Source organism: Tamandua tetradactyla, chromosome 4, assembly GCF_023851605.1.
Source record: "Tamandua tetradactyla isolate mTamTet1 chromosome 4, mTamTet1.pri, whole genome shotgun sequence".
In the NCBI taxonomy this organism is placed as follows: Eukaryota; Metazoa; Chordata; class Mammalia; order Pilosa; family Myrmecophagidae; genus Tamandua; species Tamandua tetradactyla.
This window is the reverse complement of record NC_135330.1, coordinates 183,947,139-184,061,044: the sequence shown is the minus strand read 5'-3', so window position 1 is coordinate 184,061,044 and position 113,906 is coordinate 183,947,139. Positions and strand designations below refer to the sequence as shown.

General features: G+C 38.3%; 1 protein-coding gene and 2 pseudogenes across 3 annotated transcripts; all 3 read left to right on the top strand.

Annotated features, from left to right (window-relative positions):
• Nucleotides 1-693: 693 nt before the first annotated feature.
• ADPRHL1 (ADP-ribosylhydrolase like 1) lies at nucleotides 694-63,976 on the top strand. 3 transcript variants are annotated; one of them, XM_077158746.1, is made up of 8 exons: nucleotides 694-1,169; nucleotides 9,019-9,183; nucleotides 16,975-17,100; nucleotides 20,789-20,929; nucleotides 24,526-24,653; nucleotides 26,206-26,338; nucleotides 29,844-29,997; nucleotides 56,521-63,976. In XM_077158746.1, the coding sequence occupies exons 1-8, from the start codon at nucleotides 956-958 to the stop codon at nucleotides 60,560-60,562; spliced, it is 5,103 nt and encodes a 1,700-aa protein (XP_077014861.1). In that variant the 5' UTR covers nucleotides 694-955; the 3' UTR covers nucleotides 60,563-63,976. The 3 variants fall into 3 exon arrangements, with proteins under 3 accessions (XP_077014861.1, XP_077014863.1, XP_077014862.1); XM_077158748.1 differs by lacking the exon at nucleotides 56,521-63,976 and having other exon boundaries at nucleotides 809-1,169; nucleotides 29,844-30,752; XM_077158747.1 differs by lacking the exons at nucleotides 694-1,169; nucleotides 9,019-9,183; nucleotides 16,975-17,100; ... (2 more) ...; nucleotides 26,206-26,338; nucleotides 29,844-29,997 and adding exons at nucleotides 49,293-49,747; nucleotides 50,616-50,667.
• Nucleotides 63,977-91,705: 27,729 nt separating this feature from the next.
• Nucleotides 91,706-92,920, top strand: LOC143679574 (lactosylceramide 1,3-N-acetyl-beta-D-glucosaminyltransferase-like; annotated as a pseudogene).
• Nucleotides 92,921-113,634: 20,714 nt separating this feature from the next.
• LOC143680585 (heat shock cognate 71 kDa protein-like) overlaps nucleotides 113,635-113,906 on the top strand; it is a 6,030-nt pseudogene continuing 5,758 nt past the window's right edge.

Genomic DNA, 113,906 nt, shown 5'->3' with positions numbered 1-113,906 from the left:
TCTCCCCCTTCAAATTTCTGTTTTCATATAAAAGACAAATAAGTGACTTGACTCTTCCTCTAAAATAAAAAAATCATACATATATTTTACATAAGAAAGATGTGTTTTCTAGACAAAACCATGCATGTAATGAATGAATCTCAACATTCTGTTAATGAAAGAAGCCAGACACAGAAGACTACATATAGTATGATTACATTTTGTTGAAATTTCTAGAAAAGGCAAAACTATAGTAACAAAATACCAGCTGTTGCCTGGGAGTGGGAGTGGAGATTGATGGCCAAAGGGAAACTTAGGGTGGTAGAAGTGTTCTAAAAGTGGATTGTGGTCATGGATGCATCATAGTAAATATTTATAAAAATGGATAAAACTGCACACTTAAATGGGTCAATATTTTGGTATGCAAATTATACCTTAATAAAGATTTAAAATGTTATGCATATAGGTTTTAAGACGCCTTCAAAAACACTGTATGAAGATTCATTACTTTAAAGTTATTTCTTCTTAAAAGACCATTCTGATGTTGTTCTGAATGTTAGTTAATAAAGGCAACAATCTATTGAAAAGCTAAGGTCTGTGTGCTTTCATCAATTATAACAAAAGTACCACGTCAATGCAAGGATTTAATAATCGGGTGGTATATGAGTTTTCTAGCTTCTCCAATTAAAAAATAAAAACAGAGCCAAGGTCTGCCCAGAATGCTGATGAAAATGGACATCTTATATTAGAGCTGCTAAGATCCAGAAAGTTTTTCTCATTGGTCCTTGTATAAGAGGTGCCACCTGCCGAGACAGAAAAGGAGTGCCTGACCATTTAGAGGGACCTCCTAACAATGACCAGTATAAATGTCAGCAGAGTTGACTGAAGCCTGTGAACGAAAGAAAGCAACAAAAGCTGAGGATTCACTGTAGCTATAAAGGCAAGAGAAAAGCAGAAAGGACCCAGCTCTCCCAACATGGAGAAATTTAAGGCCGCTATGCTGCTGGCAAGTGTTGGCGATGCTCTCGGTTACAGAAATGTCAGCAAGGAAAATAATGCTCTAGGTACAAAGATCCAGGAGGAACTGAAACAAATTGGAGGACTAGACCACCTCATGCTTTCACCAGAAAAATGGCCAGTGAGTGATAATACCATCATGCACATAACCACTGCTGAGGCACTCACCACAGGTAAGGCTCAGCCTAATTGTTTTTCTTAAGTGTCTGTTGTTAGAAAAGATTCTGTGTGGCTATTAAAGTTCTTGAAATAAGCACTGAAAGCTTTGAAAGCAGTGCAATCTTTTAGCCAATGGTGTTACCTCATGCTGCTGCTGAAAGTGGCAATTTAATATACTCCAGCGTCCACAACAAATTATGTGTGTGTTAGATCAAATTTCTCATGTGGTGTCTCTTTGGATGACAGTATTATTTTACTTTACAGATAGTTGCTATTTAATCTTTTTAAACAGTGGCTTTTTAATTCTATTTGTAAAGCTTTAAGCAGATTTATATCGAGCTAGAGAAAGTGCCCTCTTTATAATAGCCTATTAAGCCTTTTTGCTCTATAGTTGTTTTTGGTGGGAGTAGGGTGAAGGTTCTACTTCTCACTTTAGAGATTAAAGCTTCTTTTGAATTTATTTCAAAAGAATATAAAATAAAAAGCCAACTTGAAATTTGAATTAAGATGATATTGTTTGGGGACTGCTTCTAAATTCCAATGAGTTAGGGTTAAAATACCATCACCAAATGTGATTCCACTTGGACAGTTGCTTACACACTAATATGGTCTAAGAAAAAAATTAGAAAATTGATTGGATTTGGAGGAAAATAAAATTTCCTGAGAATTCTTTAAGTAGCACGTTGATTTCAGGATCAATGGCTTTTTACAAGAATATCAGAGAAACAGGAGGTATGTATATACATACAGGAATATGTATCACAATTTTCCTAGAAGTTATTTGCTCCTTTAAAACACTAGGTATTATTAATATATCTTTGCAGAATTAAAATGTCTAAAGAAATAATTGAGAGCAAATATTAAGTCAGTGAAATTTTACTTTCGCATTCACTTGACCATTCCATTTATCTGCTGTGAACATGCCAAATTTGGTTCTTGTGGTCATTATGTAGGAATGTCATATACTTGGTGGTCAGATCCTAAATGGCTAGTAAGAGCTAAAGCACCATAGATAAGATAAGATGTCACAGCTTGTTGGAAAAAAGTGGAGCATCTTTCTGAGTTTACCCAATTATGAAATAAAAATATTTCCTGTTTCAAATATTTTCAGATAGATTCTCATATGCCTTTATGCTTAACAGCCCATGCCTTTAATGGGTTCCCCCAAAGCAACAGTTTACACTGCTGGAGAGTCACTGACATGGCTTTTAAAAGAAAAATAATTTGTTTTAGCTGTACATATTTGGTACTTATTCTTAAAATGTTGCCTATTTCATTTATAATTTGATGTATGTACACATGTATATAATCCATATCCTCCTGCATGTTTACTTGTCTTTGTTAGCACTTTAATAAGTGTTTTGTCAACGACAGACTCCATGGTAATATATCTGGATTTATGTGGTTACTATTAGGATGTTATCCAAAACAAGTGGGGTCATTTTCATAACAAAAACATATTTATCTTAGAATAGATAAATTTAAATCCTCTTTGCAGTAATAGTATAAGTATCTCCCCACAATGTGAAATTTATGTATTTATAAAAGATTATAAACATTTGGGGGCATTATTTTTAAGAAAGAAAATTAATTCCCTTTAAATGATCACAATCATAAGCTGCAGAAAGTAGCTAATAATTATCTATTGTGCACTATAGTATCCTATAGTTTGTGGGTAATGAGTAAATATTAATAGATAATTATCCTCTTGAATCTATCATTCCTATAGAAATTAAAGCAGAACATACATTTTTCAACTACTAAAAATTCATGTTGAAATTTAATTTGTTCAGTTTTCAAACAGCTCCATTTTTTTCTTTGAATAACTAATTGTAGACTATAGAAGGGGGTCTTTGTTAATAATGTAATAGATAACTCTCACATAGCACTTATGTACCAGGCACACTATTCTCACTGTTCAATGTTTATTGTCATTTATTCTTCAAATCAGCCCTGAAGATTCACTGTATTATTACAATTTCATAGATAAAGTGACACACAGAGAAGTTAAGTAACTTGCTCAATGCCACACAGACAAGTTAAATGACAGAGCATGGACTGGAATTCAAACAATCTGGCTCCAAAGCCTACGTTCTTAAGCACTATACATGACCATCCAAGATCACTATGGGTCATGCAAATATTTTAAAACTTGTGATGTGCAGTGAGTGACTCTTCAACATCTTTTCCAAAGACAGGCAAACATTCAAAGTGAAACTACATCTTTCATATTTAAGTAGGTTAGTTTTGGCAGTAATTTCCTTAACTAAAAACCGTGTGTCATCCAGCTAACTGTTTCTGCTATTAGGTGTTTGTAACACAGAAGGTCAGATCCAACATGCAGAACAACAGAAGGTCACATCCAACATAAAAAGCAACCTGCTTTTAGGTGCTTCTTTCAAAAGGGTACCAGAGCAAATATTGAATTAGGAAATAACAGTATCCAATATTAGATACCTAGATAGGTTGGTAGGTAATTCAGTATATATAGCTTATGAGCAGAGAGCTCGCATTGCCAGTAAGCATTCATTGAGTCATCCAACAAGCATTTATTAGGCACCTATTTTTATGCCAGGTCTTGTGCCAGTCACTTAAGGGTGCAAAAGTAGGTAAAGACTTATCCTTAAAGAATGCAATAGCCCAGATTTGGAGCCTAGTTCTACTTCTGTTCCCCCACATACTATCTAAGAAAATTGGTGAAGTCACTTCACCTCTCTGAGCCTTACTTGGAGGATAATACCTTTCTCATAAGGCTATATATGGCTTAAATGAGATAACATTAATAAAGCATGAGTAATTTAAGTAAGCACTTAATTATGGGAAGGTGGCTCATGTCAATATAGTTAATGATGTGTTTTTCTAAAATGTTTTATGCTTTGAGGGTCAGTAGCTCCAACTGTCCTCACCGAGCAAATCAACCTGGGTAACTGCTACAACTTTAGAGAATTGGGAGGAGTCATTAGCCCAGTTCAGGAAAGCCTGGCAAGCCGTGCCCACCCATCTATCTATAACCTGTAGGCAGACTTATTAGGATGAGCAGAGCCCGGCCCAGACGCAACTATTTGTTTCTGTTTCTCTATCAATAGCTCCATGGTAAAGCAGATCTTTTGCTTGAATTTGTAAACATTTTGAAATAGTTCTATGTATTTATTGCAAGGCAATATGATATTGGTGTTTTGCCTTTTGTTTATTTGTTGTGAGACTTAAAGGCAGTTTCATAAACTGATTTTCTAAGGTAAGGTAGAGAAAAAATGAGTTGATTGGCTGTGTCACAAATTAGAGAATGTCAGGTCACTCAGGTGACAGATTCCTATACTCTGCAACTTTGTAAAATCTGTTTCTAATTTAAATTTTAACCTGAAAAGACAAGGCATTTTGTTGCCATTTATTTTTATAGAATTTTTTCCTTTTAAAAAACTTAAGTTCCGTTAAATAAAGACATTTTCATAGTCTCTGATTCAAGAATAAAATGAACCATTTTAAGAGACTAGGGAAGACCAGAGAAAGGCCAAGCTTATTAACCAGGATTGAGTTAAGAAGGCTGTTTGTAAACTGAGAGTGCTGGGGACTGAATGCCAAACACATTATCAGTTTACCAACAGCTTCAACAAATCCAGATGGTTCACACTTCACAACTAAAGGTTTTATGTGCATACAAAGGTTAATTTTATTCTTGCAAGGTTACCAAAGTAACACACACACCCCCAACCATGTGACTTGCTGAATTCATTCCTCTTAAACCATAGTCTTGTCATATTCTCTCTTCTTTCCCAACTCTGTATTATGGCAATGTAAAGTACATCCAGTATATCAGAGTGCCATATGCAGACCAGTGGAGACTGAGTCTTCCTACTTTGTTTAAGAAATCCTTCTTTGTTTAAGAAGTCTCTTATGAAGTGGATTGGGGATTAGGATAGAAGGACTTAAAACCCAATTCCTTATCCACAGGTTTATAATTCTAGCTCTGTTAAAGCAAAAAGCAAAAATTAACATTTGACAGGATGGAGGTTTTCCATCCTGGAGATGGGAGAAATTTTGTCAGGTGACCACTTGTAATCTCTTCATTCCTCTATGCTAGAAAACCTGACCCTCATGTGGCTTAAAGAGATCTGGTCAAGCAATAAAAAGGTCTTCGAGCTTTCATGCAAATAGCTTTCCAGTGCCTGTCTACCCAGTGGAAGGTGGGAATCTGCCTTTGCCTTCTCCACCCTCCTCCCTTAATCATTACTCCCCCTCCCACACATACACCACCCCCCAAAATAGGGAAATGCATCATCAATTAGAAGAGTCGCAATAGCTATCTCCTAATGTCAACCCAAAGCCTAAAGGCAATTTTTTGTAATTGTCATAACAAACATATGACAAAACATTTGCCATTTCAACCTTTTGTGTATGTGTGTGTGTGTACAATTCAATGACACAGGCAAACTTCATACAGAATAAAAATGTTTTGGAGGCAATAAAAGATGACATTGGAAGGAGCACTCTGGTCTCACCTAGTGCAATAGCTTCTTCCACTTGCTCACAGCCATGCCCTCTGATATTGCCAGGTGCCTTAGACACCAATGTTAGAGGATGAATAGACTCTAACCACTGCTTTGTGGGTTAGCTTAATAACAAAAATGCTCAGGCTTAGGAATCAAATCCATTTACCATCTCTGGCCTTATGCAAGTCACATAACTTCTCTGAACCTTATATGAATTAAAAAAAAAAAGACAGATAATAGCCTCATTGTCATGGGGAGGATTATATGAGATAAGATACTTTAGTATCATGGAACTTGGTGTAGGGCATGAGATTTTGTAGGTTTGTCCAGAGTGACGCCCTGATAATTCCAGTGATCTGAACAGTGAATAAAAAAGTATTTGCAAAGTCCCCTTTGGGGAATGGTGAGAAAGGGGGAAAATTCAACTTCCCCAAGTGGAGAATTCTTGATATTCTCACAAGCAGTGGGGACAACCAAAGCAAAAGGCTGAGCCCCCAACCTTGGGGCTTGTTCATATGAAACTTAACCCCACAAAGGATAGGCTAAGCCTACTTAAAATTAGGCTTCAGACTTACCCCAAAGAGAAACTCTTTTGTTGTTCAGATGTGGCCTCTCTCTCTCAGCCAACACAACAAGCAAACTCACCGCCCTCCCCTCTCTACATGGGACATGACTCCCAGGGGTGTGGCTCTTCCTGGCAACATGGGACAGAAATCCTAGAATGAGCTGGGACTCAGCATTAAGGGATTGAGAAAACCTTCTCAACCAAAAGGGAGAAGAGCGAAATAAGACAAAATAAAGTGTAAATGGCTGAGAGGTTCCAAACAGAGTCAAGAGGTTATCCTGGAGGTTCTTACACATTAAATAGATATCACCTTTTTAGTTAAGGCATAAGGGAGAGGCTAGAGGGAAGTGTCTGAAAAGGTAGAGCTGTGTTCCAGTAGCCATGTTTCTTGAAGATGATTGTATAATGATATAGCTTTTGCAATGTGACTGTATGATTTGGAAAACCTTATAGCTGATGCTCCTTTTATCTACCTTATTGACAGATGCGTAAAAAACATATGGATTAAAAATAAATAAATAATAGGAGGAACAAATGTCAAAATAAATTTAGTAGATTGAAATGCTAGTGATGAATGAAAGGGAGGAGTATGGAATATGGTATGTATGAATTTTTTCTTCTTTTTATTAATTCTTAAAAATATATAACAACAAACAAATGCAAACATTCTTAACTTATGAACATTCCATTCTACATATATAGTCAGTAATTCACAGTATCATCACATAGTTGCATATTCATCATCATGATCATTTCTTAGAACATTTGCATTAATTCAGAAAAAGAAATAAAAAGACAACAGAAAAAAATTCATGCATTCCATACCCCTTACCTCTCCCTTTCATTGATCACTAGCATTTCAATCTAAATTTATTTTAACATTTTAACATCATTTATTTTTATTCCATATGTTTTACTCATCTGTTGACAAGGTAGATAAAAGGAGCATCAGACACAAGGTTTTCACAATCACGCAGTCACATTGTGAAAGCTATGTCATTATACAATCATCTTCAGGAAACATGGCTACTGGAACACAGCTCTACATTTTCAGGCAGTTACCTCCAGCCTCTCCATTACATCTTGACTAACAAGTTGATATCTATTTAATGCGTAAGAATAACCTCCAGGATAACCTCTTGACTCTGTTTGGAATCTCTCAGCCATTGACACTTCATTTTGTCTCATTTCACTCTTCCCCCTTTTGGTCGAGAAGGTTTTCTCAATCCCTTGATGCTGAGTCTCAGCTCATTCTAGGATTTCTGTCCCACGTTGCCAGGAAGGTCCACACCTCTGGGAGTTATGTCCCATGTAGACAGGGGGAGGGCAGTGAGTTTGCTTGTTGTGTTGGCTGGAGAGAGAGGCCACATCTGAGCAACAAAAGAGGCTCTCTTGGGGGTGACTCTTAGGCCTAATTTTAAGTAGGCTTGACCTATGCTTTGTGTGGTTAAGTTTCATATGAACAAACCCCAAGATTGGGGGCTCAGCCTTTTGCTTTGGTTGTCCACACTGCTTGTGATAATATCAAGAATTCAACTTGGGGAAGTTGAATTTTCCCCCTTTCTCACCATTCCCCGAAGAGGACTTTGCAAATATTCTTTTATTCACTGTTCAAATCACTCTGGGATTTATCAGGGCATCACTCTGGACAAACCAACAAAATCTTACATCCCGCTCAAGGTTCCCTGTACTTATGGTATTCAATTAAGCTGTCTACGTAAGTTATATTAGGAAATACACTAGTTAAAATATAAATTTTGTACCCAATAAACATTTTTTGCTTTAGTCTCCCACATAAATTGAAATTTTAAAATATTAATTACCATCTATTTTCAGCACCCTGCAGTAATGACATTCCTTTGTTCTTCATGCAAAAACATTTTTAAAATTTGTACATTTAGTCACTATCATTTTGGTATGTATGAATTTTTTCTGTTTTGTTTTTATTCTTTTTCTGAATTGATGCAAATGTTCTAAGAAATTACCATGATGATGAATATGCAACTATGTGATGATATTATGAATTACTAATTATGTATGTAGCATGGAATGATCATATGGTAAGAATGTTTGTGTTTGTATGTTGGTATGTTTAATAAATAAAATAAATTTAAAAAAAAAGATACTTAGTACCTGCCATCAGCAGGTATTTAATTCATGTTAGTTCCTTTTGTCCTCCATGCCACATGATCTTTTAGGGACTTGGAACCGTACTTATTCCCCAAATACCTTTTATATTCCTAGGAATACAGTTTGGGAAAATATCTGGCAATGCAATGTGCTGGTTTTCCATTCAGCTGCTCACCAGTGGGAGAAGAAAGAAGAAAAATGTACTTTCTTTACCTTAGAAATGTCTGTTTTATAAGCCCAAGGAATAGAAAGATTTCAGCTCAGTTTGTTCTCACATGTTACAAAGAACAGATAGAACTGTTAGTAGAAAATGAGAACCATGGTTTTATTCTAGATTCTCATTTGTAACTAGAATAATAAGAACAACAAAGTATAGTGTCTGAAGTCTAAAGTGAATTATTTGTCTACATTTTAAATTCTTCTAGGTAGATGCAGTTGTACAAAATGAATCACCAAGTCTTTCCCCACTTAACTAAAAAAAATTGATTATTCCACTAACTTGGAAGCATAATTATTGCTATTTTATATATTGTCACTGTTGCATTATGGCATTTAAATTAAGTGGCAATTACAAATAATTACTTGAATCTATCCTAATCTAACGAGGGGAGGGGAGATGACTTTGTCTGACTTTTCCTGCTGCTTCCCCTGACTTTTGTTCCTTCCTTTTTCTCCTCTCAGACTACTGGTGCCTGGATGATCTGTACCGGGAAATGGTGAAGCGCTATGTGGAGATACTTGAGAAGCTTCCAGGGCATGGACCAGACCCAGCTACTGTTGAAGGCTGCTTGCAGTTGAAGCCAGACAATTATCTTCTCGCCTGGCATACACCTTTCAATGAAAAGGGTCAGGGGAAATCATTTCTTCTTAAAGCTGTGTTGCCAGTGAATCCCCTCTGAAACATTAACCAATCTCTTCTGTCATTCCAACTAACCCCACCTAACATTTCCAGGTTTACTTGTGATGATAAGGGATTTGCCAAAAATTATTTTTGGAGAGAAGTATGTCCTCTTGTAGGTCAGTCCTGCCCTCTTTGGCGTCCTTTTTTAAAAAGGCTGCCCATTGGGCACTGAGCTTCCCAACAGGATTTTTGTCATGGATTCCCTGGTTTATTTTAAAGAATATTTTCCACTGCTTTTCATTTAGTTTTTTATTTTTTTTTCCCACAACATCAAGAAAAATATGCACTCCTTGCATAAATGCCTCTATAATGTTTTGATTTAGCTATGGCAGTGCCATTATTTAGGTAGTCTCAGTCTGACTCTTAAAAGTCTCTTACTGTTCCTAATGTCCTGGACCTCTCCCCTCATGTTTTATAGTTTAAGGCTAAATAGCAGCAGAGCTGCTGTGTTTTTAGCACCACCATCAGCTCCATTTCTTCTGTAATCCCTGCATGAAAGGTTTTTCAGGCTGGAACACTGAACTCAGGTCTACTAAGTTTCCTCGGTCTACTAAGAAAAAATCACATAGGCTGAGGAGTTTTCCTGAGATGAAACACATTCTCTGATAAAGTAGCAGAGACGCAGGTCTCCAAAGGAACCCAACAATTGAGAGAGCAAGGAAATAAGCCCCTATGGCAGCCAAATATAAATAAGAGAAAAAAAATGAGCGGGACATGCTAGAAGGACCAGTTTGTGCAGGTGTAGATTGATTGCCAACCTGTAAGGCCTTCAGAGTTCTTAAGTGGTGCTGTAGGAAACATACTGAACTTCATACTGAACAGGGGTAAAAAAATGCTACACATCTTTAGAGGGAAATTTGGCATTAATATAAAAATATTTAAATGTACATGCTCCTTAATCTGGCAGTTCTACTTCCAGCAATGCTAAGGACCCATGACTATATACAAAGCAAGTGTGCAAACATGTATATACAAGGATGTTCTTTGCAGTATTGTTTGTATTAGAAAAAAACTGGAAACAGCCTAAATATACGTCAGTAGGAGAATGGTGAAATGATTATGGTGCATCCATATAATGGAATATTATGCAGCCATTAAAAAGAACAGAATAGATCTATATGTATTAATACATGGAAAGATCTCAAAGATTAAGTCAAGAAAGCAAGGTGCACTATATCTAGTAAATCCAAGCTGCATTTTTTAAAAGGATATGCAAGATAGATAATGACATGCATATATGTATATGCTTGTAGGTGCTTAGAAAATTTGTCTAAAAATACTCAACAACTTTCACAGTGGAAACGAAGAGTGAGGAGGGAAGAGAAAAATACTGTTTTGTTGTTTGTAGAATTACTTTTTTGTTTCATACACTTTCGTTCTGTTTCAGTTTTCCTTTACCATGTACATGTATAAATTTTATAATGTCCCCCCCCCAAAAAAAAACAACCCTATATAAGGACTTTTCTTAAGAACCAGCTTAGAACAAGAGCACTTGGTTTCTATTCTTATTTTATTATACTCCTACCTACTGCTGTACCCTCCTATCCCTAAAATTAATCTAAAGCAAACCCAGATATCATATCACTTCATCCATAAATATCTTCATATGTATCAATAAAAGATAAGAACTTTTATAGACTTGACCACAATCCCATTATCATCTAAAAATTTTTTTCATATCAAATATCCTGCCAGTGTAAAAACATTTTCCTTTTTGACTTTTAAAGTAAAAAGTTTTTATATACTCTTACCATCATATCCCAATATGTATTTTCATTTTTCTGTGTTCCAGTTTTTGAAGACAGTTCAGCCTTCACTTTGTGATATGTGGTATAATCCCTGACATATATGTTCAACTTCCCTCCTGCTTGTATGCATCTCCTTTTAGAGGGGTAAATGGCAACTTGAAAGAACAGCTATGGAGGCAAGAGCCTTTTCACCTACCCCAGATCTATATCCATTTCCAATGATGATGCTTTACATATATCATCTCATAGCCTTATGAATACTGTTATCCCCATTTTACACACAAGGAAACTGAGGCTTATGGAGGTTAAGTAACTTGTCTGAGATCCCCACACAGTCTTAAGAGTGGATCCAGAATTTAAACCCAGGAACCTTGCCTCTCCATAGATATTCTTGTACAAGAAACATATGCCTTTTCTGAAATCCCCCTTAGTGGAAACTACAGCTGAAAGAATTTACTTGTACAAGATAATACAACCAATAAAAGGTAAAGAGACTAGTATTTGAACCCAGGTATTAAGAATCAAAATTAATTTACATTTTGTATAACTGAAAATTTTTCAAAGCAATGTAAGAATCAAAATTAATTTACATCTTGTATAACTGAAAATTTTTCAAAGCAATGTAAGAATCAAAATTAATTTACATCTTGTATAACTGAAAATTTTTCAAAGCAATGTGTATACATTATTTCATTTAAGACAGGCAATGTAAACGTTAATACCCATCAAAGAGTAGGCTCCATGATAACAGAAACTGTGTTAGTGTTCGTTTTTACCCATCATTTTTCTCTAGCACCTAGTTCATTGATTGGCATATAATAGGTACTCAATAATGTTTTTCAATAAATCCTATTTTTGTTTTGTTTTACTTTATTAAATGCATAGTTCTGAGGGAGGTAGCTGATTGTAGCCCACCTTGTGGGCTATCATTGAATGGTCTTGATTTTTTAATTCTTTCATTTTTATACTCTCCCTTCCCTGCTTCCTTTATTCCCTGGTAACCTCTAATGTGCTTTCTATCTCTGTGAATTTGCTATTTCTAGCCATAAGTGATATCATGTAATATTTGTATATATATATGTGCTTTGCTTATTTCACTGAGCATGTTTTCAAGCTTCTTCCATGTTTCAGCATGTCTCATAACTTCATTCTTATGACTGAATAGTATTCCATTGTGTTTATGTAAATGAAATAGAGAATAGAAAAATAATTGAGAGAAAAAACAAAAAGGTGGTTCTTTGGAAAAATTCAATAAAACTGACAAATCTTTAGCTGGACTGATAAAGAATAAGAGATAAAAGATGCAAAAAACTAAAATTAGAAGGGAAAATAATGATAGCACTACTGACTTTGCAGAAATAAAAAAGATTATAAAAGACTACTATGAACAATTTTGCACCAACAAATTAGATAATCTAGAAGAAATGGAAAAATGTCTAGAAATACACAAATCACCTAAATTAATTCAAGAAGAAAGAAAAAGCCTCAACAAACCTATAACAAGTACAGAGATTGAATCAGTAATCAAAAACGTGACACCAAAGAAAAGTCCAGGACCAGATGGCTTCACTGGTGAATTCTACCAAACGTTTAAAGAAGAATTAATACTAATCCTTCTCAAAGTCTTTCAAAAAATTCAGAATACTTCCTAATTAATCCTATGTTGCCAGCATTCTGATAAATGAAGCCTGGTAAAGACATCACAAGAAAAGAAAATTACAGATTATTAATCCTATCCCTTATGAGTATAGGTGCAAAAATCCTAAAAAACAACAAAAAAGTACTAGCAAACCAGCTCTAACAGCCTATTAAAATGATTATACACCATGACCAAATGGGATTTTCCACATTAAATAACACACTATGTAATAGAATGAAGGGGGAGAAAAAGCACATGAATATCTCAATAGATGCAGAAAAAGGCATTTGACAAAGTCCAGCACCCTTTCTTGATAAAAACACTTATAAAGGTAGGACTAGAAGGGAATTTTCTGAACATGATAAAGGCCATTTATGAAAAACTCACATCTAACATGTATTCAGTTGTGAAAGACAGCTTTCCCCTTAGATCAGGAGTAAGACAAAAATGCCCACTGTCACAATTGTTATTCAACATTGTACTGGAAGTTCTGGCCAGAGCAATTAGGCATGAAAAATTTTAAAAAGCATCTAAATAGTAAAGGAAGAAATGAAACTCTCCCTATTTGTGGATGGTCCTATCTAAAGAAAATCCTTGAAAATCCACTACAAAGCTACTAGAGCTAATAAATGTATTCAGCAAAGTGGTAAGGTACAAGATCAACTCACAGGAATCAGTAGTGTTCCTATACACTAGTAATGAACAATCTGAAGAGAAAATCAATTTAAAAATTCACTTACAATAACATGTTAAAAAATAAAATATTTAAGAATAAATTTAACCAAGGGTATAAAAGACTTGTACAATAAAAACTACAAAACACTGCTGAGATGTGTTGAAAAGACCTAAATAAATAGCAAGCAAGCCCATGTTCATGGATTGGAAGTGCTACTATTGTTAAAATGTCAAGATTTCCCAAAGTATTGTACAAATTCAATGTAATCCCTATAAAAATTCTAGCAGCCTCTTTTTGAAGAAATGGAAAAAACAATCCTCAAATTCATATCGAACTGCAAGGGACTCCAAATAGCCAAATCAATTTTGAAAAAGAACAGAGTTGGTGGACTCACACTTCTAGATTCAAATTGTACTAGAAAGCTGTAATTCTCAAAACAGTGTGGTACTGGCATAAAGATAGACAAATAGACTAATGGAACAGAATTTAAAGTCCAGAAATAGACCCACACATCTATGACTAATTGGTTTTCAAAAACAGTGCCATAATACATGTAGTAAAAGAATAGTCTCACAACAAATGGTGCAGGGCAAACTGGAAATTCACATGCAAAAGAATGAAGTTAGACCCCTTTCTCACATCCTATACAAAAATAAGCTCAAAATGGATCAAGGACTGAAATATAAGAGCTAAAACTATAAAATTCTTAGAAGACAAGGTTGGAAATTTATTGACAGAGAACAGTGCATATGGGCATATATATATTGGGTGATAGAATTATATTAAGCAGAATTAAACTTCTGGCTCTGCTGGTTGTTACCACGTGGCCTTAATTCAGTAGCTCTACATAAATATATTTCCTAGAGTTCTAATTTCAAAATAGCTTGAAATGAGGTATTATAGTACATCTCAAATTCAGAATGAAGCTTTTAGAATTAGTGATTAAGAGCAGATTAGACATTTCAGAAGAAAAGATTAGTGAATTTGAAGGCACACCAATAGAAACTACTCAAAATGGGACACCCAGAGAAAAAAAAGAATCCAAACAAATGAATAGAGCATTAGTGAGCTGTGGGACAACAACTAGCTTAATATTAATGTAAACTGGAGTCCTCAAAAAAGAAAAGGGAAGAGGAACAAAAATATATATTTCAAGAAATAATGGCCAACCTTTTCCCAAATTTGATGAAAAATATAAACTCACAGACCCAGAAATTCAATCAATCACAAACATAAGAAGCATGAAGAAAACTATAGTAAGGAACATGATACTCAAAGTGCTTGAAACCAGTGATAAAGAGATGTTAGCAGCCGGAGTGAAAAACATATCCAAGGAAAGAAGAAGAATGACAGCAGATTTCTTGACAGAAACAAATGCAACTAGAAGACAGTGGCATGCCATTAAAGTACCAAATGATTAAAGGACTGAAAGAAAATTTCAACCTAGAATTCTTTAGCCATGGAGATGTGACACACCCAATTGTGGGTAAAGCCTTTTAAATAGGAGGAAATATGATTCTACCCATTCAACATGGGTCTCGATTAGTTTATTAGAGTCGTTTAAAAGGGAGACAGTTTGGAGAAAACAAAGTTGCTTCAGAACCGACAGAGATACAGACATTTGGAGATGCTTGGAGTGCCAACAAAGCAGATACTTAGACAGGGATGTTTGGAGTTGCAGGGCCCAGCAGATCACGCTCTGTGCCTTCCCATGACATGCTAAGCAAGCCAGAATGCGCAGTTGTGTCCCAGAAGAGCTAAGTGAAGGCTCATAGATGCTTAGAGAGGAAACCACTGGCATTAGAAGCTAGAAGCAACAGAACTGGGAACAAGGACCAACAGACACCAGCCACGTGGCTTCCCATGTGACAGGCATTGGCCTTGAGTTAAGGTATCTGTCTCTGAATGCCTTAGTTAGGACATTTTTATAGCCTTAGAACTGTAAATTTCTAATTTATAAAAGCCATTCCATTTCTGGTATATTGAATTTCGGCAGCATTTAGCAAACCAAAACAATAGGATACAAATGACCAATATTAATAATGAAAGAGGAAACATCCCTACAGATATTAAAAGGAAAATAAGGACATATTAACAATTTTATGCTGATGAATTTAGCAACTCAGATGAAATGGAAAAATTCCCTGAAAGAGACAAACTACCAAAGTTCACTCAGGAAGAAATAGATATTCTAAATAGCATTGTAGCTATTAAAGAAATTAAATTTGTAGTTAGCAATCTTCCTACAGAGAAAACTCCAGGTCCAGATAGTTACAATGGGGAATTCTACCAAACATATATGGAAGAAAAAATGAAAATTGTATACAATTCTTCCAGACAACTGAAGAGGAAGAATACTTTCCAAATTCATTCTTCTGCTCTTCAGAAGACTATGTTAAAAGAATGAAGAGGCAAGCCACAGACTGGAAGAAAATATTTGGAAAGCATATATTTAATAAATTATTTGAAGTCAGAACATATAAAGAACGTTTAAGGTGCAAAATAGGCAAACAATCCAATACAAAAATGTGTGAAAGATTTAAACAGATATTTCAGCAGAGAGATATATGCAAAAAGCTCACTTAAACACATTGAACGTCATTATTCATTAGGAAAATGTAAGTTAAAACCACAATGAGATAACATTACATACCTAATAGAATGGCTAAAATTAAAAAGACTAACCACAGCAAATGTTAAGAATATAGCACAGCTGCTGGTGGGGATGTAAAATGGTACAACCACTTTGGAAACCAGTTTGGTAATTTCTTAAAAAGTCAAAACATTCACCTACCACGTGATCCAAAATTCCATTCCTAGGCATTTACCCAAGAGAAAAGAAAGCATTAATCTCCACATGAAAATTTGGCCACGAATTTTCATAGCACCATTATTTGTAATAACTCCAAACTGGAAACAACCCAAATGTCCATCAACAGATAAATGGATAAACAAATATTGGTATAGTCATACAGTGAAATATACTATTCATCAGTGAAAAGAAATGAGCTATTGATACATAACATGGATGAATCTCCAAGTAGTTATGCTGAGTGAAAGAAGCCAGGCCAAAAGAGTATGTTCTGCATGTTTCCATTTATACAAACTCTAGATCAAACAAGATCAGTGGTTGGTGGGGCCCTTGGCAGAAGGAGAAGTTACAAAGAAGCATGAGGAAACTCTTGAGAATGATAGATATGGTCACTATATCTGTTTATGTGGTGGTTTCAGGGGTATATACATATGTCAAACGTATCAGCTTATATATTTAATTACATGCAGTTGTATGTCAATTATATGTCAATTATAACTCAATGAAGCTCTTTATATATATATATATATATATATATATATATACACGCTTGAAAGTACATCATGTATACAGTTCTGTCTTCTACATTTTTCCCAACTGAAAGCTTATGAACATTTTCCCTCATGACATCAAAAAATTCTCTTTTTAATGTATTCAACGTGAGGATATCGTAATTTATTTAATCTCTTTTCTGTTGTCAGATATTTGGGTTGTTTGCTTATTTTCACTCATTTAAATGACTCTGTGATGAACATATTACATAAATTTTTGTCCATTTTTCAGATTATTTATGATAACCAGATTGCCAGAGATAGAACTATTGAGGCAAAATCTAAACTGGGTATTTCATTTTTCATGCAGGTTCAGGATTTGGAGCTGCCACCAAAGCAATGTGCATCGGCATGAGATACTGGAAGCCTGACCGGCTGGAAACCCTTATTGAAGTCAGCATCGAGTGTGGCAGAATGACACATAACCATCCTACAGGTAGCGCTGGTGTTGGAACAGATACCTGGGTCATGCAACCTAAATGATAACAGCATGGCTTTTTAAACATAGAAGAATGTCTGATTCCATGTTTGCCAGATGCTTTTTTTTGTAATTCTTCACCACGTTCCTATTCTCTCTCCCCCTTGCCCAATGTACTAGACTGGAAGTCTCATGCAATCACATCAAATTTTGGGTTCCCTTATTTGTTGGAGGAATTGGTTTTGTTTTGTTTTGTTTTGATCTCCAACTTCGCCTAAATTTTATTTCATCCTAAAAGCAAAATTGATGATAAGTGTGACGATGTTGGAAAAGTTGTACGAGGGAAAGATATTCATTGGCTTCGATACTTTCATTTCAGAAAAAAAGAAAGAAAGAAGAACCAGTTATCTGGATAAAGCTAGGACCAGGTTTGAAGTAATGGGAAATAGACTTTATATTATATTCTCAGCACTGATGCCAAATCTAGTAGTTAGCTATTGTTTTCTGGCTTGTGCTGTGCCCAGGAATTTTTTTGTCGGCTCTGACATAATAATTGGGCACTGTGACTGAGTTCCTGTGTCTCAGCTCCACTCTTTATGTGAACTGGAATGAGTCACTTAAACTAGTGCCTTAGTTTCCTTACCTGTAAAATAATGATGATTATGATGATAAAAACCATACCTCCTTATTGGGTTGTCGTGAGGATGGAATGAGTTAAAAATTAAAATCTCTCAAAGCCATACTTGCCGTACAGTAGGGGCGCTATGTAGGTCAAGTATTTTCTGTTATTTCTCCCATTTACCCCTTGTCCATCATACAGAGGGGAGGAAGGTCCTCCATGGGAGAGAGCAAACTGGTGTCTGCCCCAAGACCTGACTGTGGCATGTGAGTTAGGCAGCTGAAGCAGGTCACTCAATCAGCTTGCATTTTAAAAAAGAGAAAACAACTTGAACTCTAATTTAATGAGCTCTTAGATCATGACAAAGCAGGTGTACATGCTTCTCCCCAGTTCTATGCACAAAGGCTGCCAGCTGTTCTCTGGTGACTGTTTTGCCCTTTCAAGGTTACTCCTAATGTTCCTTTTAACTGGATATCTCTCACTGAGAGGAGGAGGCAGGCAACCCTGAATCTTTCTAGAAAGTACCGCTTAAGTGGATGAGAGCAGCAGTAATTGAAATGGCATTTAATAAAACTAGATCCGTGTTTATTGAGAGGCCATTCTGCTGAGTGTCTGTGACAAAATATGCCTTGGCTCATTGCAACCTAAGCAATGAACTCAGCAAATAATTTGTTAAATACCTAAATTTTAATAGGAAAGGTGTATGGTGTAACCAGTGGGCAAAATCTTAGAGAGTAGAAAAGGAATTAATGCTAGGCATCTACAAACCAACTGGTTCAACTAGAAGTAAATTAAAAGTAAAACCTTCAAACATGAAATTATTGAATATTTGAAAACAATGTAAGAATATAAGAATTTGCATTGAGAATTTGAATTTCTAAAAATTTTTCTAATGTATTGCTTATTAAAGAAATGTTATTTCATATGATGAAAAGTTAAATAATTTATTTCTAGGGTGATGACTGAAAAATTTTTAAGGGTTCAGTTTATGCAATTAATATTTGGGAGTGCTTTTCACTCCCCTTTTCAATTTTCAAATAGCCTTCAGCAACAAGTGTCACTGTATGTATCAGAGCATGCATTTGTCCAAGACTCTAGAGCTAAAACATTCCATGAGAGGAAGCAGAGTGATGACATGGTAATCCGGACAGTAATTAGAACCCTGGAATTAAAAATTAGACCATTATTGTTCCATTAACTCTAATCCCCTGGCCTTTAAAATGATCCATAATTGATGCCTCTAAGAGTAGCTGAAAAAAAAATTGGAAGGCTCTTCAGTCAAATGTGCAATGCACTTTTTTGGATGGGATGGGAAATCTGTGAGCCACCATCTTTTGAATGTTAGTATACTATGTGCCAGACCCTGTGCTAGGCACTTTGCATGCCTAAAATCATTTACCCCTCACAACAACCATTTGAAAATAGGTATTACTGTCCCCATTTTACAGATGAGGAAACAGAAATTGAAAATGTGCTCGATAACTTGTCCAGGGTTTTACAAATGATAAATAGTGAAACCAGGATTTGAAAGCCTATTCATCTGACTTCAAAACCCATTTTCTTACCTTTCCAAGTATATGACCTCTCAAGTATAGTTTCCTTCCTTTACATAGACAAAATCAACACGGTCACTTCAAACTGTTACTTTTTCAAGTGCCTCATGCTCCTCATCTATAAAATGGAGTTAATAATAATGCCCACTTCATAAGGTTGTTGTGGAGATTAAATAAGTTATACAGGTTAGAACAGTGCCAGGCACATGGCAACAATTCAATATATGCTTATCGCTACTACTATTACTACTTCCACAACTGTTACCACTACAGCAACTGTTATTAATATGACTATTACCACTATGGTGACCATTACTATGACACTATTACCATGACTATTACATCAACAATTATTACTACTATGACTATTACTACAACTATTACTGAGTATCACTACTATGACTATTACAACCATGATGACTATTACTACAACTATCATTGCTACTTTGATGAGTATTATTACTACTAGTAGTGATAAAATGCCTTAGATTGTACATAGCACATGGTGCCATCAGCAGGACTGTTCTGCTAGCTCTGGAACATTTTTTTTTAATCTTATTATTATCAGAATAATTATGAATACTTTAAGTTAATCTCACTCAAAACTCATATATAATCACTCCACGTTAGCTTCCAATAAGGCCAGAGCAGCTAGAATGTACTGGGTGGAGGGCATCAACTTTGCCCTGTTCCATAAGAACTGAGTAACCCCAAAACCTTAAGCTTGCCAATTAGTGTACTTCATTGAGTGTGTTGATTACCAAGGAAGAGCTCAGTATAAATCCTGTCATCAAAAAACTTTAAAGCACCTGGTCCACAGATGGAATTTGCGGAACGTAATGTCTACTGTATGACAGGCAACACTTGCACTATTTAAATAACACTTGAGGAACAAAATCATTCTGGGCTTCCCATTTGTTTCCTCCTTTGCTCCTGGATTGGTTTGCTGAGAGCAGTACTTAGCTCAACCTGCATACCTGAGAACTTGAGAATGATAGTCCTCTAAGGCTTAAATCATCCTTTAACTGTTGTTGTTTTTTAATTCGCATGAGTTCTTTAAGTAAACACAGTGTTTAAGTTGGGCATACCAAAGAAAATAAGAAAAAAATGAAGGCCTGACTGTTTGAATCTAAGATATACAATTATAAAGAAACTAATCAAAAATAAAATGAGAGCAAGCCTCAGATTTAGTAGCATGAGCTGAGCTCGCCAGAGAGAATTATACGAGGAATAATAGTTCACCTTAAAGTCTAACTGGTCTAACTTGAATAGGTGGGTAATCATTGTGTTTAAGATTCACATTGTTTCAACATGCATGAACTTATTAATTTATCCTCATCATTCTCTTCTGCAAGGTACTCTACTTCACAAAAATGCCCAGAAGTTAAGAGGTACCCTCTGGCCACAATGCAGTCCATCTAAGAAGTACATGTTTTACTCAGAGTTCCAGAAAGCTTGCTGCAGTAGTAAATGATTTATGGATAAGATAAAAACACATCTCTCTCTTTCCCACTATGATCCGGTGCTCCTCTAGGTTTCCTTGGGTCACTGTGCACGGCCCTGTTTGTATCTTATGCCATCCAAGGAAAGCCGCTCGTGCAGTGGGGGAGAGAGATGATGAAGGTGGTTCCCCTGGCTGAAGAATATTGTAAAAAGACCATTCGGCATATGGCAGGTGAGACTGGCTTCCTTTCCTAGTCACATTCTCAAATCTCTGGCACCTAGAAAGAGTTTAATTTTAATTCACACTCTAAGAAGATTTGGAAAGACTAAACTCCTACAGCCCAGCTCCCATAAATTTCAAGGTGTATTTGTTCCAAGGTGAAATCAAAAGAATATCTGTTAGGCCAGTAGGAGAGCCCTGACATCACAAGGAAAGTCTGAGATTGTTACATGACCAGACAGCAGACTCTTCACTGAGAATGACACCAGGTGTGTGCAAGGAAATCAAAAGCAATGCCATAGCCTTCATTGCCAGAACCACTGAGATCTGGCGGGCTTTGGGACTTCAGTCTCTTCAGAGAACTACCCACCCTTCAGCTGTACTTAAGATAATAGCTAAAAAGTCTAAACACCATGAAAAATGTGCCTACTAATGATATTTACTCCCAGGAATTTCCATCTGTCCAAAAGAACATCCTGTTAATGTTACAGCCGATTTACCTTAAACTCTATATAATCAAATAAGTCCCAGCCTTTTTGGCCTCAAACCCTTTTTGGGCAGAAGTGGGATATTAATCAATCTATCATCAAAAGTCCTTAGGTAAATAATGTTTCTAATGGTTTAAACTTATCTGGAACCTCCTCCATTTTTTTCTTTGCAGCCCTGTCTAAGTAAATTCCCTGAGGCAGAGTGGACACTACAACAGCAGGTGTAAGATTAGGGAATCTAAGACTTTCTCCCCAGGTGGCTGATGCTTCTGGAGGATTCTTTCACTCTACAGAAGATGCCCTCATTTTTAAGTGGGACATGTGCCACCTGAGGAATTTGGGCAACTTACCTTGTTGAGGAAAATTTTAAAATAACTTATCTCATTTGTCATGTAGGAGGAAATGAAGGAATTAAACATAGGGACAGGGTTGCTTATTTTTCAAAATATAAAACAACCTGATACTGAAGTCTTCTTGAAGCTGAAAAAACAATGTATTTCTTTGTTGTCACCTCCTAAGATGTTAGGAATTGTATCCTAAAAATATCTTTTGGGAGGAAAAAATCTTATGTTTGCTTGGGCATAGCACTATAAACACTTATTCACATCCACAGAGGGTACTTACTGTTCAGATGAAAAACAACCAAGTTAATATTTACTTGAGTAGTTATTCCATGTCTTCATACGGCTTAGCCATCCTTCATAAATTGGCAGCAACACAGCTTATTTTTGTTTGGCTTCCATTGTTGTTATCTCTTAATTTCTCTTTCTCAGATGAGTCAGCACAGTCACACCAGCATGGGTGGGATGGGTGGGGGGAAAACTAAGTCGATGACTTCCTGGGGTCCTTTCTAGACCTGTCACCTGTTGATTATCAGGGTTGTCATCACCCTAACCCAACGTAGGATCCCATTTAAACTATCTGAAAGAAACAGGTAAATAATATAAGACTATGAAACTACATAATTACAGGATTCATGTTACATTAATCAACATTTCTCACAGATACGCTAGAACAATTTTCCCCAAAGTTCTTTTTAAAGAATTGTAGTCAAAGAAGATGTTCCGTGATAAAGAAGCTGGAGGAAGGAAGTTCATCATTCAGATAATTTTGAGATTTATCCTTTCTTGTAAAGATTCAAAATGCACAAAAGCGAGTTTAAAGCTTGGAGAAATATTCCTGTAAATCTGTTTAATTTTCAATTTAACTCAAAGTTATTTGAACCGCTATGACTCAGAAACCTATTTAACAGAACACCTAATGAATCCTAAAATCCAGAGGTGCCAGTCTCTCCAAAACATAACTTATTCCATCCCCCTATCCCATATTATTGACAGCCCTTTCCAATAGGAAAAAGCTGGAATGGGGATAACCTAAATATCCCTAAAGATAGGGAGAAGTATCAAAGGAGAAGCAGGAGTTATAATAGAGAAGTTAGGATTTAACAAATGAATATGACTACTGAATCAGTACATTGATATTTCTTTTTAGTCTCCAGTGCCTTGGAGCAGCTAGAAGGAAAAACCTAAAGTTGTAGAACTGTAACCCAGACCAAACTTTGAAATCTGTTCTATAACTATTTGTTAAAAGGTACTTTGAAAGGTATTGCTTTTTTTGTAAATATGTTATATTTCACATAAAAATGTTATAAAAAAAAAATAGAACACCTGAAAGTGCCCAGAAAAAATAATGGTCTGTAGAGCATCCTCTGGAAATACTCTTTTAGGCCTTCTGATTAGCCTATAGAATTAAAACCCATAGAGCCTAAGAACAATTAGCAAAGTAGTTAAATGTTTTTATGTTTGAACAGATATTTCCAAAGCTGAGTGAACATTTAATTGGTAAGATAATATGTTTTGATTTTATACCCACATCCAAACACAAGCAGACTATTAGAAATTCCATGCCTTATCAGGAAATTTCATGTTTTTATCAGGCTACCTATGTATTTTAGTCCTCATCCTGTTTCTTCTGAGTATTTAACTTTTAATTTTATTTTACTGAATGAAAACTTAAATGGATTTAGCTTTTAATTTTTTTTTCAAACCGAGTCAATCAAGCATTTCTCAGGGCCTGTGAGTCCCTCTGTAACCCAGGACCTTATCCTAGAACCTGTACTATGGCACTTCCAGAGAGAACAACAGCAGAAACCCAGCTTCCAGTCTTCGCTCCTTTTGCTTTTACCCCTTTCCATCCCCCAGTCCCTTGTCTCTCATATTATAGCTCTTTTCTCTAGTGTTTCCTGCTTTCCAATAATAAAACGGAAAGCAGTAAGCAGCAAAACAGGATTTGTGGTTCCTAATCTTATGTCATTTCCCATGGGACCCTATGTAGCCACCATCTAAGCCTCCCTACACAGCCCATACCCCTCTGGCAAAATGTAGGCAATGGTCCTGGATTGCTTTGGATTTTTTAAGTGGAGAATGATCAAATGTGCTTTAAAGCAAGATACTGCTAACCATAAATAGTTAAAGTATGAGGAATAACGGAGGGCAGCTTATGTCTAAAATAACCAGATTTGCCTCTTAAGTTTTCTAAGAATTTGAAATATGATTTTATATTGTCTGTAAATGCATGTAGCTAATACTTCAAACTCATTTCTAAGTCAATGCCTTATTCATCAAAATGACCTTTGAAAAGTCACTTAAGCATTTCTAGGGTTTAGATTTCAAGCTTTAATTATGAATAATGACACTTCCTCTCTCCCTACTTTGCAGGCATGGTATTGAAGTTAGTGAAAATATACAGGTCCAGAATTTTCAAAAGAATATCTTTAAAAATATTGCAATTGCTATCATAGTTTCAGAACATAGTTAAGCAATTCTTGCGTTGCTTCACCGCCCCCCCTCCATCTTCACCTTCCTTGCTTTTATTTCAAAATAGCAATGAGTGTAAGCCATTTTCAAATTTCAGACACAACTGCTGAATTATTTACTCTGCTACTAAAGTTCACCCACCTGGAGGGATTCCCTCCACATTTTCTTCCCTTCCCTCTCATTTCTGACAATTCCTATACCCACATTCCATCATCCTGATATCCCAATCACTATCATTCCTGCATTCCTCAGCTGAATCACATACTGCTGCCTACCTCAGTTTTACTCTGTTCTTTACTTTTAGAGTACCAGGAGCATTGGTTTTACTTTGAAGCTAAGTGGCAGTTTTATATGGAAGAAAGAAACATCACTGAAGACAAGGAAAGTAAAGCCACCTTTCCTGATAATTATGATGCAGAGGAGAGAGACAAGGTAAATCTTGTTTCCCGGAGACTTGGGCAGGTCAGGAAGCCAAGATCTGTCACAGTTCTACCCCTCAGGGTAGATCTGTCACAGTTCTACCCCTCAGGGTAGATCTGACACTGAGGAAGTTGCCCTGTACCAGTACTTTATGAGTTTATGCCTTTCAAAAACTCACAGTTTAATGGGGGAATAAAACAAATGGTAGAGATTGGGTGAGGTAGCAACTTGAAGAAGAAAGAAAGCATGCATATAGGGAAGAAAGTCATGAAAAAAAGCTTTGTTGAAGAAGTCACATTTGAAATGCACAATATTTTTGTCTTTTCATTTTCTCTAATTATGAACATGGTATATGCTCTTGTAGAAAATTTAAACATACAATTTTTGAACTTATTCTATGTCAGTTCATCCCTGCTAGAGGCTAGGATGTAAAATTGTAAAAGATGAATAAGATAGTCCAGACCACCTTCATCTCCCACCTGGACTACTGAAAAAAATTAACTAGGTAATATGAGAGAAAACCCTAAATAACTGTGGCTTAACCAAGATAGAAGTTTATTTGCCCTTATGTCAAGGAAATCCAGAGATAAGCATTATAGTACTGAGTTAGAAGTGAGGAACTAAAGCTCCTTCTGTCTGTCTGCTCTGCCATCCTTAGCACATGACTTCATAGCCCAATATGGCTGTTTGAACTCCAGCTAGCACACCTACATCCTAAATATCAGGAAGAAGGCAGGAGAGAGGAAACGTTCACCTCTTCCCTTTTAAGTTGATTCTTAACAACTCTTTCATTTACATTTCATCATTTAAATGCAGGGAAGACCCAGAAATAGCATTTTTAAAATGGAAACCACCACTCTGGGCTCCCTTACCTCTCTTCAATCTATTATCCACCCAGCAACCACAGTGATTCTTTTGAAACTTAAGTCATACTATATCACCATCCTGCTTGAACCCCTCCATTGGCCTCGCCTCACATTTAGAATAAAATCCAAAGTCTGTTTGAGCGTGTACAAGGCCCTCCATGTCCCAGGCATGCACCACCACCTCCCTCCCTCTCTTTGCTCTCATCACACCTGACTCTTGGCTCTTCGTTGAACATACCAAGTGTCTTCTTGCCTCAGGGCCTTGGCACTTACTGTTCTCTTTGCCTAAAATGTGCTTCTCTTAGATATCAACAGTTCATTCCTTCACTTTATAAAGGCCTTCCCTGACCATCTTATATAAAGGATAGTGTGCACCCTGTCACAGTGCACACTCTCCTTTGGTCCAGCTTTATTGTATTCATAGAATTTATTGTTACCTAACATTATTTATTTGCTTGTTTTCTTAGTATCTGTTTTGGCCATTAGAATTTAAGAGCCCTGAGAACTAAGTCTTTTTCTGCTTTGTTCACAATCTATCCCCACCACCAAAATAATATCTGGCACATAGTTGAAATTCAATATATGTATAGTGAATTTATAGTGCAGTGAGGATTAATCTGGGGAAGCTCTTGCTTTGATGCAAACTCACATGGTTTTACTTTTGCCCCAGTGTCTCTGACCTATGATTCTTTCATCAGACTTACAAGAAATGGAGTTCAGAAGGTCGAGGGGGAAGAAGAGGCCATGATGCACCTATGATTGCATATGATGCTCTTTTAGGAGCAGGGGATAATTGGACAGAGCTCTGTAACCGAGCCATGTTTCATGGAGGTAAGTTTTTCCTTCGTTAATGGATTTGGGCTTCAACGTGGCCAACGACTCCCTTCTCAACCTGAAGGACCCTCTCAGAATGTCCTAGAAGTAAAGGCATTGGGGAGCCAGAATATGTAATGATAACCTTCTCTTCATTTCTCAAGCCTAACTCTAGAAGAGATCACTGATTCTACAGAATTGCAACTAGTTTAACAATGTGTTAGCCACTCCTTTTACCTAGGAGTAGCCTAACAGTCCACGTTTGAGTCCTGCAACCTGGCCCATTGAGTTTAGTGAGAAGAATTTGGCATTTGGTGTAATCATAATGTAGGGCCCTCCTCTCCCTTATAACTTCTGATTTAAGAACAAGGCAGATTTCAACAGCAATGTTGATCGAGACAGAGTTCTGTTTCCCTAAGATTACCCATAATCTCATCATTTCACTTCTGCAGACTCTGTGCAAAGTCAAAAAAGTTGGTTCTTTGAAGTCAGGCAGTCTTGAGTTTGAGCCCTATCTCTGTCTGTCATGTAAGCTATGTGAGCCTTTGAGCCTGTCTCTTTATCTATGAAGGGAAACAATAATACCCACCTCACAGGATTGTTTTGACATTTCAACATACAATGTACCTAGGAATTTAACACAGTGCTTTAAAAAATTAGGGCTCAATAAATAGTAGCTATTGTTTTTTCCATAAGACTGGATTAATTTTCTTTACTTCATTTTGCACATTTTCCCCTGGTAGTGCCTACCTCATAAAATGCTACCTTGTGATCATTAAATAATGCTAACAAGAAAAATGCTAAACTCTGTGCTCGGAATGTGCTAAGTTCTCCATAAACATTACAGTTACTATTAGAGCTATATATTGTTTCTCATGCCGTACTTCTTAGTATGCCATAGCCTCAGGAACTCATCTGAAATGCAATATACCAAGTGGTTGGAAATACAAGCATTTCTCACTAGGGCCCAATTATAGGTTTCTTCTGAAAGAGCATGGGGGTTCAGACAGATTCCCCAGCTGGATAAGGAGTAGTACAGAAGAGAACAAAGGGAGCTAAAGGGAGTGGGAGTGAGGTATGAGCTTGAGAAAGAGGGATGGGGAGATTGCTTTACAGAGACTAAACAAGAAATGGAGACTGGTGAAGGGCCAGAGGAATTTGAAGTATTTTTGTACAGTCTGGAAGGAAAGCTCCATCTCTTTGATAGCTACAGGGCACACTTAGCTGGAGAGAAGGAAGAGCTTTCAAGTGCAGGACATTTGAAGGAGGTGTTGACAATATGAGGGGAAAGAAGTGGCAGGAGGAGAGATAAGGGAGGAGACAGCTGTACGAGTGTGTGCCCAAATGTGGCAGGAGAAACTAGGTGTGAAATTCAGTGGAGCCCAGGAAAGCCTAGAAGGAAAGTTTATTTCTGAACAGCTGAATGGAAACTCACTCTGAATGCTGTTCCTGACCTTGATGCCGTCCATACCACTATAGTGCTTTTCTGACCATCTCTAGCTCTCCCCTCTACCAGAACAAATGCCATTTGTATATGATTACGTGTGTGTGTGGGGGGGGTGTGTATGAAGAGTCTAGTAAAAAGTTCTATATGGGACCAAGACATTTTGCTAAACAACTAAAGATAGAAATTAAAATAAAAATACCCCTTGATCAGGTACACAGGTAGTTCAGTGGTTAGAATGCCTGCCTTCCATGCGGGAGACCTGGATTCGATTCCTGGACCATGCACCCCACCCCCCCAAAAAAAACCTTGGCATACATTACCTGTGGTTTCCACTGAAGAGTTAATATCAGATATCAGATCCTATTCTGAGGACAGTTTTTAGTTGAAAGAGGGCTGAAAAGACAATATTCAATTGAATAAGAGAGGCAAGAGAGGGCTGAGAAAGAGAAAATAGACTTAGCTAAGGCTACGGCTGTACCTCATTCTATTTATTTATTCCTGAATATCTGTGTTTATGTTTTTTCTCAGGACCAACACAAATCTTCCTATTTCCCCCCAACCTATGTCCCCATCCTAGAGACTCTCTTACCATAAGACTGCTTGCCCTGACCCCATTGCCCTCATTCTACCCATTGTAGCCTCAAACTCTTCCAAGTCATGTATCTATTGGGTTTGAATTCCAGCTAACTTCTTACCAGCCTTTGATCTTTGACAAGTTATAAACCTCTTTATGCCTCAATTTCCTTATCTTTAAAATGAGGATAATGCCTATTTCATTTTTCATAGACACTCATTCATATTTCATAGGGTTGCTGTAGGGTAAAGTCAGATGTCCTGTGGAGAGTGTGCAACACAAGGAAGGTCTGACATGTAGTAGATGCTTAATAAATATGTGCTTTGCACACGCGTTTGTGTGTGTCTATATGAAAAGTTGATGTGACTCAACTTTTGTTGAAGTTGAGTGTGGAAGTTATATGAAAAGAGAAATCAGTGGTGATCCTGACATTTCGAACCTAAGAGATTGGTAGGATGAAGTATCTTAGAGTTTGGAAGTTTGGGATTTGTTTTCAGGGCTTGCATATTAAAGCCTACAAGAGATATTAAAGCCTACAAGAGATATTATAAATATTTAATTAATCTTCCTCATTTTAAAAATTGGAGGGGAAAGCCTGAGACTAAGGGAAGCGAATTATTAACTCTTGTACAAATTATGCAATTCTAAGAAGCAAAGTCAAGATTGGAATTCAGGTCTTTGAACTTTAGATCCATTGCTCCTCCACTCAATCCTCAATGCTTAATAAAGACAGGGAAGTTCAGAAGCACTGGATGGCCAGAAAAATCATGAGTTTGTTTTGGATCATCGTGAATTTTCTATGACAAGAAGTAGGGACACCATGAAATGTCTATGAAAATAGACAATTGAAAAACAAAATTGCAGTGCAGGTTAAGCTGGAAAAATATAAATCTGGCAATTGTTTCAGTAGGGATGCTACCTGTTTTAAGTAACAGAAAAGACACTTGACAGTGGCTTAGCCCAACAGAGGTGGGTTTTGTCACATAAGAAAAAGTCCCGAGGGGATTGGTTGCTGACATTAGTTCAGTGACTGAGCAATGCCATCAGATACCTGGGATCTTTTCTTTCTTTTCTCTCCACCATCCTTAGTGCATTTATTTCCATCATCAAGCTTGTTATTTTATGGTTGCAAGATGATACTTCAATTGTAGGCATTGCGTCTTCATTCAAGGAGGGAAGAAGAGGGGAAACCTCTATTTCCCTTCACCAGAAACAGTAAAAGCCTCCCCAGAGCCCATAGAATGGTGTAGAGAATAAAATTGGGGTTTTGATACAAGAAAGGCATCAAGGTTGCTGAGTAATCCATTAATGTTGTCTGCCATGGGAATTGTCAGCAAAGAAGAGGAAGTTCAAGTCATGAGTGGATGAAATCTCTAAAGGAGGGAGCCCCTGGGGAAAGGGGCAGAAATATATTGTGTTGACAGTGAAAAACCTCGTTCATTTTCAAGTTCGCCATAATACTTTTTTTCAAGCCCTAAAGACCCTTGTGTTTAATGTTTCAGGTGAAAGTGCAGCTACGGGAACAATTGCAGGTTGTCTGTTTGGATTGCTTTATGGCCTCAACAGTATTCCCAAAGGCTTGTACCAGGACCTGGAACACAAGGAGAAACTAGAGCACTTGGGTGAAGCTCTTTATCGCCTCTCCACAGAAGAAAAGTAAAGCCGTTTCTGCCATTTTTCCCTTTCTAAAGAGACTCTTCCAAATTCTAGGTGTCCCACATGTGTTCACATGCAAGCTAATGGGCTTTACTTTGGTAATTTAGTATGTGTGTGGTTTTCCCATCTTGCAAAGAATCCATGCATAATTGGCCATAATTAAATTTTAACTTTTCTCCTCTCAATTTCATAATAACAGCTATTATATAAAATACATTGTTTGTCCTATGAGAATGATTTTTCTTTATCCTAATCCAAACCTAGTCCATTATTGACATTATATCAAATTTGCCACACTCAAACCTCCAAAAAGCAGTGGCTACAAATAGTCTCTTGGACAATTGATGTATTTTATTCTAGTGCAAAACTAATGCTATTTGCTCACTTATTTCAACAAAACTAACTACAATAGTTCTCATCTGTGCCTCCTCCATTTGTAAAAGACACCCATCACTGTGTTTTTCTACCTCTTAGATATGTATTTTTGACAACTGGCAAATCTCTTGCCTCCTTTTTCATTCATTAATATATCAGTCTCTGACTGGCAATATGATGTACTTGTATCCTTAATGGAGATGTTTCTACAACAGAAACACAAATCAATATTGGGTGCATTCAGGATATAGCCAAATAGCATTGCGTTTAACCTCCCCAACCTATGTTTTTAATCACACTAGATCTTTAAAAACAACCTCTTTTGGGAAAACTTACAGAGGAAACGAGGAAATAAATGACTCTCATGCCTGTCACAAGCATCTTTCTTGTCTTTGGTCTGGATTTTATTAATAGTTCAGTGTCCAAACTGCAGAAATGGTCTTTAACCTACTGCAGCCCTGCTCCATCTAGGCTTACTGATAAGGAAATAGAGTTGTTCTCGGCAGCTGAGATTTCTCTCTCTAAGAGTCTGGAAAAAGAGAACAGTTGCTCTTGTTGTTAAAAATAACTTTGAACATGTTTTTTTAAAGTAGCATCTGGTGTGAATAAAACAAGCAGTTGATGACTGATGTTTAACTTTATGCTTTGGCAGCTTGGCTAGAGTCTACCTTATTTATTGTAACGTACTTTTTTTTAAGAGCTTGCCTTTGAATAAAACCAGGTGTCCTTTACAAAACATCCATAGAATGCTAATTCACAGCAACAGTCCATGTAGAGAAGCAGTGGTACTTTTTCAGAAAATATGAGGCAAGGGCAAAAAGAATTGATTTGCTTGAATCTGGATAACACCCAAAATGCAAAAATCTTAGCCCGTGGGTTTTGTTTTCTTTCTTATAATTATAGGATTATTTGAACAGGGAAAATGCTTTATAGATATATCTTCTCATTTAATATTTTTATGTGAGTCTAACAGCTAGACACAAATAACTAGTAGAAGTCCAGCACCATGTTCCATAACTACATGGGTGACGATTTCAAATACCCAGGGATAGAGAAGTGTTGAGTTCAGGTTTCCTAAAATTGCCTTGTCCTTAGTTTCCAGGCACCCTTACTTTCTTACTTCTTTTCATCTGGTAGAAACTACCACTGAATTGTATATGAGAAATAGGAGGGCATATTTGTTTTTTGGTTTTTTTTTTTTTTTTTTTTTTTGCATGGGCAGGCACTGGGAATCGATCCCAGGTCCTCAGCATGGCAGGTGAGAACTCTGCCACTGCGCAACTATTGCCAACCCCGTATTTGTTTTTTGAATTAAAAAATATTCTATGTTGATAAAATATCTATGGGCCATGATAGAGTGAAAAGATTGGGAAAAAAATTTACATGTTATATTTTTAATAACAACTAACATTTGCTGCTACTGATGCTTTCAACCACAAGAACCAAAAAGAAAGACAAACTTGGGCAAAAGGCTTGGTCTTTTATATTAAATCACTTTATTCTGCATTTAATATAGTCAGTAGCCAAACCAAGATTAGTAGTGTGGAGAAATTAACTGAGAATTATTTTTCAGGAAAAGAAACCTAATTAAGGTAAGTTGAAATTTGTCCCTTCCCATTTTGACTCTACTGTACCTAAGAGAAGGCTGCTCTCAAATAAGTAGAGAGCAATTGAATTAGCATAAAGGCTTATTTGTTCTCCATTTTATTGACATTAGGAAAGTTAAGTCCATCCTTGAAAATTGGAAAGTTATTCTATTTATAAATTGACTATAAATTAAAATATATAAAATAAAATTAAATTTATATGCATAATAAAATAAATATGAAACTGTTTTCCCAGTTTCATTTTCCTGTTGCAGAGAAATGCAAAAGTTGAAAAAAAATCAAAACCATAAAAAGTAATAAGGTCAAAACTATTATGTTTTAAAATGTAATACTTGCTGATTTCACTTTTATTATAAAAATAGTAGACGTACATATATTCAGAAATTCAAATACCATAAAATGGTGGAATGTAGTAACCAAAACTCTCCCAACCCTGCATCAACTCTGAGACTCACATTATCAGCCCGCAGAGATAACCATAGTTAACAATTGCCTATAGATCCTTCCAGAAATTTCCTATGCACCTACACTTTGGTGTGTATGTGTTTTGGTGTGTATGTGTGTGTGTATATTACGTATTTATATTTGTGTAATATAATACACAATACATAATTATACACACATACAATTTCTTTCCACAAATATGAATTCTAGTACATAATAGTTTCCTTTTCACTCTTTTTTACTTAACTGCTTTGGTTTTTTTTCTTTTTTTTTTTTTTACTAAACATAACAACATACAAACACCGACATTCTTACCGTATGATCATTCCATTCTTGATATATAATCAATAACTCACAATATCATCACATAGTTGTATTTTCATCACCATGATCATTTGCTTTGAGTTTTTTTGGATTTTTTTTCCTGTAACATCATACATACGTCTACCTCAGTTTTTTTCACTGTTCCTTAGCATTCCATTTACAAGTGTGCCATACTTTATATACTCAGACTTCTATTGATACAGCCTTAAATTGTTTCCATTTTTTAAATGGCATTTTTAAACACCTATCTTTATGTTTATTTCAAAATGTTGCTTCCCCACCTCTTTTGAAAAGAAATAAAACCCAAACAATAGCATAATGATGCTGTATTTCACTCTGAGATGGTTTTTTGAAATACCCGAAATTGAGATGCTTATTCTATTTTATTGTGTCTCAAAGTTTGTCAGAGTTTTTCCCTTTTCTTTCTCTGAGACAATCATAGCATCTCAGATTCAATGAAATATGGGCTATTCCATAGGTTCTTCTCCAAGAACGTTAAAAAGTTAAACATCCCATGTGAATTCACAACATTGATGAAACATCAGGCACCTTGGTAGTGTTATACCTCTTACCCACCTTTGACAAACAAGAATGGTTCAAAGGTAGGTGTGGGTACAGAAGTGTATCCTACTAGCCCCATTTTTTCCCCCTCCTAAATGTGAAGGCAAATGTCTCTTCATTAATGGTCTAATTTCTGGAACAAGTTGATATTTACAAGTTGACATTTTCAGAATATGTGTAGTATGCAGTGTGTTTTCAGTCAGATAATTCAGGAAAGAACAAGTTTTTAGACTTCAAGTTGATTTGATTAATTCATTTCCTATACTCTTTGGTCAAGAATTTTTGTACTTATATTTGAAATATTTTTTCCAACTTTTTCATATCTAAAAGTTGAATTAGTTATAGGATTGGCAGATTTTGTATTCCTTTCTGACAGTTGGAGAAAACTGAGAACAAAGGAGGTTAAACAATGACAAGATAAAATAAACTCACTCGGATTCTAACAATATTCAAATGGCCCAACCAAAATCATAATTAAATAACAGAATTGAGTTAATACTCAGGTTTCCTAACTGCTACTTAAGTGATAGTAATAATATTGATCACCATTTCATTGTTTATTTCCCTTTACCTTTTATTTCCCAATAAATAAGTCCAATATTATTTACTTCCATTTTATAGATGAGAAAACTAAAATTCAGAGGATTTGAGTATCTCCCCCAAAATAAAGCAGCTAGAAAATGGTGGAGTTGGAATTTAAATCCAGATCTGCCTGACCCTCAAACTCATGCTTCTTAACCTTTACCCTATACTAACTCCCTAAAAAAAGTGAGACTTTCACTACAGTCCATGATTTCCACAATAAAATCCCTTGGTGAGTTATCTATCCATTTTCACCAAGAGCAATAGCAGGACTGGCAGTGACAGATGCCATACACCTTGATTATGGCTTGAAAATATATCAGGAATGAGCATCAATTTATGCGCAATGCCATGCTGCCAGGACTCCTCTTTGTCAAAGAGAATGAAAGGGGCATTTGTTAATAGGATTCACTTTAATTCAATAAATATGACTTACATGTCTAATATGAGCTATTTAAGTGCTTAAAACTGTCCTAAATATTAGGTTTTATTTTAAAAATGATTAAGACATAGTTTCTACCCTGAAGGAACTTATGTTTCAGGTAATGTGAGCAAATGCTAATAGAAGAGACAGGTGCTATAGAGAAAGGGGGAGTTTACTCTAAATCAGAGAAGGCTTCAGAACAGAGTTGACACTAAAAGGTTTTGAAATAAATAAAATTTTCTAAATGACCATGGGCATTTCAGACAAAGAAACAAGTCAGGAGGCATGAATGAGCATAGTGCATGTTTTTCTTCTATGTGGAAAAGGATAGGTAAGGGAGAAGAGGCAAGAGATGAAGCTTCATCCTCGAACCAATCATAGGCTCAACTATACCATATTCAAGAACAGGTTTTATCCTTTGGGCCATTGGCCCCCGATTCTGACTGCACATTAGAACCACCTGTGGAGCTTTCCCTGAATCAGAATCTCTAAAGGGGAGCTTGGGGATGTCTTTTCACATTTAACTTTTTTTTTTATTAGAGCATTTGTTGGTTTAGAAAAAAATCATTCAGAAACTACAGAGTTTCCACATGCCCACCTCCACACAGAGTTTACCCTATTATTAACATTTTGTATTAATGTGGTTACTTCCTTAAAATTGATGAAATAATATTATTATAATTATATTAACTAGAGTTCACAGTTTACATTACATTCTTTCTTTGTGTTGTAAAATTCTATGTCATTTTTTTATTCTAAAACATGTATTTTAACAACTTTCAAGTACTGTATACAGCTCAGTGGTGTTAATTACACTCACAATGTTGTGCTACCATCACCCCATCCATCACCAAAACTTTTCCATCACTCCAAATAAAAACTCTATACAAGATAAACTCCCAATTCCCCACCCGCACCCCTGCCCCTGTTAATCTGTCTAATTTTGGACTCTGAATTTGCATATTCAAATTATTTCCTTTCAGTGAAATCATTCGATATTTTTCATCTGTGTTTGGCTTAGTCACTTCATATGATATCTTAAGGGTTCATCCATGTTGTAGCATGTTTTAGAACATCACTCCTTTTTTATTACCAAATGATATTCCATTATATGTATATACTATATTTGCTAATCCATTCTTCCATTGATGGACATTTGGGTTGCTTCTACCTTTTGGCAGTTGTGAATGCCTCTGTGAACATCAATGTTCAAATGTCTGTTTGAGTCCTTGTTTTCAATTATTTTGGATATATCCTTGGAAGTGGGATTGCCAGGCCATAAGATAATTCTATACTTAACTGTCTGAGGAAACTCCAAGATGTTTCCCATATTGGGAGTGACTGCACCATTTTCCATTCCCACCAGCAGTGTAAAAGGGATCCTATTTCTCCACATCCTTAACTGTTTCATTTTCCATTTTTTAAATAGTACCCATTCTAGGAGTATGAAATTGTATCACATGGTTTTAATTTGCAGTTCCCTCATTGCTAATGAGGTTGAACATCTTTTCCTTTTCTCATTGGTCATTTGTATGTCTTCTTCAGAGATGTCTGTTCAAAGTTCTTTGCCTATTTTTAAATTGGTTGTTTGTCATTTTGCTGTTGAGTTGTAGGATTTCTTTGCAGAATATGGATATTTAACCTTTAACATACATATGGTTTTCGGATATTTTCTTCTATTCGATATGTTGTCCTTTAACTTTCTTAATAGTGTCTTTTAATGTACAAATGTTTTTAATTTTGATGAAGACCTGTTTATCCAATTTTCTTTTGTTGTTTACCTTTGGTGTAAAGTCTAAGAAACCATTGCCTAATATAAGGTCCTGAAGATGTTTCCCTCTATTTTCTTTTTGGAGTTTATAGTTTTAGGTCCTCATATTTATGTCTTTGAGGCATTTTGAGTTAATGCTTGTATATAGTGTTTAGTAGGGGTCCGCTTTCATTCTTTTGCATATCAATATCCAGTTTTCCCAGTACCATTCATTGATAGTCTCTTCAATGGGGAAAATTTGAGTGGTGCCCTTGTCATATCAATTTGCCATAGATATGAGGGTTTATTTCTGAGCTCTCAAATTGATTCCATTAGTCTGTATGTCTGTCTTTGTGTTAGTATCATGCTATTTTGATTACTGTAGCCCTATAATATAGTTTTAAAATCAGAAAGTATGAGTCCTCCAATTTTGTTATTCTTTTGTTCTTATTCATGGCCCTTTAGCCTTCCATAAGAATTTGATGATTGGCTTTTCCATTTCTGCAAAGAAGGCTGTTAGAATTTTACCGGAGTTGCATTGAATCTGTAAATCGCCTTGGCTAGAAGTGACATCTTAACAATATTTAGTCTTTCAATCCATGAACATGGAATGTCCTTCTATTTATTTAGGTCTTCTTTTATTTCTTTCAACAATGTTTTGTAGTTTTCTGTATACAAGTCCTTTACATCATTGGTTCAACTTTTCCTAGAGATTTGATTATTTTAGTTGCTATTGTTAATGGAATATTTTTCTTGTTTTCCTTTTCAGATTGTTCATTACTAGTGTACAGAAATGCCACTGATTTTGCATGTTGATCTTGCACTTTGCCTCTTTGCTGAATTCTTTTATTAGCTCTAATAGCTTTATTGTGGATTCTTCAGGATTTTCTCTATATAAGATCATGACATCTGCATATAGGGAAAGTTTTACTTCTTCCTTTCCAATTCAGATGTTTTTTATTTCTTTTCCCGACCTAATTGTTCTGGCCAGAACTTCCAGGACAGTGATGGATAACAGTGGTGATAGTGGGCATCCTTGCCTTATTCCTGACCTTAGGGAGAAGATTTTCAGCCTTTCACCATTAAGTATAATATCAGCTGTGGGTTTTTCATATATGCCCGTATCATATGGAGGACATTTCCTTATATCCCTAGTTTTTCTAAAATGTTTTTATCAAGAAACGGTGCTGGATTTTGTTGAATGCCTTTTCTGCATCATTGAGATGATCATGTGGTATTCCCTTCACTCTATTAATGTGGTATATTACATTAATGGATTTTCTTATGCTGAGCCACCCTGGAATAAATCCCATGTCATCATGGTATATAATTTTTTAATGTGCTGTTGAATTTGGCTTGATAGAATTTTGTTGAGGAGTCATACATCTATATTCATGAGGGATATTGGTCGGTAATTTTCTTATGATATATTTATCTGGCTTTTGGTATTAGGTGAGCTCACCTTACAGAATAAGTTAGGAAGTGTTTCTTTCTCTTCAATTTTTTAAAAGAGTGTGAGCAGAATTACTAATTTTTCTTGGAGTCTGTGGTAAAATTCACCAGTGAAGCCATATCTGGTCCTGGACATTTCTTATTGGAAGGGTTTTGATATCTGATTCAATCTATTCACTTGTTATTAGTTTACTGAGATCTATTTCTTCTTGAGTCAGTGTAGATAACTTGTGTGTTTCTAGGAATTTGTCCATTTTATCTAGTTTGTTGGCATTCAGTTGTTCATAGTATCCTCATAATCCTTTTTATTTCTGTGGGGTTGGTAATAATGTTCTGCATTTCATGCCTGATTTTCATTATTTTCATCCTCTCTTTTTTTAGTCAGACTAGCTAAAGTTTTGTCAATTTCATTGATCTGAACAAGCTTTGGGTTTTATTTTGTTCTCTTTTTTAATTCTCTGCTTTATTTATCTCTACTGTTAACTTTGTTATTTCCTTTCCTCTGCTCACTTTGGGTTTGCTTTGCTCATCTTTCCCTGGTTCCTCAGGTGGGAGGCTAGGTCACTGATTTGAGATCCTCCTTCTTTTTTAACATAAGCATTTAGAGCTATTAATTTCCGTCTCATCACTGTCAGTTTAGATTTGTTGTATTTTCATTTTCATTCATTTCAAGATATTCCCTAATTTCTCTTGTGATTTCTTCTTTGACCCATTGGTTGCTTTAGAGTATATTGTTTAATTTCCATGTATTTGTGAATTTTCCAGGTCTCCCTCTGTTGTTGATTTCTAGTTTCATTCCATTGTGGTTGGAGAAGATACATTGTATGATTTAAAACATTTTAAATTTATTAAGACTTGTTTTGTGACCTAACATATGGTCTACCCTAAAGAATGATCCATGTGTACTTGAGAAGAATGTGTATTCTGCTGTTGTTGGATGAAGTGGTCTATATGAGTTGTTAGGTCTAGTTGGTTATAGTATAATTTAAGCCTTATTTTTCCTTTTGATCTTCGGTCTAGATGTTCTAATATTGAAAGTGATATATTAAAGTCTCCTACTATTAATGTAGAACCATCTATTTCTCTCTTCAAATCTGTCAAAATTTGTCTCATCATTTGAGACTCTGCTGTTAGGTACATATATATCGGAATTGTTTTATCTTCTTGTTGAATTGACCCCTTTATTAGTATATGGTTTCCTTCTTTTCTTTTGTAACAGCTTTTGACTTAAAATCTATTTTATCCAATGTTAGTATAGCTACACCAGCTCTCTTTTGGTTATTGTTTGCATGGAATGTTTTTCCCAACCTTTCACTTTCAACCCACTTGTGTCTTAGGATTTAAAGTTAGTCTTTTGTACAGAACATATAGCTGGATCACATATATAAATCCATTCTACATACCTCTACCTTTTGAAAGTTTAATCCATTTATATTCAAAGTAACTACTGATAATGCAGGACTTTTCTGCCATTTTGCTATTTGGTTTTTGTCAGTCTTATACAACTCTTTTGTCCCTCAATTCTTCCATTACTGCCTGTTTTGTATTTATCTTTTGTAGTGAACCATTTTGAGCCCCTTTCCTTTTCCTTATATTTTTCAAATATTGTCTTTGTATGTGGCTTAAGATTAACAATCTCATTTGATTTGATTCCCAGTTGACTTCATTAGCAAACTATGTTCTTATATCCCTCTGTCCCCCACTTTTTTGCTGTTCATGTCACAAGTTATATTTTCATACATGTGTGTCCAAAACCATAGATTTATCATTATTTTTCAGGTATTTGCATTTTAGATCCTGTAGGATATAGAAAGTGGATTTGCATACCAAAAATACAACACAAAAGAACTGATATTTATAATTACCCATGTGATTACTTACTGGATATCTTCATTTCTTTATGCTGCTTCAATCTATTATCTAGTTTTCTTTCAATCTGAATAAAACCTTTTAGCATTGCTTGTAGGAAAGATCCAGTGCTGACAACTCCCTAAGCTTTTGTTTATCTAGGAATGTTTTCATCTCTCCCTCATTTTTTTCCATATAATTTTTTTCAATTGGGTTTTTGTTTGTTTGTTTTTTTGCATGGGCAGGCACCGGCATGGCAGGCGAGAACTCTGCCTGCTGAGCCACCATGGCCCACCCTGGTTTTTTTTTTATTGTAAAAAGTAACACTTAAAAAAAAAACAATATCTTTCAAAGCATACTGCAATATTTAGTTGTAGAACAGATTTCAGAGTTTGGTATAGGTTGCAATTCCACAAATTTGGGTTTTTTTCTTCTAGCTACTCTAAGACACTGAGACTAAAAGAAATATCAATATAATTATCAGCAGTCATACTCATTTGTTAAGTCCTATCTTCTTTGTTGTAACTCCACCTTTGCCTTTGATCTTTCTCCCAATCTTTAGGGGTATTTGGGCTATGCCTGTTCTAACTTTTTCATTCTCCCTCATTTCTGAAAGACGATTTCTCTGCACATCAAATTCTTGGTTGGCAATTATTTTCTTTCAGCACTTAAACTATTTCATTCCACAGTCTTATTGCCTTTGTGATTTCTGATGACAAATCAGCACTTAATTTTTGGGGGGCTTCCTTGTACATGACATGTTGCTTTCTTATTGCAGCTTTCAGGATTCTCTCTTTGTTTTTGGCATTAGACTCTGATTACAATGTGTCTTATCATGGATAAATTCAAGTTTATCCTGTTTGAGGTTTATTGCGGTTCTTGAATATGTATATTCATGTCTTTCATTAAATTTGGATATTTACTGCCATTATTTCTTCAAGTATGTCTTCTGCCCCTGTTTCTTTTTCTTCTCCTTGGGACTCTCATAATGCATATATTGGTATGCTTGATCATGTCCTACAGATCTGTTAGGTTTTGTTCAATTTCAAGTTCATTCAATTTTCTTTCTACTCCCCAGCCTGAATAATTTCAATGATCTTATCTTTGAGTTTACTGATTCTTTCTTCTTCCAGCTCCCATCTGCTATTGAATCCCTCTTTTGTTTCTTTGTATAGTTATTGCAATACTTATTTTGTTCATATATCCTTTTCCTGATATCCTTTAGTTTTTGCTGTCCATGTTTTCCATGAACTCTTTGAAGATATTTAAGGTCTTTTTTAAAAAGTCTTTGTTATGTCCAGAGTCTCCTCTTCTTCACTGATGTTTTATCTTGTTTCTCTGGATAAGCCATCATTTCCTGTTTCTTGGTTTGTCTTGCAATCTTTTTTTGCACTCTGAACTATTAATATTGTAACATGATTACTTTGGGATTTAATCTCTGAGCTGTCTGTTCTTTAATTTTGTATCCAGATAGTGATATGATAGCGATTACCTTGAATGCCAGGAGCTAATGAAAACAAACAAATACAAAAAGCTACCTGTCTTAGTTAGTAAGCTGCTGTAATGCAATATACCAGAACTGGAATGACTTTTTAAAAAAGGGGGAATTTAGTAAGTTACAAGTTTACAGTTCTAAGCCCATGAAAATGTTCAAATTAAGGCAAGCCTATAAAAATTACCAGATTAAGGCATCCAGAGAAATATACCTTGATTCAAAATGGCCGATGATGTTCAGTGTTTCTCAACTGTAAAAACACATGATGACAGCTGCTAGCTTTCTCTTCAGGCTTCTTCAATGGCTTCCCCAGGGCTCTCTCTGTTCTGTTGGCTCTGTCAGTTCTGGTGGCTCTGTTGGTTCTAAAGCTTTTCCCAAAAATGGTTCCCTCTTAAAGGACTACAGTAAGCAACACCCCCTTGAATGGGTGGATATACATCTCCATAGAAACCATCTAATCAAAAGTTACCAACCACAATTGAGTGGGTAACATCTCCATGGAAACAATCAGAAGGATCCCATCCAGCAATACTGAATGAGGATTAAAAGACATGGCTTTTCTGGGGTACATAATAGCTTCAAACTGGCATACCACCTTTAATGGTCTTTGCAACATGACTTTGTGCTTGCTGGTGCTCTCCTTCGAGCTTAGCCTTCCTACTAAAAAGATCAGCCCAGAGCAAAGACATAACGTCTTCTCTGAGCATGCATCATGTCCTGGACATGTTCTCATGGCCTTAGGTATTCACCCTTTTTAGGTAGAGATAGGAATGCCCCTCTTCTCCCTGTGAAACAGACCCTCCTTTCCCCACATGCACACCTCTATGCTTTATTGTATACTATGAAGTAAGTAATCCTTTGCCCCAGCCTGCTTCAATTCGATTGTTTCTTTCACTGATTTATCTGTCCACAGGCTGCTTCTGTGTGTAGGACAAGATCTGGTATAGTGAGCCAGAGACAAGTGTACTGGTTCAGGCCCTCAGGCTTCCACTGTAAGGCATGGCACAGACAGGCATACACCCCAGTATACACATAGAGGTTGCTCTGTTCCCTCTGGAACAGGGCTAGGTACATATTAAAAGTACAGGACAACTCCACAATGAGCAGGTCAGCTAGGGCACTGTGAGCTTTTCCTACCATATTTTTGTATTTGACAAAATCTAATTTATTTTAACTTTTGACATATTATATGGTCCTGCTTAGACACAGAGAGTCATTATTTACTGCAAAAAATAAGGCTGGTGCAGTTGGTTGATGCAGCACTTCAAAACTCATACAGCCACCCATCATTCATTCATTCATTTAACAGATTTAGTGAGTGTATACTTCTGTGCCAGGTTTTGAGAATATCATAATGACTAAAACAAACAGATTACCTCATCGAGCTTTCATTCCAGTGCAAGCTGACCAACTTTTATAGTCTTGTAATGTTTGCCATGGTTGTAAAAATACAAGAATTGAGAATGAAAAGCTTTTTTAATTGCAAAATCACCAACAGCCTATTCTGTTATGCTTTTTTTTTTTTTTACCCCTTTCATAAATGAGATTTCGTTGGTTGTTTCACAGGTCAGCACAGAGCCATGATGAGCAACTGATACACAGCTCTTCTTAATGTACATACCAAAAACCTAAAAAAGCCATGTAGTTATAATATTTTCTACAGTTATCCCAGTGAATTCCTGGCTTAAAATTTAGAGGCAAATTATCCTTAAGAGAAGGAAGGTATCGAGTACCAATATCTTCAAATATTGATAAGCTGTTACATTGTAAGTCCCACTAATTCACAATTTTTTAAAAATTTTTTAATTTTTTTATTTAAGAAAACAAATAATACACTTAGAACCACCAAAAATGGATATTTTAGTTAGCTTAACCATAGGCATATTTAAATAAAGTACCCATATAATCATTGTAAAGCCTATGTTTGTGCAGTAGGTTTCACCAACCAATTTAAAATTAAGGCAACGAGGAAAAAATCTACAAATTCAAATAGCAAAGTTCTTAAATTCTAAATATTAAACACTAACTTAGATACCATTTGATCAGCTGTCAAAACTGTGAATGTTCTCAAAATATCAAGTAGAAAGTTCTTACAATCCTACGATTTTTTAATTTGTCCTTTTCTTGATTCAGCACTTCCCCAATTGCTGCAACCTTTTAACTGTTTTCCAGAACTCTGAAAAAGATAACTGTGTCAGTTTTTGCTGGTTCAAAGATTCTGTGGAGGAGCAGAACCCTGCAGCATCTCACGTCACCATCTTGCAAGCCTGAGGATTTTAAAACACACTCTCCCAAGTAGTTAATAGGCTCTGTAGTTAATAAGCTTGTCCTTTGGGATTTTTAGCATGTCAAAGGATACAATCAGAGTCATGCCATTTGCTGAGAATGAGGAGATAGAAAAGGAAGAGAATATTTTCTTCTCTTCTCGATGTTTAAATCAAACTATCAATTGATGGAATTGGAAATACCCAAGTTATGGCCAATCCAAATTTCTGGTTTTTAAAAACTCCATCATTAAAATTCATTAATGGGTGCATGGGTGGTTGGGTGGTAGAACGCTCACCTGCCATTTAGGAGACCCGGGTTCGATTCCTGGACCATGCACTCCCCATTCCCCACAAAAAAAATTTCACTCAAAATATAAAATTTCTTTAAGGTTGGTATAACTTTTTAGATTATAGTGCAGACATTACAAATATTAAAGTTAAAAACACTGATTTTCTAGTTAATAAATAGAAGTAACTTATAAGCATACTCATAATGTTGCAGGAAAAATTCAGCTGGAGTATGAAAATAATGGCCTTAAATCTTCAAGTGAATATTGACTGTTACACAACAAATAAGAGCTTAAATTATTATTTCCAACACAAATAATAACAAATAATGTTTATTGAGCCCTTATTTTGTGTCAGGCACTATACTCAGCACTTGACAGGCATTTCCTCATTTAATGATCACAAAAGGTACTATTATTATCCCCATTTTACAGAAAAAGAAACAAAGTTTGGAGGTCAACAACTATTGGTCCTTTGAGCATCATCTTTCTCCCTTTAACTGGCCATTCTCACTGTAAGAATCATGGCCTTGCAGATAGATGACCACAAACACTGGACTGAGGGTTGGGATTTGTTTTCTGGCTCAGCGCTGCTGGATGTGTTTAGAGAAGAGTGATCTCTCAGCCTCAACTTCTCCAGAGCCTGTCCTTTCCCCTGGGGTGGCAGCGATTCACTAAGGCTGAAAGCACTCAGTGCCAGTGCAGGAGGCACACAAAGCATTCTTTTAACATCAGCCACATTCTAACATGCTGACTTGGAGGTCTAGTCAGTCTGGCAAGTCATACCCCTAAAATAAACCAGCTACCCTATTCAGAAGACAACTTTTGTGTTCATCTCCTGAAGGAAACTCATCTCTGTCATAGACACCAAGGAAAAATTTAGATGGCTCTTATGAAACATGAATCCCTAGTGTTTTCTGTCCTGCTGAAGGAGTTCATTTTCAAAATAAACTCCTGAGAATTTAGTCAGTCACAGTCCTGCCAAATATAATTACTTATCTGAAATCTCAGACCAGGTTTTCAGTTTCTTTGAATGCCATTTGTTACACCATGATATTATTTTTATTTTCCCTATGTTATTTTTTGTTTTTAAATACTTTCAAACATATAAAAAAGTCACAAAAGTAGTCCAAGGAACTCCCATATTGTGACTTCACCCAGCTTCACCAACTGTTAATATTGTGCCACATTTGCCTTAATATTTTCTCTCTCACTCACTACACGCACAAAAGACACACTTCTTTTCTGAACCATTTAAGAGTATATTGCAAACATTATGTCCATTCATCCATAAATATTTCAGAATCTCTTCAGACAAGAACATTCTCTTATATAACTATTGTATGCTAATTCAAAATCAGGGAATTTAACATTGATATTAATATATTATCTATCATTCAAGTTTTGCCAATTGTTTCAAAAGTGTCATTTTTACTTATTTATTTTTACCAAAAAGTCCATCACAGAAGCTCACTAGCCTTACACCCCACACAACCCAACACACCCTCTGCTCCTAACACAGTTTCCACAGGAGAAGAGTTAACCAGCAATTGTAACTCAGCATGAGGGGAGTGGTCCCCAGTAACTCTCTCTGCTTACTGATTTATATCTCTGGTGCCTAGAACAGTGTCTAACACACATGAGGCTTTCAGTCAACCTTAGTTGAATAGATACACCATTTACCCATCAGTGGTTAGCCAGAGCCATCTGCACATTCGATTGAGGCACAAGGCTGTAGGATGCCTTAGTCCGCAAAGCCTCCCACCTCTTCTTCAGCCAGATTTATATCCAAGATAACACAGATATTCCAGTTCTCTGGCTCTGATCCATTGGCACAATTTTAACTATTAGTTATCAAATTACTAAAAATATGGAACAGTCAGCAAACATTTATTATTGTGCTTTTCTAGAAAAACAGTTACTATTAAAATTTGCTTATAAAAAAAAGCTTGTCAATATAAAATTAACCTTCTGAAACTTTAAAACTCTGAGATATTATTTTTAGATAGCATCATTAAAATGCACATAAGTTTTTTTTAAAAATTGATCTATTATGAAATTAAATCACTGTTCTGGGTTAGCTCACAGCAGCTCAATCCCAAGTTAATGCTTGGCCCCTGGTGTTCTGTGCTGTTTTTAGAATGTGCTTTATCTACTTAACGATAGATTTTTCTCATTCATGAATCTAATATTAGATTCTGTTTGTAAAGTGTTAGAAATTTCAATTTAAAGGACCTAAGTAAGTAAGTAAGAACTGTATCCTTTTTTTTTTAAGTAACCAATCTAGATTGTTTCTCTTTTTATAACAGTGATTTAGCAAATGCCCAATTGATGCCCTCAAATAAGTCACTGAGCCTGAGTAAACCTAGGCTTTGAGACTGATTGTTGCAGTTTATGAAAACTTCCTGAGAGATCAACACCCTGGTTAGGGCCTCTTAGCCAGTCAACAGCTAAATAAGCCAGATGTAACAATCATGGAACCACCCTGAAGAATTCTTCAAGTTATTCAAATTATGGAGACAGCGAAGTGTAGCTTCACCTCTTCCACAGTGCTCCCCTGCAGTTAGTTAACTAGGCAGGGCTGACTTTAACATCTCGAATGGTCTCCATCTTTAGAAAGGCTCAGTCTTGTTCATTTCCAAACTGACAGTTAAAATCCAGTTGACCTCAGGAGAAATAACACATTAGGTCTTTACCATGGACCCCTTAAAACAGGGTTGATTGACAACTAGCCACTGTTGGGAGTGGGTCTAAGCACCCAGAGATGCAGCCAGGAGTGAGGAGGGCACCAAAGCCAAAATTGGTTTAATTCCCTCTCTTTCCGTACGCTTTCAGTGGAGGAAATCGAGGCTTAATGAAGGCAGTGAATTGCCTGAACTCTCAAAGGTCATTGGTGGCGTAACTCAGAAAAGAACTCTATCTGCTCACTCCCAGTCTGTTACCTTTTCACCAACACAGGCTACCTCTTCTTCTGAGTCCCTTAGTGTCTCTAAATCCAGGTTGGAAACAAAGGCCCATCCATGTCTGTCTGCCTTTGCTCACCAGACCCATGTTAAGCGACTAGCTACTACATACATGGCACTTTGCTAGAGGCTGGAATATAAAGATGGATAAGATGTGACCACTGCCTTCTCTGGCCTTCACAGTTTGGCTGATATATAAATAAGCAACAGTAATAAAATATGCTGGTGATATTTTTTCATTCAACACATTTTAGATGAAATAAAATAGTGAGAAAAATAGTTGGCACTGTCTCTGCCCTTCAAATCTTAGAATCTTGAGGGAAAAGAATATTTCAAAAAATTATTAAATAGTCTTTATAAGACTAAAATAAAATAATTCTGCAAACAAATATGAAATAATAATTGTGTCATGTCCTACAATGGAGAGGTTCATGGCACTATGAGAACATGTAATGGGATTCAGCCTGTTCAGGGAGGTTGCTTGAGCTGACAGCTGCAAAAAGGGTTAAATATCCTGAAGTATTTGTGGTAGGGAAGGTTAGAAAGACAATCTAGGCAAAGAGAATGCATGTACCAAGGGACATAGTAGGGGGAATAGCACAAAGGAGGAACTGAAAGAAGGTGAGTGTGACTGAGGCAGAGTGAGCTGCAAGAAAGGGGAGCAGAACCAACCACATAGGGCCTTATCCAAAGAGTGAAGGAAAACCACGAAGTTTAAGTTATTGACAAATATAAGGCATGTTTCATAAACCATTGTTTAGCAAAAGTCATTCAACAGCCCTAATATTGAATAAGCATCTTATTATCCATTCTCACCATCTCATAAAATAACTACTAAAAGATTAGTATGGGCATAAATATGTAACCTTGGCTAAAACTGACAAATTTATTTTTTTTCTCTTCCCCTTTCTTTCTAGAAATCTTTCTAGAAATTGTGAATCGCAGAACCAGTAACAATTATAGCTGCATTTAGTGAATATATACTCTGAGCTTATCTTCTCAACAATTCAGTGAGATGGGTTCTATTTGTAATTCCACTTTATGGAACTGAGGCTTAGACAGGTTAAGTAACTTCTCCAACCACATATAGCAAGCTCATAACGATGAGATTCAAACCAAGTTCAAGTGCTCCCTAAAAATGTTTTCTAAAAAAGCAGAATAATAAAAAGGGGTTACTGGCCTAGATGTTCCACAACGTCTTGTTATTCCTGGTTGATCCCTTGACTAACTGGAAGCTGCTTGCCATTGAACAACTCCCTTTTTAGCACTGTCATTGAGTGGCTTAGAAGCTCTCAACCAGGAAAGACAGATAAAAAGTAGTTAGCTATCTTACTCCACTCTATAAATACCAAGGTGGCATCCATCATCAGAGGTCACTAGAGTATGTTTCCCAACACTGTGACTTTCCTTATATTTTCAAGTGACCTTTCTTGCTGGTCAGAGTTACTGACAGAACTAAATTAGGAAAGTTCATAGTGCTGCTACTGATTATACTAGCCCCCTGAAAGAAATGTATTGCATTCCTGTCCTGACGATTTGTCCCTCTGGAAAGGAAAGAGAATCTGACAGAGCACAACTGCAGGTCTTCCAAATTCCTAAGGAAGATCAGGAGCAGGTTTAAGTCATGTTCCAAATGCATTTCCATCCAGCCTATTATTGGAAATGGAAAAGGTTATACAGTGGGAGCAGCAGCTGAACAACAACGAAAACATGCAGACCCCAAGAATAAGTCTTCATAGGAGGCAGAAGAAGAAAAATATTTGGCTTTGAGGAGAGCAAACTTGAACAACCCAATAATAATTTTGAATCATCTGTATGCAGGGATCCATTCATTCAACAATTTGTTTTAGCATTTTATTCCATTTTAGGCAATTTAGTAGATGCTATGAATACAAAGAAGAATATGTTGGCCCCTCTTTTCAAGTCTGGTGGGACGGGCATACAAGTAAAAAAATTCTTTTTAACTTCTTACAGTGCTCATACCTTAAAAGAATTATATGCAAAGTTCTGCAGGAGAATTTTCTGAATTCTCAGGCCCTTTCCTCTGGAGGCCTCGATTTAGTAACTTTGGTTTGGGGTCCAGAAATCCCACCATCCAAGGAAGCACTGACTTTATTCCACCGGCTTTGGAACACTCACTTTGTTCCAAAGTCAGAGAGAACTGTCTTTTTTCTCTCCACAGTGTAGAGAGAAATGTAGCTGGATCACTAAGAAAGGTTTCGCTGAAGAGGGGACAGCTGAAGTAGGTCCTGAAGAATGAATAAGGACTTGTGAGGAGAAGAGAGTGAATGCTATTTCAGGCCAAAAGGCACAGCTTGGTACAAGGCATGGAGGTAGGAAAGAGCACAGCATGGTCAGGAAAGAGATTCAGGGTGACGGAAGCTAAAGGGAAATGGTGAGGACTGAAGGGAAGGGGGACTGAAAAGATGAGTTAAGGCCAGATGGCAAAGGGCCCTGTTTCTACCCTGTGGAGTATCTGTGTGCAAGACAGACCCAATGCTCATTTTTAAGCATGAGGCTCGTGGACTCTGCAGTCTGACACCCCTAGCAATTAGGCGGAGGATGAAATGGAGCATCAAAAGAAGGACATGTTCACTCAATCCAAAGCATTTGCTGAGTGCCTACTCTGGGCCAGGTATGGTTCCAAGCACTGCGGGTAAAGTGAACAAGATAAATACATTTACTGCCCACATGGAACGTATATTCTACTGGAGGAACCAGACAAAAATATATAAATAATTTGTTTGAAATTGCATTCTCATTTCAGAAAATAAGTGCTATAAAAATAGCCCCAGGTGATGTGATAGAGCAGCCATGGGCTGTGCAGTCAGGGAATGCCTGTCAGAAGGGAACATTGGAGCTAAGACCTGAAAGAGCTAGCCAAGTAAAGACCTGAGGGTAGAAGTGTCTAAGCAAAGGGAATAGCTAATGCAAAGACCTTGAGTTAGAAATAATCTTGGCAGGTTCAAGAAATAACAACAACAAAAAATGTCCACAAGGGTGCAGATGGCTCAGTGGTAGAATACTCACCTACCAAATGGGAGACTGGACTTTGATTTCTGGCCTCTGCCCCTCCCCCCGCCCCCCAAAAAATATGTCAGTGTAGTTGGAGCATAATAAGAAGAGGACAAGAGAGTGATACTAGTGAAATCAGAGCGTTAGACTGAGACTAGAGCAAATGGGCCTGTAGATTAGTTTAGGGTGTAGCTGCAGAAAAAGGCAAAAGCTAAGTTCAGCACTGATAGTGGGTAGTGGGCTTTATGACATGTAAGGACACTGTGAGCATATACTGAAGATTTACTACAAACAGCACTTGTTGCTTTACAAAAAAAGTGGCTTGTAGGAGAGACACAGGACTAAGTCAGATAAATGTAAGAAAGAAATTTTGGATAATAATGGTTATTACACACAAATGATTTATTGAAGGAGATGGTGGTGAAATTTCCCTTCTTACAGTCTGAGAATATTGTCTTGCATCTTTGCAAAACCTTCATATTGCCAGTTCATGGGTAAGGTCACCTTGGCAAGGCATGGTTAATCTAAAAATGAACTTTATGGTACCTGTCTAATCCCCTATTCCTTGGCCTGTAAATCTTGGTAAAGCATTCTGACCTTCTCTGTGGGTGAAAACATTTCTTAATTGATGATGAAAGCATTTCGGAATTTTTTGAAACTCTACCCATGGGCTGGTAGATAAAGGCCTTTTGTAATATATACCAATGAATTTCTACTAAACAGCACTGAGAACAGTTTTGCTATGTTAATATTTTGGGGTGGTTGTTAGCTTAGTGGGTTTTTAATAAAAACCATTTTATTAAAACCATTTCAATTTTATAATTGGTCGACAAGCTTAAATGTGTTGTAGAAGAACCCCTTTAGCTGGAAACAACTAAACTAGATTTAGATACACTGTGAATTTTAAATCCTGACTCCTATAACGTAAGAATGACATGCAGCAAAAGTCCAGTTTATATGGTCCTTGGTTATATCACCATCATGGAGTACCACTGAACTACACATTGTAGATGTTCAATATTGATAACCATGATTTGAAGGGTGTGGAAGGCAACATTACCGAGATGCCCTTTCCAAGCTCTTAGGTCTAGAGAAAACAGGAGCATTTGTAAAATTGCTACTGAACATCACTTAATCTTCACTTTTTCAAAATTCCAATATCAAAATAGGAGGTTGACTGGAATTTAATACCAATTTCATTTTTTCATTTTTCTATTTATACAGTAGGGCTCAGAAATCCATCAGCCAGGAAAGCATCATATGGCAGATCAAGTTCGTGAGTGGTTGATCCTCTTATCCCTTTATTAAGACAATCAAAATGTCTGTAAAGCATATTGTCATTGGGGTTATTTCAGTCATCTTAATGACTCAATCTGCAAACTCATTAAGATGATTGAAATAACCAAATGAGCAATTGTTTCCAAGTTCAGTGACAAAGCAGTATGACTGGGCTGGTTAAGAAGCTCTCTAAGGGAAAGCTGAGCTTGGATCCCCATTCTCACGATGAACTAGGCAGGGTTGTTTTTAGTTCTTGCCTGGGAAATGAAATCCTTTGCCAGATAGCCTGTAAAATTCCTTATGGGTTTCACTTGGATATTATAATAATTTCGATTTTCTTTGGCACTTAGCTGTTAATGTGGTATTGAATGCTAATCAAATTCACTATCTTTACTCATATATCCCTTTACCTTTAACATGTGGTCTCAGGCACATAACAATTAATGAGAGAGCCCCATGTTAACAAAAATAAATAATTACTAAGGCGGTAATGTAGCTTAAGGGCATAGGATTTGGAATTGTGGATTTATTCGTTCAGTCAACAAACATTTACTGAGCACAATTATGTGCCATGCACTAAGCAGAGTGTAGGTGATACTTTATATCACCTACACTATACAATACAGCAGAGAAGATAAATATTAAATAATCAAATTGTGTATACTATACAATACAGCAGAGAAGATAAATATTAAATAATCAAACAATGATTGCATATGCCTGTGAGAAGTGCTGCAAAAGAAAAGTACAGAGGACAGAAGGACCCAATCTCATTGGAGGGTTGGGGAAGAATTTCCTTAAGCGGTGACATTTATGATGAGACCTAAATAAGGAAGATGATTTCTTTAAGGAAAGTGGGAGGATAGATTTATTTAAAAAATTAAAGAGCACATGAAAAGGTTCTAAGGCAGGAAGAAGTGTGAGGCAGTCAGGGAACTAAGAAACAACAAAAGGTTTGTATGGCTTAAGTGTCGTAAATGAGGAGGATTTGGATACAAAATGATGCAGGGGTCACGGGGAGCCTCATTGGCCTTAATAAAGCATTTGGACTTTATTCTAAAAGCAGTGGGAGTCCAATGAAGTTTTTCAAGCAGGAGAGTGACATGATCCAGTTTTCACTTTTCAAATATCACTCTGACTGTAGTGGAAAGCATGAACATAGCAGGGGCAAGAGTGGAGAAAGGAAAACAAAGGAGCATATTTTAATAGTGTGGTGACTTAGATTAGAATGGCAACAATGAAGACAGCAATGGAATCAAGAAATAAAAAGACTGTAGAATTGGCAGAGTGCAATGAAGGAGTGGATTTAAAGTGTGCGGGAGAGAAAGAGGTCAAGGGTGATTCCTTTGTTTCTAGAGGAGTAGCTGAGAGACTAGAGATGCCATTTCCTGTGATAGGGAAAATTGGAGGAGGGACAATTTGCGGAGTGGATTTTGACTGCGTTTGGTCTTGAATGTGTTGCACTTGATGTGCCTGTGAGGCACCCCTATGTCTTGGCTGGAGATTTTAATGTAAGCATCCTCGGGGAATAGTTGATCATTTAAACCATGGAATGGATAAAACTGTAGTTCAGACCCAGGTTTCAGGCCCAGGTCTGCCCCCTTAATTAGCAATATGACCTCAAATAAGTTATTTAATATCTTCAAGTTTCAGCTTTCTCAGACGTACGGAAGGCAATAAGAACAATCCCAACTCCAAAGAGTTATATGATGACTAAATGGATAGATTAATGTAAAACACACAACACACTACAGTACACTTAAAAAGCACCCCCTAAATGTTAATCATTGACCATGACTGAATTTTATTAAATTTCAGTTGCCATCAATTAAAAGATTCCCCACTATTTCATGAGCCTCTAGGAAATAAAAGGCTGATGCCAACTAAACTGTCCAACTAGGCTAAAATGCCATCGATTGTATCATCATTCTGATTTCAGAGATGATAATCTGAAAATTTTTAAATCAATGAAATGTTCCTGCATTTAATACAATGACCTCATAATCCCCCACACTCACCCAGGAGGGTCAATCCTTTATACTTTTTATAGTTCCCTTCAAAGTATACTTTTACCATATCTGCTTTTAAGGCCACCCTGGAAATGCTAGGAAAGAAATGTTGGGGGCTTTGGGAAAAAAAAAAAACTCTTGCAATGCTTTGACCTAAACTATGAAATCCTTCGATGTTACCTTGTTGACAAAGTCCTGGAAAGTTAAACTTCCTCAGGTAGAAGGTCTACCTTGACTCGGTATGGTCCTCCGTGGAGGGTGACCTAATGATGTATATATACAGAGACAGAGTATATTATTATACCAGCCTTGTTTGGGAATCATGTTTAACTTACAGTTAAAACAGAGCCTGGAATACAGTTCCTGATTGGGCAATAACCCAGGTGCCACAGATGTTTGTGGTCTTCTAAAACACCAACCTTCACAGACAGCCTAATCCCTGGCTCTTTCCAATAACATTAAAATCTGCCTTCTCTTCTGTCTCTCTTAATCCCTGCCAGTTTATCAAGGGTAGGGGGTAGCTTTTACCCACTCTGTGGTCTAGGATGGTGTGGGAGGTGCTGAGTCACACACTGGCTGATCAGAGGGGCAGTTGATGGGGGTGAGCCCAAGATTGGTTTACCAGCTATGAGAGCACATAACCCAGGCTCCTTCTGGTGTGGGAGCTGGAGTCCATTCGTGTCATTATTACTCAGTACAGTGAAGTGTCTCGATATTCTTGTGCTAGAAAGGATTTGGTTGCCACTTATTTTTATACATTCATCATTCCAGCACAGAAACTCACATCACTCTATGGCTTTGTAATGTATTCAGGTTTTCGGTTTTGTCTAATTTAGTTTTATCTAATTCACCACATTGGTTCTTTAAATCCGCAGTTGTCTGAGGTTTGGAAAGATCATGATCTGTGTCATTGGTTCTCAAAGTGTAGTGCCTGGAGCACCATCATCCACATTACCAGGGACCTTTTTAGAAAAGCAAATTCTCAGGCCCCTTCCCAGACCGACCAAATCAGAAACCTGGAGATCGGCCCAGCAATCTGGGTTTTAAGAAGACTTCCAGGTAATTCTGATGCCCACCAAAGTTTGAGAACCACTGCTCTAAAGAGCTAAAGCAACCACTTTCTGAACGAATTCACTGGATCAAGGTGAATTAGGGTTCTTGGGAGACTTAGGAAGGCAAAAAACCTATATTAAGTTTACAGCCCTCTCATTGATTGAAAAGAGTAATTCTCCTTAATAGGATCAATTCCTAGGTATTGGATTGATCACTGATATGATCCTCAGGAGGGAGGGGGAGGCCATATTGCAAAGTCCATTGATGTGGGGGTGAAGCAAGCAAGGGAGAGCAGCTATTATTTTCCCCTCTCCCTATCACATCAACATGCAAGTATTTGGAAACTATTTTTTAAAAGGATATTTCTGTGTAGCTTCTAAACATAAGAAACATAGAAACAAATGTTTCTAAACATTTTTTCCTAGAAAAATGCCAAAGAGTACCCAAAAAATGATATTGTATCTCATTCCACTCTATTTGCAGTGTATGTGTCTCTATTAAATTTCTTAAAAACATAATTAGGTCAAAGTCTATATAAAGCTTCATAGTTTGCTTTTTTAACTTACTACTACATCATGAGCATTTTCCTCTGCCAGGAGATTCTTTGCCCCATAAATATGGATGTGCAATTATTTAACCAGCTCCCCCGTTATTAGACATTTAGGATGTTTCCAGTTTTTTAATATTACCAATAGAAATATAAACTTTACTTGAAGCACTTAAATCATTGTTTTCCATTTCTGGTCTTCTCTTTAGAATGAGTAGCTAAAAACTGTAATGACTTGATTAAAATTCTAGATGTATCTTAACAAAATTGCCATCTGGAAAGGTCGAAGTCTGTTTACCCTCTATCCATGAACAGTGAGAAACTTCCTTCTTTAATCAGCAGATCTCTTCCCCTCCGTGTGAGGTTACCTAGGAGCAAAACTCCTTAGCATGACTCATGGGCTGAGTAAACACCATCAAATAAAAAAGACATAATTTCTCCAAGCCTAGACCTTGCAAGGTCACAGTGTCTTCAAAGCTGGGTAGATGTGAAGGAATTAACAGTGGCTTTGCTAATAAATATCTCGCTTGGACAAGGCCACATGAAGGGATGAAGGCTTTAAGCCTTCCTTCAGCCACTTTCTCCAGGAAACCTTTTTTTATTCATTTTTTTGTTTGCTATGCAGAAAAATTTCATTCTTTTCCTTGTGAATATCCTGTTACCCCAGCACCATTTGTTGATTTTTTTTTTTTTTTTTTTTTTTTGGAGTGTATGGACCAGGAATCAACCCCAGGTCTCCTGTATATCAGGTGAGAATTCTACCACTGAACTGCCCATGCACCCCCCTGAGAAGCCATTTTTTAAGGAGTTCCCTGGAAGCTCTTCCTGACAGGTCTAAGCCAGACACTACCCCCAATTCTCTTCCTCTCCACTTGGTAGCAATGCCCACTCTCTTCTGTATCTCAGAGAACTACCACCGTCTTCTCAGTAACTAATTCTGTCCCTAGACAGGCTAGTTCCTGGTAACCGACTGGGGTCTCCTCCTTTCTAAACCTGGCCCTGGGCCTTGGATCTTTTCTTGATTACTTAAAAAATTTCATCTCCTCTCTAGGAATCCCATGCTCTTGGAATTCAGTTAGAATATAACTGCAATGCTAATTTTTTGTTTGTTGTTGTTAAAGTTAGAGATACCCACAGAACCATGCAAAGAATATAAGTTTTTATACTTCTTATTCTTATTTATAAAAGCAAAATATATCCATTTAAAAATTTTTAAAAATGCCTTACTTATGCAAAGCAATTCTAGTTTTTCAAAATGCTCTCAAAAAGCTACTTATCTCCCCCTAAGTGGGACGTGATTCTCAGGGGTGTAAATCTTCCCGGCAACATGGGATATGACTCCTGGGATGAGCCAGGACCCAGCATCATGGGATTGAGAAAGGCTTCTTGACCAGAGCAAGGAAGAGAGAAATGAGACAAAATAAAGTTCCAGTGACTGAAAGATTTCAAACAAAGTTGAGAGGTTATACTGGAGGTTATTCTTATGTATTATATAGATATCCCTTTTGAGTTTATGGTGGTGTATTGGAGTGGCTGGAAGGAAGTACCGGAAACTGTTGAACTGTGTTCCAGTAGCCTTGATCCCTTAAACGATTGTATAACTATGTAGTTTTTACAATGTGACCGTGTGATTGTGAAAACCTTGTGTCTGATGCTTCTTTTATCCGGGGTCTGGACAGATGAGTGAAAAAAATAAGGATAAAAAATAAATAAATAATAGGGGGGATAAAAAGTAAAAAACTGGGTAGATTGCAATACTAGTGGTCAATGAGAAGGAAGAGTAAGGGGTATGGGATGTATGAGTTTGTTCTTTTTATTTCTTTTCCTGGATTGATGCAAATGCTCTAAAAATGATTATGGTGATGAATACACAACTATGTGATGATATTGTGAGCCATTGAGTGTATATGGATGAACCGGATGTGTGTGAAGATTTTTCGATAAAATTTTTTTAAAGCTATTTAATGTGAAATTTTCAAAAATTTTGTAAAGAACTTGGGTCATAAATTATTGCTGTTTGACATAGAAGGAAACAATAACCAGAGTGGCTCTGGGACTTTCCTTATGTCCCAGAGTTAATGGCAGAGCTACACTAGCATCCAAGCCTCCCAACTCCCAATCTTATGTTCTTCCGACCAGATTTTTTGGGGTAGTTTTAAAGTGGGATAGTTCCATATGAAATGCTATATTAAGGAAAAAATAATATTGGGCTATATGATGATTAAAATTTTTCTTTCTACAGCTCCCGAAACAAGATTTACAATGCTACACCCGTTGATGTCCTAGCCCTAAAAAAGAAAATGAGCAGAATGCTCTTTGACCGAGCCATCTGTGCCATCCTTGGCAGCCTGCTGCTCTATATCACAGACCAGGCAGATGGGCCTCAGGGGCCTCGCCAGGCCACATGGGCCCAGGGCAAGGAGAACAAGGTGAACCACAAGCCCGAGCCCCAGGAACCCTCCCGGCGACCTACAAAGTTCCAGCTTCTACAGTCCAAGTTCATGAACACCAACCGGGAGCCTTACATTAAGAAGACCCGGGAGGTGGGGAGGCTGATATTCAAGGACAAGCAGGGGCCCAGTAGAAGCTTTGTGAATGCAACCATCAACAAGCTCCTCGAAAAGACCAAGGACAAAGCAAGCAGTCCTGGGGAGGAAAAGAAATTCTCCACCGAGAAACCTCGGTGGGGCCATTCCAATGGGAAAAGCACTGTGAAAAACATTCTAAAGATATTCTTGGCTGCTGAAGAGAAGGAAGCTAAGGAGAAAGAAGCTCGAGAGACCCCTCCTGCTGGGCAACCGAAAACTGCCAGTGGCATCTTGCCAAAAATCATCAGTAAGAAGAACTCGGTCCTGTCCAAGTTGAAAGAAAAGTTTGAACAAACTAGTTCTCTTTGCTCAGAGGCCAATGTGTTGCTTCTCCGTAAAGAGGAGCGAAAGAAAAAGAACCTGCAAAGGAAGAAAATGTACAGGCCAGAGATCCGGGTGCTCCACACGGCAACCATGGTCAGCACCTGCCTGAAAACGCCCGTAGCCTGGTATCTGGCCTGCACAGATGAGCCCACACCAGCCTTCAGCATCGCCACTGTCGTCTGCAGCCCCAGGAGCTGGCTGTCACACTGCGCTAAAATTAGTCACTCCAATTTTAGAAGTGTGCCAAGAAGAGAAACAAGCTCGTCCTCCAACATGGGGGAATTTGAGCCCCATGGGAATAAAATAACAGAAAAGGGGCCACTCGATAGAGTGCCCCATGGACAGATGGAACCCACACAAGCCTTGAAGCCCAAGGTGATGGCTGGTCTAGAGGACCTTGCTCCTCTGAAAAGAGCTTTCCCCAGTGCTACTCTTGATTGTCTTCCCCAGTTAAACACTTATTCTGCTTTCTGCAAAAGCAAAGCCCTTCCAGACCACACTCCGGGATTATCTCCACTCCACTCAGTCAACCAGAGGAGCACTGGATTAGACGGATGTGATAAAACGATGGAACTGCAGAGGGGAGGTGGTGCTGCACAGGGCTTAGGGGAGGCTGGCTTATGTATAGAATTTCCTCATTCAGGTGAAGCGTTTGCAGTCCCATCACCTAGGCTCCCTGTTGAGGGAGTAGGGGAAATTCCTGACATTACCATGACCGTATGCAGCTCAGAGGACGAAACAGAGAGAGCAATGGCAGACTCAGAAAGAGATCCCCTCTTTGCCATCCAAAAGTATTTCCCAGAACAAAAAGTACTAGGACATATTCCACCACTTAACACCCCAGCAGTCCAGGCTGCTAGGCGAGCGCAGTGTTCCATGGAGGCCCCACAAATAACTGTCCAACTTCCAGTGGTTTATGAAATGCCACCCACTCCTGTCACTCTGCAAAATGCATCAGGCAGTGAAGACAAATATATTAATATTTTTGGAGGAGAGAATGTAACTGAGAATGCAGAGACATTATTTCCCATTATGACTGAGAATAAAAGGGATAACCAAGCTACAGTGAAACCAAGCAAGCCTTCCAAGATACCAGCAAAACTCAGTTCTTCTTCAAAGCAAGTGTCCCAGGCAGATCCAAAGCTTACACCATTAAGAGAAGCTGCTAGTTTTGATCGTAATATCCCCAAGATAGTTCTGACGTCAAAACCTCAAAACAATTCCACTGGAGAAAAGGAAGACAAATACAGCTTTGAAAAATCAAATAATTTCAAGATTCACGATGATACTTATGAGCTCAATGATGATAAACATCAGTTGCCAGAATACAATGAAATACCAATAACTGACAATGGTACCACATCAAATTATTCCACAACATCGAAGAATAGTCTAGGAGGAAATACCTGCCTTAACTCTGACAGTCAGCAACTGCCTTCTTCCAATAAAAGAAATTTGATGGGCATCTCAGCATTGCTAGCAGGACCATCGAAGGATTGTTTGATGTCTGAGAGTTTTACCCCAATGAGCAAGAATATTCTGTGTGAGCAAGAAGACTGTAAAAGGTCACCATTAACAGGTTTTGGTCAGTCCCTAAAGATTGCAGAAGGAAGTACCAACCATGATTTTGGCAAGAACAAACACTCCTCATTAAATGAACTACCCAAACCAAGTATCAAAGCCTTCAAGGAGATGGCATCTGTAGGGAGTGTCAATAGTCATACAATGCCATCACTTGATAACACTCTAAACCCTAAAAGTAATATGGCAGAAGAGGCGAATACTTTGGACAAGGAAGAATACAGAACATCATCAAGTCATTTTTCCACTAAAGAGAATAGCCTTGTAGGAGAGGATCTCCCTTATGAGCCTAGCAAGCACCATTTGTTGGCACAAAGTGGATCCTCAAAACACGGAAAGAGTCAATCAGCAGAAAGAAATATCTTCAGTGACACAAAGCCATGCCAGTCTTCACCATCAGGGTACCAGATATTTCACTCAAACGAAGCCTCAGCTGCTAATAGCCAGCTTATGTTTGACAAGTCCCAATTATGTGTTTCGAATGAATTGGCAGAAAGCAAAAATAATACAGCAGTAGAAAGCAGAAACAGTATGACCAGGGAAGGAAAGCCTTTGGGTAATAACTTGAAGTCTCAAATTCTAACTTCAAATTATTCCAGACCAAGCATGGAAAATAGTGCTGCAGAGTCTCCCTGCCACAGTTTTGGCAAGCAGCAATTACCTTCTTTGAGTCAACAGGCAAAGGACAAAAAGTACATTGTGTCAGGAAAACAACTTTCTTTTGACAAGGATAGTTTCCATCCATTTTCCATGTTGCCATCAACAGAAGAAGTAACGTGTGTGAATAGAGCATCCAGGGAGCAGAAGAATCCGAATCTTCAAACACAGCTGTTATCTTCAGGAACTGTATTGTCCAAGCACAAGGCTGATGTCCCTGAGGAAAAGAACTTGATAAATAAAGTTAAGGAAAGTCAACTGGCACTGGCAAGCTTAGGGAGCCAAAAAAACCACGACGAACAAGAGAAAAATATCTCAAGTAATGTGAGATTACACCAGACTCAACAGCAAGATGACTCTGGAAAAAAGAAAATGGCATCTTACAGTGAGAAGTCTATGCTATACACTGCTAAAAAGCCTCAGACACAAGCATCAAATAATTTGGCAGGGAATGAAAAGATGCCTGCTGAAATGAAGAATTCCTTCCAACATGTTGAGAAAGGTGAAGGACATTTATCAGGAGAGCTGGGGGGTAACGTAACTAACCCAACTCAGAGAAGTGATGCCCAAGCTGAGAAGAACAAATCAACACTTTTGGGGGAGCCAGGGAAGCCAGGAAACCTCGTTGCTCAGGGACAACAAAAAGGAAAGGAAAAGGCCAAAGAAAACAAGATGGTGTCACATGATGTGGAGCAGCCCAAAAGCAGTATAGTAGAAGTAAAGCTCATTGCTGAGAAAAGTGGGCTTTACCAAAAAACAGCACCCAGTGATGGTTGGAAGATGGAACAGGGCACACACCACACACCAGTAGAAAACCAACCCAACACAAGCAAAAACAAAACACCTTCTCACCAGAAGCTGAAAAAATCTTACCTTGAGAAAAGATCTGCAATACCCATGCCTGACTCTGGTGGGTGCCAGACACCTGTCCCTGTCCAGGGGCAGCTTCCAAATACTCCCAAGAGAGAGAAAGACATTTGGGACCAAATAGATAATGTAGAAGACAAAAAACACAGAAAGTTGGCAAAATTGGCAAAGTACAAAGCACAAAGCTTCAGTGACCAAGAGTCCTTTGATTTATCCTTTAGACCAACAACTATTAGAGCCAATGATACATTCGAATTTCCAAAATAAGATACACCACAAGTCTCTGAATAATGGATATTTCTAATATTTCAATATCTGCTTGTCATTTATATAGTATTATATTTTTTTCTGCCTCCAAATTATCAGTTCTTTGAACTTCTTTATATAGAGATTTTGTTTTAAATTTTTTCTTTCACTTTTACATGAACTATGTCTTGAAAAAGTTTGGTACACTTTTAGGAAGGGGAGGGACTTCTTGCCTACAAATGTTGTGAACAGCGAAGTTTTTTCTCTGGAGATTTGTAAAATAATGCTTACTTAGACTGAAGAATATACCAAACGACCTGAGGTTTGGTTGGTTCCTATATGATCCTTTTAATTTATGTGCTTTTTAAAAATTTTATTTACAAACATCTTCATTTGAAAATTATCTAAGCATTCGTTATTAATTTTACACAAAACGATTTTTTTTTTAGCACTTGTAAAGTTTTGGTGCTGAACGTCTATTTATATTTGTCCATTTCTTCACCTCTTTGGGGAAACCCATTCTTTAAGATACTTTTCAGCCTCGTACATTTAAGGACCAGCTATGGTCTTTAAGGACCTTTTACCCCTTGCAAAGCCATTGGCAGACAGACACGGGCACCTTGGGCCTTGGGCCTCGCCTCGCTCAGGCACAGCCTGCTGCTGTAGCCTCATGCTGCACCCTGGGCATGGCCCCAGTCAGGCGTGTAGCCTGCAAAGCATGCAAAGTCAAAAACTTGTGAACGCAAAAGGACTGTTTGTTAAACACCAAATGTCCGTAGCCCCCCATATTTTGAAAAAAAAAAGGGGAAAAGCTTCAGTTTGCCACAGACTTCTAAGTTGATGGCCAAGATCCTTTATACACTCTCCAGCCAGAACCGACGGTCCAAGAGATGGTTGAAACGTGAAATGCAGACGTTTGAAAGCTCCGTGTCCCTCCTTAGGAAGGCCTAATGACTCCAGGAACTCACGGGACTGGAACAGAATCAACCAGGGAAATGCCTATATTCATCTCAAAGAAAAGTATTGACGTGGCCTTGTAGGGAGATTAAATGTACACTGTTTTGAGGTGCACGATTCCAAGAAAGCTTTTGTTTTTGAAAATTGATGCGGTGAGGAAAACCAAATGTCACACAATTTCCCTCTTTTACCCTTATAATAGTGCCTCTCCTGCTGCTATTGTGTGTGTCAGGGGCCTGTGGACTGGTGTCAGTGATGTTGATGACATGAAAGACTGTTATCTTATCCTGCTGGTGCATTCCTAAAAGAGCACAGAAGAGTTTCCTACCATTGCCTGAGAGGTGATGTACTCCAACTTTTTTTAGTTATTGAGATAATTTTAGTTTAAGTTTAAAAAACTTAAAATGAAATCAAACTTAATTTCATTTTAAGTTTAAAATACTTGAATATTGTATAAAAGTATAAAGAAGAAGCTAATTCTATTATCTTAAGATAATTATTAATACTTTTGTTGTCTTCTTTTTCAAGCTTTCTCCCCAGCAGTTATTTTAAAGCACACACAGGGATCACATCTTGTATATAGCTTCAAAATCTTAATGTTACAGCTTACTCATTTTTCCAGGTCATTAAGTAGTCTTTGAAAACCTGATTTAGAAGGTTGTACTATCAGTTATATGGATACACCACAGTGGCTGTATTTTAAAAATGAATTGATGTCATGGAATAATTCTATTGGCCAGCACTTTTTTTTAATGATGTAGCCTCTCTGCAGAAAATTAATATCTGCCTTTTGAAGATTGCTTGATGCTACCTTCGCAACCTAGCAATTTTCAAAAACAATCTCCCCTCACACTGAAGAACATACCTTGATGCATGTTATAATCCTTTTTAATTTTCCAAATGGAATTATTTATTTAAAGGAAGGCTTGAAAGGGCATTGACTAAGAACTTGGTTTGTTAGTTATTATTTTCCTCTGTTGCCGCAAGGCTCTGGGCCTCCTGGCTCTCTCTTCAGTTGAGGCAACATCTGCCCAATCTAACAGCCAATTAGAAAAAATTTACGATTGCTTAAGTGGCACTAAGCTTTGGAGAAGTGCACTGCTAATCAGGAGTTATAAAGTCCATACAAATAAGCTATTCTTTGTCTAAGGACAAGGGCTTCAAGTTTCATTCAGTTCTCGCCCTCTCCAATCAAGCAATTAATTTAAAATCTGACAGATTAGAATCTTCCTCAACAAAAACAACAGACAAATCAGAAGGCTGAACAGGAAGGCCTGGAATGGAATGGAGTCTGAATCAGGAGTTGGAAGCCCACTCCTCAACCTGCTGGCCACTATGAGTTCACCATTGTCATCCCACCACTTAGAACCTCAGGTTCTTCATCTGTGAAAATGGGGAGAGCAGTACTGCCTTGCTATTTCATAGGGGTTTCCTGTTTGTTTTGTTTTCTTTTTTTTTTTTTAGTCACATATGAGTTGGTATGTGTGAAGGTACTATTATCTTTATATTCAGTATCGGGGAATAACTGCTCTGCATGTTTAGAAAATTGGTTTCCCATCTTCTGATAAGGAGTCTCTCTGAAGGGCTCTTCATCAGTTGCATTTCACCTCCTATTCAGAGTTGCTGGGGTTGCTGTGAATGTAATGGCAAAGGTCACTTGCTTTGGTGCAGCTTAACCTCTGCCTTTGAGAGAGATGAAGCGCTCCCTTTCTCTCCAAAGAACAGAGTGGGGCTAAAGTGTGGTTCATTGTGAACTTCACCCCAAGAGTTAAGGTGAAACCTTCACCTAGAATTTAGGGATTTGACCTCTTGAAGTGCACAACTCAGGAGGCTCATGAAATAAATCGGTAGAGAAGAATGCTAACACAGAGCCCGACAGATGCTGGTTGGCTTTTTCTGTCATGTTGACAGCACATGCACAGACCCAGAGATGACCTGTGTTTGAACTGGTAAGGCGGCCTGGTGCTGTACCGCGCCTGTGCAGGGGGGTTCAGCTACCACGCCTGGTTTGCTATAATTTTATTTTTTTATTTATGCTGTGCTTTTTTTCCCTCAGAGTATTTGAGGCAATGTTTGCCAAAGAGCATGATGAAAGACTGAGGTGATAAAAATATTATATACACTGTGTGTTCTCTTTTTTTAAAATAAGAAGTAGTGTTATTTATGTTGCTATTTTTAAATAGACCAGAAACTCTATTGGAGAATGTATTGAGTGGTATTATTTTAGCTGGTGGAAAAAATAATCAGTATCTCCTCCAGATTACAGCGTTAGAAGAGTTGTACACAGAGTCCCTTTTGTAACTGGCTGGCAAGTACACTCCAGCATTTGTACCCATGCCAGCAAGTCCACCTGTTTGGCTAGATGAGTCCCTTCTTGATTTACCAAACATGGCTCGATGTTACACTGCCCTTGTTACTTAAAAGCTGAAGCTGCACTTGTGTATAAAAAAAAAAAAAAAAGTTTAGTAAGTTATTTTTCATGGCACAATAATGGTTGGTATAAGTTCACATTTATTCAAGACCATAAAAATCAGAAAGTAGCTCACCAAAATAGGTATTTACATTACAAGTACGACTGTCATTTTTGCAAAAGGAAGAGCCACAAGCCTTCCTAAAGCCAGCCTGAGCCTTGGGTTTAAACAACTATTGAGAAAAGGTGTGGTAAACGACAGAGGGCTTTTTAAATAAAACTCAATATTTAAAAACAAAAATATATATATTTATTTTACCCTTGTAGTTTAATTTTTAGTTAACCTATTTGATTTTGTGTAATTCAGGAGTTTATTTATTTATACCTTATTGCAGTCTTTTACAATTCCTTCCACTGTTTACAGGCTCATCTATAGATATGAAAGAAAATAGTTTCCTGAGTAAACACACTTATAGGTGACTTGTGTAGTAAACATTCTACAATTAAAAATTATGACAGTGCAATTGTATTTAAGGCACTCCATCATGGAATGTCATTGTTTAGAATTTTGAAACTTCAGTATTGCTTCCTTATTTTTGTAATGAGGGGATCTTTGCCATTGGAATTATGACCTTATAATTGTGTATTAATCTACAGCTGTTGTTTATTCTATTTTTTCCTCGTCTGTATATAAACAACTCTAAAATTACTAAATATATTTTGTTGTATTCTCTCTTTTTAATTTTTACTAACTTTATTTACTTAGAAATAATTTTTAAAAAGAAATAAAATATATTGACAATTACAAATCTCTTCTTTGCATCTTGGAAGGGGTTGCATAAATGAGACTAGGAGTTTCATGTCAGAAAGTTGCCATTATGACAAGGAGCAAGATTGTCACATGGGGCCTAACAGCAGGAGACAGACGCCATGGTGTGCAGAGATTCAGATCAGCAGGTTTTCCACACCAGCAGGAGCAACTCTATCAGAGAGAAGAAAGAGACTGTCCTCCCCTACCAGCAGCAACAGTTCTACCAAAGAGAAGAAAGAGACTCTCTTCCAGGAACCCCAAAGGCACGGGAGGAGAATTCTCCTTATGATAATCTTAGCAAAAACACAGCAACACCTTTCCTACATATATTATATAGGTAGAATTAAAGAATTAATCTGCCTGCTAACAAGGCAAGGCCACATGTAGATGTAGTATGTGGGCACTTCACAGAGGACACCAGGCTCTGTTGGCCTAGAAAGCCAGAGAGCACACCTCGGAGATGCTCAGAGGAAGACAGCATGGAATATGTTGCAAAAAGAACACGGATCAGAGATATGTTAGTCAGGGTTCTCTAGAGAAACAGAACCAACAGGAGAGATCTATAAATATGAGATTTATAAAGGTGTCTCACGCTCTCATGCAGTTGTGGGAATGGAGGAGTCCAAAATCTGCAGGGCAGGCTGTAAAGCTGCTGGTTCCAATGAAGGGTCTGGATGAACTTCACAGGAGAGGCTCACTGGTAGAAGAAGCAATGAAAGAGTTTCTTTTCTCCCTTAAAAAATCTCCAACTGATTGGATTATCTCATTGTGGGGAACATGCCTTAGTTGATCGCAGATGTAATCAACCACAGATGCAATCAACTGACTGATGATTTAATATACCAGCCTTCTTATTTATTAACCAGCCACAAAATATCCTTGCAACAATGGTCAGGCTAGTTCTTGCCTGACCAGACAGCTGGGCATAATCACCTTACCAAATTGACACCAGAACCTAACCATCACAGTTCACCACTGTCAACTTTACAGTGACAGTGTAAAGTTGAAACACACTTGAAACACACTTAATTTCCAAATAGAACACAATAACAGATATAAATTTCACCTAACAATACTCAACAGCTCTGCCTACAACCAGAAACATGCGACATCTCTCCAGAATTGGGTGTAAGTCCTTAGGTAACATTCACTCTTTCACTTCATATCCTATGATTTAAATACTATAACATGAACAATACAACTTATGTCATATGATAAGAGAAAAACAAGATGTTTGCTTATGTATAAATCAAACATACTGATAACAACTCAGGGAAGAAATACTGATACAATCACAGTCCTCATTTCTGTAACTGGTCATGTGGTCATAGTTCATACTTATCACTACCGTCTTCTACCCATTCCAAGTTTCCTTTACCCTCAGCAAGCACTTCAGCTAGTCATGGTTCTTTGCTATGTGGGGTGACTCAGACCTCCTTTCCTGAAGTTTCTGGGCCATTGGCAGTTCTGCCTGGATTGGGTTGTTGCAGTTTTCCATTGACTTTAATCACAAGGCATCGTAGTATAAGGGATGCCCTACAGGATCTCCTGTATTCCAGGAAAGCTCTTCTTTACCTCAGTTGTGTAGCTGCAGTCTTAGTTCCCTTGATTGTCAGGATCAATCACCCCAGACAGAAGAGTAGTCCCATTTCATATCTGTTGATTCAGTGGCAGGAGAAGCCCAAAATGGCCAGGTGGCAGTTTTAACTTCCAGTTAGATGGAATCATTGTTGTGTCTTCTGGTAGGAGCACTCCTCCTTTTGGAATTAAGACCTATAGACCAGTAGAGCTTAAAGTTTAAGAGATAGGAGGCAAAAATTGTCCTAGTAGATCATTAGGGGTGATAGTGAATGGTGCCACTCCCATTTCCACCCTTTGATTCTTGGACCTACACGAAACAGCACTATACAGAGGCTGCTGATTCAGAGCATACACAGCTTCCTGGAGAACATTGCCCCAGCTCTGCAAGGTATTGCCAACCTAGTTATAACCATAATTGGGTCCCGTCAAACCAGCTTCCTCTGGATAATAGGAAATATGGTAAGACCAGAGAATTCCATGAGCATGTGCCCATTCCTGCACTTCATTTACTGTGAAGTGGTTTCCTTGATCAGAAGCAATGCTATATGAAATATCATGATGGTGGATAAGGCATTCCAGAATTCCCATATGGTAGTTTTTGCAGAGGCTTTGTGTGCAGAGTATGTAAACCCATATCCAGAGTATGTCTATTCCTGTTAGAATAAATCACTGCTCCTTCCATGATGGAAGTGATCCAAAGTAATCAACCTGCCACCAGGTAGCAGGCTGATCACCTCGGGAAATGGTGCCACATCAGAGACTGAGTATGAGTCTCTGCTGCTGCCAAATTGGGCACTCAGAAGTGTCTGTAGCCAGGTTGGCCTTGGTGAGTGGAAGTCCATGTCACTGAACCCATGCATAACCACCATCCCTAGCATCATGCCCACTTTGTTGATGAGCCCATTGAGCAACGACAAGAGTAGCTGAGGAAAGAGGATGACTTGTACCCACAGGGATGGGTTATCTAATCCACATGATTATGAAAATCTTCCTCTGCTGAAGTCATCCTCTGGTGAGCATTCACCTGGGACACAAATATCTTCATGATCTTTGCCTACTCAGAAAGGTCTCTCCACATGCCTCTTCCCCAGACCTCTCTGTCACCAATTTTCCAATCATACTCCTAAGTTCTTGACCATACAGCCAAACCATTAGCAACAGCCCATGAGTCAGTATACAAATGCACCTCTGGCCAGTTCCCCAAACAAGCAAAAACCAGCTGCACTGCTTGAAGTTCCACCCACTAGGAGGATTTCCCCTCACCACTGTCCTTTAAGTCATCCCAGAATGGGCTGTCGTGCTGCAGCTGTACACTTCTGGTGGTCCCTGCACATCATGCAGAACCATCTGTAAACCAAGCCCGAGTTTCCTTTTCCTCAGTGATCCGACTGTAAGGATCTCCCCAACAGGTTATGGTTCTGATCTAGAAAAGAGAAAGTAATGCAGCAAGAATGGGAGCCATCGGCATTTAGGCCACTTTGTCATGTAACTTACTTGTGTCTTCAGGACCTTCTTGAGTCCTGTCTCTAATATACCATTTCCATTTCATGGATGGAGTGCTGCTGCACAAACCCACCTTTATGGCTTGGTGAGTCAGACAGCACCCAGCTCATGATAAGCAACTCAGGTCTCACAGTAACTTGTTGACCCATGGTTAAGTGTTCAGTCTCTACTAAGGCCCAGTAGCAGGCTAAAAGCTGTTTCTCAAAAGGAGAGTAGTTATCTGCAACAGACTGTAAGGCTTTTGTTCCAAAATCCTAAGGATCTGCATTGTGCCTCTCCTAAAAGGGCCTGCCAAACCTAAGAGTCACCCCCAGAGAACCTCTTTTGTTGCTCAGATGTGGCCTCTCTCTCTCAGCCAACTCACTGCCCTCCCCCTCTCTATGTGGGACATGACTCCCAGGGGTGTGGACCTTCCTGGCAACATGGGACAGAAATCCTAGAATGGGCTGGGACTCAGCATCAAGGGATTGAGAAAGCCTTCTCGACCAAAAGGGGGAAGAGCGAAATGAGACAAAATAAAGTGTCAATGGCTTAGAGATTCCAAACAGAGTCAAGAGGTTATCCTGGAGGTTATTCTTATGCATTATATAGATATCACCTTTTTAGTTAAGGCATAATGGAGAGGCTGGAGGGAACTGCCTGAAAATGTAGAACTGTGTTCCAGTAGCCATGTTTCTTGAAGATGATTGTATAATGATATAGCTTTTGCAATGTGACTGTGTGATTGTGAAAACCTTGTGTCTGATGCTCTTTTTATCTACCTTATCAACAGATGAGTAAAACATATGGATTAAAAATAAATAAATAATAGGGGGAACAAATGTTAAAATAAATTTAGTAGATTGAAATGCTGGTGATCAGAGAGGGGGAAGGGTAGGGGGTATAATATGTTTGAATTTTTTTCTTCTTTGTTTTTATTTCTTTTTCTGGATTGATGCAAATGTTCTGAGAGGTGATTGTGGTGATGAATATACAATTATGTGATAATATTGTGAGTTATAGCTTATATACCAAGAATAGAATGATCATATGATAAGAATGTTTGTGTTTGTATATTGTTATGTTTTAAAAAATGAAAAAAAGAAAGGGGGGGAGCCTGCCAAAGGTTCCAAATAGCATCCCTATTTGCCACAGATACTTCAAGCATCACTGGATCTGCTGGATCATATGGCCCAAGTGGCAGGGCAGCTTGGACAGCAGCCTGGACATCTGGCAGAGCCTCCTCTTGTTCTGATCCCCACTCAAAACTACCAGTTTTTCTGGTCACTCAGTAAATGGGCTGGAGTAGCACACCCAAATGAGGAATGTGTTGTCTCCAAAATCCAAAGAGGTCTACTAAGTATAGTGCCTCTTTTTTGGTTGTAGGAGAGGCCAGATGCAGCAGCTTATCCTTCACCTTAGAAGAAATATCTCAACATGCCCCACACCACTGGATACCTAAAAATTTCACTGAGGTGGAAGGTTCCTATATGTTTGTTGGATTTATCTCCCATCCCTTGACCCACAAATACCTTACCAATAAGTCTAGAGTAGTGCTATTTCTTACTTACTAGGTCCAATCAACATGATATCATCAATATAATGGACCAGTGTGATGTCTTCTGGGAGGGAGAAACGATCAAGTTCCCTGTGGACAAGATTGTGACCTTGGGCTAGAGAGTTGCTATACTCCTGAGGCAGGACAGTGAGGTATACTGCTGGTCTTGCCAGCTGAATGCAAACTGTTTCTGGTGGCCCTTGTTGACAGCTATTGAGAAAAAAGCATTTGCCAGATCAATAGCTGCATACAGGTGCCAGGCAATGTGTTGATTTGCTCAAGCAACAATGCCACATCTGGAACAGCAGCTGCAATTGGAGTCACCACCTGGTTAAGTTTATGATAGTTCACTGTCATTCTGCAGTCTGTTTTCTGCAAAGGCCCAATAGGAGAGTTGAAAGGGGGTGTGGTGGGAATCATCATGCCTGCATCTTTCAAGTCCTTAAGAGTGGCACTAATCTCTAAAATCCCTCCAGAATACGGATTGCTTCTGATTCACTGTTATTCTAGATAGGGGCACTTTCTAGTGGCTTCCACTTCACCTTTCCTACCATAATTGGCCTCACCCCACGAGTCAGAGAACCAGTGTGGGGATTCTGCCAGTTGCTGAGTATGTCGATTTCAATTATGCATTCTGGAACTGAGGAAATTACCGTGAGATGGGCCTGAGCTAAAACTCCATTGATCACCTAACTTCCATAAGGCCCTACTCTGACTGGTGCACCACAGTGACATTTTGGGTCTCCTGGAATTCATGTCACATTTGAGCCGTGTCCAATAATCCCTGAAACATCTGATCATTTCCTTTTCCCCAGTGCACAGTCACCCTGGTAAAAGGTCGTAAGTCTTCTTGGGGAAGACTGAGGGGAAGGTTAACACCGTAAATTTTAGGCAGAGTTAAAGAGTCCTTTCCCAAAGGTACCCAGCCCTCTTCTCATTCAAAGGGCCTTGGGTCTGTAAAGTGTCTGAAGTCTTGGAATTGATTAAGGGGCTGTGAATCTCTGTTTTTGTAATTCAAATTAGACTTCTGTTCACTTGACTTAGAATTCTACTACTTATACAGCTCAAAGAAGAATTTAGTAGACTGCCTGTATTAGCTAGGGTTCTCTAGAGAAACAGAATCAATAGGAGATATCTGTAAATATAAGATTTATAAAAGTCTCATGCAACCATGGGGATGTAAGAATCCAAGATCTTAGGGTTGGCCATGAGCTGACAGCTGCAATGAAGGTCCTCAATGAACTCTCAGGAGAGACTGTCTGGCTGAAGCAGAAAGAGGAATTGTCTCTTCTGAATCCTCCTTAAAGCCTTCTGGCAATTAGATTAAGCATCACTCACTGCAGAAGGCATTCCCCTTAACTGATTACAGATGTAATCAGCCATGGATGCAGCCAACATGCTCATGATTTAGGTCCATGAAATGTCCTTACAGCAACAGATAGGCCAGTGTGTGCTTGACCAGACAACTAGTAACTATCACTTGGCCAAGTTGACACATAAACCTGACCATCACACTGCCCACCTATTTTACTTCTAGGTACCCCATGATCTACTAGCCAATGCCACAAGTCTCTGCATGTCAGATTTTATATGACTGCTGCTTTGAGTCTGCTATCCATTATGGTGGCCACACCTACCTTGTCTATGCTGATTAACTGTCACCACATGGCTTCTGCCAACTCGGGGTCTGATCATCCCCACTGTGCTTAAGGGTTCTAGGTCAGTAACAGCAGTTCCCATAGTAATATCTGACTTACAGAGAAGGGTGACTAAAGATTTCTTCAGGGATGCTGGAGCTAATCTCATGAATTTATTTCACAAGGTTCTGGTGAAAGCTGTGTCCTCTGGACATTCCTGAGGTGTGTGAGCAGGTCTTCCATGATAAATCCACTCTAACATTCCAATCTCTCGAAGCCTCTGGATCCCCTCATCTACATTATACCAGAGCAGTTCTGGCATTTCAACCTCAGGTAATGTAGGCCACCTTTAGATCCATGTTTCAGGCAACCAAACAAACTATTAATGCCCTTTCTAAACCCTTGAGCTACAACACTGAATGCAGAATCTGCTTAGTGGGCCTAAATCAATAATTTCAGCTTGATTCAACTTTATATTCCTCCCACCATTATCCCACACCCTTAAAATCCATTCCCACACATATTCCCCTGATTTCTATCTGTATAGATCACAAAACTCATGCAGTTCTTTTGGAGTATAGTGTACCTCTTCATGGTTCACACTTTGTACCTCACCATTCCAGGCCTGTTGGGACTTTAGTCTAATTATGGGTCTTAAAGAAAAGAGGGGTGGTGGGAGTAGGTCATGAAAAGAAATAGAATTGTTTTTCAAGCCAATTACCTGGGGGCATTCACTGCAGTTTCATTTGGTGAAACAGGATTAGTCACTCCAGACAGAGGAGTGAGGGCTGTTTCCCCAGCGGAGGTGGTTACAGGGTTAATACAAGCACTGAAGGGTTAACCTCGTTAGGTGGAGATTGGATGGCAGACTCCTCTGAGGAGACTGGAGGCTGGAAAACAGCTCCTCAAGGCAGGTTGGAGGTTGAGAAGCTCTTTCCTCAGGGCAGTCCATTTCAGGTCTATGTAGCGAAGACTCAGCAGATTCCAGGGATCCTGTCATCATTATCAAGCCATATATCATCACCCCACATTTCAGGATCCCATTCTTTTCCAATCAAAGCCCTTACTTTAACAGTAGACATCCTGCAAGGTTGAGATTCTAGTTTACATTGTAAATCTGCTACTCGCACAGTGATGCTTTGTCTGGTTTTCAGATATCTCAAGTCTGCAGCCACAGGAAGTAAGATTTTCTTTCAGGGCATACATGGGAACTTTTACATCATTCATACAGTGCCTAGGGGGCTAACTTGAAGGCTTCAGTTCATCCCTTTCCCTCTTCACTGTATCCAGTGTATCTAATAACAACCAACCAACATTATTATACCTCTTCAGCCCATAAATCTCCATAAAGGTGTCAAAAACATTCTCACCTGGAGCCTTACCTTGTATAAATGTACAATTTGCAGAATCTAATGTAATATTTTGAGTATTCCTTTTGCCAACTCACCCCCACAGACTGTCAGTGCCATCTTGATTATTGGAAACACAGTCATTAATGCCTCTGAGTATAGTCAGAGTAGAAAACCAATTGTAAAACCCATTTTTAAGATTCTGTTTCTCAAGAACCACTTCCAGTACCAAACTATGTCAGGGTTCTCTAGAGAAACAGAACCAGCAGAGAGATCTGTAAATATGAGATCTATAAAGGTGTCTCACATAGCCGTGGGAATGGAAAAGTACAAAATCCATAGGACAGGCTATGAAGCTGACAGCTCTGATGAAGGAGCTGGATGAACTCCACAGGAGAGTCTTGCTGGCTGAAGAAACAGTGAAAGAGTGTCTCTTCTTAAAAAATAAAAACACCTTCAACTGACTGGATTACCTTGGTCTGGGGGACATGCCTTAGTTTGTCACAGATGTAACCAGTCCCCGATGCAATTAACTTTGATGATTTAATACACCAGCCTTCTTGTTTATCAACCAGCCACAAAATATCCTTGCAGCAATGGTCAGGCCAGTGCTCGTGTGACCCGGCAACTGAACATCATCACTTGGCCAAGCTGACACCAGAACTTGACCATGACAAGAGGTAAGCCGGGGGATACGGACACAACCACATTAAATGTCCGTTTTGCACCAGGCTCAACAACTTTGCTTCAGAAAAGTTGCCGTTCCTAAGAGTGTGGTGTGATTTACCACAACCAAGTATTCAGCATCTTAGGCTAGAAAAGCAATAAGACCATCCAGAGGAGGTAAGCCAACACTCCTGTGTTCCCCCAGAGAGCACTGGCCTGTAGCACCAGAGGGAGCTGATAATTTGCTCATGGGCATGAGTTTAACCTGATCTAAGCATCCTGGATCCTGAAAGAAGCAAAAACTCTCAATCATGACACTAGACTTTCTTATCACTTAGAATTTTTATCTTATATTTATTGAAAGAGGTCTTGGGACTTACGTGCCTGTAACTTGGATCCAATATCATTCTTATGCTCACATAAAAAGGAAATATAAGCTAAATAAATCATTTGAGGTATCCCTAGGACTTCTTTATGTTTAGAGGCCAACTTGGCTATGTCACTTTTCCACCTGTAACCACAATATCCATGTTTTTCCACACAATGTAGTCCTTACCTTCAGCATGCTTTGATGATGTAGCGATTCCTCTGAAAGTACCCCACTAAACTCTAGAATTTTCTCACAAGCCAATGACCCACATTCTGCAAGTTTTGATGTACATATTTAAGACAATAACAACCACCTGGCCAATAGCAATTATTAGATACCCCCAAACTTCAGGAATACCAAAATATTTTTAAATGCCTCTTAGTATCAATGAATTATGACATTATCATGTTGAATATTTGAAACAATTCACTGGAGAAATGGATAGAGATTATGGTGCATCAATATTATGCTGCCATTAAAAAGGCTGACATAGAAATAGGTGAATTGGAACAATGTCTGCATACACTGTTAGGGGGAAAAATAAGGTTACAAAAAAGTGTATTTTAATAAAATACATATGGGTATAAGGAAGACTGGATAGAAACAATCCAAAACATTTATGTTGGGTATGGGTACGTATTTTCTAGGGTTTTGGTGTGTGTGTGTGTGTGTGTGTGTGTGTGTGTGTGTGTGTGTGTTTTGGGGGTGGTGGTGTAAGAATATATATTATTGTTTTTTAACAGCTTTTGTTGAGATAAAGCCTCACATACTTTACAATCACTCAAAGTGTACAATTCAGTGGTTTTTGATATATTCACAGGATTGTGAAAACATCACCATGATCTATTTCTAGAACATTTCCATCCCCTCTAAAGAGACCCTACGTCCTTTAGCTGTCAATCCTCATCTCCCCACTCGTCCCCATTCCCCAAGCCCTAAGTAGCCACTAATCTACTTTCTGTCTCTATGGAATTGCATATTATAGATAGTTCATAGAAATGGAATCATACAACATGTGGTCGTTTCTGTTTGGCTTCTCTCACTTAGTATCATGTTTTCAAGGATCATCCATGTTGTATCATGTATCTGTACTTCATTATTTTTATCTTTATTTTGTTGTGATAAAATATATTTAATTTAGAATTTACCATTTTAATCCTTTTCAAGTGTACAATTCAGTGGCCTTAAGTACATTCATAATGATGTGTAACCACCAACGTTATTTCCAGAACTTTTTCAGCATCCAAAATGGAAACTCCATACCCTTTAAATAATAATTCCCATTCTCCCCTCCCTGCAACCTCTGGTAACCTCTATTCTACTTTCTGTCTCTATGAATATACTTATTCGAGATACCACATGTGCTGCTTTTAAGTTGTTATGTACCCAGAAAAGCCATGTTCTTCTAATCCAGTCTTGTGAGGGCAGGCCTATTGTTGGGTGGAACTTTTTGGTTAGATTGTTTCCATGGAGATATGACCCTGCCCATTCAAGATGGGTCTTAATCCTTTTACTGGAGACCTCTATGAAGAGAATAAAAGACAGAAAACATAGAAAGAGCTCAGAGTCAACACAGAGAGCAGAGAGATGAAACCAAGTGATGGATGTTAGGAGATGCAGAGGAGGAGCACCTCAGGAGATGCAAGAAGCTGAGAGAGCCATTTGAAACCAGAAGCCAGGAAAGAAGGATGGTAGACATCGCCATGTGACTTCCCATGTGACAAGAACTCCAGACGTGATCAGCCTTTCTTGGATGATGAACCTTTCAAGAGGTTCATCCTCTTGCTGATGCCTTAATTTGGACATTTTTATAGCCTTAGAATTGTAGCTTGTAACTTAATAAATCTCCTTTCTAAAAGCCAATCCATTTCTGGCATATTGCATCTTGGCAGAATTAGCAAACTGAAACACCACATTTAAGGAGAATCACACAATAGTTGTCCTGTTGTATCTGGCTTATTTCCCTCAACATAAAGTATTCAAGTTTCATCTGTGTTGTAGCATGTGTCACAGCTTTGTTCTTCTTGATGACCGAATAATATTCCATTATAGGGATTTACCACATTTTGCTTGTTCATTCATTTGTTGATGGACATTTGGTTGTTTCCACTTTTTGCCTATTATGAATAATGCTGCTATGAACATGGGTATACAAGTACCTGAGTACTTTTAATTCATTTAGATATATAACTAGGAGTGGAATTGTTGGTCATATGGTATTATGAGGAACTACCAAAGTATTTTCCACAATGAATATACCATTTTGCATTCACATTTCATTCCTTCATATTGCAAATAATATTCAATTGTATGAATAAACAACATTTTGTTTTCTACTTAAGAGTTGATGGACATTTAGGTTGTTTTTACTTTTGGCTATTATGATGCATTACTATTTTTATAAATGTAGTTTTTTTTAGATTTTAAAATAATATATGTGGATTATAAAAAATTGAACAATACAAAAAGGTGTAAAGAGATAGAGAGAAGGACCCAGAAACAGAGAGTAAACCACTGAAGCCAGAAGTTGGAAGCAACAAGACCCAGCAGAGAAGGGAGAGAGGAGTGGACGCCGCCATGTGCCTTGCCATCTGACAGAGGAATCCAGGATTCCCAGCGGCCTGTCTTCAGGAAGAAGGTAATTAAATGTGTATCTTGTGGACCTGGGCTTGGCTGGAATGCTTAAGGATCCTGAAGATCCTTCTATAGCTTCCTTGAGTTGAACCCATTAAAAGAAGATGGCAAAAGTCAACATAACTAGAGACCTCATCTGTAGGCAGATCAAGGAGCGGGGTGCCCTGAGCTTTGAGCGGCGCTACCACGTTACTGACCCTTTTATCCGGTGGCTGGGCCTTGAAGCAGAGCTGCAGCCAGCACAATAAGCAAACTCACTACCCTCCCCCCGTCTACGTGGGACATCACTCCCAGGCGTGTGGACCTTCCTGGCAACGTGGGACAGAAATCCGAGAATGAATTTGGAGTCAGCACCAAGGGATTGAGAAATACCCTAGAATGAGCTGAGACCCAGCATCAAGGGATTGTGAAAATCATCTTGACCAAAAGGGGGAAGAGTGAAATGAGACAAAGTGTCAATGGCTGAGAGACTCCAACCAGAGTTGAGAGGTTATCCTGGAGGTTATTCTTATGCCTTAAGTAGATATCACCTTGTTATCTAAGAGGAAATGGAGAGGCTGGAGGGAACTGCCTGAAAATGTAGAGCTGTGTTCCAGTAGCCATGTTTCTTGATGATGATTGTATAATGGGGTAGCTTTCACAATGTGACTGTGTGACTGTGTGACTGTGAAAACCTTGTGTCTGATGCTCCTTTTATCTACCATGTCAACAGACAAGTAGAATATATGGACTAAAAATAAAGAATAGGGGGAACAAATTTTTAAATAAATTTAGTTTGAAATGCTAGTGATCAATGAAAGGGAAGAGTAAGGGGTATGGTGTATATATTCTTTTTTTCTGTTTTCGTTTTATTTTTACTGTTGTCTTTTTGTTTCTTTTTCTGAATTGATGCAAATGTTCTAAGAAATGATCAGGATGATGAATCTGCAGCTATGTGATGATATTGTGAATTACTGATTATGTATGTAGAATGGAATGATCACATATTGGGAATGTTTGTGTTTCTTTCTATAATTTTTTTTAATTTAATTAAAAAATTTTTTAAAAAAAGGTGTAAAGAAAAAAGTAAAAATACAGTCTCCCCCCCACAAATTGCCTGGAGATGATCACGAATAATGTGATAATGACCCTTTGTTCTAGTCTGCTAGCTGCCGGAATGCAGCACACCAGAGATGGACTGGCTTTTACTAAAAGGGGATTTATTTTGTTAGTCCTTCAGAGGAAAGGCAGCTAACTTTCAACTGAGGTTCTTTCTTACATGGGAAGGCACAGGGTGATCTCTACTGGCCTTCTCTCCAGGCCTCTGGGTTCCCACAGCTTTCCCTGAGGTGATTTCTTTCTGTACCTCCAAAGGCCTGGGCTGAGCTGCAAGTGATGAGATGAGGTATGCTGAGCTGCTTGGGCTGTGCTACATTGTGCTTTCTCATTTAAGTACCAGCCAATTAAGTTCATTGCAGCAGGCAAGCCTCCTAGCCGACTGCAGATGTAATTAGCAATAGATGAGGTTCAGGTACCACTGACTCAAGTCCACAGCAACAGAACTAGGTGCCTTCACCTGGCCAAGTTGACAACTGCCACACCCTCGTTCCTGATATTTAAATAATTTTACAGGGATGGGGCTCTTGGACACATGCCACTCTATAATCTGCTTTTTTTTTCACTCAACAATATATTATACACTTTGCATTTCTATTTTCTATTGGTTTAGATCTAGAACATCATGGTTAATAGCTACAGGATATTTCACTGCAAGGGGGTCCCAAAACGTGTTCACCCAAAGCCCTGTTGATGGACACCTGATTTGTACATTTAAGGTCTGCCTCCCAAGCTCCACAAAACCAAAGCAAATACAACTGTGCAGAATGAGCTAAGTGTCTAGCTGAAGGGACTCTGCTTCAGGGGCAGGGGAAGGGAGTATGAGGAACAGGGTCACCTGAAAACCTCCAGAGTTGACTGCCCCCACCCGCCCCTTGGGTCTGTGCTGACTATAGGCACCCGGAGACTCTCAGTAGAGAGCTGTTGTTCTGGGCTGTAATGGACTTGGAAAAAAACAACTTTGACTTAGGAAGGGTTTCTTGCTTGTTAGTAGGAATTTTCTTTCCAGGAGTTACTACATACCACTCCCGTCTTTTTTTTTTTTTTTTTTTCAGCAATTCTAGGGCACTACACTTCACTGTTCTCCATTAGCCACTCTTCAGAACTCCTAAAAGAGGATTGAATCAAGGGCTTTAAACACTTCACACATTATTACTACACTGGGAGGCTGGTTTCACCCATTTTACAGGTTGAAGTTGTCCTGTAACTTCTGAATGGTTAAGTAGCTGGTATACACTACGCTGTCTGTTCTTCTAAAGGTAGCTTGAATGGCCAGCCAGTCAGTGCTCCTGGAGAGAAGAAGAAATGGCTGAGGGCATTAAGTTACTCATGAAGTATGGCAGGATCAAATGAGAGGACAGAACCAAAAACTGGGAGTAAAACTGAAGAGGGAACAGGTCAGGGAGCTTAAGGAGGCCCCACAGCAATTGCCATAACTCCACTGGGGGCAGTTTGTGACTATATTTAAACAAGTGTCTGATGTCAGAAAAGAGCAGCGTGGAGATGGATAACGCCCCCCCCATTATCACAGTCTGTTTATGAGGTCCACATCACCAACTTTATGTGATTATGTTCACTGTCTTACGTTAAAACAAATCAGGTTCAAATTGTTTATTACCCATGTTCTCCAAGCTGATGTAGGAACACACTCCAGTTCATTCTGGATTCTCTCAATTTCATTGTATTCATTTACTAAATTGCATTTTATAAGTTTGTGAGAGTATCACTTAAATGAGCTTGCATACCCCCAAAATCCTTTCTCAGGTGACGTGTTAATACATTTCACATAAAAATATAGCTTTTAAAAGTTATTTAAAAAAATAACTCTTATAAGCCTCTGGGATAAACAGTGCTCCTCCTTTTAAAGGAATCTTATGGGGAGATTATACACTTAATCCAGTGAGGCTATCATTGCTCAGAAGCTTTTGAAACTTCTTCTTAGGTGTCTCTTCCATACAGGTTTTAGAATGTTCTCACTGGTGACATAGGAGTTTTTATTTGGGGGAAGAGTCCAGGGTTTTTAGGAAGTAGACAAACATTCTCTTTAGTGAGTACCTACTTTGTGTCAGTCACAAAAACATACTTGTATTTTCCCTCCTTTAATCTACACAACAATCCTGCAAAGGTTGATAAAACCACTTTACAGGAATTTGAGAATTAGAGCTAAGGAACACATTCAAGGTCATGTCAGTCAGCAGCACAGCAAAATTCAAACCCCTTCTTTCTGACTCTGTAGATCCACGCTCTTTTTTAAAATCCAATTTTATTGGGGTATATTCACACATGATACAATGTATCCAAAGTATACAATCAATGACTTCTACCACACCAAGTTGCCACCCCCACTAACATTAGGAGATATTAGGACCCAAGTGTGGGAAATAAATTCAAGCAAGCAAACAAAGCATAGTCACTCTAGTTAAGAGAAATCCACAGGTAACTTCTGCTTCATGGAAGGCTATATTGGGTAATGGCAAGTCATCGCTCCAGCTGCAAATGGATAAAAATGGATAAATGACAAACTCATATTTTTAAAAGGCATTGGAGAGCTGTGGAAACAAAGACTAAAGGAACTAGAATTCTGGAGCAGGAATATCCTTTCCTAGATGAGTTGAGATTGCCAGTTTAAATCTCTTAAAGACATTGAGTCAACAGAAAGAAATTAAGGAAAGAAGGAAAGAGTTTGGTGGGGAGGGAGGAAAGAAGGAAAACCCCAAGTCCAGGTGGTGTCATTGGTGGATTCTACCAAATATTTGGAGAAAAAAATAATACCACCCTCCACACTTCCCAACTCATTTTACAAGAACAACATAGCCCTAATACTCAAATTTGACAGGGCCTTCATAAGAAAAAAAAAATTACAAACCAGGATTTCTCATGAACATAGATGCAAAAATTATAAACAAAATATCAGCAAATCAAATCTAGCTATGTATGAAAACGATAATATATCATGACCAAGTAGCTTTCTTTTTTGACCAAGTAGATTTTATCCAGGTGATGCAAGATTGTTTTAGCATTGAAAACCAATCAACGCAATTCACCCTTTTAGCCAAATACAAATATATATATATATATGTGTGTGTGTGTGTGTGTGTGTGTGTCCATCTCAATAATTGCAAAAAAAAAAAAATCACTGGGTAAAATTCAACACCAGTTATGATTTTTAAAAACTTTTAGCAAATTAGGAATAGAAGGAAATTTCCTCAATCAGATAATGGGCATCCAAAAGAAACCTGCAGTTAATCTGTTAAATGATGGTGAAATATTGAATGTTTCTCCATAAGATTTGAAATAAGACAAGGATGTACAGTTGCATCATTTCTATTCAACATTGTTTTGGAGATCCTAGCCAGAGTAGTAAGACCAAAAAGAAAAAATGCACAAGGCATTGGATTTGAAAAAAAGAAATAGAAGTCTCTTTACTTTGAGATAATATAATTAAGTGTGTAGAAAAGCCAAAGGAATCTACAGATAAATCATTAAGATCTAATAAGTAAATTTAAAAAGGTCACTAGATACAATTAGAGAATGTTTTAAATTTTTAAATACTGTTTACAGTGGCATAAAAAATCAAATAGAAAGAAATTTATCAAAAAGACGTGTAAGCTGCCTGGAAAACTTTCAATTTTTTACCTTAGGTTTGGCCAAAGAAATGTGAAGAACAAATGACATGTGACATCCCCCATGGAATAATGTGAATCTTTTTATAATATATCGTGTTGACTTCTGGGATTTTTCTCTGAAGTACAAGTATTTCAGGTGATAATTTAAACTACTTGATCACCTTATCTGTGCAAATTTCATTTTCATATCATGCGAATGTTTGCCTGCTCATTTTTATATAACCTCAAAAGTGAAAAGCCTCAGGGGAATTTGAAGGTCTATGTACTTGAATTTTTAATGTGCCTGCCATTGATAGCAGAAAGTAATTTTCTGTGGCAGTTTTTACTGTGCTGATTAAAAAAAATAAGATGTGCAAGACCTCTACACATACCATATACTACACAGTATTGCTGAAAGAAATTAAAGAAAATCTAAACAAATCAAAAGAGCATATTCATGGATCACAAGACTCACTATTAAAATGTCAATTGTCTTCCATATAATTATGTTAAGTGAAAGAAGCCAGACACAAAAGAGAGTACCTACTATGGGATTCCATTCATGTAAATTCTATTGAATGAGTTCTAATGTTTGATGACAGAAAGCAGATCAGTGCTGTGTCCTGATGGGTCAGGGAGTGGTGGGAGAGAGGAATTGCAAAAGGACACGAGGAAACTTTCAAAAATGATGGACTTGCTCATTATATTGATTAAGGCGGTGGGGCCACAGATCCATGCATATGTCAACATTTATCAAACTGTCTACCTTAAATCCATGCAGTATATGCTATGTTAATAACACCGAATAGAGGTGTTAAAAAATATATATATTCAATTCTTCCCCAAACTGACCTAGAGATTCACTGCAATCCTAATAAAAACCCAGCTGTTGTGTGTTTGCTGGCTCTGATAAAACTTTTCAAGCTAATTCCAAAATTTAGGTGGATTTGCAAAGAACCAAGGATAACCAAGACTATCTTGAAGAATAACTGTAAATGGCAGGACTCTTTTTCCCTTATTGTGTTAAAAGGGTGAATTGCATTGATTGCTTTTCAGTGTTAAAACAGCCTTGCATTGTTTGGATAAGTGTCTACTTCGTTATAAAGCTAGAGGAATAGTGTGATAATGGCATAAGGAGAGATGCATAGATCAATGGAACAGACTAGAGAGTCCCACAGTAGACCTACATATTATATTTGGTCCCTTGATTTCCAAAAGGCACCTGTGGTGACCCTGGAGGTGCCCTGCTCAGATCTCCCTTCAAGAGAACCTGCTGCAGGAGCAGAGCTGATTGGCAACCTCCAGCTGCTGTTCTTTTGGACTCCCACGACATTCGCACCAGGCCAATGCTTCCCCCCGCTGCTCCAGACTGAGCACAGCAGACTGCTTAGAGCTAGGCCAGTCCTGCCTGGCGTGGGTTCTTCTGGTAGGGACTCCCCATCAGCACAGCTGAGACCTTCTCCGAAATGCACTGCAGAACAAGGCTCCTTTTCCCACCCTCCTTCCACAGGTATCAGACCTGCCTCACGCTTGGAATTTTCTAGCTTCTTCACCTTTATCTTACAGACATTTATCCCAATAAACCTCTTGCATAGGTATCCCCATCTTTATGTCTGGTTTTCCAAGGACCCCAACTTATACAGCACCAATGCAGTTCAGTGGACAATGCAATTCCGATGTGTTTGGTAAATGTCAGCCCATCTTCATTCTAAAATCACACTAGATTTCTGAGAGGAATTGCTTTAACTATCCATAAGTCCACAGTAATTTCAAGTAATTAATTCATGCCATTTCTCTAACAGAGGACTTGGTCTGGCTCGGGTCCAACAGCCTGGCAGTGTGGCACAGCAAAATTCCCTAGAAAGTGTGGGGATCTACTAGATGCTCAAGCTGTGAATCTATCCTAAACCTGTGAGAGGGTTGGGGGGCGTTTTCCCCTAAAAGAACAAAGGGACCACAGAGAGTACTGAACTGGTGTATTTAGAGAGAACTATATAATTTGGCATCACGTCATTCCTTTAGGTTCTACACCACTATAATTCAAATTTTTAATCCCAAACTTGAAGAAGACAGTTAATCCACCCTTGAATTAGCACTAAAGTTTCCTTAATCTTCCAGAATTAAAGACAAAACAAAGTATTGAATAAATTACCCATTTCCATTGCTCACTCAATCAATTAATAATGATGATAAAATCATTAAGATACTGAATTTCTTGCTAGCGATCAATGAAAGGGAGGGGTAAGGGGTATGGTATGTATGAATTTTTTCTGTTGTCTTTTTATTTCCTTTTCTGAATTAATGCAAATGTTCTAAGAAATGACCATGATGATGAATATGCAACTATGTAATGATATTGTGAATTACTGATTATATATGTAGAACAGAATGATCATAAGATCATAAGTTAAGAATGTTTGCGTTTGTTGTTATATTTTTTAAAAATTTTAAAAATTAATTTAAAAAAAGATACTGAACTTCTGAAATTCTTGGGCTTTGATAAGAGCAGCAGATTATAAATAATTTATATATATAATGGAAAACAGCTGCTCTCCCTTGCTTGCCTCACCTCCCACACCAAATGGATGATTAATCACATTACAATATATAAAAGGACAACAAAGGAGAAGAAGGCAAATCTGCTGGTTCGCTATATAATTTAGTGAATAAAAAATTGGCTTCACCTCATATTCTAAAGGGCCTCAGATATATTAATAAGAACCACAGTATTATGGCTATACATCACTTCAGCAGCCCCAAAGGTTTTGAATACTTTTCCTATATTTTGACAGTTCTGCACAATGTGAATCCTGCCTTCTCTGAGTACAAGCCCAAAATTACGTTTCCCAGCCTCCGTTGCAGCTAGGGAATAGTCTCAGGTTTACCAAGCAAATTACACTCTTTTATTGAGAAGGGAGCTAAATGGGGAGAGACACTCTCATTTTGTTCCTGTAGCAAGCAGTGGAAGCAGCAGGGTTCTAGAGCCCAACCTGAGAGATACTTACCAGCGGTTTCCTGGTTGTGTCAGAGAAGGATTATTCTGGGAATGCAGGAGCTGATGTTCCTTTAGCAGGCTAGCTCTGACAAGTAGTTCTAGACCTTAGGCTAGAAGCACTTCTTTCATTCCTACCAATGAGTCTTTGAACACGTCTCAATACATCCCTTTCTGATTAAATTAGCTAGAATGGATTTTGCTTCCTGCAACCGAGAACCATGACTGATAAACACAGGAACACCCCAGCAGAAGATCCCAGGGCAGGCAATGCATAGATCAGGATAGTGCATATATCATGCATTCACTGCATGCAGGAATCAAATAAATAAAATTTAGTACTTCAAGACCTAGTAATAGGAGGTAGTTTCCTGAAACTTTATACCCAAAGACAAGCAATGAAAGAAAAAAGTTGATAAATGGGAGCTCCTCAGAATCAAAAGCTTCTGTGCCTCAAAGCATTTTGTCAAAAAGGTGAAGAAACAGCCACCTCAATGGGAAAGAAACATTTGGAAACTGTATTAGTTAAGGTTCTCTAGAGAAACAGAATCAACAGGGAACACTCGCAAATATAAAGTTTATAAAAGTGTCTCGCGTGACCGCAGGGCAGGCTGTGAAGCCTACAATTCCGATGGAGGGTCTAGACAACTCCACAGGAGAGGCTCGCGAGCCGAAACAGGAAGAGCCTGTCTCTTCTGAATTTTTCTTAAAAGGCTTCCAGTGATCAGATTAAGCATTCCTCATTGCAGAACACACTCCCCTCTGGCTGATTACAAACGTAATCAGCTGTGAATGTAGCTGACAGGGTCATGATTTAATTCTATGAAATGTCCTCATTGTAATAGACAGGCCAGCACTTGCCCAACCAGACAAACAGGTACCACCACTCGGCCAAGTTGACACATGAACCTAACCATGATAGAAACCATACCTCAGATAAAGGTTTGATAACCTGTGTACATAAAGAAATTACAGAATTCAACGAAAGGATAAAAAACCCTATTATAAATGGCCAAAAGATATGAATAAATATTTTTCTGAAGAGCAAATACAAATGGCTAAAAAAAGCATATGAAGAGTTGCTCATCTTCTTTAGCTACAAGGGAAATATGAATTAAAACTATAATGAAACATCATCTTATACCTGTAAGAATGGCTGCCATTAAAGAATGGCTGCCATTAAAGTGTTCCAATTTCTCCATAGCATCTTCAAAATAGTTTTCTACTACACATTTTGAAGATGCTATGGAGAATTGGAACACTTACTCTGCTGGTGGGATGTATAATGGTACAGTCACTATGGAAGACAGTTTGGTATTTTTTTCTCAAAAAACTACATATAGAGTTGCCATACGACCCAGCAATACCACTACTTGGTATATACCCAGAAGAGCTGAAAGAAGTGACACAAACAGACATTTGCATACCAATGTTCAAAGCAGCATTATTCACAATTGCTAAAAGATGGAAGCAACCCAAGTGTCCATCAACAGACAGGTGGATCAACAAAATGTAGATATACATATGATGGAATATTATGCAGCACTAAAATGAAATGAGGTCCCAAAACATGACAACATGGACGAACCCTGAGGACAGAATCCTCAGTGAAATAAGTGAGACACAAAAGGATAGATACTGTATAATCTTGAAATTATGACTGCGGTAAAGATGACAATGTCAAGGCTCAGAAGAGCTGAATGAGTTGCTCTGAATAATAGGCCAAGAAGTGATCTGCCCCCAGAGAAAGCCAATGCAACGTTCTCTGATATTTTGCTGTAGTATGATCTGGATGAAAAATCTGGGGATACATGGAAAATGTGTTCTCCTGCCCACATTACTCTCTCGTCTTTCCCTTCTTCTCTCCCTCCTTTCACCCTTTTCCTTTCATCTCTTTTTCTTTCTCTCTTTCTCCTTTTCTTTCCTCCTTCCTTCCCTAAAAAAAAAAGTTAAATAACTCGTCCTACCCAGAGCTATGCTCCCACAACCCTAAAAAAATAAATATTAAAAAATGTAATTCTAAATTAGACTGTCAAATTGGCAAATTTTTTTTTAACAATAATACTCGATATTTTTGAGAATGTGCTGAGACAGGCATTCCTGATGAGACCAAAGACAGTACCTCCATTTCGTAAAGCAATTTGACAATAAATATCAAGAACTTTTAGAAAAATGTGACTCCTAGTCTAGTAAATCTACTTATAAGAATCATACTAAGGAACTAGTCCTCTTTTTTCACAAAAATTTGAAAAACAATCTGTTTATTATGGTATTATTTTAAGATAGATACACAAAGTACATAAATGTCCACCAATGAGAAATTGGTTAAATTATGGTATATCTATTCCATTAAATATTATGCCATCATTTAAAAGTATGCTCAAAGAGAATTTTGTGAAATGCAAAATAGCTTACCATTCAATGTTTAAAGTCTTATAAAAACAGATTCAAATATGTAGCTCTATGCACAAAGAAAAAAATAAAATGCCCAGAAAAGTAACAGTGATTATCTTCAGATGGTGAGTTTATAGGTATTTTCTTGTTCTCTTTATGTTTGTCAATATTTTCAAATCTACTTTAAATTCGTTTGAAAGACTTTTCTATCAGAAAATGAGTACATATGTATTATAAGTGTCAAGAGGCTGGCAGGAGCTAGATTGAAATCACAATTCCACTATTTACTATTTTTGTAACTTTATCCAAGTTATTAAACTTCTCAAAGTCTCCGCTTCCTAACTCTAAATTGGGAATGATAACGGTTCTTCAGTTGTGGAGGTTTTGAGGTTATGATATCTCAGGTACTTTTTACATAGCATGGCATGCAGTAAGTTCTTCTAAATGTTTGTCATAGTGCCGGTTTGAAACTGTTGTGTACCCCAGAAAAGCCATCTTCTTTAATCCTCATTCAATATTGCTGGTGGGATCTATTTTATTGTTTCCGTGGAGATGTGACCCACCCAATTGTGGGTGGTAACTTTTGATTAGATGGTTTCCATGGAGATGTGTCTCCACTAATTCAAGGTGGGGTCACTTATTGGAGCCCTTTAAGAGGCAACCATTTTGGAAAAAGCTCAATGCCAACAGAGTCCACAAAGCCAGAAATAAATGGAGATGCAAAAGGAAAATGCCCCCAGAGAAATGAGGAGAGAAAGCTAGCAGAGATCACCATGAACCCTTCATCTCAGAGAGAAACCCTGACCTTTATCGGTCCTTTCTTTGGAGTATCTTTTACTGGATGCCTTAATTTGGATATTTTTGTGACCTTAGAACTGTAAACTTGCAACTTAATAAATTCCCTTTTAAAAAGCCTTTCTGTTTCTGGTATATTGCATTCCTTGCCATTGTATTGCAAAAGATCCATTTGCTAATGGCACCGTGGTAAGTCATCCGGAGTCCTGTAAGCAGACAGTTAAGAGAGTAGCTACCTTGACTTTCAAGGACTGTAAGGATTGAATGGGTCAGTGACCTCTGTGCCACGACTGATCTATTCATCTCTACTTGCCCAATGGCAGGGCGCATGAGGAGAGGGGGCCTCATGCCAGTGCCTACTTTCTGCAGCGGCTTATACATGGTGTGAGGTGATACAGCACGGCACACGCTAGCTCTGGTGCATGATCGGGAAAGGACTCATGCGGCCACTCACTTTCACTCCTTCCCACCAGTCAGTACTTCGTAGCGGAAGACTTGCTCTTTAGTTCTAGGAGCAACGGAAGTTTATGCTTCAGAAAGGCCACTAGAGGGCACTCCTGGCTTCTAGTAACTCAGCTCCAGTTCAGAGCTGCAGAAGGTGTAATGAAAGTTGTTCTCTGGTATACTGATGTTGGAAATATGAATTATTACAACATTTTGAGAAAGTTACCTGGAAAAAACAGTCAAAATTTTAAAGGTACACACTCCTCTAACCCGTAACCTCACATTGGATAATCTTTCTTATGGAACTAAAAACACCAACATGTAAAAAACCACATATTTAAGAATGTTTAATGCTGCACTGTTCACAGTGACCAAAGGGGACAGGGTGATAGTTACCACTTGAGTGTCCTTCAGTAAGGAAATGTTTGACTATATTATGGCACGCACACTATGGAATATTACTCAGGTATTAAAAAGACTATTATGAGAGTTGAGAAGTACTCTGGAAGCTACTCTTACACAAGCTTCAACTAGATATTGCTATTTATCATGGTTTCCCAAATCCCAACCAAAACCATTCCTGCAGTTATGGTGGCAAAAACATGTCTATACACTTAGGTTGAATTGTACTATGTATGAATAAAACTGTTTAAAAATGAACAGAGAGAAACAAGTGCTAGAGAAAATGCTGAGAAAGAGATGTACCTATTCACAGTGGGTAGGGAAATGAGAGGTGCAGCCCCTTGGAGGGCAGAGTGGTGGTCCCATAGGAAACTAGTGGTGGGGTTGCCATATGATGCTGAAATTTAGTACATACTTGGAGGAACTGAGTGTGGGGACAGGAATGGACATTTGCACACTGGTGTTTCTGGTGACAGTGTTCCCCATACACAATGAATGGAGGTGGCCTAAGGACACAACAACTGGGGAATGGAAGAGGGAACTTTGGTGTCTACATACAATGGACTCCTGAGCAGTTGCAAGAAGGAATGAAGTTGGGAGGCACACAACTAGGTGAATGAACCTTAAGGATTGTATATTGAATTAAATGTCAGGAACAAAAAGACAAATATTATCATGCCTCAATCATACGGACTAACTATAATATAAAAACTAGGTGAACTAAAGTCAAAAGCACAGGTTAACAGGTGGGGCTTATTATAAAGGGTCCTAGATTGTAAGCTCTTAAAACAGTCACATAGATGATAGTGTGAGTTGTTGATTGCATAACAAGATGGAATGAACATATAAGAATGTGTTTGTATGTGGTTATGTATCATAAATTAAAAAAATAAATAAAAAAGCTCTATAAGATGTTAAAAAAAAAAGATATACAAATGGCCAATAAGCACATGAAAAGGTACTCAATAAGCACATGAAATGCAAATCACAACCGCAGTGAGATGTCACTTCACACCCGCTAGGATGGCTATAATCAAAAAGGGCTGGTGAGGATGTAGAGAAATCAGAACCTTCATAGGCTGCTAGTGAGAATGTAAAATGGTACAACCACTTTGGAAACCAGTATGACAGTTCCTCAAAAAGATAAACGTAAGCTTACCATTTGACCAAGTAATTCTACTTTTAGGTATATATCCAAGAAAAATGAAAACATATGCCCACATAAAAACTTGTACACACAAATTTAAAAATGTTTTTGCATGAGGAAGAACAAAGGAATGTCATTACTGCAGGGTGTTGAAAATAGATGGTAATTCATACTTTAAAATTTTTAACGTATGTGTGAGAGTAAAGCAAAAAAATGTTTATTTGGTACAAAATTTATATTTTGACTAGTGCGATTCCTAATATAACTTTTGTGGACAGCTTAATTGAACACCATAAGTACATGGAACTCCGGTTTTGGGGGTGGTGGACCCCAGAAAAGCCATGTCCTTTAATTCTCATTCAATATTGCTGGTTGGAAGCTTTTTGATTATCCATGGAGATGTGACCCACCCAACTGTGGGTGGTAACTTTTGATTAGATGGTTTCCATGGAGATGTCTCCACCCATTCAAGGTGGGGTTGCTTACTCGAGCCCTGTAAGAGGGAACCATATTGGAAAAAGCTTTAGAGCCACGAGGGCCACCAGAACCAACACAGGCAACAGAACAGACAGAGCCCCAGGGAAGCCACTGAGAAAGCGAGCAGATCTTGCTGTGCGCCTTTCCAGCAGAGAGAGAAACCTTGAACATCATTAGCTTTCTTGAACCATGGTATCTTTCCCTTGATGCCTTACAGATTGGACATTTCTAAATTTGGACATTTTCATGGCCTTAAAACTGTAAACATGCAACTTAATAAATTCCCTTTTTTAAAAAGCTGTTCCATTTCTGTTATATTGCATTTCAGCAGCTTGCAAAACAAGAACAGAAGGTGTTCATGTAAGTGAAAGTATCTGAAGCTTAAGTTCCATCTAGTCTCACAGTTAACCCATGTCTCTCTCTCTATGTGCATATTTGTTTGTATGTTTGTATATGCATAGAGAAAAGACGTGGGGCTGGAACTGTCACTTCCTGTAATGATGTGTAACTCAGACCAAACCTCCTGCCAAGGACAACTGAAAAAGCTGTAGAATATCTTCTTGAAGGCACAGGAGGACTGACAACATATTGGAGAACTACTAGGCCAGGACGTAAAGTAAGACAGAGGCTCAGGGATGTGCCCAAGAAGTCTGCATCCCCTTTTTACCTTTAACATACTTTCTAATTCTGGGGGAGACAGCTCAAAGGCTGAGCAGTGTTTTCTGCTATTTGATAGCTGCATGAGGCTGGGGAACAGGCACTGGAGTCCAGAAGATTGGAACCCTGACAGGTTATACCTGAGTGTACGGGAAGACGAGAAGCAGAAAGGTCCTTGCAGGAACAGCAACTCAACTTGGGTTCTCTCAGTCCCTAAAGTTGGCTAGAGGTGATTTCAGATTCCTAGAAGCAAATGAAAATCCTCTCTGGAGAGATATAACATCATCCTATGCCTCAACTTATTTATATAAATAATTTCAGAATATAATGTCTGACATATAACCAAAAATAACCAGACACATAAAAAGATAAGGTAATGTGAACAAAAAATCATCAGGAAAAAAAACAGACAACAGGAACATAAAGAAACTCGGGACAATGGAGTTAGCACATATACAAACTTTAATATAACTATTTTTATAATGTTCAAGGAGATAAATAACAAGATTGAGAATTTTAGTAGAAAAATGCAAACTACATAAAAGAATCAAATGCAAATTCTAGAAATGAAAACCATAATGGAATTAACGACTTAATGGGTGAGTATAATAGCTGAAGAAAGAAGTAGTGAATTGGTGAAAAGAAAATCCCCAAAATGAAGCAAGGAAACCCAAAAAGGATTGGAAGTATAAAAGAAAGTAAAAGACATTTAAAAGATACAGTGAGAAGGTCTTACAAAATTGTAGCTGGAGTGATTTCTACTAAAAGACGAAAGAGAGAAGAGACTGCAACAGAGCAACATTTGGAGAGATACTGGCTGAGAATTTTTCAAGACTGATGAGAAACCTGAAGCAGAAATAAATAAAAAGAAATCCATACCTAAGTGTATCACAGTAAAACTGATGAAAAACTAAGAGAAAGATGAAATGTTAAAAGAAGCAACAGAAGATAGGAAGAGATGTGGAAGGATATATATATTAAATTATCAAAAGTTACTTAACAGAGCGAAGGGAAGAAAGTCGGGAGGCCTTTGCTCACACCGGGTTTGCTCCAGATCAGGTGGGAACGCGCGCTCGGGTCCGGGAGCCACGGCTGGAGCAGACACCCAGTCCCCGGGCCCGCGGCCCTGGCCGGGATCGCGTGCAGCGCAGCGTCGGGGAAGCTGGTGAGGCCCTTCCCACCCGCGCCCGAACGTGCAGCCGGGAGGGAGTGCGCATTCCGGGGAAGGAGTGCGCATTCGGGACCCGGAGCGACCTAGCTCGCTCCAGCGTGCCAGCGTGCGCGCGTGGTGCGGTGGGTGCCGTTCCAGGTTGCACTGGAACATTTACTTTCTCTTCGGTAGAACATCTCACCTGAGGCATGTCTGAAGCCTTTACAGCCTCCTGCCTGTGCCTGGTACACGGTTTCATATAACATTTACAAAACAGAGGCACATGGAAGGGCTATGCGAGGCTAATCATAGTTGCCAGGGGAAAAAACTTTGATGTGCCAGTGCCCCCATTCTACAGAGCGTCCCGTGCTTTTGCACTCACGAAAAAAAATGATATTAAAGGAAATGCTTTTTGAAATAAGCTCCTTTTTAAAATTTTAATGATCAATTTGTATTAAGATGGACACCTGTTCTGAAAAATACAAAGTTGTCTGGTCCCAAAGAGGGAAGCACCTGTTTTTAAAACTGATCCTACATAAAAACAGACCTGAATGGAAGTCAGAATTTTTGTTAGTGGCAAAAGAGTCAAAAAATGGCAGTTGGTTCAGTTTTTTGCCACTTCTTTTATACTAAGCCTTGTGTTTCAGGAGAGACTGAATGATAATCAAATAGTGAACCATATGGAGTCCTACTCTTACAGAGACCTCATAAATAGCTATGACTTTGTGAGTGACAGCCTGACTCAGTGCAGCCCAGATGGGGCTATCAGTTGCCAGTACTTCATGAACCACGGGAGAAGTGTCAAGCCTGAGATATCCTCCCTTTACTGTCTGTAAGGCATGCTCCTGAAAACTGTGGCTGTCGTTCTGCGAGTAGATAAAGGTGGGGCAATGAGAAGTATGTTCCGTCTCAGCCTAATGCCAACATCAAAGCTCTGTTGGCTTTAGGAACTCCTGCTAATCCACTGACAAGAGAAGAAATGCAAAGAACACTGGATTGGGAAAATCAAATGTACAATGATATAATTCAGCAAGGCTTTGTTGATTCTTTCTACAGTCTTACTAAGTTACTTCTGCAGTTTAGCCGGGCAAATACATTTTGTCCACATGCCAGATTCCTAATGACTGCAGACGATGATATATTTATTCATGTGACAAAGTTTAGAACAAATGGGTGTTCAAGATTTTTGAATCGGCCACTGTGGTGCTCTCCCCATTAGTGACCAAAGCAGCAAATACTGTGTCTCCTGCGACATGAACCAGTGCCCGTGCTCCCCTGACTAGACCACTGGAGCTGCCTGTGTGATCTCCAGTGTTGTAGCCGCCAAAGACCACGAGGCAAAACAGACACTTACCTCTAGTCTTTACCTAGATGTTGTGTTCATGGATCTCTGTGCTAATAAAAGGTGGATAGTGGGGCACGGGTGGTTCGGTGGTAGAATGCTCGCCTTCCCTGCGGGAGACCCGGGTTCGATTCCCGGGCCATGCACCAGCACCTCCCAAAATAATGGGGCTAGTACCCCAACACCAGGTGTTTTTTCCTGGGGAAGGTAAAACTCATCATCATCCTTGCCTCTACAATAAAATGATCACGTCTCATGGACATGTACAAGACCTTCAGGGCCTTTGGGAGGATGCCGCAGAGGCTAAAGCGAAAATGATTTCAAAAAGGTTTTTCGGTCAAATTAATTCAAATTAATTAAAATAGCTCTCCTTTGCAGAGTGACCTATGTGGACACTTATCCTTGTAGGGCTGCGTTTGCCTAGTGGTGCTTGTTTTCACTGTCACTGAGCCAGAGCTGGAAGAGCAACCTTTAAATGTTTATCTACACCTTAAGGAAAATGAATATGAAAGACAAAGATATATTTTGAGAGCCGGGCTATCAGAACGTTTCTTCGATTCTAGAAGCTGTTCAGTATAACTTATCTACTTCATTACCTAAATTCGCTACAAGGACTTCACATTTAGGAAAGATTTTATATTATTACTGTAAAGTAAAATAAAAGGAATTTTTAAAAAAAGTTACTTGAGGGTGAGCCAAAAACGAAAAGGATTATAACTTTTCTCTATATTCCTCAGTCTATACTACTGAACAATAATGGAATCCTTTCATAATAATATTTGAGTAAATTCAATGAAGCAAGGTTTTTTTTGTTGTGGTTTTTTTTTAAGAGTTTGTTCTGGAAGCCAGGCCAAGGCATCAAAGAGGGACTAACAGTGTTAATAATTATTTGAAGGAGACAGAGAGAGGGGAGAAAGAGAAGACTGAGAGAGAAAGAGACTGTCAACATGTTGACAATTAAATGGACTGAGTCTGACAAATTGACCCACGACCCCAGCAGGTAGGGCAGCTGAGGACACAGCAGAGAGGCAGGGAAGCCTTCCTCTCAAGAGCTCTTCTGCCAGTTAATTCCCATGCAGGCTGTTATTTTTCAAACCTACTTCTGAGGAAATTGACAGGAGACAATATTATGTGAAATACCAAATTTACAATATAATCCCAATTTTGTAAAATAAAAAAGCATATGTATGCATATCCATAGAAAAAGCTTTTAGAAAAAACTAAAAGTATCATCGGAGACTATCCTTAGAAGTTGAGATTGTAGATAATCGTACTTTGGGACTTGTCTTTTTTCTCTTAAGTTTTGGAAAACAAACAAAGTAATGTATTATTTCATAACTCAAAAGTTGTTTAAACCTGACTTCAAAAGCATGCTCATGATACAAGGATAAATGAAAAAGCAGAGTTCTAAGCTACTTATATGGCCTGATCCCTTTATTTACACATATATTCACAGGAAAGACGGAAAGGAAAATGCCAAAGGTTTACCAGTGGTTAGCTCAAAATAATAAGATGACAGATTACTTACTTTTTTTTTTGCTAATAAAAAGTGCTCATTTATTTTAAAAATTACTCTTTAATGGATAAGTAAATTCATACGTTCATTATAAACGTATGAATAATACAGAAAAGTATTGCAAGCTGTCAGAACGCAATATACCAGAAACAGCATGGCTTTAAGAAGGGGGATTTATTAAGTTGCTAGTCTACAGTTCTAAGACTGAAAATGTCCACATTAAAGCAAGGCTATAGAAATGTCCAATCTAAGGCATCCAGGGAAATATACCTGGGTTCAAGAAGGCCGACCACATCCAGGGCTTCTCTCTCAACTGGAAAGTCACATGGCAGACATGGTGACATCTGCTAGCTTCCTCTCCAGGCTTTCTGATTCATGAACCTCTCCCAGAGGCGTATTACTTCTTCATCTCCAAAGGGCTCTGGCTGCATGGCTCTGTGGCTCTGAAGGTCTTTCCAAAACGTTTCCTTTTATAAAGGATTCCAGTAAACTGATCAAGACCCACCTGGAATGCCCGGAGTCACATGTCCCTCTTATCAAAGGTTGATACTCACAATTGAGCATGTCACATCTCTGTGGAGATAATCTAACCACGTTTCCAATCTACAGTGCTCAATAGGGAATAAAAGAAACGGCTGCACTCCACAAGATGAATCAGGATTAAAACATGGCTTTTCTAGGGCACATCATCCTTTCAAACTGGCACAAGTACGCAGAAAGAAATATGTATAGAAAAAAATTACGTATAACACCAAAAGACAATCAATGTTAATGGTTTGTTGAATTACTTTCCTGTTTTGTTTCTCTTTTTTTTTTTTTTGGAAAACTATGATCCAGTTTTCTTTCTTGAATAGTGTTTTGCTTTTATTAACAAGTATTTTGAAGTTAGCACTCAAGTAGAAATGTTGGGGGAGTTCAAAGAAACGTTAAAGTTTACTTTTAAGTAGGAGATCATTATGAAATGACTTCCTTCCAATCCTTTTTCTTTTAGATGACATTGGCTCTGTTTTAAAACATTCTGCACTGTATTATTACATGTGAGTTATATTTTTATCTGACATATAGTTTTTTCCAGTGCATGTCTTTATTTTATTACTTATCTACCCATACACTGGATAAAGGGAGTGTTGGTCACAAGATTTCCACAAACACATGGTCACATGATAAAAGCTGTAGTTATACAATCATTATCAAACATCAAGGCTACTGTATTACAGTTCAACGATTTCAGGTATTTCCTTCTGGCTATTCTGGTAAACTAGAAACTAAAAAGAAATATCTGTATAATGAGTCAGCAGTCATGATCATTTGTTAAATCCTAATTTCTCATTTACGTCTCTTCCTTTTCACGTTTTTTGCTTTTTTTTCACTTGCAGATATATTTATGAACAGTTTTTCTTTTGTCACTTCTTAGATATGACCACATAATCAAATACAATGCTGGACTCCATCCCCCTCTCCGCCACCCGAATTTGTTATTATAAAAACATTTTCAATTGTTCAAAGCAGTTCAAAGATACCTTATCCCTGGATTTAATAACATTTTTCATATTTGCTTTAGTCATACATTTGTGTGTCTTTTGCTGAGCTATTTGAAAATAAGTCGCAGACACTGTGATGCTTATCTGTTAAAAGTTTCAGCATGCGTTTCCTAAAAATAAAGATATCCTCTTATTCAACCACATTATTACACATAAGCAAATTAACAAGAATTTCATAATATCATCTACTTCGCATTCTATATTCAAAATTTTTCAGTTGTCCCAAGAATAGCTGTTCTTATTTTTCAAGCCAGTATCATCCAGTTATGCATCATACTATCTGTGGTAGTTAGATTCAGTTGTCAACTTGACCAGGTGAAGGCATCTAGTTCTGTTGCTGTGGACATGAGCCAACGGTACGTGAACCTCATCTGTCGCTGATTACATCTGCAGTCGGCTAGGAGGTGTGCCTGCTGCAATGAATGACGTTTGGCTTAATTGGCTGGTGCTTAATGAGAGAGCACAACATAGCACAGCCTAAGCAGCTTGGCATACCTCATCTCAGCACTCGCAGCTCAGCCCAGGCCTTTGGAGATGCAGAAAGAAGGCACCCCGGGGAAAGTTGTTGGAACCCAGAGGCCTGGAGAGAAGGTTAGCAGAGACCATCCTGTGCCTTCCCACGAAAGAAAGAACCTCAGTTGAAAGTTAGCTGCCTTTCCTCTGAAGAACTAACGAAATATATCCCCTTTTATTAAAAGCCAATCCGTTTCTGGTGTGTTGCATTCTGGCAGCTAGCAAACTAGAACACTATTATCTTTTTAGTCTCTTTTAGTCTCAAATAATCTCACCACTTTTTTTTTTTCTTTTTGAAAAGTCCAGGCTGGTTGTCTTGTAGGATGTCCCATATTCTGGATTTGTGTGTTATTTCTTTTAAAACAACAACTTTTTTTTTTTTACTGTTAAATGCATATACAAACAAAGAAAAAAAAAGCAATAATTTTCAAAGCACACTTTAAAAAGTAGTTACAGAACAGATCCCAGTGTTTGTCGTGGGCTACCATTCCATCATCTCAGATTTTTCCTTTTAGCTGCTCCTAAACACTGGAAGCAAGAAAGAATTTTAATATAGTCATTCAGCAGCTATACTCATTTGCCAAATCCTTTTATCTCTGTTTACCTCCTCCTTCTCCTTTGATGCTTCTCCCAATCTATAGGGATCTTTGGGCAATGCCCATTCTGAATTTTTTATGTTGGGGAAGGTTGTCAACCTAAAGGATAGAGGGATGTAATTAATTGATAATATTGAAATGGTTGGTCCCTCTGGGTTTCAGGATTTATCTGACCTAGGAACCCTCTGGGAAGCCAGTCTGGCTGGGTCCAAGGTAAACAGAATACAGGGAAAAACATGATAGTGTATATACTCTAGACCGTCACCTTTTGTATGAGTCCAGAGGCAGAGAGACTTATCATGTCTGGAACCTAGATTTTCTGTAACACATAATCTAAATCAACCTGTCTAGATAGCTATTTGAACTACCCAGACTCCTGGGGTCCAGAGTGGGAATGAGGCCTTGTAGTTGTGTGCAGCTTAGTGTAATGCTGAGATACGTCTCAGACTGTGGTGAGCTGACAATTGGGAGGTGTTGGTGGAGCCCCTTGAGAGTCTGAAGGAAAAAATATATATCTATAAATATATATTTGGAATTATTGAACTTTCCCATCTGGGAAACCCCGAGTACCCTCTCAACCATTGAGGACTCCCAGGAAAAGGGGCCAGGCCCTTGATTTTGATGCTTCCCCTTATGAAGCTTGTTTCTGTGGGTGAGAAACTAGGATTGCCCAGGGGAGGCCTAGGAGTTGCTTCCAGGAAACTTCTTTGTTGCTCAGATGTCACCTCTCTCTCTCTAGACCCAACTTTGCAAGGAAAGTCCTTGCCATTTCCCCTGTGGGACATGACATTTTAGGAGTGAAGGTCTCCCTGACAATGTGGAGCATGACTCCCGGGGATGAGTCTGGTCCTGGCACTGTGGGATTGACAACGCCTTCTGGACCAAGGTGAGGTAAAAGAGGTGTAATAAAATAAGGTATCAGTGGTCAAGAGAGATCAAATGGAGTTGAGAGGCTATTCTGGGGGTTACTGTTTTGCAAGCATCAGTTAGATAGTGCTGATTGGCATGGTTCACTAAACCCCAACCAACATCACTCCTGTTGACTCTTGAGAATACCTAGGGCATGAACTGAGACTCCATAAAGGTTTCTCCCTTTCACTTTTTTTTTTTTTTTTTAAAGGAAAGACAGAGAGAAGGAAGGAAGGATAGAAGGAAGGAAGGAAGGAAGAAAGGGAAACATCTTTAAACATTTTCTTGTTTTTATTGTATTCTGTTTCTCCGTTTTTGTTACATGGGCTGGGGCCGGGAATCGAACCGAGGCCCTCCGGCATAGCAGGCAAGCACTTTGCCCGCTGAGCCACCGCGGCCCGCCCTTCTCCCTTTCACTTTTAACTTCTCTGTACTGGAAAAGGGAGTTGATCTTATGAGGTACAGGAATGAAACTGGTTTAGGTTCTTAGGGAAACCGGTACCTCTGGGTTTCAGGGCTTATCTGGCAAAGAAACAATCTGGAGACCTTAAGTTTCTGAAAAAACAAACTTGCTAAGTAAAAGTTTATAGAGTCCTAAATAGAGCCGAGGGTATTCTTTAGGATTTTCGGGAACACTGTTGGTTGGGGCTTGGCATATCTGTTGCTGATTATATCTGCAGTTGGCTAGGAGGCGTGCCTGCTGCAATGAATGATGTTTGACTTAATTGGCTGGTGCTTAAATGAGAGAGATCAATGTAGCACAGCCAAGCAGCTCAGCATACCTCATCTCAGCACTCGCAGCTCAGCCCAGGCCATTGGAGGTACAGAAAGAAATCACCCCGGGGAAAATTGTTGGAACCCAGAGGCCTGGAGAGAAGACCAGCAGAGATCACCCTGTGCCTTCCCACGTAAGAAAGAACCTCAGTTGAAAGTTAACTGCCTTTCCTCTGAAGAACTAATGAAATAAATCCCTTTTATTAAAAGCCAATCCTTCTCTGGTGTGTTGCATTCTGGCAGCTAGCAAACTAGAACACATGCCTATGAGTAGAATTGCTGGGTCATATGGTAACTGTATGTGTAACATATTGAGTAACTTTCAGGCTGTTTTCCAGAGTGGCAGCACCATTTTACATACAGGTAGGTGATTATTTATGCATAATTGTGCACTAACTAGTTAACAAGTTGGTATTAGAGAAAATGTACTTCTAGCACATTTAAAAACGTTGGCTCTTCTTGAGCAAATGCAAGGGTTTGCCATCTAATTTCTTTTCTGAGGACATATGGATAAGTTCTACCATGGGTATTAGTCTTTAGTGGAGACGATCCCTAGGTTGCCTCTGTTATAGTCAGATGGAAACAATAGCAGTGCCGGGTTATTTTTTACTGTCCCCAAATTCCTTCAGTTATCTCTAAATTATGACCCAATTGGTATTTCTTTGCCACAAGTTTTCTAAGAAAAGTATTCCTTGTAAGAGAGTCACCATCGAGTGATTCAGTCCTGTAGAACCCCAGGTCCTAAGAAAATTTGACAGTTTTTATAATGACAATCTCTTTTTAAATTATACTTTTCAGTAAGTCCTGAAACCTAGAGGCCCCAACCTCTCCAGAACATCAGATACTTCCATTTCCCTACCCCATATTAGTGACAGCCCCTTCAAACATGAAAAATTTAGAATAGCCATAGCCCAAACACCCCTAAAGAGAGGATGGAAAGATCAAAGGTGATGGTGGAGTTATACAGTGAAGATAGCATTTAACAAATGAATATGATTGCTGAGTCATTATACTGATATCTCTTTTAGTTTCCAGTACATTAGACCAGCTGGAAGTAACAGCCTAGAACTGTGGAATTGTAAACCCCATGTCAAACTCTGAAATATGTTCTACAACTAATTGTGGTGTTGTGCTTTGAAAGTTATTGCTTTTTGTATGTATGTTATTTTTCACAAAAAAAGAAAGAAAAAAGTCAATTGTGGTGATAAAAAAATATTTAAGCTTTCTAGTTTCCTATATGCTAGAGCAGCTAGAAGGAAAAATCTGAGAGGATCGTATGGTGGCCCATGACAAACACTGGAATCTGTCCTGTAACCACTTGTTGAAGAGTGCTTTGAAAACTATGGTTTTTTATTTCTTTGCTTTGGGTATATGTTATACTATACAATAAATATATAGATATATATATTCTTTTTGATAGCTGCAGGAAAAGGATATTCAAAGTGTTCTGTCTTAGTGAATAAAACAGTATTTGCAAAGTCTGTTTGCAAATGGTGAGAAAGGGGGAAAGTTCAACTTCCCCAAGTTGAATTCTTTTTTTTTTTTTGACTTTTTTTATTTATTAAAAAAAATTAACTAAAACAACATTTAGAAATCATTCCATTCTACACATGCAATCAGTGATTCTTAATATCATCACATAGATGTATGATCATCATTTCTTAGTACATTTTCATCGGTTTAGAAAAAGAAATAGCAAGACAACAGAAAAAGAAATAAAATGATAATATAGAGAAAGAAATAAAAATTAAAAATACAAAAAATATATTTAAAAAAAACTATAGCTCAGATGCAGCTTCATTCAGTGTTTTAACATAATTACATTACAATTAGGTAGTATTGTGCTGTCCATTTTTGAGTTTTTGTATTCAGCCTTGTTGCACAGTCTGTATCCCTTCAGCTCCAATTACCCATTATCTTACTCTATTTCTAACTCCTGATGGTCTCTGTTCCCAAGTTGAATTCTTGATATTCTCACAAGCAGTGTGGACAAGCCCCCAATCTTGGGGTTTGTTCATATGAAACTTAACCACACAAAGCATAGGTCAAGCCTACTTAAAATTAGGCCTAAGAGTCACCCCCAAGAGAACCTCTTTTGTTGCTCAGATGTAGCCTCTTTTTCCAGCCAACACAACAAGCAAACCGACTGCCCTCCCCCTGTCTTTGTGGGACATGACTCCCAGGGGTGTGGACCTTCCTGGCAATGTGGGACAGAAATCCTAGAATGAGCTGAGACTCAGCATCAAGGGACTGAGAAAACCTTCCTGACTAAAAGGGGGAAGAGCAAAATGAGACAAAATAAAGTGTCAATGGCTGAGAGACTCCAAACACAGTCGAGAGGTTATCCTGGAGGTTATTCTTACGCATTAAATAGATATCACCTTGTTAGTCAAGATGTAATGGAGAGGCTGGAGGGAACTGCCTGAAAATGTAGAGCTGTGTTCCAGTAGCCATGTTTCTTGAAGATGATTGTATAATGATATAGCTTTCATGATGTGACTGTGTGATTGTGAAAACCTTGTGTCTGATGCTCCTTTTATCTATCTTATCTATCTTATCAACACATGAGTAAAACATATTGTCCTAGATTGCTAGCTGCCAGAATGCAATATACCAGAAACAGAATGGCTTTTAAAAAGGGTGATTTAATAAGTTGCTAGTTTACAGTTCTAAGGCTGAGAAAATGTCCCAGTTAAAGCAAGTCTACAGAAGTATCCAATCAAAGGCATCCAGAGAAAGACACCTTGGTTCAAGAAAGCCATTGAAGTTCAGGCTTTCTCTCTCAAGCAGAAGGGCACATGGCAAACACAGTCAGGGTTTCTCTCTCATCTGGAAGGGCACATGGCAAACACGGCATCATCTGCTAGCTTCCTCTCCTGGCTTCCTGTGTCATGAAGCTCCTCGGGAGGCATTTTCCTTCTTCATCTCCAAAGGTCGCTAGCTGGTAGACTCTGCTTCTCGTGGCTATGTCATTCTGCTCTGCTCTCTCTGAATCTCTTATTCTCCAAAACGTTTCCTCTTTTATAGGACTCCAATAAACCAATTCAAGACCCACCCAAATAGGTGGAGACATGTCGTCACCTAATCCAGCTAAACGATCACTCTTGACTAATCACATCATCCAGGGAGATCATCTGATTACAGTTTCAAACATACAGTATTGAATAGGGATTATTCTACTTTTATGAAATGGGATTTTGATTAAAACATGGCTTTTCTAGGGGGCATATATCCTTTCAAACCAGCACACATATGGAATAAAAATAAATAATAGGGGGGACAAATGTTAAAATAAATTTAGATTGAAATGCTAGTGATCAATGAAAGAGAGGGGTAAGGGGTGTGGTATGTATGAATTTTTTTCTGTTGCCTTTTTATTTCCTTTTCTGAATTGACGCAAATGTTCTAAGAAATGATCATGATGATGAATATGCAACTATGTGATGATATTGTGAATTACCGATTATATATGTAGAACAGAATGATCAAAAGTTAAGAATGTTTGCATTTGTTATATATTTTTTTAATTTTGAAAATTAATTTTAAAAATAGCATAAAAATTTTTTTTAAATGTTCTGTTTTAACATATGGTGAGAAAGCCCTTTCCTTTCTGATGTTCACTAATAATTGAATACTAAGGCAGTGTCTGAGGGCCTTTTCCAGAGTGTTTTTGCTTACTATATCCTTCTCAGATGTTTGAAGATTATTTTCTTCTTACCGTACCCTGAGCCACCAAACTCAAAATGTGCCCAACAAATCTAGAGAGGGAACAGAGAATCAATGAAAAATTATTTCTTGAGAACCTCCTGCGACCCAGTAGAAAGATTACATGGGCTACAAAACTTTATTTAAAAGATTCCTGTGCACTCAGATTTTGTGCCTAGGTGAGGGTCAATGTGCACTTTGCACATTTAAAAAAATAAAAGGCGGGACCCTGTGCAGCGTTGGGGCTGATGGACACAGATGCCAAAGGGTGAAGAGAGCCCTGCAGACCGCGGGATCTCCAAGATTGGAATATGAAGGGGTGACTAGGGGGATAGGAGGGTGTTAAGAAACCAGCCAGTCCTTTTTCTGTACCCAAATGTTTGGTGACTGCTGAAGCTGCAATTCCCAGCATGTGGGTATGAGGGGACTGAGGGCGGCAGAGCTGTCTGTCCTGCCCACCTCTTGGAGGCCGTGGTTGATAAATGCCAACCAGCTTCTACAAATAAACAGCCTTCCCAGCTTCCACAGCTCCAGCCTGTTCAGTTATTCTTTCCTCAGGCAGTGCCTCCAAACAAATTCTGTCATTAGAAGCAAAATTCTTTTTGATCAAGTTAGGGTGCTTGGATCATTTTGAACAATTGGCTTGGGCCTTTACTTGAAAGAACCCGGGAAATGCATGAAGGAGCAAGTGGTTTTATATTTATTTGTTCCTGAGGTCATCACAGGCCCCACAAGTTTCAATCCATGCAAAACAGAACAAACAAACAAAATGCAAGGGATTCAAGAAAACCTTGAAGATGCTTTTGAAGGTACTTCAAAACAAAATCAAGCTTTATCACCTTGGATTTTGAGCATTTTATGACATGTTTGTTTCAAAGATTATATAAATACAAGATTTTGCTTCTTAAGAAAAATCTTAATGAAGGAAAAAAAAAAACCCACTAGCAATGCAGCTAAAGCTCACACAGACCATGTATCAGTTGCTGAAGGGAGCAGTAAGAAAATCCAGAAAAGTCCAAAGCTAAAAATACTCCCTGACTCACTCAGGGATGTGAACAGTGTTTCTCTCCCAGGATTTTACTTTTGAGTACTTGCTATTATGAGTCCTTATTAGGGCATTGTGTTTTTTTAATTGTGAAAATTCTCTATCAAATATGTATGACTCTTGATATACCAACTGTGGTAGAAGATAGTAACTATCCTAATTAACTGTAAGTATTTCCATGGTTAAGCACCCTGTACCCCATACTCAACATCTGATCGTTTGTTTGACATTGAATATTATCTTTCCAAAACACACAGACAAGGACACCCACAAAGACGCCCAACAGAAACAAAATGTCAGCATTCTTTTCAGCCATGCTCCTGATAACACAGAACAAGTACGGTTTATAGAGTGGAGCAGGTGTTCCTTTTTTTATTAATTTTTTTTTAAACATAACAACATACAAACCCGAATATTCTTACCATACGATCACTCCATTCTTGGTATATAATCAACAACTCATAAGATCACATCATTGTATATTCATCACCATGATCATTACTTAGAACATTTGCATCAATTCAGAAAAAGAAATAAAAAGAAAAAAGAAAAAAACTCATGCATACCATACCGCTTACCCTTCCCTCTCATTGACTGCTAACATCTCCATCTACCCAATATATTTTAGCCTTTGTTTCCCCTATTTTTTTCCTATACCCCTTATCACTCCCTTTCATTGCTCACTAGCATTTCAATCTATTAAGTTTATTTTAACATTTGTTCCCCCTATTATTTATTTATTTTTAATCCATATGCTTTACTCATACCATAGATAAAAGGAGCATCAAACACAAGGTTTTCACAATCACATAGTCACATTGCAAAAGCTATATCATTATACATTCATCTTCAAGAAACATGGCTACTGGAACACTGCTCTACATTTTCAGGTACTTCCTTCTAGCCTCTCTAATACACCTTAAACTAAAAAGGTGATAAACGTATAATACATAAGAATAACCTCCAGGATAACTTCTTGACTCTGTTTGAAATCTCTAAGCCATTGACACTTTATTTTGTTTCATTTCACTTTTCCCCCTTTTGGTCAAGAAGGTTTTCTCAATCCCTTGGTGCTGAATCCCAGCTCATTCTAGGATTTCTATCCCATGTTGCCAGGAAGGTCCACACTCCTGGGAGTCATGTCCCACGTAAAGAGGGGGAGGGCAGTGAGTTTGCTGTCCTGTTGGCTGAGAGAGAGAGGCCACACCCGAGCAATGAAAGAGGTTCTCTGGGGGTGACTCTTAGGCCTAATTTTAAGCAGGCTTAGCCTATCCTTTGCAGAGAGAAGTTTCATATGAAGAAACCCCAAGATTGAGGGCTGGGGCTATTGCTTTGGTTGTCCCCTGCTTGTGAGAATATCAGGAATTCTCCACATGGGGAAGTTGAATTTTCCCCCTCTCTCATCATACCCCCAAGGGGACTTGGAGCAGGTATTCTTAAAGGTAAGGGATGAGGATGGAAGTCACTGAGCTGGAGGCTTCTCACTCTTCTAGCTAGAGTCTAAGCTCCTGGGTCTCTTGGCTGTCACACAGCACACAGGCAACCATTCACAGCCCGTTAAAACTACACAGACACGGATTGGATATCTGTACAAAGGCACTTACAATCTCAGAGTTCTACAGTGAAGTTTGCAAAGTTGATTGGGGTCCATATTTAAATAGCTCAGATGTAATATAGTTCTGCTTCAATTGTCATCATCGCCAAATTGTACTTAATCAGCATTTAATTGCAGTTGCAATGAGTGAATTGTAGGGCGAAGAGTCATGCAAACATCTCTCCTGCCGCTAAGGACTTACAGCCTTGAACTCATTGTCCACATCTAGATAACTGTAAAAAATATATAGGATTGGTCTTTTCCATAAAATAAAAAGAGCAACCCAACATAAAAGTACACACTACAGATGTCATCTCATCTACAGTTTTCCATATATTTTAAATATTTCATAATTAATTTTCTTAATCTTAAGAGGAAGATGTTTAGAACATTTTGTCATTCTCTGGTAGTCATTCAGTGTTTTTATGTTCTAAATATTTTACAGTATCACAAACAATTGGGTGGGGTGTGGGAGGACTGGAATATAATTACACATTTATTAGAGCGTTTTTAGTTTAAACACACCTAGCAACATGCACCCCTCCCAGGAGGCCCTGAAATCAGACACCTGGGTGGGGAGTCAGACAGGCCCAGCCTTGAAACCTGACTTTGGGCTTTACCCACTTGTGACCTTGGGGAAGTTGATGAGCCTCTTTAAGCCTCAATTGCATCACTGGTAAGATAACAATCATATTACATATCTCATGGAGTTCCTGTGAGGTTTAAATAATAGATGTGTAAGTAGCTTAGCCCAGCACTTCCCACCTCTCTTTGGAGATTGCTGCCTCTCCCAAGCACATATGCAACTCCATGACCCTGCCCTTTCTCCCACAGGAGACTGGACCAGGCGTGGACATGAAACCCCAGGCTGGACCAACTGGATTTTCTCCCTCTGGAATGTGTAGCTGAAATTGGCTGGTGGCTGGAGCTGTCAATGTAAAAGTAGGTGTTGTGTCATAGCCATAATCAGTAAGAAACCTGGTCTCAGAGAATAAGAACAGACTGAAGGAGACACAAATACAGGAGAGAAGAACAGAAGTCCTGACCAATTTCCAGCCCACTGTTCCAGTCTGAATTCTGGGTGTTTCTCTGCCACTGGATTCCATGAGGCATCTTTGAATCCATTTAATATCCTAAGTGTAAGTTCCCCCTTTACACTGTGAGTTGGGTTCTACTATTTGCGTATTAAAACTGAAAACAGAATCCTCCTGCTCTTAAAGCTTCGCACAGCATGGTGTTCCACCCAAAAGGAAAGCAAGTCTGCCTCCTGAATATCTTGAAGATCATCACATGGGTGTTTTCTGAAATCTCTTGAAGAAGTGGCAGAGAGGATGCATAGCATGCAACGTGCAGTAAAACTTCCTATGGGTCCTTTTTGGACACACTTGGCAGCTATTCTCTTCCAAAACCTTATTCTTCCCTTTCCTAAACTCACAAATTATCCTTATCCTATATACAACAATTCATAAAGTTTCAGAATGTGCTGCATAATGCTAATCCAAAACAGCAATCTTGAGATATTTAGGAAATACCTTTATACCACTAACAGGCCATCAGCAGCCAGGGCCATCTAGGAAACAGGTCAGCTGGCTACGCTGATACAGGGCCTCTCTTCTGCACTCTCCCATCTCCTTCTTAGTCAAATGCCAGAGCCAAGCAGCAGAGCCCAAAAACAAAAATTAATAAAATCCTTCGCAAGATAATGGCAGGTGGGAGTGAAGTTGTTACCAGACAAAGGCCAGGATTCTTTTGCCTGATGTGCTCAATAACAATTCCTGAGATACTGAGGTTTCAAAGAGAGAAAGAGTTTATTACTAGGCAGGTAGTAGGAGAGCAGGTGGCCTAGCGGCCCTAAATCTGTCTCCAGAAATTAGGGGGGCACAAGGTTTTGAAGGATTTTAGCAAGGGGAGATGAGGTCATTTTGCATAGCAGGTTCAAAGCAGAAAAGGAGATGGTGTTATTATCATTTCCATAGGTGAACATAAGGTGAAAGGAGCAGAGGCAGAGCTATCATTTCAATTCTAAAGATATAAGCCAAAAGGAAGGGAGACAAGTTATCTTTCAATAGCTGAGTCTGGCCGATATGTTTTAAAGATGTCCAGGACTGAAACTAGTTAATGGCTGACATCAGATTCTTTGTTAGGATTAGGTCCTTTGCCCTACAAGAAAATGACCAGCTAAAAGGAGTAACACACACACACACACACATACTCACACACGCAAAGGAGTAACAGCTCTTACAGTCACAAAGGCACAAGATAAGGGTTTTTACGATCATTTCAGATAACAGGGCAGCTGAATTACAGTTTAGGGATTTCAGGCATTCCCCTCTATCTACTCCGATATCCCGGAAAGCAAAAAAGAATGTGATTCAGTAATCAAAATCATCTATTAAATCCAAATTTCTTGGTTACAAAGTTGGGGGGTGGGATGGAAGAAAGCTGAATCCCAATACTTTCATATTTATGATCTTTTCACACCTGGATAAATCCTTTTACTATTACAACTGACCACTTGTCTAGTAAAGAATTTATTTGGCTGGTCTTTGACCCAGTCACTGGAAGGTAACCTCTAAACCCTTAGAATTTTCCAAAAGTCTTTTAATTCATGATGGGCCCCTCCTCAGACTACTCCTGATAGTCTATGCTAACAAGGTAACTCAAGGTGGGGGGTGGTCACATCTGAAAAATGAGCTGCATTATTAGAGGGCTGGATATTTGAGTCACAGACAGCAACCCAACCTCAGGGAAAGGGTGAAATCTGGAGACTGAGTTCAACCCCATGCAAATGATTCAGTCAAATCATGCCTAGTGAGGAAGCTTCAGTGAAAACTCTAGGCGTGAAGCTTGTGTGAGCTTCCCTGACTGGCAATACTTTCTCAGTATTGTCATGCTTTGATGCTGAGAGGGTAGCTCATCCCGGTGGATAATGGAAGCTTCGCATTTAGGACCCCTCCAGACCCTATCCTATGTGTTTCTTTTCTTGGCTGGTCCTAACTTGTAACTTTTCACTATAGTGAAAACATAACCAAAGTACAGCACTTTCCTGAGGATAGTTGTGGAAACCCCAAACTTGGCAGTCTGAAGTGAGGGGGGCCCCGGCGACCCCAACGTATGGCTCATGTCTAAAGTGAGCATAGACTTGTGGGGTTTGTTCCTTCTGACTCTGCAGTTGAACCCTAAACTCATGCACTACTTATGATCTTGAAGGAGAATTTCAAAAACAAGTAGAAAACAATAAAACCTCCCTGAAATGCCTGAGAAGTGACAAGGTTTATGTGCTGGTTTGAAAGGATGTATGCCCCCTAGAAAAGCCACGTTTTAATCAAAACCCCATTTCATAAAAGTAGAATAATCCCTATTCAATACTGTATGTTTGAAACTGTAATCAGATCATCTCCCTGGATGATGTGATTTAGCCAAGAGTGGTTGTTAAACTGGATTAGGTGATTTCATGTCTCCATCCATTTAGGTGAGTCTTGATAAGTTTCTGGAGTCCTATAAAAGAGAGAACATTTTGGAGAATGAAAATGATTCAAAGAGAGCAGAGAACACTGCAGCACCACGAAGCAGAGAGTCCATCAGCCAGTGCTTTGAAGATGAAGAAGGAAGATGCCTCCTGGGGAGCTTCATGAAACAGGAAGCCAGGAGAAGAAGCTAGCAGATGATGCTGTGTTTGCCATGTGCCCTTCCAGATGAGAGAGAAACTTTGACTGTGTTCACCATGTGCCCTTCCACTTGAGAGAGAAACCCTGAACTTTATCAGCCTTCTCGAACCAAGGTATCTTTCCCTGGATGCCTTTGATTGGACATTTCTATAGACTTGTTTTAATTGAGACATTTTCTCGGCCTTAGAACTGTAAACTAGCAACTTACTAAATTCCCCTCTTTAAAAGCCATTCCATTTCTGGTATATTGCATTCTGGCAGCTAGAAAACTAGAACAGTTTGCTTCCTAGTAGTGTGTTTTGTTTCCTTTCCTCTGTCTTACTCTTTGAGATTTCAATTCATGATCCTGTGAACAAGATTAATCGCTGACATGGATCTTTAGAGTCTTACAGATATCCAAAATCCTCAAATGTCAAAGGTCTTCTCTAAACCTAAAAATCATACACATTTTAAAAATCATTCTATAGACTTCAATTAAACATGGTGAATTAGCAGATATGGATTAGGAGGGGCTAGAAGTAAAGGCCAGAAGCAGAGGTCCCACAGAGATGGGATGAGCGAGTCTCTCTCCTTCCTGGCTACAGGTCTTCCCAGTGGAGCCTGGCTGTTATTGTCTTAGCTAACTTGTATGGTGTAGAAGAGATGGGTATTCTCCACCAAACATTCCCTTTCAAAGTGTAATGATGTTGTTAGAAGCAACTGCTCAGCCAAGGACACCATTTTCCAGCACATCCAGGCCCGTTGACAAATTGTGCCAAATGAGATGTGATAGATGTTATTCCAGGTAAATGTGGTCAAGGAGCAGTTGTGGATGTGCTAGGAAACATCTGGTCATCCCAGAGCTGAGTCTTCCCAGTTCTTACTTCCAATAGGAGGAGTGCTCCTACCAGGAGACACAACAATGATTCCATTGAACTGGAATGGAATTAAGACTGCCACCTGGCCACTTTGGACTTCTCGTTCCTTTGAATCAACAGGCAAGGAAGGGGATTACTGTACTTGCTGGGGTGATTGATTCTTACTACCAAGGGGAAATAAAACTGCAACTACACAATGGAGGTAAAAAGGGTTTTCCTGGAATACAGGAGATCCCCTAAGACATCTCTTAGTACTACCATGCCCTTTGATTAAAGTCAGTGGAAAATCCAATCCAGGCAGGACTACCAATGGCCCAGAAACTTCAAGCCTGAAGGTTTGGGTCACTTCACATGGCAAAGACCCACAGCCTGCTGAAGTGCTTGCTGAGCGTACAGGGAACATGGGATGCATAGCAGAAGAAGGTAGCGATAAATATGAACTATGGCCACATGACCATTTACAGAAACGAGGACTGTGGTGGTATGAATATTTCCTCCTTGTTTTGTTGAGTATGTTTGTATTTGTACATAAAACAAATATCTTTTCTTCATATCATATAACATAAGCTATACTGTTCATGTTATAGTAGTTAAGTTATGGGATATCAAGCTTAAGAGTGAATGTTACCTAAGGACTTGCATCCTATTCTGGAGAGGTTTAGTCCATTTCCAGTTGTATGCAGGACCATGGAGTATTGTTAGGCAAAACATTTGTCTGCTACTATGTTCTATTTAGAAATCAAGCATGTTGTATAGCTGCCATGTTGACAAGGGGTGGACTGTGATGGTTGGGTACTGGTGTCAACTTGTCTGGTTAGGCAAGCACTGGCCTAACCATAATAGCAAGTGTATTTTCTGGCTGTGTTGATAAACCAGAAGGTTGGTTTATTAAATCATTAGCCAGTTGGTGCAGCTGTGGCTGATCACATATACAATCTACTAAGTGTATGACCCCTGAAAATGAGAGAATCCAATCAGTTGGATTTGATCCAATATGTTGAAAACTTTTAAGGGAGGAGAGAGAATTTTCACTGCTTCTTCAGCTAGCAAGCCTCCCCTATGGAGCTTGACAAGACCCTTCATTGGTATTGCCAGCTTCACAGCCTGCCCTATGGATTTTAGACTCATGCATTCCTTCGGTTGCTTGAGATACTTTTATACATCTCATATTTACAGATATCTCCTGTTGATTCTGTTTCTCTAGAGAACCTAATGCATGATCCTTTCTCATTCGGAAATTTGGAACACTGAGATGCTCTCTCCACTCTTGCCCTCAAGTCAATTTTGCCAGTTAAAAATTTCCATATATATATATGAAAAATAGTACTTTATCAAATAGAATATTTCAAGAAATTATTTAAAATAAATTAGCATATATGTAAAAGTTATACAAAATATAGCAATATATAAAACATTCTGTATATCTTTACTAAGTTTTGTTTATCTCAGAAAACCTGTTCATTAACATTTGAAAATTAAATAAAGTAATGACAATAGTGCTTAAAGGAGAAACATCATAAGATCATGCCTTGTGTTCTAGTTTGCTAGCTGCTGGAATGCAACACACCAGAGATAGATTGGCTTTTAATAAAAGGGGATTTATTTCGTTTAAAGTGTCTAGTTCTTCAGAGGATGGCAGCTAACTTTCAGCTGAGGTTCTTTCTTACACAGGAAGGCACAGGGTGATCTCTGCTGGCCTTCTCTCCAGGCCTCTGGGTTCCAACAACTTTCCCTGGGGTGATTTCTTTCTGCATCTCCAAAGGGCTGGGCTGAGCTGCAAGTGATGAGATGAGGTATGCTGAGCTGCTTGGGCTGTGCTACGTTGAGCGCTCTCATTTAAGCACCAGCCAATTAAGTCAAACATCATTCATTGCAGCAGGCACGCCTCCTAGCTGACTGCAGATGTAATCAGCAACAGATGAGGTTCACATGACGTTGGCTCATGTCCACAGCAATAGAACTAGGCACCTTCACCTGGCCAAGTTGACACCTGAACTTAACTACCACACCTTGTCTGCAGAAAAGATTTCTGTTCCTAAAATCTTCATTTATGACAAAAACTGTTATTCAATATGTAGGAAGGAACAACCTGAGTCTGTGAAAATTAACCATCAAAAAAATTATCCTAGGTCAAACATCGTATCTCTTAAAATATGTTATGATGGAAACATCCATCATTAGAGTACCAGAAAAATCTGATCACTCTCACCAGCTTCACTAGGCAGTTAAATGAAGCAATAAATGGAAAATAAAATATATATAGATGGTAATGAAGGAATAACACCTGTATTACCAACATATGTAAATTTGATTGAAGTAAATAAAAGAAAAGAACTTGTGCAAATATAGTGAGAAACTTATTTGAATCAGGATTGGACAAAATATTGACATGGAAATATGAAAAACTTTTAATATAGTAACACAATATAGAAAATGAAATGTTAAGATAAATCACAATAAAATGAAATAGATATGTAGCTGAAATTTATCATATCTTGCAAGAAAATTTAAAGATTTGTAAAAGTTATGAAATAGCTAAATTAATGGCAATATAGACCATGTTTATGGATTGGAAGGCTCAATATTATCATGGGTGTCAATTGTATTTATTTGATAATTGACACGAAGAAAAATTTCTGTAGATTTTCTACTGAAGAAATTGAAAAGTTGGCCCTAAAATTCATATGAAATCCAAATAGCATAAACTTCATAGGGGTTAGTTAGAAGGATTTCCTTAACATATATCAAATTTTCCTATAAAATAATAGTAAGTAAATATTTTGGCATAATGAAAAGAATGGACAAGAAAACATGCAACAGAATAAAGGATACATATGTGAACACTGAACAAAAGGAAATGCAGTGGAACTGTAACTGTTTAACTACTTCTGCCGTCAGTTAACACAGTTCCCTACAGACCTCCCTTATGTCCTTTTTCTTGTGTATCAAGTATCTGCCTACAGAGTTTTAACTGTAAATGTTATGTTACCTTATTTCTATTCCTTTACTTGTTATTTTGTGTTTTACAACATAGTTGTAACCTGTAATTGTATGTTTGTCCCAGCTGGCTTTTGTAAGATCTTATGGCCTATTTTTTTTTTTTTTTTTTTTTTTTTGGTTTTTTTGGATTGTGTACCATAGAAAATTTAAGTTTTAGACAGAATGGATATCTCCTCTTTGGTCTCACACTGAAGGTGAAGTTCTAAAGTAGAGAGGATATCATCCTTTACCCTGTTCCACCTGAGAGGAAGTTAGAATCCTGCAGCTCTGAAAGTCAACATTACTCCGTACAGCAACTGATAAAGAGGCTGAAAAAGAGATCAGACTTCAATTAGAGATAAGAACAAAGCTGATCTGGTTGGGACTGAGGTAAACGCAGCTGGCTTTTGTAAGATCTTATGGCCCACTTTTTTAGCTTCACTTCATTTGTTTATTTATTATTTATTATTGTTAATTGGGCAATTCACAATCCCATTGTAAACTGTAACCTAATGCTTACCCCAGCAGGCTTTTGTCAGTCTTTAAGGGCTTCTTGGGCCCATGCTTACACACTTCCAATTGATCATGACTAATCAATATCTTCTAACATCACTATCTTCACCTCCCTTTGATTAACTCCTTTAGAAGCCGTAGGCTTTTTTGACTTGAACATGCTCTTATCTCCTTACCGAGGTCCATGTAATAAATCTCTTTCTCTCTTTGAAACCCTTGTGTCACAGAATTGATTCTGTGCGCATCAGGCAGTGAGCCCATTTTTGTCTGACAGCAATTTGGTGACACAGATAGTGTGCTGGTTTGAATTTGTGGACCCCAGAAAAGCCATGTCCTTTCATCCTCATTCAGTATTTCTGGGTGGGAGTTTTAAAATTAACCATGGAGATGTTACTCACCCAATTGTGGGTGGTGATTTTTGATTAGATAAGATTTTGATTAGATGATTGATTAGATGAATTCCATGGAGGTGTGTCTCCATCCATTCAAGGTGGGGTTGCTTACTGGAGCTCTTTAAGAGGGAACCATTTTGGAAAGAGCTACAGAGCCCAGGCAGCCAGAGACCTTTGGAGATGAAGAAGGAAAATGCCCCTGAGGGAGCTTCATGAACCAAGAAGCCAGGAGCGAAAGCTAGGAGATGCTGCCATGTTCACCATGTGCCTTTCCAGTGGAGAGAGAAACCTGGAATGTCATTGGCCTTCTTGAGCCAAGGTGTCTTTCCTGGATGCTTTGATTGGATATTTCTATAGCCTTGCTTTAGTTGGGAAATTTTCACGGCCTTAGAACTATGGACTTGCAACTTAGTAAATTCCCCCCCTTTAAAAACCATTCTGTTTGGTATATTGCATTCCGGCAGCTAGCAGACTAGAACAGATGGGATAAGAAATTCTGTGAGTCTGACTGCCTAAAACACTGGAGTCTCGACTAGATGGGTGAGCACAGTAATTAAACCTGCATTGCTACCTAGACTCACCTGTCCAGAGGCTCACTAGCTGGGTTTGCCATGTCCTGCTGGCACTCCAGTTTCATCAATTCATCTGAAGTTTTGAAGAAGCAGTCCTTAGGTCCAGACATCTGACTGTGTGAGTAGGTCATCAAGGCAAAAGCAGACTGGCAAGACAGTATAGGGTTTGAGTACCCAGACCAGGATTTGAAGCCCTCTTCTGCTTCCATATGGTCTCCCTTCCTATATCCACAGGA

Bases quoted from the DNA above. Each gene is read 5' to 3' on its own strand.
- ADPRHL1 (XM_077158746.1), top strand. From the start codon at position 956: ATGGAGAAATTTAAGGCCGCTATGCTGCTGGCAAGTGTTGGCGATGCT. The intron at 1,170-9,018 runs GTAAGGCTCAGC...TTCTCCTCTCAG, and splicing joins TGCTGAGGCACTCACCACAG to ACTACTGGTGCCTGGATGAT. The intron at 24,654-26,205 runs GTAAATCTTGTT...TTCTTTCATCAG, and splicing joins ATGCAGAGGAGAGAGACAAG to ACTTACAAGAAATGGAGTTC.